The sequence below is a fragment of the Lepus europaeus genome, chromosome 17, assembly GCF_033115175.1.
Source record: "Lepus europaeus isolate LE1 chromosome 17, mLepTim1.pri, whole genome shotgun sequence".
NCBI lineage: Eukaryota > Metazoa > Chordata > Mammalia > Lagomorpha > Leporidae > Lepus > Lepus europaeus.
The window spans coordinates 77593778-77734062 of NC_084843.1; the positions used below are offsets into that span (position 1 = coordinate 77593778).

General features: G+C 55.4%; 2 protein-coding genes across 2 annotated transcripts; one reads left to right on the top strand and one right to left on the bottom strand.

Moving 5' to 3' along the window:
* Positions 1-27224: 27224 nt before the first annotated feature.
* DRGX (dorsal root ganglia homeobox) lies at positions 27225-58014 on the top strand. Its single transcript, XM_062215028.1, has 6 exons — positions 27225-27258; positions 31195-31292; positions 32503-32604; positions 35635-35813; positions 35908-36020; positions 57749-58014. The coding sequence occupies exons 1-6, from the start codon at positions 27225-27227 to the stop codon at positions 58012-58014; spliced, it is 792 nt and encodes a 263-aa protein (XP_062071012.1).
* Positions 58015-80654: 22640 nt separating this feature from the next.
* Positions 80655-85016, bottom strand: C17H10orf71 (chromosome 17 C10orf71 homolog). The gene has a single exon (XM_062214885.1). The coding sequence runs from the start codon at positions 85014-85016 to the stop codon at positions 80655-80657; it is 4362 nt and encodes a 1453-aa protein (XP_062070869.1).
* Positions 85017-140285: the final 55269 nt, after the last annotated feature.

Below are 140285 nucleotides of genomic sequence, written 5' to 3' on the forward strand. Positions count from 1 at the left end.
TATGGATGCTGGTTCCAGTTCCAGCTGCTCTGCTTCTGATCCAGCTCCCTGCTGATGCGCCTGGGAAAGCAGCAGAGGATGGCCTGAGAGCTTGGGCCCCTGCACCCGTGTGGGAGACCCGGAGGAAGCCCCTGGCTCCTGGCTTTGGCTTGGTCCAGCTCTGCCTGTTGCAGCTATCTGGGGAGTGAACCAGCAGATGGGAGATTTATCTCTCTTTAACTCTACTTTTCAAATAAAGAAAATAAATCTTAAAATGACACATCATTTAGCAGGCTAATTCAGTGACGGCTCACATGATTGGGTTCCTGTTACCCACGTGGGAGACCTGGATGGAGTTCCCAGCTGCGCCCACACCTGGCTGTTGCGTGCACTTGGGCATTGAACCAGAGGATGGAGCATCCCGCTCTGTCTGCTTCTCAAGTAAATTGAAAAAAAACAATGAAAATGAAATAAGGACTCCTCAGATAAACAACAAAAATTGTTGCTAACAGACCTGCCTAATAAGAAATGCTAACATAAGTCCTCTGGGCCAAAAGCAAGCACTTGCAATCCTGAGATTCACCCGGAGTACCAGGAAAAATGATGCTGTGATTACAGTGTCTCTCCAAATGTGGCCATTTCTCCTTTCCTCTATAAACTGATTCAGAAAGCAATTGAATTTAAGTTTGTGTATATGTACACACACACACACACAACCTTGGGACGTAACACACAGAAATGTAATGAATGTGTGACATACTTCCCAAAAGAGCACAGAGGAGGTGGGGGCAGCGAGACGGTGATGCGAGGACAGCAGGTGAGGAAGTAGGCGTTGTGACTGTGGTCTCTTGGTGGCTGTAGTATATATAGTCAGAACTTGCAGAGTTGGGGAATGGAGTAGATCACATAAGGGTACAGTTTGCATAGGTATTATTGGAGTTACAATGTCTGAGTAGATTGTTGTAGACCCTAGAGCAGCCACCTAAGAAAAGCTCCAAAAATACACTGCAACATTAAGTACTACATTAGAAAAAATTACTCCATGCAGAGAAAAGAGTAGGAGAATGAGAGGAACGAAAAAGGCCTCAGACGTAGAGAAAACCAAAATGAATGTGTATCCAGCTGTATCAGTAGCATTAAATACTGACGGTTTAAACAATCCAAAGAAAAGATAGAGGTTGACCAATTTTTTTAAATATATTGTCTACAGAAGACACACTTCCGTTTCAAAAACACAAAGTGGAAGGATGGAAAATGATATTAAAACGGTCTCCACAAGAAAGCTGGATTAGGTACACACCACAAGATAAGAAAAAGTCGCTAGAGACCAAGGGACCTTTTCTAGCAAGACCAGGGTCAATTCCTCAGGAGTATAATAGTTACCCACACATCTGCATTTAATAACAGCACCAGAGCCATGAACTGGCAGAAAGGAAGGAGAAATTGGCAACAGTAATAACGGGAGACTTCAAACCCCGTGTTCAGCACGGGTGGAGCAGCTAGACAGAGATTAGCAGTGAAGTTAAACGTAGAAAGCTCCACCCTGCCACCGTAGCACTTCGTTTCTCAAACGTACTTGGTTGTGCTGGGCCACGGAACTTAACAGGAATCGGGCAAAGCGTGTGGTACGAGCCCAGTCATGGAATTACGTTGGAAATTCAAAAATGGGGCCATTTGAGAAATACAAGGAAATCACACAAAGTCGTCAATGTGCCAAAGAAGAAGGCAAAAGAGAAACCAGAAAATACGAATGTTTTCTGGAAAAACAAAGGCACAACATGTCAAAACTTGCAGGATGCAGCTAAGAATTTTAGAGGGGAATTTATAGGTGTAAATACTGATATTAAAAGAGCGAGCGACAGATGTTTAGCCCAGTGATTAAGATATCAGTTAAGACGTGCACGTCCCACATCAGAGTAGCTGGCTTCATGTCCCAGCGCCACCACCCACTCCAGCTTCCTGCTTGTGCACGCTCTGAGAGGCGGCAGTGATGGCTCCAGTGACTGGGGTCCTGCCACCCACGTGGGAGACCTGGATGGAGTTCCTGACTGGCTCAGTCCAGCTCTGGCCATTGTGGGCCTTTGGGGAGTGAGCCATTGAACGAGAGTACTCTTCCCCACTCCAGTAGATGATTTTAAAAAAGAAGAAGAAAGATCTTAAAGCGATAACCCAACCTTACCTTAGGTCACAGGCAAGAAGAAGGAAGGAAATAATAAATAAAGATTAGAGTGAGAATTAATGAAATTAAGAGCAAAACAGAGAAAATGACACCAAGAACTACTTTCTAGTGATTGGCGTAATTGACAAATCTATAGCTAGTTTGAGAAAGAGGACTCAAATTACTAGGATCAGATATGAAAGAGGGGCCAGTACTGCCAACCTTACAGAAATAAAAAAGATTTTATTGAAGATTGATTTATTTGAAAGGCGATTAGAGAGTGAGAGCGCACCTGCTTCCTTCTGCTGGTTCACTCCCTAAATGGCCAGGGCCAGGTTAAAGCCAGGAGCTTCATCCGGGTCTCCCATGTGGGTGCAGGGGCCCAAGCACTCAGGCCATCTTCCACCACCTTCCAAGGTGCATTAGCAGGGAGCTGAATTGGAGTGGAGCGGCTGGGACTATAACCTGCACTCATATGGGATGCTGGCATTGCACATGGTGGCTTACTGTGCTGGGCCACCACACCGACCCTCATAAGGGTTATTTTTAAAAAATACAGTATAAATAATTGTATGCCCCCCAAATTAGGTAGCTTTGATGAAAGGGACAAATTAATAGAACAAGCGGCCCAGACGGACTCAAGCAGAAACAGGTGTTCTGAACAGACCCTTTACAAGTGAAGAGATGAACTCAGGAACCAAACACTGCTCACAGTGAGTAGCCCAGGCACATGCGATGTTGCCACCAAATTCTACCAAACAATCAAAGAATTAATACTAATTATTCACAAACTCTAGCAAGAATTGGAATAGGAGAAAGTACTTTCCAACTCGTAAGACCAGTGTTGCTCTAACACCAAACCACTCGAAGGCATCACAGGAAAACAAAACACCAATAGATCTTAAAATATAGATATGAAAATATTCAACAAAATACTAGAAAATGGAATTCAACAGCATAGAGAAAGAATTATACATCATCATAAGGAGGGATTTATCCCAGGAGTACAAGACTGGTTCAGCATATGAAGATTAATAAATCATACAATAGAATAAAAAAACACATGATCATCTATAGATACAGAAACAGCATGTGAATATATCCAACACCTTTTCCTAATAAAAACAGTGGGTGAACTAGGAATCCAAGGGAACTTCCTTAGCCTGATAAACTGCATCTATGAGAGACCCAAAGCTGACTCTGTTCTTCCCAGTTAGAGACCAAGTGCTTTCCTGCCAAGACCACAAACAAGATAAAGATGCGGCCGGCGCCGCGGCTCACTAAGCTAATCCTCCGCCTTGCGGCGCCGGCACAGCGGGTTCTAGTCCCGGTCAGGGCACCGATCCTGTCCCGGTTGCCCCTCTTCCAGGCCAGCTCTCTGCTGTGGCCAGGGAGTGCAGTGGAGGATGGCCCAGGTCCTTGGGCCCTGCACCCCATGGGAGACCAGGATAGGCACCTGGCTCCTGCCATCGGATCGGCGCGGTGTGCCGGCCGCAGCGCGCCTACCGCGGCGGCCATTGGAGGGTGAACCAACGGCAAAAGGAAGACCTTTCTCTCTCTCTCTCTCTCTCTCACTGTCCACTCTGCCTGTCAAAAATTTAAAAAAAAATTAAAAAATGAAAAAAAAAAAAGATAAAGATGCCTGTCCCCACTTCTTCTATTGAGAACGTTGTACTGGGCTTGCTCGCCATTGCAATCAGGCAAGAAAAGGAAAGAAAAGCTTCCAGGTTGGGAAGGAAGACGCTAAACCATCTCATTCCCAGGTGACATGGTCCCGTATAGAGAAATTCCAAAGGAATCCACTAAAAAAAAACTAGAGCTAAATAAACAAGCTCAACACGATTGAGAATACGAGATCCAACTAAGGTATCTGTCAGGTGGCCACTGGGGCTTGTCCTTTGGAAGGTAGCTCTCGAGAGAGGGTTGAGTCTGGCCCAATTTGTCTCTGTGTGCTTCCCGGCTTCCTGTGGTCCTGTCTCTGCTCATGGTCCACCATCGGCCATCCCTGCCAGGGGACAGACTAACGGGGCCGCCTGACCTTAAACTGCGAACGTCCAAAACTGTGAGTTGAAATGAGCCCTTCTCTTCATATATGTGTCAGCCTCTCTCAGGCATTTGAGTTAGAGGAACAGGAAGCTAATGAGTGCAGTCAGTCACCAGAGAAACGCAAATCAAAACCACAGTGAATGAGGTGCCGTTTCACACCAACTAGATGGCTAAAATGCAAACAGGCAGTGACCAAGTTGGCAAAGATGTAGAAACGTTGGAACCTACAAGCCCTGCTGGTGGGAATGTAAACTGGTGCAGCCATGTTAGAAATAGCCGGATAGCAAGCCGGCACTGCGGCTCACTAGGCTAATCCTCCGCCTTGCGGCGCCAGCACACCGGGTTCTAGTCCCGGTCGGGGCACCGATCCTGTCCTGGTTGCCCCTCTTCCAGGCCAGCTCTCTGCTGTGGCCAGGGAGTGCAGTGGAGGATGGCCCAAGTGCTTGGGCTCTGCACCCCATGGGAGACCAGGAGAAGCACCTGGCTCCTGCCATCAGATCAGCGCGGTGCGCGGGCCGCAGCGCGCCTACCGCGGCGGCCATTGGAGGGTGAACCAACGGCAAAGGAAGACCTTTCTCTCTGTCTCCCTCTACTGTCCACTCTGCCTGTCAAAAAAAAAAAAAAAAAAAGAAAAGAAAGAAAGAAATAGCCGGATAGCTTCTCACTGGCTAGACAGAGTCGCAGTGTGATCATGAAATTCCACTCCTAGCTGTACGATGCGAGTGACGTGAAAGCAAAAGCCACACAGAAACTTGCAGGTGAGTGTCCGTAGCAGCGTTATTCGCAACAGCCAAGGATGGACGTAGCTCCAGTCTCCATCAAGGGCGAATGGGTAAAAATGTGCCTGTCTAAGGGAACATAATTCAGCCCACAAAAGCCACGAAGGGCTGATGCGTGCTGCCGCATGGCTGGTCTGTGGCATTTTCATGCTAAGTGAATAGCTGGGGTCATGGAAGACTGTGCAGCATCGGGAAATCGATAGAGACTGGGCAGGTGGTAAGTGGGGGTGGGGTGATCACTCAGAGCTTGGGTTTTGGTTTTTGACATGATGGAAACATTTTTAAATTTACGTGATTTTTGCATATCTCTTTGGATATGTGAACAACTACTCAATCTTCAAATAGATGTGTTGTAATGCATGTGAAATATATCTCAATACAGTTATTAAAAAAATTGAGAGTCCAATAAAAAAAAGACAACCCCATTTTTAAAAAGGGGGGGATGAAGAATCTGAATAGGGCTGGCGTTAGGCTGCCCCTTGGGACACCAGCATCCCATATCGTAGTGTGGGTCTGAGTTCTGGCTGCTCCACTTCTGATCCAGCTCCCTGCTAATTCACCTGGGAAAGCAGTGGAAGATGGTCTTGGCACCCACGTGGGAGACCTGGATGGAGTTCCTGACTTTGACCTGGCCCAGCCCCGGCCTTTGAGGCCATTTGAGATGTGAACCAGCAGAGGAAAGATCTCTCTCTCTCTCTTTCTCCCTCTCCCCCTCTCCCCCTCTCCCCCTCTCCCCCTCTCTCCCTCTCTCCCTCTCTCCCTCACCCCCTCTCCCCCTCTCTCCCTCTGTACCTCTCTCCCTCTCTCCCTCCCCCCTCTCCCTCTCTCCCTCCCCCTCTCTCCCTCCCCCTCTCTCCCTCTCCCCCCCTCTGCTCCCTGCTTCCTGTCTCTGAGTCACTCTGCCAAGTGTTGATAAGGACATGGAGAAATGGGACTCTCATACACTGCTGTGAGAAGGTAAGTGGTGCAGCCGCTGTGAAGAACACGTTGGCCGTTCTCCACAGGTTCAACTTAGAGCTGCCGTAGGACCCAACAGCTGTACTGTGCGGTGGAATATTCCCACGGGGATTGAAAAGCCAGTACGCCAACAAATACTGGTATGTGAATATTTGTAGGGGCAGTACTCAACATCAGCCAAAATGTAGAAATAATAAAATATAGAAAGGTGTCCACACAAATGGGTCAGCAAATTACTTACATAGTGGGCTATTATTTAGCCGTAAAAAGGAATGAAGTACTGATACATGCTACAACACGGATGAGCCTTAAAAATATTATGCTACGTACAGAGGCCGGACACAAAACATAACATACTGTATGAGTGCATTGGTTGGAAATACTGAGAACAGGGATTCTATAAACAGAAAGCAGATTAGTGGTTGTTAGGGGCTGAGGGTAGAAAGGGAGGATGGGGAGTGATTTCTGCTTTTAATGTTTATTTTCTCCTTTTACTTGAAAATCAGAGAGGGGGCGGAGATCCATCTTCCATTCACTGGTTCATTCCCCGAATGCCCACAACAGTCTGGGCTGGGCCGGGCCAAAGGCAGGAGCCTGGAGCTCCCTCTGGGTCTCCCTGATGGGCGGCAGGGGCCCAAGCACTTGAGCTATATCTGCTGCCTCCCAAGGTGCACTAGCAGGAAGCTGAGTCCGGTGGGTGAAGTAGCCAGGACTTGAACAGCGCTCTGGTATGAGATTCGGGTGTCCCAGACAGCAGCTTACCCATAACACCTGCTCCCATAGGAGTGCTTTCTTTTTCTTTTAATATTACTTATTTATTTGAAACAGTTACAAAGAGAGAGGGAGTGACACAGAAAGATAGAGAGAGGTCTTCCATCTGCTGGTTCACTCCCCAAATGGCTGCAAATGGCTGGGGCTGGGCCAGGTGGAAGCCAGGAGCTAGGAGCTTCTTCCATCTCCCATGTGGGTCCAGGGGCCCAAGCACATGGGCCATCTTCCGCTGTTTTCCTCAGGCCATTAGTAGGGAGCTGGACCGGAAGTGGATCGGGGGGACCTGAACCAGAGCCCATACGGGATGCCAGTGGGTGTTGCAGGCGGCAGCCTTACCTGAGAGCACTATCTTAGGATACAGAATTCTGTTACAGAGGAGTGAAATGTTTTGAAACTCGGTGGATGTGGATTTCACAACATTGAAATGAAGCGTACACTTTAGAAGATATTTTCAGGCTGTCAATATTGCTTCCAGTTCTGATTAAGTTGCATTTTTCTAGAGAGTTGTCTGTTTTGTGTTAGTTTTAAAAATTGCTCCTTTGGGAGCGAGCACCTCTTTGATGTTGATGTTTTGCATTTGCATGCTGATTTACATGGAGTTATTTTTATCCTGTGTGGAGCTTGTGCTGAATTTAAGGGTTCATGTATTTCAACAACCCCGGGAAGCTGTGTGCTCTGTCTCTTGAATACTGCCTCTCTATGTTCTTCCGTCCTCCTGGAACTGGTTCTTTCTAACCTCCTGTTAAGCCCTCCATTGAACTTTTAGTTTTATGGCTAGAATGTTCCCTTCTAAAAAGGCTTCTCTCTCCTCTAAGCTTCCTGAGTTTTTCTTTAAGGAATAGTTGAAAAGTGGAGAGACTTTTTTTTTTTTTTTTTTTTTTTGACAGGTAGAGTTACAGACAGAGAGAGAGACAGAGAGGAGGGAGAAAAAGGTCTTCCTTCCATTGGTTCACTCCCCAAATGGCGTGCTACGGCTGGCGCTGCGCCGATCTGAAGCCAGGAGCCAGGTGCTTCCTCCTGGTCTCCCATGCAGGTGCAGGGCCCAAGCACTTGGGCCATCCTCCACTGCACTCCCGGGCCACAGCAGAGAGTTGGACTGGAAGAGCAGCAACCAGGACTAGAACCCGACGCCCATATGGGAAGCTGGTGCTTCAGGCGGAGGATTAACCAAGTGAGCCACAGCGCCGGCCCTGAGACATTTTTGAGACGAGAAAGAGTACATGAGGACCCATTTGCTCGTTCATTCCTCAAATGCCCACAGCAGCGAGGGCTAGAGCAGGTGAAAGCCAGGAGCTGGGAGACCTCAGTCCAGGTCTCCCACGTGGCTGGCAGAGACCCAGCTGCTTGCTGCCCCCAGGGTCTGCACGGGCAGGAAGCACAGCCAGGACTCGAATCCAGATACTCCGATCTGGGAACCAGGTGTCTTAGCTGCGAGGCCCAACATCTGCCTGTGATGGTGATCTTAGATATCAGCTTTTGTCCGGCCGTTGCGGCCATCTGGGGAGTGAACCAGTGGATGGAGGACCCTCTCTCTCTCTGTCTCTCTGCCTCTGCCTCTCTGTAACTCCACCTTTCAAACAAATAAATAAATCTTTTAAAAAAATGAGGTTGAACCAGATGTCCCTATCTTTCTCTGTGCCCAGGCAGCAGGCTGAGCTGGGTTTTGTCCAGCAAAGCCCATGAGCTAGCAGGCTCACATGCCCGTTGGATTTGTTAACCCACTGCAGTCTTGGGAGTGCAGTGCTAACCCTGGTCTGCTAGTGGAGACACCGAGGCAGGGCAGAGCAAGGGCAGATGCCCGGGGGTGGACAGGGCTGGGGACCACCCCAGGGCTGCATCCGTAGAGGCAATTGGGGGATTTGCTGGCAGGGTCTGTAAGGACCTTGGGAAGCCACACATCATGAAGGTCATATACTGCCTCTCCCCTGCTGTGAGATCAAAAGAAAAAGGCTTTAAACATGGAAGCCCCAGGAGGCCCCACAAAGTGCTGATTCCCCTCCTGTCCACAAGTTGGTTTTGTTGTTGGTAGAGGTGGGGGGTATACCACAGGCAATCATTAAATGAGTTCATGTTGGGGCCGGCGCCGTGGCTCACTTGGCTAATCCTCCGCCTGTAGCGCCAGCATCCCATATGGGCGCAGTGGAGGATGGCCCAAGTGCTTGGATCCTGCACCCGCATAGGAGACCAGGAGGAAGCACCTGGCTCCTGGCTTCGGATCGGCACAGTGCCGGCCATGGCAGCCATTTGGGGAGTGAACCAACGGAAGGAAGACTTTTCTCTCTGTCTCTCTCTCTCTGTAACTCTACCTGTCTCAAAAAAAAAAAATGAGTTCATGTTGGCTGCCTGGATTCTTCTGGTGTTTCTCTTACCCTCCGGCTGTCCACTGTCCCCTGGTTGTCCCTGCATTCCCCACTGTGCCCATCTTTGGCACGTGGCCAGAACGAAGCCGGCATCCAGGCACTCCATCCGGGTCTCCCACCTAGATGGCAGGGGCCCAAGCACGTGAGCCATCACCTGCTGGGCAGAACCAAGGCTTAGACCCCAGGTGCGCTGACGTGAGATGAGAGTGTCCCAAGCATTGTCCTCCCCACTGTGCCACGTGCTTGACCCGCCCCACGTCCAGGTCCAGCGTTTGTTGCTGAAGGCTGTGGCTCAGCCGGCACACAATGCAGGCCCCTCCCCCTCTGTGCTCTTGTGCCTTTGAGCCCAGCGAGCCACGTGAGGGCATATCCTTTTGGGACGCGGTACATACATATCCTGTTCTCCATCATGGGTGAAATGCCCGAATTCATGTTGACTACGATGGCTGCCGAAGGGTTTTCTCATCCCCTTGTTCCGTCTCCGTTTATTGTCGGCTTTTACTGGGAGGAAGAGCTTCCCTTGCGGACTTATTAATTTACATCAGAACAAGCTGGTGGAATTTTGCCGCCTCGAGTAGTTTATAATCCATTCGTGTCATCATTCGTACCCTCCGTCTTGCCAGGAGCTGCTCGGAGCTGGCTCTTGTGGCCTTCTGACCGTTCCCTTCACCAGTGGCCCCGTGGGACAACGCAGGCTCTGTGGGGACCTCCCCCGCCCTCACCGCAGTCAGCTGTCCTCCTCCCTCCCTGCCGCCCTCCCCGCACCCCTCAAACTCTTTGTTCTGAAATAATTTCCCACTGTGATAGAGCTTGGCTCCGTGCAGAATGGGGCTTCCAGGCCAAGCGCTGTGTGTACTGATTGCTACTCCAGCGGCCTCTGTATTATGTATTCATTTTATGGTTCTCCTGGTGTGTATGAGGGTTCTGGGTTTGTAACAGTGTTGCAAAGTCCCCATTTAGCACAGTTTTTTTTTTTTTTTTTTGGTTACTGATGGGAGGCAATTTCTGCAAAATTGGAGGTCAAGTACAGATCCTGGATACAAAAACTCTTTGAAGGTGGAATGTGAAGGCCCGGATGATGATGTCTGTGCTGCTGAACCCAGGAGCACGTGGGAGTCCCTCCCCTCTCCCCTCAAACACAGAATGCCCAGCTCTTGGGAAAAGTGCTGCTTGTGCTAATAGAAACCGCTCTGCTCTCTGGAGTCACAGGTGTGCGGAGCTCCGGCAACCCCGAGACGAGAGGTTTATACCATCATCACCGCTGTTGTACACAGCGGGAAACTGAGGCACCAAAGGCCGCTCCTTGGCGCTGCAGAAACCCAAGCCTGGGACGGCGCAGGGCTGCTGGTCTGGGCTCCTGCTCTGGGCTGTGGGGTGCTGGGCTGCACGGAATGTAGGACCTTTCCCAACGCTGGCGTTCAGAGAGCAGGCGTCCACTGCGTTTGTACTGCCGTTGGCAAACTCGCACGGGCGTGGGTCGGTCAACCTGCTCATTGGGTTTATCTGAAGGGAGATTGGTAGATGCTTAAGACCTTTTATGTGGTTCGTATTTATTTACCTGCGTTCCACAGATTTGTAGTTGATATTCCATGATTGATATGTCGATTGTACACACGCTGTGGGGGTACAACGTCCGTCATCCCTGTGTGTTCACACCTCTCTCTGGTAGTCCTTTACAAAATGTGATACGTTGTTGTGGGCCACTGCAGCCCTATTGTGGGAAAATACATTAGAACTTACTCCCCCTGGGTAGCTGTATTTTTTTTTTTAAAAAAGATTTACTGTTTATTTGCAAGGCACAGTTATAGAGACAGAACACACACACACACACACAGATCTTCGATCTGCTGGGTCACTCCCCAAATAGCCACAACAGCTGGGCCTGGACCAGGCTGAAGCCAGCAGCTAGGAACTCCTTCCAAGACCCCCACATAGGTGGCAGGGACCCAAGCACTTAGGCCACCTTCTGCTGCTTTTCCCAGGCACATTAGCAGGGAGCTGGATCGAAGTGGAGAAGGTGGGAGTGGAACCAGCACCCCTACTGTTAGCAGAGATGGTGGGATAGGTCCTTGTCTTTGCACAGGAGAGACTTCAGATGTGAGGCAGCAGTGGTCAGCAAGGCAGCATGGTGTAACGGGGTAGGGCATCCGTCAGAACAGACGGGCACCTCTCCAGAACCAGGAATGCCTAGCAACTCAGACTGGGAAAGCAGGATTACACGGTTTACTCGAACGACTGCACCTGACCGGCCAGCGGGCAGCTCAGGAAAGAGCTGAGAGCTGAGCTACACTCTGACCCGGGCTTAGCAGGGAGAAGGGTCTCGCTCTTCCTGCTTCTCCTTCCCTCCCTCTCCTCCTCCAGGACAGAGGGTCTGCTGAGTGTGCACTGCTGAAACTCCTCCCCAGATTTCACTACTCAGGGCTTCAGACTGGGGAGCCCACCTGGGGCTGGGCAGAGGCCCCTCCCCTAGGCGGCCCTCCTGGGGGGAAGGCTGTGAAGGCTTTACTGCCCACTGTTATCAGGCCAGGTCACCCATCCGGGGCTGAGGAGAGAGGATTCTCCAGGGAAGCTTTCCTTGGGGGGAAGGCTGAGACCACTTGGAAAGTTATGGGGCACAGGTGGGACTTTGTAGTGTAAAATACTGGGTTGTTTGGGGCCTGCGCTGTGGGGTAACAGGAAAAGCTGCTGCCTGCAGTGCCCGCATCCAGTATGGGCGCTGGTTCAACTCCCGGCTGCTCTACTTCTGATCCAGCTCTGTGCTATGGCCTGGGAAAGTAGTGTAAGACGGTCCAAGTCCTTGGGCCCCTGCACCCATGTGGGAGACCCAGAAGAAGCTCCTGGCTCCTGGCTTCAGATCAGCTCAGCTCTGGCCATTGCAGCCATCTGGGGAGTGAACCAGCAGATGAAAGACCTCTCTCTCTCTCTCTCTCTCTCTCTCTCTCTCTCTCTCTCTCTCTCTCTCTCTCTCTCCGGTTCTGCTTCCCTGTAACTCTGCCTTTCAAATAAATCGACAGATCTTTAAAACATAAATAAATAAAATTCTGGGCTGCTTCCAAGGTGAGCTTCTGCAGATACTTGGTTTTCTTTCGGTCCCTCTCACACACACGCAGGCTAATTTCTAACTTCCCGCCTAACAGTATGGGATGCTGGTATCCTAGGTAGCAGCTTAGCCGCAATGCCAGCTCCGACCCCACCACTCTTGACGTTCAGGGCTGGGTGGGTGATTCTTTGTGCCCGGGAGGAGATTGTCCTGTGTCCCGGGGGGAGGTTTATCCGCATCCAGCCACAGCAAGCCTCACAGCACCCCGCCCCGTGGTGGCACTCAGAGGCATGTCCACACACACGCAGGGGGCAGTTCTGGGTCCAGAGGCTGAGCAAGACTTCTCGAAGGTGCAAGGGTGGGTTCGGAGCGGGGAGTGGGTGCGCAGGACCACAGCATGGGTGTGCTGGCCATTGTCCCAGACAGAGAAGGAGCCAGGCTCAGAGTCCTTCCCGCCCCTCCTTGGGCTCGGCCTTGCCCTCTCCCCAAACTGCTTCTCCCATGTGGTCCTGCTGGGTCTCCTCCGGGATGGCACAAGCTCTGAGTCAGCAGCATCAGCTGCACCGGCAGCTGTGTTCCCGTCTGTCCATGGACTTGGAGTTGGGGGAGGCCTGGCACGCATGGTCCTGCCCCAGCACTGTCCTCCACCACTCTGCTTGGACACACACCGCCTCCTTACAAGGGGTCTGGGGTCTGCACAGCCTCCTCCCCACAGATCCTGCAGTGATAGCCTGAGCGGGAGGACCTGTGCTGTCCATGGTGCGGGAAGGGGCCTGCACCTGAGACCGTGAGCGGCCGGCGTGGTTTACACGTCTGGAGAGAGATGCCACATGGCGGGCAGGGGCTCTCCAGGACTGGCTGCGTGGCTTACCCAGGTGCTGCCGCCCTGGGGAACCGTGTGGGATTGGCTGCAGGACCTGAGAAGGCTCCAGTCCCTTCTACAAATGGCAGTGGTGTGTGTGCGTGTCACCCCCGCACTCCCTCCTGTCCACTATAATCTGTCTCTAGATGACTTAGGATCCCGAATACACCGCAAATGCACGCCCCCAGTACAGTTGCTACACTGTATTGTTTAGGAAGTGATGACGCGAACATGACAGGTGCAGTTAAGACAAGTGCTTTCCATCTGTTGTTGGGTGAGGAACCTGGGGGTGCAGAGGCCACAGCCTCCTTCCTGGACTCCCTCCCCCCCTTTCCATGCAGAAGCAAAGATCAAAGGAACCAGGAGCCTCAGGGCAAAGCGAGGATAAAAAGAGTTTTCCAGCAGGTGATCAGGATGATGGGCTCCACCTCCTCCTAGCTCCTCGGCTGGCCCTGGAGCCCTGGTGCCTCTGCCTGTGGACTTCCAGCTTCACCAAAGCTGTTGGGACTGCCAGGTGAGGGGCGCCCAGCCACCATCAGGCAACCAATCAATCAACCAGGAAAGGCCCGGGCATTGCAGGCGACAGGTAGAAGGTTAAAGTCTTAGGCCCTGGGGAGCCCTGATCCGCTGAACCCCCAGGAGCGATCACAAACTCTCCAAAGAGAAGCGAGGCACAAAAGAAGAACCGCTTGTCTCCCCAGCTGAAAACTCCAGATAAATTCAAGACAGCACAGGACAGCCCAGATATGTATGGGAAACTGCTTAAACTCGCTGTGGGGCACCATTGTCCCCCAGCTCCCTCCTGACAGCTCTCCAGCAGGGTGGATGTCCTTCTGGGGTGTCAGGCTCCAAGGCAAAGTAAGTGACAGGACTTCTGGGCCCAGGAGGGCAGCCAGGCCACAGTAAATGGGCAGTGGATGCCCCTGCTCCCCAGCAGCCTGGGCCCTGCTCCCTAGCAGCTCCTCGGGACATCTCCTTTCCTATACACTCACCAGGACTTCACGATGGCCCATTAAGCAGCAATAATTAAAACGAGATATATGGGGTTTGTTTATCCTGCACTTGGTAGGGAAATGATTTGCAGCAGGGTTGGTGCAGAGTTGAGGGGGCCAGGGCCGGACGCCTGGGGTGACACGGGGAAGTTGCTTTTGCATAGGCTCGGGGGTCAGGGCCTCTTATGGCAGAAGGGTGTCCTGGCTGGGTGACACGGTGCCCTGTGGAGCTTGCGTGCTGGCGGGGAGATGGACACCTAGCAGGTGCAATAAACCGTGAGAGCGAGGTGGTGGCTGAGAGGGAGTGAGAACAGGAAAGGGCTGGAGCGGGGTGTGGAGCTGAGGGGCGGGGCAGTCTGGCAAGGCTCCTCTTGAGGACATGACCTTGAGCTGAGAATGAGGTTAAGTGAGGGCCAGAGCCTGGCAGGCCATCCAGACTGAGAATTGGCGAGGCTGGGGTGGAAACGGGGTGCAGTAAGGGCTTTCTCTTTGAAGACACCCCAGGGACCCCTGGTCCTGTTTGGACAGTAAGTGGGTGAGCACCAGGCTGTCGAACCCTGGGGAGCCAGAGACAGGTGCACCTGGGCAGGTGAGCTCTTGAGTTGGAGCTGCTTGTGAGGGACCGGGGTACAGCTCTGACTTCATTTACGGAAGCCCCTCTTTCATCTGTCCATCCGCCCATCCATCCTCCCGTCCGCTATCTGTCTGCCCATAGGTTCTCTGACTGGCAGATGCGCATTTCCAGAGTCCCCATCCCTCTCCAGGGGACCCCCAGAGGACTCAGCCAGGGCCCCCCTCCTGCCTTCCCCAGTGCAGCTGGCCCCACAGCTGAGACCTACTTCATCTGCGCTTTGGTGCCACCTGGTGGCAGTTGTTGGCTCTGGCTGCGCTCAATGGGGGCGGCTCCGGGCTGGGTGGGTCCTTGGTGACTGCAGGACATCGGCAGGCAGCCGACCGAGGCAAGCTGCCTGGTGGTGGTGCCCCTCTCTCAGCGCAGGCCGAGGAAGCTTGGTGGGGAGGACACGAGGGTGAACTTCCCGGCTTCCCAGGATGGCCCGAGGTGCTATTCTGATTTCACATCAGTATGGGACTTGACAGTGCTGTGTAGTGTGACCCCGGGATGGAGCTGTCTGTAGGGCTGTGGTCAGACAGCCCCACGTGTTGGTGACAGTCCCTTAGACCTGCAGGAGTTACTAGGTGCATTCACAGCGGGGGTGGGGGAGGATCTTGAGGACCGCCTTGTGCTAAATGGGGGGAGGAGTCAGCCAATGGCCGGGGGTCCTGATGCCTTTCGTACTTGATCTTGGGACTGTCTTCCTCCTTGGCTCTGGAAAGGAAAAAGCCCCCACCTTTGTGTGTGATGCCTCTGCCTCCCACCCCCACCCACAGAGCCCCATGGCCTTGGGTTTCTTGCTTCTTGGTCCGTGCCCTCTGTCTCTGTGTTTTGGGGGCTTCCACCCAGACCCCTGGTCTCTGGGCCCTCACCCACTGGAGCCAACATCCAAGACCCTGCCTAGCCTCGGCTTTGCCAGCCCCTGACTGCAGGCGGCTGACTCCATGGGGTTTGTGTCAAGAACGAGGTTTCCAGTGTGGCTGATGCTCACCCGTGTCTCACCACCCCCTGAGCCAGAGGAGCAGGAAGCTGCTTGTGGGGGAGGGGAAGCCAGCAAGGGAAGGATTTCCCTGAGTTCTGGTCTGGAGGGGGTGTGAATAATTCTTGGGAATGACTAAATTTGCTTCTTTCTTTTTTAAACAAAGGTTTATATATTTTATTTGAAAAGCAGAGTTGGGGGGTGTGTGTGGAGAGATCTTCCACCTGCTGGTTCACTTTTCAAATGGCCAAAAAGACCTGGGCTGGGGATATCCAAAGCCAGGAGCTCAAGCCAGGAGTGCAGGGGCCCAGGTACTCGGGCCATCTTCTGCCACTTTCCCAGGTGCATCGGCAGGGGGCTGGATGGGAAGTGGAGCAGCTTGGCCTGGCACCAATGCTTATACGGGACGCCGGTGTGGCAGGTGGCAGTTTAACCCTCTGCGCCACAGTGCCGGCCCCCGCTTCATCTTTGGTGGGATAGTTTCTCTACTGACAACCCATCTTAAGAAAACAACAGTGAGCACTCCACAGTGGTTCCCCAGAGTATGACGGTGGCAGGCTGTGGCCGTCGTCCCCCAGCTCGGTCTGCTTTCTCCCCAGAATAACAAGCCCCTGTAGTATTTACCTGGGCACATGGCTGCTGAGGCAGAAACCGTTTCTAAGTGCTGGCTGACAGAACGCAAGCAGGGGTAAGGCGGGACTTCCGGGCCCCAGAAGGGGGCGTGTCCTCGGAGGAAGGGTGCACCCTCCAACCCTTCATTCTGAACTTGGCCTTGTTGACAAGGGTCTCACACACACATGCCAGGGATGGGGGAGAGGACAGGTCAAAGGAGACCCTGCCATCCTAGCCTGGGGTAGAGCCACTATGCCACTGAGACCTGTGTAGTGGGGGAGTGAACCAAGAACCACTAAGACCCTGTGGAGGGAAGATCTTTATTTATTTATTTATTTATTTATTTTATTTTTTAATTTTTGACAGGCAGAGTGGACAGTGAGAGAGAGACAGAGAGAAAGGTCTTCCTTTTGCCGTTGGTTCACCCCCCAATGGCCGCCGCGGTAGGTGCGCTGCGGCCAGCGCACCGCGCTGATCCGATGGCAGGAGCCAGGTGCTTCTCCTGGTCTCCCATGGGGTGCAGGGCCCAAGCACTTGGGCCATCCTCCACTGCACTCCCTAGCCACAGCAGAGAGCTGGCCTGGAAGAGGGGCAACCAGGACAGGATCGGTGCCCCGACTGGGACTAGAACCCGGTGTGCCGGCGCCGCAAGGCGGAGGATTAGCCTGTTGAGCCGCGGCGCCAGCCAGAAGATATTTATAATACACTGTTAGGTGGAAAGTGAGTCCCACCAAGCCAGCTATTGCTACCATCCCATTTTTTCCCCTTTAAAAGTCTGCATAGAATACATTCCTATGAAATATTTGTAAGCTCTATGATGAAATGTTAATGATGGTTATCTTTAGGCTTGTGAAATTATGGATGCGTTAGGTCTTTGCCTTACATGTGGCTCTCAAACACATTGGAACATTCAGTCCATTGATGAGTTTTTCTTTGGACAACTTTCCCTGAAGGATGCAATGCAAGGGAAGTCAGCTCTAAACCTACCATCTTAAAAGAGTTGGTGTGCGGATGCCTGCAGAGCTGCGGGGGGAGCTGTCCTGGGTGCAGGGCGGGGCTGGGTAAGGGGCGTGGCCAGCTGTGTTCTATGCACCTATTTCCACATTTCAGACAGACGACAGCTATGGGCATCCAGCAGACAAAGCACACAACGGATGTTCTGGTGGGACAGTAGGCAGCCACCTCAGGTTAAAGTCAGAAATGAAAGCCCCCTCTCCTCCACCCCTGCCTCCCCCTCTCCAATCACTTTTTTTTTTTAAGATTTATTTATTTATTTATTTATTTGAAAGTCAGAGTTACAGAGAGAGAGAGGAGAGGCAGAGAGAGAGAGAGGTCTTCCATCTGCTGGTTCATTCCCCAGATGGCTGCAACAGCCGGTGCTACACTGGTCCGAAGCCAGGAGCCAGGAGCTTCTACTGGGTTTCCCACGTGGGTGCAGGGGCCCAAGGACTTGGGCCATCTTCCATTGCTTTCCCAGGCCATAGCAGAGAGTAGGGTCGGAAGTGGAGCAGCCAGGACTTGAACTGGCGTCCATATGGGATGCCAGCACCACAGGCGTCAGCTTTACCTGCTACACCACAGTCACTCTTAAAGGGCTCAAGAGAGCGAGTGATCACAGCCAGGGCAGTTTTAGGGACGGGGAGGGGGTGGGAATGGGAGTAGATATCACCTGGACAGGTGGAATTTGGCACAGGCATTATAGGATGGAGGCTGAACCTAGTGGGAAAGGGAGGGAGGGGGGGAGGAGGGGGAGATGGAGGAAAGAGAGGGGAAAGAGAAGAGAGAGGGAGAAAGAGAGAGGGAGGGATGAAGAGGGGAGGAGGAGGGAGGAAGGAAGAGGGGAGGAAGAGGGGAGGTGTGATTTCTGGAATAAGGGCAGGTGCGCAGATGTGGGAGAGCCCCCGCCCCCTCTGGATTCGAGCAGTGGAGACCGCCCATGCTAACCACGGTGCCCGAGCACTGTTTCCAGCCCTTCTCACCTGCAGCTGGGAAACCAACGCTCAAACCAGCTCCAAGCCTCGTGAGCTGCAAAGTAGCAACATGGATTTCAGACACAAAGTCTTGTACCATCCTCCTGAGTCAGGCTGCCATAGAGCAGCCGGGGCGTAGGGGTGGGGGAAAGAGGCCAGGGTGGCTGGGGTTGGGGGGGTGGTACCTTCCTGTCTCCAGAGGGGAAGGCATGCACCGGGCCCTGCCCCCTATGGCTGTCTTGGGGACATGGCCCTGCCACTGTCCCAAAGCTTGCAGCAGCATTTAGCAGCAGATCCGGGAGAGGAGGCGATTGATTGTCTCTCTGTAATGCACAGGGTTATAGAAGCCCTCGCTCGTCCCAGGGAGCCCTGGAGGACATCACCGGCATTGTCCAGTGTCTGAGGCTTCTTTGGGACCCACTGCTGTCACTGCAGGACTGGCTTCGGCAAGCTGCGCCATAACGGCTCTGAGACGCTCTGATAACCTCCTGCGATCCCTTGTGTTTTGTTTCCAGGTGCAGCTCCTGGCTGGCACCTGGCACCAGCCTGGTGCTCCCCAGCTCTCCTCTGGAGGGGATGAGGAAGGAAGGTGCTGTGGTGTGTCGGGGCTTAGCCTCGCCTTTCCCGCTTCGGGCTGCTACCCAGCGGTTGCCCCGGGGCCAGCCTTGCTCAGACACCAGCCAGTCTCTTGCAAAAATGTTTCCTGTTGAAATCAGTATTGTGCTCGGAGAGCCTGCCCTTGGCTGAGACCCTCTGCAGGGGAGGAGGCAGGGACCCCTACCTGTGAATGTGTGGAGAAGTCTTGCAACGGCATGGCCACGGAAGGCAAGGCTATGGGGACTCCTGTCACCAAGACAGAACGGACAATGGGAGCGGAGCGGTGGAGTGCAGGAGGGTGGGGCCTGACCATGGGCAGGTGCAGGCTGGCCAGACAGGGAGAGGGAGGGCCCTGCAGAGGCAGGTTTGCAAGAGTAGCACAGAAAAGTCAGTTATGAAGCCCCTGCAGAGAGAAAGAGGAGGAGGAAGAGGAAGGGCAGGGAAGCTACGATGGTGGGAGGTGGAGGGCGGATCAGGTACTGAAATACAAGCATTGTCAGTGACTGTGCTCCTTTGTGGTCCCAAGAAGTCAGCTCTGACCCCAGTCCCCAGGATTATGCTCACACATGGCACACACGAACACACGTGCGCACACAAACACACATGCACACACACAGGCAGGCAGCTGTTTTAGGAGACTTTTATTGCGCTTACTAATTACTCATGTAGCAAACTTTTTCCATTTCCCCAATAGTCGTTTCCATTACATTCTGCACATTCGTTAAACGCTTAGCAAGGACAATCAGCTGTGTATTTTGTTTTAGGACAAATGTGACTTATTTTAAGGGGGTGTGGTGAAGAGTGCTGGGAGTCTGGGGGGACCCAAGGGCCAGCCCCGCTTCTGTGGCTCACTGGCTCTGCGAGGTACCCACCCGCCCTCTCCCCTCTTCTTGTTTGGCTCCTCCTTTCTTTAAGTCCTATGAGAGGTGATTTGAAAGCGCTGACCTTGAGAGTTATTATTATTTTTTTTTCCTAGAGGTTTATTGGTGAGAGAATTTAGACTGGGAGCCTGAGATTGCTCTTCTATTTTCGGCTGGATTGGATTTGAGATTTCCTGGGATTGATTTCGTTTTCTCATCAGCAATTCATTATTGCATCTTAGTCGCCGTCAGCCAGACCCACCAAATCGAGTGCATGTGGAAAGATTTTGCTCCAAGCCAGTGACTCCAGGAGCTCCATCAGAGCAGTGCTGGCTGTTGGGGGCTGTCAGGCGCTGTAGGACGCATCCCAGACTGACCTGTAGTCCAGCCCCCAAGGCCCTCGCTGCCTGGAATTGGGAAGCGGCAGGCTCTGGCAGGTGGTGCTGAGACCCCCTGACACAGGTGCAAGCCCTGGAGACAGGGAGGAGACCACGGGCTCTTCTCCATCTGAAGCTGCCAGAAGCCACGTGAGGATGTGGACCCCTCTCCAGCCGGCAATGGGCTGCATCGTGAGGGTCTCCCCTTTTGGAAGTTGGTTCAGGGTGGTGGATGGAAGCCCCGTGGACCAGTGCCTTCTGCTGTGGTTTCCGGGTGTTGCCAGTTTCCCCTCCCCCTGCTTCCCCACCTCCTTTCTTAGCCAGAATCTCCAGGGGCTGGTTCCTGAGCCTGTGAGCTCAGCTCAGGCTGTGTCCCCTGCCCCAGCACCAAGTCGGTGCTAGGTAAGTACTTATTGGCATGGGCGGTACCAGACAGCAAAAGGGCTAGCAGCTGAGGACAAGTTGTCCATATCACACACGGCTTTCCCATCCAGACACTTGACGAAGAGGTCATTGTCATCCCGGAAATAATGACAGACTCAACAAAATCCTGTCAGCGATCAGAAAGTCACAGGAAGCAGCAGGGCCGGTGAGGCGCGTGACCAAGCGGAGTTCACCTGCCAAGTCCAAAGGCTGTCGATCCGGATCTCTTGAAACACTCCTGTTGACCGAATAAGACGCCTTCAACTCCCCTCAGAGGCCCTGGTGTAAGGTGTTCCTGCCGAAGGTGAGGGTCGTCCAGAAGGTTTTTGGAAGAATGTAAGGATAAAAAGACTCATTTATCTTGCTGTAAGAAGAACTGAAACTCATTCATATTGAAGGCCCCCACCAAAGTTCATTGAAAATGTGCATTTGCACCAAAATAAATTCATCTTTTAACTCCATTCTCCACGAACTTTTTTATTTATTTATTTGAAAGTCAGAGTTACACAGAAAGAAGAGAGGCAGAGAGAGAGAGAGGTCTTCCATCCGCTGGTTCATTCCCCAGTTGGCCACAATGGCTGGAGCTGTGCCGATCCGAAGCCAGGAGCCAGGAGCTTCTTCCAGGTCTCCCACGAAGGTGCAGGGGCCCAAGGACTTGGGCCATCTTCCACTGCTTTCCCAGGCCATAGCAGAGAACTAGATCGGAAGTGGAACAGTGGGTCTTGAACTGGTGCCCATATGGGATGCCAGCGCTTCAGGCCAGGGCATTAACCCACTGCGCCACAGTGCCGGCCCCTATGAACTTTTTTTTAACTTTAAAAAAAGATTACTTATTTATTTGAAAGGCAGAGTCACACACACACACACACACACAGAGGTATTCCATTTGCTGATTTTCATTTTAAAGATTTATTTATCTATTTGAAAGTCAGAGTTACAGAGAGAGAGAGAGAGAGAGAGAGAGAGAGAGATCTTCCATCCACTGGTTCATTCCCCAAATGGCCACAATGGCCGGAGCTGCATCGATCCAAAGCCAGGAAGTGGAGCAGCCGGAACTTGAACTAGTGCCCATATGGGATGCTGGCACTTCAGGCGGTGGCTTTACCTGCTACACTACAGCACCAGTCCCAGAAAGAACTCTTGAGAGGGTGATGTCTCTTTGGTGTGCAAGAGGCTCACCGGGGAGTCAACCAGACATCAGGAGCAGCTCGTGGGAGGGTGCAGGTCCGCTGGGCCCTGGGAGAGTCGGACACCATGGTGGTACTAGGATCATAATGACAAGGATGATCCAGTAGTCACAGCTGGTGTCACTCAGTGGCTGGTACATGCTGGGCCTTGTGTCCAGCACTGTTTTCCAGCTTGTCTTCTTTATTTTAAAATAGACTTTTTTTTTTTTTTTTTTTTAGCAGTTTTCTGTACTCAGCAAAATTGAGCCGAGAGAACAGGAAGTCCCCATGCCACCTCTGCTCCTGCACACAGCCAGCCTTCTCCGTCTCAAGTGTGGGATGTGTATGACAAGGATGAGTGGGGGGTGCCACATGCCCCCCCACAAAGCTCACGATCTGCACTGGGATTTGTTTTTGGTGGTATGTGCTCTATGAGTTTGGAGAAATGCCCACTGGTATCTGGCTACCCTCAGAGGATCACACTTGACTGGCCTCACGCTGTCTTTCAGTCCTTCAACCAGCACTTAGCAAGGACATTGTCCTATAGAATCTGCCCCAGAAGTCCCGAGAGGGTAAGTGACCTGCTCAAGCCCACTAGCCTGACCAGGGCTGGGCATGCATAGATGTTGTGGGAGGCTACCCTTGAGCTTGGGGAACTGAGCTGCCCTCTAAGATCAGGGGCAAGGTCAGGGTCAGGGTCAGGGGCTGGAGACACGTGGGAACCCACTCCACCCTGGACCACTGGACAAGATCAGGTGACATTCCTAGAGCCTGACTCATATCTGAGCAGCTGCTCTCACTTTTACATGACAGTAAAACTGGTGAATTCTAGGGAATTTCCAAGATAATCAAATGCATATTTATCCCTTGTTGGGTATATATATTTTCTGTTCACAAGTCCCCTGTTCATGTGGAATTCCAATTAGCTGCTTTTTTTTTTCACATTTTTTCTAATCAAGCCTAACCCAAGCCTTCTTGGTAATTTCCAGAACAACAAAATGATGATGGAGTCACTGACAAGTGGAAGAAGGTGTGCCTGTTCACACCAACCATGCACCTGCTGCCCCTGCCACCGCGGGAGAGCCGAGTGGCCACTGGGGGTCACAGCAGAGAGCCATGCTCGTGTTTTAAACCACGCGTGTCACAAAGAAGACACATCATCTGGACCCTTCCAAAGCACAGCCTAAGAAATTCTATGTGACCTTTCTCCTCTCTTTCTCTATCCTGGAAATAATCTCTCTGCTGTACCCCACTGTTAAAGACATAAACTATGTTTGTGCAGTTTCTGCCAAGAAAAAGTTGTCAAAGGGATGTTGGGAAATCGGTTCTATGCACAACTCAGACGTCACGCTCTATGTATGTTCACTCACGTGGGCTCAAAGATGTGGACAGAGGTGTCTCCACATGGTCTTCCAGCTGTTGTGCAATGGAGACAATGGCAAGAAACCAACAGCACGTGTGGTGTTTGAGACCTCAAACCAGAGCCTCCAACCCTGATGTCTTCCTAAGGATGTGGGATTCTTTTCAGGAGCCAATTGAAAACCACTCACAGCTCAGCTGAAAACAACCCAGGGCCCGGACATCCCATGTTCGGCACGGTACTGCTGCTCTGAGATGACAGTTTTGTCTTCATAGAGCCGGCATAGAAAAAAAAAAATCAAACAGCCATTGGGGCAGCCGGAGAGGAAAGTTTCCCATCACCTGGGGAGGAGCCCAGCTCAGCCCCTGGCCACGTTCCCAGGGGCCGAGGCTTGGGTCACCAGCAGCCCACTTGGCCTGCCGGGAGCAGCCTGCTGGTCTGAGCCAAGCCTTGAGTTTTCAGCACTAGGGATGGACCAGCAGGACTGTCTGGGGAACACCTGCACACACGCGCACACACACGCACACACACACAGCATGTGGCTCCCTCTTCCCACTTGGTCCCTTAAAATGTGAAGGCTGAGCTCCCCACTCCTTCCTGGCCTGCGGGACGGGCACTAGGGAATGCAGACGCTGGACTTGAGGACCACAGAATTCTCTCCTTGCCGCGCCTGGAAGGAACCCGCGTGGGGGTGGGGAGGCTGAAATATGACCCCACCGTTGTAGCTTTAAATAAGCATTTCCCTCCTAATAGAAGCCCCTCCTAACGTCTCCCGCAGCTTTGATTTTGAACACGTCACATCCCTCATTAAAGCAATCACTGTTAAAACATAAAGCAACACAGGATTTATTTCTTCATTAAACTGATGATCCGTATATGAAGCCAATTAACATTATGAGTCTGGTGAACATCAAGTGTAAAGAGGTGAGAGAAAATTAAAAGCAGTCACCTTGATCTTTAGATACAGAAAGTACACTTTTGGGTCGTAAATTATCAGAGGGTCCAAGCGGGACAGACCGCTGAATTTGGTTAATTGCAGAATACACCCTCACCCACCCCCCGCCACGCACAAGAATCAAGGAAAAATATGCTTTTTCTTTACGAACGCCCCGTTTTTTATTTGGGGAGGGGGGACGAGAGGAGGCGAATACCTAGTAGTCTTTCTCCAGGCCCGCGGGTTGGCAAAATCCAGGAAGAGAAGGGGACCCGCGTCGTCCAAGTTGGCGGCAGTTTTTCGTTTCCACGGTTGTTTGTTGATTCGCTGTTTTGCCAACAGGAGGGAGCCCAGCGGTAGCGGCTCCGGGAGAGGGACGTTGGGCGTGGCGAGGCCGAGGGTCCCCAGCTGGCTTCCAGCCCCGCGCCAGGTGGGTGTCTTCCCCGAGCTCGGCTGGTGGTCCGGCCCGAGGGAGCGGCCAGGCTCGCCGTCTGGAGACGCTGGGGAGGCCTGGGCCAGGCGGCGAGGGGCCGCGGGAGGATTCCCGGCTGGAACCGCGGGGTCAGGAGCCGCGCTGCGCGGGTGGGTCCCTGCCGCGCGTGCTGAGCGCGCGTGCCGAGTTTACTTTGGCAGATTTGCACCTAGAAAGGTTTAGGCTCGGCCCCGGGGCGCGTGGGTGCCGGCCGGGCGGGTCCGGCCGCCGCGCAGCACCGCGCGCTTTTCTGGGTGTGGGCTGGGGAACGCAGCGCCGCTGTCCAGGGTTCTGCCCAGGACGGGAGCGCACTGTTCTCAGACTCTGGGAGCAGCCCGTCGCGTGCCCGGGACATCTCTGGGTCTGGAGAAGAACAGGTTTCGGCCGATGTCAGAGATGGGGAGCTGAGGCTGGGGCTTGGATCCCCTCGGTCTCTGGGGCCCCGGGCGGCGCCCCGCACTACGCCACTGGTGCCGAGGGCGCCTGCAGCATGGGCCGTCAAATGCGCCGGCCGAGTCGGCCTGGACATCTTCCTCACCTCGCTTCGCAGGCACTCGGGTCCGAGAGCACGCAGAGCGCACGGGATAGGAGTTCGCCGCCCAGGGCCGGAGGGAGCCTGAGAGGGGCCTTTAGGCAGACCCACGGGCCCGAGATGGGGCTGTGCGTCTCCAGCTCTTGGATGGGGCTCCGGAGAGCAGGGGTCCTCTGTGGTGGACGGGGAGAGACCGCGCGCGCGGGCCAGGGGCTGGGAGACGGCTCCCGGGGCGCCAGCGCTTCCTACGCGAAACGGAAACCTCCTTCCCGGCTGCCCCGCCGGCGCCCGCCCCGGCCTCCCGGACCCGCGGACCTGCTCCTCCCGGGCCGAACCCGGCACTCGCAGGAGTCGGTGGCCCTAGCGGGGCTGGCGCCGCAGCGAGCTCTCTCCGCTCTGAAGCGAGCCGGAGTTTGCAGCGATTTCTTCCCCCGCGCCGCGGCGGCTGAGCCCAGGAGGGGCCGCTTGCCTGAAACGGGCCCCCGAGCCGCCGCAGCCGGAGCGGTGCAGCGTCTTGGTCCCGGCTGTCCGCCGGCGGGCCAGGGCCCCAGGCGCTCGGGCCTCTAGCTGGACGCCCCTCGCCCCCGGGGCGCGCGTTGGCCACGCGCTGCGTCTTGAAGACCGGGGTACCGGATCCCGGGGCCGGGCGGGGAGCAGAGCAGGCCCGGCGCCTCGCCCAGGCGCCCGAACGCGGCATCAGAATGTTTATAAAATATTCAGTCTGCGCCGTCTGTCCAAGAAGCCATGGTCCCGAAATAAAATCGACAGTCTAGACGGAAGGCAACAGAACTTATCAACAGTTGTCTAACTTGCATTGTGCCAGGCCTCTTGAGTGGGTCATAATACCAACTTTATTTTCAGTGGTGCATAAATTAATTACACGCATTTAATAACCAAAATATCATTATATCCCCCCTTTAATATCATGAAGGCTTTCCGCCAGAGAAGCACTTAATAGTGCAAGGGCCGTAACGGGCTATTATCCTGGTGTACGGCTATTACAGGACCAATTATGCGCCATTAGACTTGCTTTTTTTCCGCCGTTTATGTGATTTGCTCCAATCCCGCGCCCCTGACTTGAACATTTCAGCCCGGTACTTTGGAGTTTAATTTCCACGCAGGCAGCGAGAAGGGCGGTCTCTCTCCGCCGAGCGCCGGCCTCCGATGCGCTTTAAAAGTGATTGCCAAGGGTCCCACCGCATATCATTTGCGTGAGACTCGAGCATAAATTCAGGGACCCCTCGCTGAGAACAAAATCAAACTTTCCTTCTGTACGATCGCTTGTGGAAAGGGAAGCCGCGCGCCGCGTCGCCCCCAAACCCGCCCGGCGGCGACAATTAACGGCGCTTTGTCATTCGGCAGCCCGGGAGCGGCCGGCGCCTGCCACCGGCGAGCCCGGATCTCCGCGCTCACGGGGAAGCAGGTTTGGGGCTGAGGGGCCCCGGGCTGGGGGTGGCGCCAGGGGTTCGGAAAATAATGCCCATTTTGTTTTGCTTTTGTTTGTTTGTTTGTTTTTTGTTTTGGTGGTGCTCCTTTGGAACCTTTCTTAAAAGAAAAGAGAGGGGGAAAAAAACATTCCTGATGTTTGCTGAGAAATGACGGATTTTTTTTTTTTAACACCACGTGGGCCATTTGTAAGGCCCAATAGACCTATCCAAGTTACTCGCTGTAGACAGCGCTGGAAATAATCAGATTAAGGCCAATTACGCGTGAGATTATAAAGGCGAGCGCTGAGCGCCGGCGCGCGCGGTAGACAGGCATCGAGACATCTGGCCACGGCCCGAGTCACTTCTCCGGTCCTGCGGGGCGCCCGCTGCGCCCAGCCCCGCCCGTCGCTCGAGCAGCCCCGCGCGCTGGCCGGGGGCGCTCACGCTCCGGCCTTCCCGCCCGCCGCCTGCCGCCCGCCGAGGTACGCCCGGCTCAGGCAGGACGCGCTCGCCGGGCCCCGCGCGCTGGGCCTTGGAGGCTCGGGGCCTTCCCGGCAAGAGCTGCCGCGTGCGCGCTCGCCGGCCCCGGCCCCGGCTGCGGTGGCCGAGCGCTGGGCTGGCGGCGGGGACACCCGGAGCGCCGGGAACCGGACCGCCGCGCGGGCTGGGTGTTGGGACGAGGGTGAGCGCACGGCTGTGCGGGAGGTGGACCCGCCCCAAGGGCTGCCCCTCGGGGGACCCCCCCCCCTCGGCTTGCGACGGGGCTGCCAGGTCCCCTCTGGCCTCGGCAGTGGGCTGGAGGCGTTGTAAGGGGCCTCTTCGGGACGGGAGCTTCCGGGGCTCCCCAGGGCGCGGGCAGAAGGGACTCGGGTTCTGTCGCTGTTTGCCTTGCAGCCAGCCGGAGCCCCGCGCAGCGGTCCGAGCCCCAGCCGCCGTGCAGCCCGCCCGACCGTCGGCGATGTTTTATTTCCACTGCCCGCCCCAGCTGGAGGGTGAGTAAGTGCCGCTGCCCCGGCCGCTCGGGTGAGGCCAGGAGGAGCCGAAGCGGGCTGCGGGGCTGGCGGGCGGTGGGGCGCAGCCGCCCGGCGGTGAATTCGGGGAGCCCCCGGCTCCCTCCCGGCACCCTGCTCCAGCCCCAGCCCCGGCGCCACCTGCCTCCCACCTCCCTCTCCGCCTGGGCCAGGGAGGCCCCGGGCTATGCGTGCCGTGGGGACCCGCACAGGCCTCCTCCCAGCGCAGATGCTGGTGTCACGCTTCTAATTGGGGCTCCCCCGCCCAGGGGGCCGCATCAATCTTTCACGCTGCTTTTTGCAAACATCCCGGAAAGCCAAGGCCAGCGGGCCTGCAGCGTTTCCCTGGCCAGGAAGGACCCATGCCTGGGCTGCTGTGCTCCGGACTCGGGGTAGTGATGCTCCAAGAACCTCGTCCGGGGCCTCAGGCTGCACAGGGCCAGTCCCTGGCGCCTGGGTCACCTCAGCGGCCTCCCTGGGGACCGCCTGCCCCTCCCCCCTCCAGCCTTTGCCTGGCTCCTCATCTGTGACTCTCTGGGTTTTTGATCCCAAATCAAAAGGTTCTCATTTTTGAAAGTCTCCACTCCTTAGAAGAAATTATTTTTCGGGATCCCTGGTGTGGTCCATGACCTTCCTGGCTAGGAGGAGGTGGGGGTGGTGACCAGGGCACAGCTTGTACCCCTGTGTGGCTCCACCCAGGACCTGCAGGATCCAAGGGTGGGTCCTCCTAGGGGGCCTATTCCTGCCCCACAGGTGAACCAGCTGCCCACATTCGAAGTGCGCACCGGGCCTTTCTCAGGGTGGTTGCTTCAGACTGGGCTTTGGCGAGACAGTCCCTTGATACACTCTTGCAATGCAGGATTTTGGAGGCTGAGAATTGGAGGGAGAAATGGAGCAGGGTGCAAGGTGGTGAGATGCAGGGGGGGGGAAGGGGGGAGGAACCCGAGATCCCGGAGGGGGTGCGCCTGCCCTGCAGCAGCTCAGCCTCTGCCGCTCAGGATGTATAGGGATTTCAGAAACCTGCTTTTGTTTTCCCCAGAAGATTTCACAGGAGTCCTGTAGGATTTGCCAAAGGAGGCCAATGAGGTCAGTGGTTAAGGGCAGAAGGCCCCACACTTGCCTGCATTTCATCTTCTTTTACCCATAACAACCCAGGCAGAACCGGCTTCAAGGATGTCAGAGAGGTGTACCTGCTGGCTCTCTGTGTTTCTGAACTGTGTGCAGCCGGCGGCTCCCACACTGCTGGCCAGAGCTGATGTCCAGAGATGTAGCAGGTGGCACAGTTCCTGGGGACTTCAAGGGGGAAACGTTGCAGGAGAGACTTAGGGGCAGTCTGGGCTGAGCCTGCAGCGGCCCTGCTCTGCTCTCTCTGACAGCTGCCTGCCACCCTCAGCTTGCTCTGCCGGGCTCAGCACGCTTCCGGTCTGGGTGCTGACTCAGAGCGACACGAGCAGAAGCCGAGGAGATGGGTTTTCTGGTTCCTTCGGGCGGCTTTCAGAGTCGCTTTTGCGGAAGGAGGGGTTCTGGTTTAGTCTGGTGTTGCGAGGTGCAATCAGTCGGCTGCAGATGGAGAAAGCCGAGAGCAGACCTTGGGAACAGGGGATTCCGAAGTCATCTCTCAGCTTGTCACTTCTAATTTTTATTAACTGAGAAAGCAAAGCATGGCTCACTTCTTGGGTGCTTTTGTTGCTATTAAGTTAAAAAGTACTACACACGCCTGCGTGAGAAGTTCCGGTGGAACAGAAACTGGTACAAAGAAAGGCAAGATCGCTCTCTACCTCTTTTCCTAAAGGTACCTGTCGTGGTTCGTTTCTTGCAACCAGAAACACGCTTCTGGTCTCATTGACACATCGCTTCTCTGTGTGCTGTGCCTCGTTGGGACTGAAATCATTTTCCACGTTGGTTTTGTGACTTCCTAGTACAGCCGAGGGATCTCTCCTAACAGCGTGTCCAGCTCGACTTCTTTCTTTTAAACAGCTGTGTAGTATTCCAGATACAGGGGGCACTTTCAAAAGTTCATGGAAAAACAGAACCGAAAGCAAAGTTGTTTTGGTGCAGAAACAAAAATGAGGACTTCCTGTATGTGTAGTTTTTCCATAATTTGCATTTTTTTTTTTTGAAGAGCTCTCCTGCGTTGCACAGAAAGTGTCTACTGGTAGTTTCTAGGTTTTTCCGTATTTCTGTTGGCACACTTCATTAGTATAGCCGTGGATTAGCTATCTATGTAAGTGTGTGCATGTTCGATGCATATTGTTAAATTACCTTCTAATAAGGCTGCACCAATTGGTATCCCTACAACTTGACTGAGCTTGTACATTCTGTTACATTTGTATCTGTCTGGGATATTTTTACACACCTTATTTTTTTTTTTTTTGCCAAAACAATGAAAGTATTGTTTCACTGTGTTGTTTTGTTTAATTTCCATGAGGCTTACCATTTCCATGTTATAGACCATTCTACTGATTTTTAAGTAAAAAACCTGTTCTCGATTTGTCCTCTTTTGAGGTTGTCTGTCTTTTTCTTATTAATCTGATGAACGGAGAGCCGTGTTCTAGGATACTCTTTGACACACAGTGTCTTACTTGAAGCCATTACTTGTACGTAATGTGAAGCAGTTTGGGGCGAGGGGGTGGAACTCAGAGGGCTTGGGGAGAGATTGGGCTCCTCCTCACCAGTCAAACATGTTTATTCCGTAAGGAGCTAGTTTGGTTTTGTTGTTACAAAGCAGTGGGCATAAGACCAGGTCGGGACTATCCCTTTGAAATTTCCAGTGAGCTCGAGAGGAGTATTTGTAAGTGGGGCTTCGAAGAAGAAGGCAATTTGAACAGGAAGCTGGAGGGAGAAAGCTTGCTCTGAGAGCAGGGTAACCTAATAGTGGAAAGGATTCTTGTTAGCAAGTGTGTGTCCCTGGAACTAGGTTCCTTCAGAGACAAGTGGCTCTGAGAGCGGGCACTGCCGGCACAGGGACTCTGAACACAGGGCCCTTGGCAGGTACAGCGCTTGCGGTTAATGGGACCTCATTTGTTCATTTTCCTAAGAAGCCGTCGTGGACTATCAAGTAAATAGTGCACATTTGGAAAATGATCTGAACGCACGTTTGGGGCCAAGTTCTGCGTAGCTTTGCAAGTGAGTGTGGAGGCTGCTAGGCAGGACAAATGCCTTGGGGTTCTGGGGGCAGTGGGAGCTGGAGGTGCTTTCAAGGGCCTGGCCAGGGCGGGCAGGCACTCTGGGAGAGTGGCCTTGCTCAGGTCAGCCCGGCTTGGCTCAGGACGGCCGCCGTGGCTGCAGATCTCTCGTTCACCGACATCCATAGAGCAGCTCCACTATGGCGCTGATGAGCTGTGACCAATGATGATTCATGTTTGTGTATAAACTTCTTATCTCCTTGCTTTCTGCACTTCTGGGAGAAAGGTGCTCTGAAAAGCTCCTGGCGCTGTCTGTTCGTCCCCAGCTTCCCTTCTCCCCAGCCTTTAACCCTCGGTGCTCCCATAAACCAGGGCCGGGGCACTGGCAGGTGAGCAAAACAGAGTCCCGAGTCCCAGAGCCTCCAGGAGGTGAAATTGGGGCCGGGCAGTGGGCAGCTGGGAGCCAGAGGGCAGATTCGGGCTCTGTCAAGCCAGACACCCCTCCTGGCTGAGAGTCCCGAATTCCTTGGGAAGTGGACTTGAGTGGCTTAGGGATTAAGGTCTCCACTTGCCTCACACTAGAAGGATAGTGGGGGTGCCCCGGCCTAGGGTTTATGGGAAACAGTGAGCATGGGAGACTGGGAAAGACTGGTCCTAATGGGGAGCAGAGGAAGATGCTTTGGGGATGCAGGGCTGCCTGGTGGGGGTGGGTCGGTGCTCCGAGGGGGTCCGGGCAGCGCTCTGAGGACCGGGGCTCTCTGCTCGGCTGGCTGATGCAGTTTGCTTCCGGTAGGCTCGGCACCCTTCAGCAGCCACTCCACGGGGGATTTCGACGATGGGTTCCTCCGGAGGAAGCAGCGCCGGAACCGGACCACGTTCACCCTGCAGCAGGTACCCACATGGGGGTCTCTTCTGAGAGTCAGCTCCTTCCTGCCCCGTTGCCCCACCAAACATCAGCGTGGGGCACCTCCTCTGTCCCCCCAACATCAGCATGGAGCACCTCCTGTGTCCTCCCCAAACGTCAGCGTGGAGCACTCCTCTGTCCCCCCACATCAGAGTGGAGCACTCTTCTGTCCCCCCAAATATCAGAGTGGGCCACCTCCTCTGCCCCCCAGCATCAGCATGGAGCACCTCCTGTGTCCTCCCCAAACGTCAGCGTGGAGCACTCCTCTGTCCCCCCACATCAGAGTGGAGCACTCTTCTGTCCCCCCAAATATCAGAGTGGGCCACCTCCTCTGCCCCCCAGCATCAGCATGGAGCACCTCCTGTGTCCTCCCCAAACGTCAGCGTGGAGCACTCCTCTGTTCCCCCTGTAATATCAGAGTGGGGGCACCTCTTCTGTCCCCCCCACATCAGAGTGGAGCACCTCCTCTTTGGTTCTTAAAATCAGATCCACTGACTCTGTTTTCTTGAACCATTTATGTGTTCAGGAATCTGTTGGGGTGGGGGTGCGGGTGGAGAGCAGTTGATCCTGACCTCGTGACCCCAGGTAGATCAGGGAAGAAGCAACCATGGCCTCTCCCATTTGGCTCAGGTTGACAATTTGGGGGTGCATTTCGACATCCTCAGACACGGATCCCAGATGCTGACCGACGCTGTAGATGCTATCGTTGTCCATGAGGCGCAGGGCGACTCCTGGAACCTTGAGGTTGCATTTCGCGGAGCTGGGCTCTTTTCCTTGCGTGGGTCTCTGCCCCGCTCTGGTGCCCTCGGGAGCAGTCTGGAAGGTGACCCACAGCCCCTTGCTTTCTGTGGGACTGGCAGGGTGGCACTTCACAAGTTGCTTCTTTTCTCACTTGTCCTGTGATAATCAAATCACCCTACCTCTGCCTATGGCCATGCGTCCGATTTTTGCTGCCTTCAAACAGACTTAAATGAAAGTGCAAATACAATCATCACACCTCTGTTTGGATGGAGTTTGTCCCTAAGTCTTGGCTTGGAAATCACACGTGGTGGAAGTGCCATTCTGCGGGGGTTTCTTCGAAGACTCTTCTCTCCCTTTCCTCCTTTGGTTTCATCTGTGAAACTTCCCGTGGCTGTGCGATCTGCACCCCAACCTCCTCTCACCGGTAAATGTCTACATTTCCCCCCCTTTCACCAGCTGGAAGCTCTTGAAGCAGTTTTTGCCCAGACACACTACCCAGATGTCTTCACCCGCGAAGAACTAGCCATGAAAATAAACCTCACAGAAGCACGAGTGCAGGTAACCTCCTTTTTAATTATTTAACTCTTTAATATTAAAACTGGCAAACTTTTTTTTTTGACATCATGACTGCAGAGTGCACATTTGGCCAAAGAAAGCAAATGAACACTATCTGTCATTTTCATGATGCACTTTAATAACATCAACATAATGTGGAATATTAGATTAGGTTGATTAATCGGTCATTCATAATTAACTAGTGATAATGTTCTACACTAATTTGTCCGCGTCTCTAAGGTACTAAATTACATCAATGCACATCCATTTCCTTGCTTTGGGAAAAAAAAAAAAAAAGAGCTGAGATACTTATTCTCAAAGCAGCTTTGACCGCCCTGGGGTGAGGTCAGTCAATTGCAGGGAACCAGGGAACCGTGTTTTCAGATGGGAACAAGGCGGTGATCTGCATTCCAGAAATTGCATCCTGCCCGACGTACCCCCCTGCACGCAGACCCTTTTAGCAAAGTGGATCGGAAGACACGTGCAATTTCAAAACCTTTCCACGGCCGGCCAAAGGGCTGCCTCGGAGGCTGAGCGAGGCCCGCCATGGCCATCTCCGAGTCGGGTTTCTTCGCAGGAGCCGCGCGGTGATGCTGTGTAAATGCATCAACCGGCCCCAGCCCAGCAGATGCGGCTGCACGCGGGAGCAGACACGCGGTGTGGTCTTCTCTCTGGGCGAGCCATTCTTGGAGCACAATTATATATTCATTTTATTTATGGGGTTTCCTCCATGCTGTTTCTGGTCCTTTTTATGAAGGGGCTTGGGGTTAAGCCTATGCAAAGATCTAATTGTAGGAAATATAATAGTTTGCTTTGGGCTCCCCTGGGTCATCTCTTAAAAACCAATGGCTGAAGAGAGATAATGGAATTCTGAGCAGTAAATTGGGGGTTGTAAACAAGTTATTTCCCCTATAATCAGATTATGTGATCCTGATTATTAAATCTGAACATGAATCATTGGTCATACGCGGGCAAATTAAACTGATTATTATTTGGAAATGAAAATCTCCTTTGGCCAGGGTACCCGTCTACCCTTTCTCTTTTTTTTTTAATGCCGGCTTGCCAATAGCTGCCTAAAGATTGAACTGCAAATTGAGATAAATGACACAATTATGGAGCATTCAGAAGTGGAAGATCATAACTTCTCCCTGGAAGGTGCAAGGGTGAGATAGGGGTGGTGACAATTAAAGCGGGGAATTGTTCCGGCTGTTGTTGGCTATTATGCTGCCAGACAATGGGCTGTGGTTGTTTGGCGAAGGGGCCCGGGGCTCTAGGCAGGCAGGCGGTGGTGGGAAGGGAGATGTGTTTACATTTCTACCCCTTGCTCATTCAAATATGATTAATGTTCTATAAAGCAGGGTCTTAATCGAAGCTGATGTTGTCAAACAATAACTAAATAGGGAAATAAACGACTCCATCACACTCTTTCCTCCGAAGCAGGCAGACTGTCAGTGCAAAGTCATTAAAATATGATAATGAAAAATAGCTCAATTAAGTGTTGTTATAGCTGTGACCTTCATTCAATTAAGACGCAAGAAAGTGTCTGCATTTTGCTTTGCATTTAACTGCCCTAAATTTAGAATATAGATAAAATCATTATTCAATGGTCGCTGATATGTGCAATTAAAAGCCAACCAGATTAAAAAAAGAAAGTAAGAAAGAGAGAAACCCAGTGAAGGGAGAATGAAATCGAAGCGATGGGATAGGCTGGCATAGGCCAGCCTCAAGGACCCTGGCTATTTCCCTGGCCAGTGGGGCTGGCAGCCAGGGGAGGAGAGGCTACCCGGGAGAATAGGAGGGAGGACTGGCCAAGCCCTTCTGTCCCAGGAGGGCAGAGAGATTTTGCTGGAGGAAGTGAGAGTGGCGGGAGTCCACCCATACCTGGGAACACCTTGAATCTGGCCTGCCCGGGCTTCCAGGAGGCTGCCCTCTTGCCCATGCACTGTTGCTCTCTGAGGCTTCGAGACTGCCACCAGCCTCGGAGAAGCTGCTCAGCCCGCCAGCCTCCCCTGAACTTGGGGAGGAGAGAGATGATGACACCGGCTGATGTGAACTTCCTAACTGACAATGCTTGGGGGTCGACAGCATCATCACTAGCCACCCCCTGCCCCAGCTGGGGTTCAGATGGGGAATCCAGCACTTGGGGGGTGACCCTGGGGCAAGTGAATTGGCCCCTCTGTGCAACAGCAATAGTAGGGCCACCTGTGAGGGTTTTGTGTGTGTGTGTGTTTATTTGAAAGATAGTCACAGAGAGAGGAAGAGACAGAGAGAGAGAGAGAGAGAGAAAGAGAAAGAGGGAGAGAGAGAGGTCTTCCATCTGCTGGTTCACTCCCCAAATGGCCTCAACAGTTGGAGCTGAGCTGATCTGAAGCCAGAAGCTAGGAGCCAGGAGCTTCTTCCACGTCTCCCACGTGGGTGCAGGGACCCAAGGACTTGGGCCATCTTCTACTGCTTTCCTAGGAGCATTAGCAGGGAGCTGGATTGGAACCAGCACCCATATGGGATGCTGGCACTGCAGGCTGGGGCTTTAACCTGCTACACCACAGCGCCGGCCCCCACCTGTGAGGTCTAAGCCGGATTCTTTGAGGTTGCGAATGCTGAACCAGGGCTGCCCCCAGAGTCAGCATTTCTCATGGGTGCACTGGGTCGGGTTAGACCACAGTAGTGAGGTGAGGCAGGGGCAGGTGCTCTGGCCAAGCCAGCTGGAAGCCTGAGGCTGTGTTTCTGGGAGGGGAAAACCTGGGACAATCACATGAGTGACTTTGACCATGAACTCCGGGTAGGAAATGCATTTCCCATCAACAAAACGAATTCCCGTGAATCACCATGCTGGGAGTGTCCACAACAACCTGGGCAGGCACATGGAGACTTCCTGCTGTTTGCAGAAGGACACCCCCTGACCTGCCTGTGGGTTCAAGGAGCATGAGAGGGGGTTGCGAGTGCCGCCTGGCGGGGGTGGGGGTGGGGTCCCAGGCTCCTGCTCCCCCCCACACCCCTCCCCCGTCTGACTCTGCCTTCCCCCCGGGAACTCAGGTCTGGTTCCAGAACCGAAGAGCCAAGTGGAGGAAAACGGAGAGGGGCGCCTCCGACCAGGAGCCGGGAGCCAAGGAGCCCATGGCCGAGGTGCAGCCGCCGCCCGCGAGAAACATCAGCTCCCCGCCTCCCGGGGAGCAGACCCGCAGCAAGAAGGAGGCCCTGGAAGCTCAGCAGAGGTGAAGCTGGTGGGGCTGCGGGCCTGGGGGTGGGGGATCCCCGGCTGTGCCCCACAGGGGGCCGGAACTCAACGAGCTCTTCTCCCTTTGCCAGCCTGGGGCGGACCGTGGGTCCTGCAGGCCCCTTCTTCCCCTCCTGCCTGCCGGGGACCCTCCTGAACACGGCCACATACGCCCAGGCCTTGTCACACGTGGCCTCCCTAAAGGGTGAGTTTTTGCTGGGTGGGCTGGGAGGGCTGGCGGCCGGCACGGTCTCTGTCTCCCGGGGCGGGTGGGGTGGGACCGTCTAGCACCCGGCAGATGTGGCGCTCCTCTCCTCCTGTCAATCACCGCCAGGGTCACAGACATCCTGCTTTGCGCCCCTTTGGTTGGGACACAGCCTGAGAATGCAGCCGACAGACGGCTTGTCCAGGAGCAGCTTTGCCTCCCCAGGGACCGCTCCATGGTGGCAGCTTGCTCTGCTCCAGGGTGACAGCCCTGGGTGCTCAGCCCGCAGCTCCTGGGCCAGGCACAGAGGGGTGACCATCCCATGTGTGAGGATGTTCGTCCTGGGTGCACGTTCTCCCTTGCCTTCCCTGGGGACTCCTGGTGCCAGTGCGCTATCAGGACACAAGGATTTCCTAGAGGCTTGCTCTCTTCTCTGCAGCTGTTGTAGGTCGAATGATGGAAATCCCTAGGGATCTTTTGCCAAGGGATGATCTGCCCCCCGAGGGTCTGGATGAATGGACCCACCCAGTGGCTCTTGATCCCTAGCCTCAAATGTATTTGTCCAGTGAGCAGGCTGGGCAGCTGTGCTGGGCAGAACAGGGCTGGTTGCCCCTTACAGTGTGTCTAGGGGAGTGCCGGTGTGTTACAGGGGGTCTGGAAGGTGGGGGTGCAGAGCAGACTGTGGACTTTTTCCTGGTAACAGGCAGTGGGAGAGGCCTCTCTGGGTTGTCTGCTGCCCGTCCTGTGACAGAATTTGGGGTCTCCCTGATCTCCAGGGGCCCCCCTATAGCAGATGGGTCAGAGACAGGTGCACACGTACAGGCAAATAGCCATCTGCGTCGTGAATGTGGCTTCTGGAGGTAGAAAGAGGACAGGACAGAGAGTGGGGGGCCTTCTAGGTGCTGGGACCAGCAGGTGCACGGCGCACCAGGCGTGGGCAGGAGAAGTATTGGGAAAAGGCGAGCTGAGGGGCTGTGGGACATGTTCCCGGGGCACGTGGGCGGAGCATCTGGTGATCCAGAGTCTGAAACATGAGTGCATGCCTTATGCCGCCAATGAGAAAGTCCATGCACCAGGAAACTTAGTTTGTTATAAAGATTGTATGCAGTCGCCTGTAGGCTCCGGCTCTGTGAGACAGAAAGGAATTCTGTGTTTCGACTTGGGTCTCTTCCCCAAGGTGTCACATTATGTGTGTGCAAATATTCTGAAATCGGAAAAAAAAAAAGTCTTTCTAAGCATTTTGGAAACTCCACTCCTACAGAGGTGGGGACGGCCAAATGCAGGGGTGTCAGGAGGAGATTACAGGGGGACTTGGCCTTGGCTTTGGTGAGTAACCACCTTGCTTACAAATGTCACTCACCGTTCCACTCAGGTCCCAGGAACAGGGCTGTGGCTTCCTGTGTCTCAGTCATGGCAGCCCTTGGGGTGTTTCTGGGAAGCCAAGAGGAGCCCCCGTGGATGCCCGAGTGGCTGAAGGGGGAACTTGAGGGTCAGATTGCAGGGTGGGGGTGGGCAGAGGGCAAGAAGGAGACAGAGCTGGGGCTCTGGGGAGTGCTCCCTGCTCAGCACTGCGGACCAAGGACAGAGGCTGGGGCAGGTGGGAGGAGCCAGGGCTAAGCAAGGGTCAGCTGGCTGAGTGCATGCAGACTGGTGATGCAAAGACACCCACTGCTCCATCTCTGTACTTCCCTCAGCTCCTTCCCTAAGCCCTGGAGCTCGCTCTGCGCCTGCCCTGCTTTTGCCCTGGGGACTTGGGATGTGCTGGACGGGGCGCATGCAGGTGGGGGGGGCGGGGGTGTCACAGGTGCTCTTGAGACATGGGAGCATCTTGGTGCATTGGAGGGACCCTGCCTGGGTGGCCTGCTGCGTCCTCCCTTGAAATACAAGGTGTGCCCAGGTGTTCCCAGGGCCAAGAGGCACATGAGCCCAGTGAGCACGTGCGGGCTTTGTCTTGCCTTCCTTGGCCACGAGCGAGCCCTTGCCTGCTTCTCTGGCTCTCCCGGCGCCTCTGTCGTTTTCCCACTTGGCTGCAAAGCCCCTCTTTCTGTGACGGGAAATAGTCATGCCAGGTGACCCTGATGGGCAGCTTCAGACTCGGGTAGGGTGGAGGTGGGGGTGGGTGGGGGTGGACTCGGGAGCCTTGGCCCATTCAAGGTCACATCATAGCTCAGGGCACCCGCTGTGGCCAAGAATTTACCAGAATCGCTGAATTCCCAGGAGAGGCTGGAAATGTGGATTTTTTTCTTCCTTGACATATGCTTGTCTTTTGGGCGGCTCTAGCAGAGCACCCCAGTCTGGGTGGGTTAGGAACAACAGACATTTATTCCCCACATTCTTGGAGCTGGCACGTTGGCAGTCAGGGCCCCAGCCCGGCAGGTTGCAGATGGCCAATTTCTCATTGTCTCCTCCCGTGGCAGTAAGGGCTCCAGAGAGTTCTCCGGGCTTCCTTTGCTAAGAACTCCAATCCCATTCTGATGCCACCACCCCGAGTTAGGATTTCTCTGCCCTCTGCTCTGAGTGTTTCTCCCCGTGTCTGCACCTCCTCCACAGGCTCACCCTGACCCCCTGACCCCTCTGCCGCCCCCTCCTCTCTAGCTCTTCCATGGCTAGCAAGCACAGTCCTGCTGGGAAGAGAGGGAGAGGAGCGAGTACCCAGACGCTCCTGGAACGTCTGGTCCTGGTGCTGTTAATTCTCACGGTGGCGCAGCGATGGTGAGGCGGGCACTCACCATCGCGTGCCTAGTGAGTGGATGCAGATGGCTCTGAGACCGCGTCACACGTGGGGTGGGGCCTCTTTTGTCCTCTAACAGCACCTGACCCCACTTCTGGAAGCTGGACGCTCCCGGGCGCTGCCTCTGCTCACAGCAGGTGACCCTGCAGGCCCTGGAGGTCTGCCTGGGCGGACCCTGCCCCAGGACCCAGGGGACAGGGGCGTACCTGCTGCCAGGCAGCTTCTAAACACCTCCTGGGATTCTATGCTAGGTGGTTTTGCTGAATGTGTGTTCGGTAACTAGGGGTCAACTTGTCCTTCCTGTCTTTCTCCCAGACTCCTCCAAGCTGCAGACAGCTCAGGCTGGGCTCTCAGGGAACCTCAGGCTTTCCAGAGCCGGCTCAGTGCCAGGAGCTCTGGGCCATGACTCAGTCTCCCTTACCTGCCCTGCAGCTCCAGATGCTGGGTAGACCAGGTGGCCAAATCTTTCTCTGCTTCTCTCAGGCCTGAACTCTGTTTACAAGGGGCCACTGGCCCGGGATAGGGACAGCCTTGGCTGGCTGTGGCAGAGCTGGTACTTGAAGGCACCTTGTCTATGTTCTTTTCACGCATGAGAAACTGGGGCTCAGCTGGGGAAGTCGCTCTCTGAGGCTGGGCTGCTGGCCTTGGCATCTTGATAACTCTCCCCCCAGATGAGCACCTGCTCCTGGCGGGAACAGTGAGCGCTTTTGGACTCCCTTCAGTGAAGAAAGCTCTGAGTTCACTATGCAGGGGGTCTGGAGCCATCCAGACCCCCTGCAGACGGGGACCAACATGGGCCCTTCCAGCCCAGAGATCCCCACCCACCTCCCCAGGTGGCTGACCCAGAAGGTGTGACTCAAAGCTAATTTCAGCTCCCAGACCCAAACTGGGGCTGCCGCCTTTCCCCAGGCTTGGTGGTCCTGCAGCCCCGCACTGAGACAGCCAGTGCCCCACATAGGCCAGCGGGGTCCTGGCCCCGCTTTAGATACCTCCCCGGCGCTGCTCCCCCGGGACTGAGGACGCTGGCCAAGGTTCCCGTGCTGTCCCAGCACCTGGCCAGCCTCTGGGGCAGAGGCAGGGCCCCCAGTGCCTCAGGGCAAGGTGAGGGCACACTGGGAGCACCCCACTGGTGATCCAAGAGCTAACTGCCCAGACAGCATTGTGTGTGGTTACACACCCGAGGGCTGTGGGTGGCGGTCCGATCTTTGGCTTCTCGGCTGCTACTCTCGGGAGAGTTTTTGTGGGGCAGCTTGGAGAGGCTGAGCTGCTTTACTGGGCGGTCCCGGAAGCCCCCGGGCTCTTTCATATGGTTTCACGGGTGTTTTCTTGCCTGGAGAGTCTTTGGTTTTGCAGCTGTTCTAAAGTGCTCTTGGAACCCAATCAGCGTGCAGTATCTGTGGGGGATGGGCACCGGGACACCCATGCATCCTGGAAGATGCTCACGTCCCTCTCCTAAAGTGGCATTGTTTCTGCGTGTCCCATCTGTGCGTCCTGTCCAAAAGCTTCCTGGAAGATGCATGCCAGGAAAAACCTCTGCAGTGATTTCAACAGGGTTTTTGCACCCAAATAAACTCCACCTTTATTCCATTTTCCATGCCCTTTTTGAAGCCCTCTCATCTCTTGGTTACTTGTGATACCTAAGCCTATTTTGTAAATTTGTACAAAAGTCATTAGTAAGCTATGTTTAAGGAATAATGATTTTAAAAAATTCTTTTTAAAAAAGATTCATTTTTTATTTATTTGAAAGGCAGAGTTACAGAGAGAGGTGGAGACAGAGAGAGAGCGCGCGCGCGAGAGGTCTTCCATCTGCTGGTTTACTCCCCAAATGGCCACAATGGCTGGAGCTGGGTCTATCCAAAGCCAGAAGCCAGGAGCTTCTTCCAGGTCTTCCATGTGGGTGCAGGGGCCTAAGCATTTAGGCCATCCTCTGCTGCTTTCCCAGGTGCATTAGCAGGGAGCTAGATGGGAAGTGGAGCAGCCAGGACTTGAACTGGTACCAGTGTGGGATGTCGGTGCTGCAGGCAGTGGGTGAACCTGTGTGCCCCAGTGCTGGCTCAGATGCACTTTTTCTCAGTATCTTCCATCCATGGTCAGCTGGGCCTGCGGATGTGGAGTCTGGATAGAGTGGGTGGACTGTACTGGCTCTCCGCTCCCCCAGGGAAGTGCTGTGCTGTAAAGGAGAAGCCAGGACGGGTCAAGAGCCTTGAAAGCAGAGGGGGCGCTGTCTTGCCCCCGCCAACATCAGACTCCTGGGGCCCGGTGAGGCCCAGTGACAGCCAAGAGTTGCCTGCAGCGTGAGTGGGGTGGGCAGGCTGCTCCTCCTGACAGCTCAGTGACTATGTTCTAGAACCTTCCTGTGGGCTTCATCTTCCATCCACAGTGCATCTCTGTGAAATACTCCGTGGAGCACCTAGAGCCTGCTTTGGGGTTAGGAAAGGGAGCAGGTCTCCCGGCACTATGGGTCTCTACGGCGAAGTCAGCCATAGGAAACTCTGGATGATGGTTTTCTTAGGAAATGAGAGACTCATTTTCATTCCTTGGAAACACCTGTTGAAGGCAGGAGCCTTAGGAGCTGCCTGTGGCCAGTCTTGGGAAATCGCTACTGCTCAGGGCTCCCATCTCAGGGAGGGCCAGGGCGGAAACCTGCCCCCAGGCGTCGCTCTCATCCAGCCAGGCTTTGGGGCCAGACCGAGGTGGCGGGTTGGCAGGTCTGGAGCCGGGATGCTGGGGTTGCTCCTGTAGGGGGTTGGTGTTGGGCTGTGCAGGATGGTGTGGGCACAAGAAGGGGGTGTGGTGCTGTAGGTCAGTAGGGCAGCTCAGGCCCTGGGGCAGCGGGGCAGCAGGGAGGTGGGGACGGCAGCCCGTGGTGCACAGGTGGGCTGAGGCTGGCCTGGAAGGACCGGATCAGCCTGCTCACTCACACCAGGCAGGCCCCTGGACCGGCATCTGGCTGCCTCCATCAGGGGGTGAGGCGGCTGCTAACTCAGGCCAGGACGCTGTCCAGGGGGACAGAGCCCGTGAGCTGGCAACCAGTCCATCTTCTCCTTTAATTAGCAAGGGACCAAGTAGCCCTTGTTTTAAGCAAGGGCTCAGGCTAGCCTGCCTGGTGGGGCCCTCATTCTTCCATTGCTAGCCATGGAGTCTTTTTTTTTTTTTTTTTTGAAAGGCAAAGTGGACAGTGAGAGAGAGAGAGAGAGAGAGAGAGAGAAAGGTCTTCCTTTACCTTTGGTTCACAGCCCCCCCCACCCCCCCACCCCCCGCCAATGGCCGCTGTGGCTGGTGTTCTGTGGCATGCGCATTGGGCTGATCTGAAGCCAGGAGCCAGGTGCTTCCTCCTGGTCTCCCATGCGGGTGCAAGGCCCAAGCACCTGGGCCATCCTCCACTGCCTTCCCCGGGCCATAGCAGAGAGCTGGCCTGGAAGAGGGGCAACCGGGACAGAATCCGGCTCCTCGACCGGGACTAGAACCCAGTGTGCCGGCACCGCAGGCGGAGGATTAGCCTGTTGAGCCGCGGCGCCGGCCGCCATGGAGTCTTTATTTTATTTTATTTTTTTACAATATATTTATTTGAAAAGGAGTTAGAGAGACACACAGAGAGATCTTCCATTGCTAGTTCACTCCCCAAATGGCCCTGAACTCTATCCACATCTCCCACGTGGGTGGCAGGGGCCCAAACACTTGGGCCATTCTCTGCTGCCTTCCCAAGGTCATATTAGCAGGGAGCTGCACTGGAAGTGGAGCAGCCGGGATTCGAACCAGCGCGCCGACGTGGGATGCTGACTTTGCAGGATAGCAGCTTAACCCACTGCGCCACAATACCGGCCTGCAGCTGCGACTTCTGGAGCTAGTCACAGAAACCCCCTGCACCTCTAGCCCGTCTGTAGGATGGGGTCACAGATGACATAGGACTGAGTTCACAAGGTGGGGAGTGGGGGGGCAGCACGTGCAGGAGCATCCAAGCCCCTGAAGCCATCCCCCATTGCCCTGGGCTTCACTGCTCCTGAAATGCACCCTTGGGCAGTGTAGGGGCTCCTTCCTGCCCCTTGTAATGAGTTCAAGTTTGAGGTCATTGCTTTCTGGGACTTCATGGGGGGTGATGTGTACCTTGGGCGGGTCAGAGAGGGACCACCCCGGATGGAAATTGCATTCTTGAGTGTGTAGTGGAACACAGCAAGCCGGACCTTCCTCCTCCTCCTCCTCTCTTCCTTGCTGGGAGGGTTTGCATAACAATAAAGATTGTTCGGAGAGAAAGCCATTGCAACGCGGAGAGTTTTCCTGTGCTGCCTTAATGGGCAGCCTCCGGTCCGCAATTCATTAATGCAGAGGAGGTTATTAACGGCCAGGGGGGCACTTGGGCTTGTTCCGGGGAAGTGCTGGCCCTGGGCCTGCGGGCGGGCGCGGCCCCGGGCGGAGGCTGAAGGAGGAGGCGGACGGGAGGCGGCGGCGCGCTCCCTGGCGCACTTAGCAGGGCTGCCTGTGACCTGTGATTCGCAGAGCTGGGTGTGAGGTGGAAAATAATTACAGCTGCCGGAGGAGGGCTCTCATAAGTCACCGCACACTAGTGCAGCTCGCGCAGAGGGAGGGAGCCGCGCCACTCTCCTGCCTGGGCACCGCAGCCTGCTCCGAGGCGACCTGCCCCACAGCGGCGTGGGCAGCCGAGGCCTCAGCTCCTGGTGCCGGCAGGCCTGAGGCAAGGGATCAGCAGGGGGACACCGTGGGATGGAGTCTAAGCCCCTCTCATCTCCCCTCCCCCTCGCCTCCCGTCTCGGGTCGGGGGAGGGGTGGGCAGAGGGGCTGCAGCCAGAATCCTGGCCGCACCTCCCTGGCTGTAGGGGGAGGCAGTGGGCGGTGCCAGGAGGGGCCCAGCCGGTCCTGACTGAGGGCAAGGCTCCTTAGTTAACTTACCCTGACCTTGAACTTCCAGGCTCACAAGCAAAGGGCTACAGCTGACCAATAGACTTTCTTTTGCACACTAAGGCTGGACTCACGGCCAGGGTGGCCTCTTCCTTCTGAGCCACCTAAGACCATCTGTCCCCACCCTCAACCCCTGTTCCTCTTCAGCTGCTTCTCCTTTGTGTTGTGATTAAAATCACAGCTATATTTTTAACAATATATTAATGAACTTATATCAAAGGAGGAGTGAGAGGATACACACACACACACACAATCTTCCATCTACTGGTTCACTCCCCAGATGGCCACAATGGCCAGAGCTGGGCTGATCCAAAGCCAGGAGCCAGGAGCTTTTTCTCTGTCTCCCACGTGGGTGGCAGGGGCCCAAGCACTTGGGCCATTTTCTGATGCTTTCCCAGGGAGCCGGATGGGAAGTGGAACAGCCGGGACTTGAACTGGTGTCCCAGTATGGGATGCCGGCATCAATCAGCACAGGTGGAGGTTTAATCCTCCATGCCACAAGCCGGCCCTAAAATCACATCAATTTTGAAAAACAATTTTTCTACTGTTTTCACTGTGAAATAGAATATTCTTTAGAAAAATAAATAGAAGCTAGAGCTAGACTGGGGGCTCCAGTGTTGCTACCTTGCTTGCGCCCTAGCATGCTGTGGGTGGGATTTAGGCTGTAATTTGGGTTGGTTGTAGGTCTCTCGCCATAGCCCACAGGCTTGAGCAGCTCACCTGTAAATAATGCCAGCGAGTCTCTCCCTTCCCCATGTTCGTCTTTGTTTCTTCTTCTTGTCTGACTGTGCCAGCTAGACCTCCACTGGGCAGACGTGGTCATGACCAGTGTCCCAGCCGTGTGGGGTTTCTTTGAGGTGTAATTCACACACCATATGATGAACCAGGGATTGCATCCAGGTTTCCCACAGAGATGGCAGGGGCCCAAGCACGTGGGCCACCTTCCGCTGCTTTCCCAGGTGCGTTAGCAGGGAGCTGGACTGGAAGCGGAGCAGTTGTGAGCGGGTGCTTAGCTATGGGATGCCGGTTTTACAAGCAGCTTAACCTGCTGCACCGCAGGCCGCCAGCTCCCTGGCCTTATTCTTGATCCCACAAGCAAATTCTCAGGGTTTTATGGTCTGATTGGCCGCCTTACATTGTCCTTAAGCTGCCCTTTATCAAGTAAAGGTATTTTGTTCTAGTTTTCTGAGTTCTATTTATTACTTTAGAGAATCCTGAGGGCAAAGGGATACTGAGTTTCATCAGCAATCCTGCAGGTGTGGAGATGACGTGTGATTCTTCTTTCTCAATATACTAATGGTGAATGATCCTGATTGGCTTTTAATGTGAAACCAAGTGCACATTGCTGGAATAAACCCAAATATGATGAGATGTGTTATCTTTTTCATACGTGGCTGGATTTGGTTTGCCAACATTTTCTACCGTCATTAAGAGATTGTGAGCCAATTTTTAATTAATTTTAATTAATTAATTAATTTTAATTAATTAATTAATTAATTAATTTTAATTAATTAATTAGAAAGGCAGAGTCAAAGAGAAGGAAGGACAGAGAGAGAGATCTTCCATCTGCTGGGTCACTCCCCAGATGGCCACAACATCACAACACCCCGGGCCAGGCCAAGCTGAGGCCAGGAGGTGGAAACTCCATCCGGGTCTCCCACATGGGTGGTGGGCATCCAAACCCTTGGGCCGTCCTCTGCTGCTCTCCCAGGCACATTGGCAGGGAGCTGGAATGGAAGTGGAGCAGCTGGGACTCAAACTAGCGCTCACGTGGGATGCCGGCATCCTAGTAGGAAGCCTCATTCACTGTGCCCAGTGCCAGCCCCTGGCCCGTGATTTTATTTAGTTCTTTACTGCCTCTATTCCAGGTTTGTTTTGTTTAACCAGGGTTGGCCCCAAACAGTGCAGCTGACCCTCCTTGTCTGCGGGTCCCACACCTGCAGATTCCACCACCTGTGGGCGGAGGCTAACTCGGAAATAGTTGCACCTGAACTGCCCAACCCAGCTGTGCCCTGGTCATTAGTCCCCAAACAATGCAGTGTAACTGGTGCTTACGGAGTGTGGGCTCTCACACCTAATCTGGGATGACTTACAGTATAAGAGGGAGGGTGTGTGCAGGTGCCATGCACGTACTACACCGTTCTGTACAGGGGACTTGAATGCTGCGGATTTGGGTATCTGTCGGGGTCCTCTCATGGATACTGAGGACAACTGTAGAATAAAGAGCGATGCTTTAGTACTGCGTGAGGGTGGGCCCAGCTGGGCAACCCGGCTCTGCGTTTGCTTGGGGCAGTGTGATGGACGCTGAGCCTGGCACATACAAAACACTCATGTGTCTGGTGCCTTGGAAGGGAGGCGGGGGCTGACATGGGGGTGGGGCCAGATGATGGTTGAGTCCCCGGATGCCAGGCCTTCTTAAGGCTTGCTCACACCCAGGGTGGGCGTGGAGTCACTGCTAATGCTGCATTCTGGCCCCAGGGCCAGCCCTGATGTGGGTGGAGCAGATGTTCGGGCATGAGTGTCTGGGGCTGTATGTTTCACTGGGTGCTCTCTTTGAAGGCTAAGTGCCACAGGTGACATGGGGTGGGGCATTTGGCCTTGAACTTGCTTTACTTTGCAATACTGACTCTGGAGATGTCAAGGGTCCTCTAAGGCATCTCTGAGTCGCTTCCAGATCCTTCTCTGCCCCTAGTGCACAGTCTGGGGCAGAGTGAGATGCAATGAAGTTTGGATCAGGAAGGTTGAGCCACTCTGGGCTGGGAGTAGGACTTCCCGCAGAGACTCCAAGGGCTCTGGCCTGGCCCTGACCCGCTGTGAAACGAAGATCACAGTGGCTACACCTGGGGTGCTGATGGTTCGGAGGGGTGTATCCGCGCCGGCACACCACGTGTCCCGTTAAGTGCTGGCATTCCACATGAGGATCAGAGGAGTCCCCCAACCCCAATACCCAGCAAGTATTAGGCAGATAGGGTGGAGAGCCTGGCACTTGGGATTTGCAAGGAATCTCCTTGATGGGTATGTTACCACGGCCTCTCCAGTGGGGGACAGTGAGGCCCCTGGGAAGGGGTGGGACAGCCGGAAGTCACACAGCGAGTCTGTCAGAGGCAGGAGAAGTCAGGGACTGAGGTGTCCCCTCTTGCAGCCCCCCACCCCCCACCTCATATTGATCCTGTTCCTCTGACAGGCACCTGCTATCATCCTGTGGCTTGAAAAATGGCAACCCGCTTTCCAGAAGCTATTTCCTATGAGTGCAGATGGGTTTGCCCTTCCTGCTAACCCATGGGGCCCCAGCGTGCAGGGAGCTGCCCAGGAGGCTTCGGGCTGGTACCAGGGGCAGCAGGAGAAGCAGTGGCCTGGTGCTGCCTCTGAGAGGGAGGATGGTGTTGGCTGGCATCCAACTGGCCAGGATGTGCGTCCTGGCATCGCTCTGGCTGTGCTGCAAGTCCTGGAATCTGGAGGCTGTAGCATGATTTTTTTTAAAAAAAGATTTTATTTATTTATCTTGAGAGGTAGAGTTACAGACTGAGAGGGAGAGACACAAAGGTCTTCCGTCCACTGGGTCACTCCCCAGATGGCTGCAATGGCCGGAGCTATGCAGAGCCGAAGCCAGGAGCCAGGAGCTTCTTCTGGGTCTTCCACACAGGTGCAGGGGGCCAAGGACTTGAGCCATCTTCTACTGCTTTCCCAGGCCGTAGCAGAGAGCTGGATTGGAAGTGGAGCAGCTGGGACTTCAACCAGAGCCCATATGGGATGCCGGTACTGCAGGTGGAGGATTAACCTACTGTGCCACAGCGCTGGCCCCTTGTGGCATGATTTGTTCAGCCTCATTGAGGGATCCAGGCAGAAATGAAGGGCCGGCGCTGTGATGTAGTGGGTTAACGCCCTGGCCTGACGAGCCGGCATCCCATATGGGCACCAGTTCGAGACCCAGCTGCTCCACTTCCAATCCAGCTCTCTGCTGTGGCCTGGGAGGGCAGTGGAAGATGGCCAAGTCCTTGGGCCCCTGCACTCACATGAGAGACCCAGAGGAAGCTCCTGGCTCCTGGCTTTGGATCCACACAGCTCTGGCCGTGGCGGCCAATTGGGGAGTGAACCATCGGATGGAAGACTTCTCTCTCTCTTTCTCTCTCTGCCTCTCCTCTCTGTGTAACTCTGACTTTCAAATAAATAAATCAATCTTAAAAAAAAAAAGGAATAAGACACCTGTGGCAGGGCTGGTCAGAGGAGCTAGCTGCCACGTGGTCCATGCGTGTTTGCAGAATAAATAAACCAGTGTGGAGAGAGTGAGGTGGAGTGACAGCAAGGGTGGGATTTAGGGTCAGCTCCACCAAGAGAACCTGCCTGTCCAAGGAACCGGGGATTTTGGCCTTAGCAAGATTGGGTAAATGTTCATGACCATGGATTGGCTTTCTGTGGGATGTGGGGAAACTTAGGGCCTGGAAGCTGGCATTTTCCTTTTTTTCAATATTTATTTAGTTATTGAAAGGCAGAGTGAGAAGGGAGAGAGAGAGGGAGAGAGAGAGAGGAGAGAGAAAGATCTTCCATCAACTTTGTCACTCCCCAAATGGCCGGGGCTGAAACCAGGAGCTGGAACGCCATCCAGGTCTCCCACGTGGGTGCAGGGGCTCACGCACGTGGGTCATCCTCCACTGCTTTTCCAGGTGCATTTGCAGGGAGCTGGATCAGAAACAGAGCACCAGGCACTTGGACTGCTGCTCTGATTAGGATGCTGGGGTGCACGCAGTGGCTTAACCCACTGTGCCACAGTGCCAGGCCTGGCTGACGGCACCCTCCCAGTCACCAAGTGTCCACCTTCTTTCTCTTCCTGTCTCCCTAAATATTCCCTGAATGTCTTCCCTGTTCCCAAGTGGGACAGTTTGGTTCTGTTGCCCAGCGGCCCAGGAGCTGGGGTGAGGCTCACAAAATTCTCTATTACTTAAAAAGCTCATGGACAAATGCACTGGAGATGTAAGTTGATTTTGGTGCCCCCAAATTGAAATCCATGCATACTTTTTTTTTAACTTTATGTCTTTTTCATCAGCCTCTTGAAGTCCGTGTGTGTCCGTGTGTGTGTGTGTGTGTGTATTTGGTTTCTCTTACTTGACTCAGAAGCCAAATGAAATGAACTCTGGTGTTTGTGGCAAAGGTCTTGGAAAGCCGTGGTGTTTTTATTTCCGGCTTCAGCCCGGGGGGAGTTGGACTCTCACTGGGGAAATGGCACATGGGGTGGGCGCTGGCGTGGGTGCACGTAGCCTTACAAGGAAAATGCGTTGCTGGCAGCGACGAGACAGAATGAACTTCATCTTTCCTGTCGGTCTCTGTAGTGGATCAATGCAGCTGCCTGGGAGATCAACTCTTTCAGGCTATATGTATTGCATTAAGTATTTATGCTCAAGCCAAGCCTTGGGAGCATGATGTCATAGCGGGACAGAGGCCGATTGGATCAATTCAGCAGAATTTGCTGTGACTTCATGGAGATCTAATTGTGCATTTGAATCTAGCGTCCAGCCGGCAGTGTGCTCTGCAAACGGGACCAGTCTCCCGCTGTGCTCACGGACCAAGTGGCTCCTCCACCCATGTCGGGCATGGCAGACGTCCGGGGCCACACAGGGAGAGTCATGGTGTCTGTCGGTGGCGGGGTGTCTGAAGGCTGGAGTGTTGGTTGGACGCCCGTGGGAAGGGGCTCACGGACCTCCCCTCGGTTCCCAGGACAGGAAGCGGGGTGGAGTGCCTCTGGTTTGTGCTCTGCTGTGTGTTTGCTATTAAGCCCTGCAGTGCGGGCGGAGGCCTTGGCTGCCTCGGGGTGGACGGCTCAGTCTAGAATCCTCAGTGGGACTCTGATCTGGAGGGGAGCCTCCGCCCCCCTCCCCTGAGGGAGACAGCCAATCGCAAATCAGCAGATGGATAACCTTTATAGGAGAGTAATGCCCAGCCCGTTTATTTTTATTTTATTTTTTCTTTATTTTCTTTCTTTCTTTATTTTTGACAGGCAGAGTGGACAGTGAGAGAGAGAGACAGGGAGAAAGGTCTTCCTTTTTGCCGTTGGTTCACCCTCCAATGGCCGCTGCGGCTGGCACGCTGCGGCTGGCGCACCGCGCTGATCCGAAGCCCGGAGACAGGTGCTCCTCCTGGTCTCCCATGTGGGTGCAGGGCCCAAGCACTTGGGCCATCCTCCACTGCACTCCTGGGCCACAGCAGAGAGCTGGCCTGGAAGAGGGGCAACCGGGACAGAATCCGGCACCCCGACCAGGACTAGAACCCGGTGTACCGGCGCCGCAAGGTGGAGGATTAGCCTAATTGAGCTGCGGCGCCGGCCTCCCAGCCAGTTTAGAAAAAGCAGGAAATACAACACAACATAAGCTTAAAACCCAAATCCAGAATCCACCATTACAAATATTTTGGTCTTGATACATCTTTTCATTCTATTTTTAAGTATTATTAATGTATATTATTAATATATATCTCCAATAAATTCAATAGTATTCTATTGTATGAATAAAAGATTTCATTAGAAGTTAACGTTATAAGTATTTTCTACTTATGAATAAACATTCTATTTTATGAGTAAAAGATTTCATTAAAATTTAAACTTCTAAGTATTTTCTATTTGTAAACCATTTATATATGTATTTTTAAGGGTATTTCAAAAAGGTCATGGAAAATGGAATTCGAAGACAAATTTGGGGCAAGTGCTGGGGCCCATGGGTTAAACCACTGCCTGGAACACGTGCATCCCTTATCCAAGTACTTGGAATCTAGTTCCGCCTCTGCTCCCAGTCCAGCTCCCTGCTAATGCGCCTGGGAGGCAGGAGAGGATGGCCCAAGTACTTGGGTTCCTGCCACCCATGTGGGAGACCCAGATGGAGCTCCTGGCTCCTGCTCCTGGCTTTGGCCTGGCCCAGCCCTTGCTGTTGTGGGCATCTGGGGAGTGAGCCAGCAGATGGAAGGTCTCTTTCTCTTTCTCTCTCTGTCTCTCTCTCACTCTCTCCCTTCTTTCTCTGTCATTCTGCCTTCCAAATAAGTAAGTCTGTCTTTTTAAAAAGAATACGTTTATTTGGGTGCAAAAATGCCTTGAAAGCCATACATCATTTTTTATTATATGCATTTCACGTCCTTTTTAGAACACCCATAGTAGGCATGGATTTGAAAATTTTTTGCATCTAAATAAACTTATCTTTTTTTTTTTCCCTTACCTGAGAGGCAGAGTTACAGACAGAGAGAGGGAGAGACAGAGAGAATGGTCTCCCATCCGCTGATTCACTCCCCAAATGGCTGCAACAGCCAGAGCTGTGCCAATCTGAAGCCAGGAGCCAGGAGCCTCCTCCAGGTCTCCCATGCGGGTGCAGGGGCCCAAGCACTTGGGCCATTGTCCATTGCTTTCCCAGGCCATAGCAGGGAGCTGGATCAGAAGAGGAGCAGCCAGGACACAAACCAGTGCCGGCCCCTAAGTTTATCTTTTAATTCCATTTTCCATGGACTTTTTGAAATATTCTTGTAGATACATTTATGATCTCAAGTTGGTATGATATGTGGGTGTACACATACATATACACATGTATGCCTTCTGTGTATACAGTTGACACTTTGTAACAGAGGGCTTTACACTTGATCTTAGATAAAAGGCCGAGAAGTGATAACAGAGGGCTTCTTATCCGTGGGTTTAATCAACCACAGATTGAAAATACTTGGAAAAGAAATTGGCTCTGTGCAGAACAGCTGCTGACTTGTTTGTCTTATTTCCTAAGCAATGCAGTATAGCAACTATTTATAGAGCATTTACACTATATGATAAGTAATCAAGAGACGATTTATAGTATGTGGAAGGAGAGGCCAGGGGTGGGGCACAGAGGGTTAAGCCACCGCTTGTGACACTGGCATCCCATAGCATACTTCTGGTTTGAATCCCAGCTCCTTGGCTTCTGATCCAGCTTCCTGCTAATGCAATGGAGGATGGCCCAAGTATTTGGGCCCCTGCACCCAAGTACTGACCCTCACCCCCCTGCATCACGTGGGAAGCCCAGGATGGAGTTCCAGGCTCCTGGCTTTGGGCTGGTCCAGACCTGGCTATAGCAGCTATCTGGGGAGTTCAATTCTCTCTCTCTTTCTCTCTCTCTCTCTGTTTCTCTCTCCACACTCCGTTGCTCTGCCTTTCCAATCGATCAATCAATCATTGACATCTAAGGGAGGATGTGCATGGATTATTGCAAACACTATCCCTTTCATAGAAGACACGTGACCATCCACAGAGTTTTCTTCTTGGAGGAACCGGGTCCCTCCCAGACCCCAAGGGACCACTGTGCACACGGGTGTTATAAACGGAAGGGTGTGTATTATCTCGTCTACTCAGGCTGCGTAACAAAGCACCATTAACCCACGGGCTCATCAGCAGTGGAAATGTATTTCTTTCAGGATTGGAGGCAGAGAAGGACAAGCTGAGAGCTGGATTGGAAGTGGTGAATCCGAGGCTCGACCTGGCACCCATATGGGATGCTGGTGCTGCAGGTGGCAACTTAACCTGCTACACCACAGCGCCGGCCCCTACTTAATGATGTTTTTTATTTTATGATCATGCAAAGGTGCATCCATAAACCATTCTATTTTTTCACTTTCAATAGAGCATTCAATAAATTGCATGCAATATTCTCATGTTCTTAATAAAGATTCATTTTATTGCCAGCGTCAAGGCTCACTAGGCTAATCCTCTGCCTTGCGGCGCCGGCACACTGGGTTCTAGTCCCGGTCGGGGCGCCGGATTCTGTCCCGGTTGCCCCTCTTCCAGGCCAGCTCTCTGCTGTGGCCCAGGAGTGCAGTGGAGGATGGCCCAAGTGCTTGGGCCCTGTACCCCATGGGAGACCAGGTGAAGCACCTGGTTCCTGCCATTGGATCAGTGCGGTGCACCGGCCGCAGCGTGCCGGCTGCGGCGGCCATTGGAGGGTGAACCAACGGCAAAAGGAAGACCTTTCTCTCTGTCTCTCTCTCTCTCTATCTACTCTGCCTGTCAAAAAAAGAAAAAAAAAAGATTCATTTTATTTATTTATGTGAAAGGCAGAGTGACAGAGAGGGACAGACAGAAAGAGAGATATCAAGAGATCTATCACCTACTGTTTCTTTCCCAAAATGGCCAGAGCTGGGCTGGTTGGAAGCCAGGAGCCAGGAACTTCATCCAGGTCTCCCACATGGGTGCAGGGGCCCAAGGACTTGGGCCAGCTTCTGCTGCTTTCCCAGGCTGTAGCAGGGAGCTGGATCGGAAGCAGAGCAGCCAGGACTCAAATTGGCCCTCCTGTATGGGATACTGGCATTAGACACCGTGGTTTACGCCCCTGTGCCAAAATGCCGACCCCTGCATGAGGTGTTTAACACTGTGTTAAAGAAAAGGGGGGGGGGCTCTGTGTTTGATGGCTTCGCCCGAGTGGGAGTGTTCGCATATTTGAGGTAGGCTCTGCTCTGCGAGGGTGCTCGGTAAATGCAGTTGTGACTTGAGATACTTTCAATTTACGACGGGGCTACACTGGGAACGTGGCCGCCTGGTCAGCCTAGGAGTGCCCGTGGGCCTGTGGCTGGTCAGTGGTGGAGCTGGGAGTCACAGGCCCCGCCCACACGTCTTTAGGCTGTTCCCAGATTTCTGGCCCCAGAGCCATCCTATTGTCACTGTGTAGCAGGTTTTCAGGCAGGCCTCTTCTAAGTGTCTTTGTCACCTCTGCTATAGTCACCAGGGGAGCCAACTGTCTCTCTCTCTCTCTTTTTTTTTTTTAAAGATTTATGTATTTATTTGAAAGGCAGAGATACAGAGAGAAAGGCAGAGGCAGAGAGAGAGAGAGAAAAAGAGAGAGGTCTTCCATCCGCTTGTTCACTCCCTAGATGGCTGCAATGGCCAGAGCTCTACTGATCCAAAGCCAGGAGCCAGGAGCTTCTTCCAGAAGGCCTACTGCTTTCCCAGGCCATAGCAGAGAGCTGGATTGGAAGAGGGGCAGCCGAGACTAGAACCCGTGCCCATATGGGATGCTGGCACTGCAGGCGGCGGCTTTGCTGGCTACGCCACAGCGCCGGCTCCTGACTGTCACGGCCGGCTCAGCCTCTCTGTCACTCTGAGTCACAGGCTTGGTGTGGTGACCCCCAGGCCCTGCTGTGATGGCTTCAGGCCCTGCTGAGGGGCTGTGCTGTGTCTGCTTCTGTGCCCGAGGTTCCTGTGCACTTGGAGTTCTGGGGATCATTTTATACAACCTTGTCCCATGTGCCTGCCGCTCACAGCCACATTTCATTCTTGTGTGTGCTGCCTGGTAATTGCACCTGCAGGTGCTTGGGGAGGGTCTCGCGCTCACTTCCCAAGGGCGAAGGGCCTCGGTCTTCACGCGAGAACCATTCACCTTCCACCCGGGGAGTCACAGGAGACCAAGCGCCCGTCTGTTCTGAGTGCCTTTGCGCAGGCACTGCACAGAAGTCTCTGCTGATCTGCTGGCACCATGCGGTCCCTGGGACATCCAAGTTAGCTTCGTCAGGACCCTGTGTGTGGACATCATCTTTTGTCTTTGCCGGGGGTGAGGAAGGGGGGGTGTAGGATTTCCAGGGTGTCGGGCTGTGTGAGCACATCTGGGAAGGTGCCCGGCATCTGATGGGAGAAGGACTTTTTTATGCAGAACCCACTTCCGTCAAGGTGACCCATGACCCCAGGGGGTCACAGCTGTCAGGGCACACGGAACACATGCTTGGGCACAGTCACAGTCTCTACCATGTTCCCTGTTAAGTATCATCCCATCGGATCCGTCTCCTGTTCGCTTTTGGTCCTGCCTGCTACACGGACAGCCCCTGGGTGTTGTCTCTGCAGGAAGGGGCGTGGAGAAGACCCCCTGAGCACCACCTCCCGGGCCCTCCCTGTGGTCAGCACTCCCAGTGGGGGTGGGGAGGCATGGAGGTATTTGTGAATCTGCATTGGCTCCCTGTGATGGGTGCTGAACGGCTGACTGGCCTGGCAGTGCAGGTGCAGGTGCAGGTGGGGAGACTGCAGTTAAAGGCCCATGCGCCAAAGCGGCTTGCTGGCCACGCCCCTGCTGTGCCAATCCCACCCCAGTGGGCGTGCCGGGATTCAAGGCAGGTGTGAGGGATACTTCCTCTGTCCCAGGAAAGGTGAGTGGGCTGGGTTCAGGGCGTCAGCACCCATGGGAGGCTGGGTGTGGCTGGCGAGTGAGGGGTGGGCCCAGGGCTGGGGAGTCCTCAGTCTGCGAGAGCTGCAGAGGGGTCCCAGCAGCACCGGCTGGCTCTTAGCTTCCTGGGCCACTTTGGCCGGAGCTCCCTTTGGGCCCTTACGGCTTTTCTTTAGTTACTTTTCTCTTGATCATGATGAAGTCCACTTAACATAAATTTCACCTACTTAGTCCTTTTTAAGTGCACACTTTTCTTATTTTTTTTTATATTTATTTATTTACTTGAAAGGCAGAGTTACAGAGAAAGGGAGGGAGAGAGAGAAAGAAAAAGAGAGAGGAGAGAGAGAGAGAATCTTTCATTTGCTGCTTCACTCCCCAAATGGCCACATTGGCTGGAGCTGAGCAGATCTGAAGCCAGGAGCCAGGAGCTTCTTCTGGGTCTCCATACGGGTGCAGGGCCCAAGCACTTGGGCCATCTTCTACTGCTTTCCCAGGCACATTAGCAGGGAGCTGGATCAGAAGTAGAGCAGCCGGGACTTGAACCGGGGCCCATATGGGATGGTGGTACTGCAAGCAGAGGCTTGACTCGCTACACCACAGCACCAGCCCCTAAGGATACAGGTGACCCTCCATACCCCTGGGTTCTGCATCTGTAAATACAACCAACTGCTGCTGCTGTGGAGTATTTGGGAAAAAAGTTTCTGTGTGTACTTAACATGCATAGACTGTTCTCTTGCAGTTTTTCTGTGAAGCAATGCAGGGTAAAGAGTTTTTACAAAGCATTTACGTTGTAGCAGGTATTGTAAGTAATTCAGAGATGAAGAATGGTATATGGGAGGCGGAGGTGAGCATGGGGTCTGTGCAAACATGATGCTATTTCAGAGAACCTGACTGGAGCTTCCTGGAGTTTGGTGTCTAGAACCAGCCCCCCCGCCCCATCCAGGGGTGACTGCGTGCACATTGCTGGGAGTCATCTCCACACCTGTCCCAGTGTATAGAACAAATTCTTTTTGTTTGAAGATTTATTTGTTTATTTGAGAGGCAGAGTTACAGACAGAGAGAGGAAAAGACACAGAGAGTGGTCTTTCATCCGCTGGTTCACTCCCCAAATGGCTGCAATGGCCAGACTTGGGCCGATCCAAAGCCAGGAGCTGGGAGCTTCTTTCAGGTCTCCCATGTGGGTGCAGGGGCCCAAGGACTTGGGCCATCTTCTACTGCTTTCCCAGGCCACAACAGAGAGCTGGATTGGAAGTAGAGCAGCCGGGACTTGAACCGGCAGCCATATGGGATGCCAGTGCCACAGATGGAGACTTAGCCTACTACATCACAGTGCCAGCCCCCAAAGCTGAAATTCTATATCCATTAAACATCAACCCCCCAGACCCGGCTCAGCCCAGCCCCAACACTGTCATTCTCCCTTCTGCCTATATATACCTCACTTCTGTAGGCCCTGCTCGTGAGAGCCTTGGCAGCAAGCCCTTTGTGCCTGGCTTATGTCATGTGGTACCCTGTCCCCCAGGTGGAAGGGCCAGCACTCCTTCTTTAGGGCTGAATAGTATTCTATTGTGTGTAAAGCCGTTATGGTTTTTAGCCAGGTTCTCCCAGAATCCTTGGTTTCATCTACTCCTCAGTTTCCCTCTGTGTCTTGTGTTGGGGGGATGGGACCAGAGCTAAGCCTAGCGGTGTGTACGAACCCGTCTCTATCCTAGCCTTGATTCTATGAGTTAGCTCCTTCTTTCCAAGATTTTATTTATTTATTTGAAAGGTAGAGTGATGATGGAGGTGGGAGAAGAGACAAAGGAGAGAAAGAGAGAGAGAGAGGTCTTCCATCTGCTGGTTTACTCCCTAAATGGCCGTAACAGCTGGATCTGGGTCAGGCTGAAGGCAGGAGCCCGGAGCTCCATCTATCACATCTCCCACGCAAGTAGCAGGGGCCCAGGCATTTGAGCCATCTTCCACTGCCTTTCCAGATGCATTCGCAAGAAGCTGGATCAAAAGAAGAGTAGCCAGGACTCGAACCTGTGCTCCAATATGGGATGCCGGCATCGCAGGCGTCAGCTTAGCCCTGTGTACCACCACACTGGCTGCTAACTGCTTAACTTCTGAAGCTAGGTTTTGAGGGCCATGTCTGTCTTGGGGGATCCACTGCAGGTGGCCTGGCAGGTTTGGCTGTGGCTGCAAGGGAGGAGCTCTGTCCTCTCGGCATCTCGCACGTGGTCGGCTTCACGCTGCAGTCACTGGGCATTCCACCTGCCGCGCGATGCTTACAGTGGAGCGAGTCCCGGGCAGGGGCAAGCACCAGCCTTGGACACACAGGTGGCCTCCAGCTGCTCTCACACAGGGCTGAGCCTGATGCTGGTCTTCCGGATGGGCTTCTGTGCCAGGTGGCTTTGGTGTAGTCTTGGAGCTGTCTTGGATGCCACGAGCCTCATTTTCCCTTGCTCACGGCATTTCGAGCGGTGCTCGCAAAATCCCGTGCACGCCATTCTTGAAAGATGTGGGTGTGATCTCAGCGGTGGGAGACATGAGCTGCCTCCAGCTAGCCCCACACTGGCCCTTGAACCTTGCATACCTCCCTGCGGGGCGCCTCTGGAGGCCCCAGGGGGTGCCTTGGAAGTTTGGGTGGGTGTGTGGGATGATTTTGTAGGCTCTTCCTAACGATCCTATGAAGCAGGTTTCACTCTGTTTTATGGAAGTAAAAACCAAAGCTCAGAGAAGCCAAGATACTAGCCCCAGGCCACACAGCTGGTTGATGGCAGAGCAGGGCTGCCAGGTCCCTCGATGCTGTTCTGATCCTTTGGGCGGTCAGCTGGGCCCCTCGAGGTGTGCGTGTCTTGGGCGTCTGAGTGCTTGTCCTTTAGTGTCTGGAACCAGATGTGAGCCACCTGCGTGGGCTTCCGACAGAATGGACCGTGATGGGAGTGTGTTGTTTTCTCTCCTAACAGGGGGCCCACTGTGCTCCTGCTGCGTGCCAGACCCCATGGGGCTCTCCTTCCTCCCCACCTACGGCTGCCAGAGTAACCGCACTGCCAGTGTGGCCGCCCTGCGCATGAAGGCCCGGGAGCATTCGGAAGCTGTGCTACAGTCCGCCAACCTTCTGCCGACCACCAGCTGCAGCCCGGGCCCGGCGGCCAAGCCCGCGCCCCCCGACGGCGGCCAGGACAAGACCCCTCCCACCAAGGAACAGAGCGAGGGCGAGAAGAGCGTATGAGGGTGCAGAGTGCCCGACCCGGCGCGCCCTCCCCCTTGCCCCTGCTTCTCCCAGCCTCAGCCTCTGCGGAAACTTCTCCGGACATCAAGGAGTCGACACCCACTTGTCCCGGGGCCTCTGCGGCGACCGCGGCTCCCCTGGCGCCTGCAGAGTCGTGCCGGAGTTCCACCAGGGGGCGCTGTGTGGCCCTGGCTTCTTGGGTGACAGGTCCTGAGCTCACAGGGCGCTGAGACCCCGAGGTTCCCTTCCAGACCTGGAAGTTTTTGGAGGGGCCGGAATTGCTCATTCATCACCCTCCCTGTCCCCACCCACTGCCCTCCTGGGCTACCTTGTGAAGGTATTGTCAACCCCAAGAACCACAGCTTGGGGCATCAGCCTTGAGAAGTGGCCAGGGACTGGACTGTCCCAGCCAGTCACACCGCTGTGATTTTACCAGGCAGCTGGTAGACCTCCAACATGCAGCACCTGCTGGCTTCCATCAGGATCCTTTCTCTGCTGGAGAATTTTGGTTGTGGGCTTGGCTGGGGGCTGAGAAGATGTAGGGTGGGGAGGGTCTGCCCTAGGGACACAGGGTGGCCAGGGAGCCGGACTAGTAGACACACTGTCAGCTCCACGAACCGGGAGCTCCACTGCCACCCAGATGCTGTGGGCTTGGAGCGAGTGTGGCCTCCCACCGTGGCAGTGCCCAGCCGCCTCTCTCCTTGAGTGGACTTGCAGCTCGGTGCGAAGCTGGTCAGTTGGAAAACAGCTCCCAGAGCTGGACAGGAGAGCCGTGGGAAGGGACGCAGCCTCCTGGAAGTCGTCCGAAACAACCATGCATCTGGATGAACTCTGGATCCTCAGATCCCTGGCATGGGGAGAGGGTTCCCAGCAGAGCTGCTTTTTGACTTGGGAGAAAAAAAAAAAGTAGGAAAGAAGAGGAGCCGGGAACGGCGTCCATGCAGACACGATGCGTGGGGCAGATGGCTTCCTGTTGGACGAAGGGAGTTAGCAGCAAAGGGCCAAACCGCGTTGAGGTTTCTGCTGTGGTCTACGGTGGCTGTTTTCTGCTGCGTGGACGGAGACCCGAGCGTCAGTGTACAATCGCTTGAGCGCACCCCTTCCCTGGCAGAGGCTCCTGGGAACCTGACAGGTGCGTGGCCATCTGCAGTGACTTTTGCTGCTGGTGTGGGCGGCTGTGACGCTGAGGGTTTCCACTTCAGTTGCTGTCACTGACAGCTTCCTTTCAGGTCCCCTGCCCCCTTTGCAACCACCCCCTGCCCCTTCCCCCAGAGTGTACTGTGTCTGCCTCACCCCCCCCCCCCCCCAACCATGACTGCCCAGCGTTTTGGTAAAACCCAGCGTCTCCTTTAAGGCAGAGAGACCTGCTTCTTCCTCCTGCTGTATTTTGCTTGCCGACTCCCAAGACGGACCGATTTGCCAAAAAAGCGGCCAAGTGGCTTCCGTTTCCCGTGTAATCACGAATGTTCGGTTGCAATGCTGCGCGCGCCAGCCCTTCCGTACCCTAACTCTTCAATCTAATTGTTTGATTAAACTCGTATTTCCTCCAGAAAGGTACATAAATAAGTGAACTGTTGGGCAAATTAAGAATACTTAACGGCATTGTATCTGAAAAGTAGTTACGCTGATTAAATTTTGTGTCCTTGAGGACTTTCAGGAAATTGCTTTTGATCGTCAATAACACAATTAAGTAAACTACACACACATTAGCATGAATAATTGATAAGAAATTATGTATTACCACGAAGCACTGATTTAATAATTCATGATGCGACACTCCAGTGACTGTGCAAAACTGGAGAGCATCGAGGAGTCTGCCTGACGTGACGGAAAGAAAGGGGAGAGCCAGCAAGCAAGGGTGCCGGGCGGTGACGCCGAGGAATTAGTTCTGTTGTACAAAGGCGCAACGTGACTGATGCATGATCCTTTCTCTTTGTTTCAATACCCAAATAAACTTAGGAGAGTGAAACTAACAGCCCGAGAGCTCAGGTCCTCTCTTTGTTTCTCTGGGCTCTGCAGCCGCAGAATGGGGCGGAGCCTGCACCCTCCCATCCGTCCCCCACCGCTGCCAAAGGGTGAGCCTTTCAGAAATTTCCAGAAGGTTTGCTCAGAGGCCGGGGCTCAGAGCCTTTTAGCAGAGGGTTGGGACAGACAGGGCATCCCCCGGGCTGGCCAGAGCTTTTCCCGTAAGAGACACAGGCTTTGTCCTTCCGCCCCAGCACCGACACACGTGGCCTGGGCTGGCCTCCTACAGGGCCCATCCTTGGCATGGTCCTCCAGGGGGCGGCTGTCACCGAAGCCCAGGGAGGCGTGGGGCCACAGGGGTGGATTGATGGATTGCTGATTATTATTCATTTATTAGTTGAAGCGTTCTCAAAAACATTCCTTAATGCACTCCAGGTTATGGGAAAAGGGCCTAGAAACCAGCAAAGCCAGGATGGAGCCCCAGCCCTGCCTCAGTAGGAGGGAGGAGGAGCAACAGAGGGGGTTGGGCAGGTGGCCTTGGCACAGGGCACTGGGGGACAGGCAGGCTCCCGGCCCCGGCCCAGGAATGCCCAGAGCCTGGCTTCTCCATTGCAGAGAGAGGTCTTCCTTGGGGCTCTCCCACTGTCTCGTTCTGCCTGGGCCTTTACAGAGGTTAGTCCACGTCACCCCGGAGATCAGCTCACAAGACGAGTTCCTGGGCCTCTTGCATGGGAGGGTACAAGGCTCAGCTGTGCCTGGCACGGAGGAATAGCAGTACAGGAGTCCGATGCTGTCCCACCCGCCGAGGCTCGCGCAGAGCCGGGGCTTGCACAGGTTGTTCAGGGCGACAGCCGAGCTTCTCATGCAGCCCTGGGGGAGCTGCGAGCGCCATGCCCTCTTCCCGAGTCAGCCGGGTGGGCTGCAGGAGGCGTCAGGCCTCCCCGTGGAAGGTGCGTGCTGAGCCCCCAGAAGGAGGAAGGCCTTTGAGGGCCTGGAGGGGCACCTGAGCCAGGCATGGGGAGCAAGGAGCTGGCGTAGGGGCAGGAGAGCAATGTCTTCGTGGAGGCTGGTGGGGTTGCAAGTGGTGGGAGCCATGGGGCAGTGTAGGTCAGAGTCCTTTAAGGAACAGGCCAGCAGGTGGTCTTATGCCGCTCAGGATGGCCCAGGCTGGAGAGCCAGGAGCCTGCTGGGACACCCCCCCCCCCCCTTTCTGCTTCTCCTTGGCGATCCCCTCTGCCTTCTCCCCGGCTCCCTCTGCCCCTGCAGCTCCGCCCCTCTCCGGTGGGGCAGGGGAGGGGAGCCTGGCTCAGGTTCCCTGTGGTTTGGGGGCCCCACAGGGAGGGGTGAACATGATTGGTGCAGCTTGGGCTGCTCCTTTGGTCCAATCAGGGATGGCCAAACAGCTGCTCCAGCCTGGCCGGGCCCTGCCCTGTCCTGGGGAGTGAGCGCCACTCTCAGAGCCACAGGACCCATGGCCACACCGCCCGCCTGCCTGCCCGCTGGGGCAGGTGAGACCCGGGGATACCATGTCTGTGTTGCTCAAAGACAGATGCCCGGGACAGGGTGGGGGTGGTTGGGCAGGCTCCTGGACCCGGTGGGCTTCCTGAGACAGTGACACTTCGGACTGATCAATCGTCCCCCAGCCTTTGACAAATACAGCTCCTATGTGTGACCAGGAAGCAAGGCCCCTGAGCTGTGCAACACCTAGGTGGGCCTGTGAGCCATCCTCAGTGGTCCAGCCCTGTCCAGATCACAGCAGAACCCTGGCCTGCATGCCTGGGCCCCCAGCGGGCAGTTCACTAAGTGCTGGCCTGCAGGCTGAGATGGTCTTGAGTCTTCACCACGCCCACCAGCAGCGGCCCCTCCCCGCTGAGCCCAACCCAGCTGCACCCTGGGTGTGGAGAAGTTGGGATCTGGGCGGGGAGGGCGTTCCAGAGAGCATCTCTTTGTGGTAGAAGGCAGCCCCGCCTGGCGCCTGGGAGCATCCGGGCGCTTCTCTCTGCCCTGTGCCCGGGAGTGGAGCCTGCTCTCCATCTGCGCCCAGGCCTCTGCGCTGAGCCACTGACCTGCTGTGCTCATCTGCTTCTTCCTCGAGCCTGGCTGTGCGCGATGGGCCATTACCCTTCAGCATTCTGCTGGAGACCGTAGCGCCAGCCCTCCTGTCCGAACTGGCTGCATCCGGGACTCCAGGGCTGGGGCAGGGCTCTGGCCACACTGTCAGGCCGCCCCAGGGCCCTGGCCTGCTGCAGCTGGGCACGGCAGGCAAAGCTGCTGCTGGCTGCCGCGGTGTTGTTGTTGGTGGTGGTGGGCGGGGGTGGGGCAGAGCTTGCCAGCTGTTGATGGCTGCCAGCCCCGCCTGGGCTGTGCATGGCGCGGCGCTGGGGGCCTGCCTGGTGCAGAGCTCCCTGGCTGGCTGCTGCCAATGGAGTGGGCCCTCCAGCTGCAGCCTCTGTCCGGCTCACGTTGCACTCAGCAGGGGCCAGCTGCCCTTGGCCCCTTCCCCCCAACCCACTCCCGGCCCCGCCCCAGCCCTGGACACCCTCCTGGGACACGGCTTGAGTTCCCCACACCCGCGACACCCCTGCAGGATCGTGGTAGCCTGGAGCAGGGGTAGAACCACAGATCTGGGAGCTGGAGGCCTGACCCTCTTAGCCGTGTGACCCCGGGAAAGCCGCGGTGTCTCATTTCTTTCTCGGAAATCCTAGTCTCCGACGCATCGGGGCGCAGGGCACGTGAAGCCTGTGTTTGAGGGGCTCTCCGGAGGAGGAGGAGGAGGAGGGCAAGGTCATTGGCAGCACACGGCCTGTCTGAGGTCGCATCCACTCAGCCTGGCAAAATGCAACCTAAGGGCAGAGAGGAGGGAGCCGCCAGGAAGTGCATCTCGCCGACCCTCCCCAGGGCTTTGCGTGCCTGCAGGCCCCCTCCCCTCCCAAGGTCTGGACCAGCTGAGAGGGGGCTAAGTGACTGTGTAATGGCCACATCTGTCAGCGCTGGCCAAATGGCTTTTGCAGGAGTCTGTGAGCTAATGGCCCTGCAGCCGGGAGGGAGCTGCTCCTAAGTGGAGCACTTTATCTGCCCGGGCCCAGAGAACAGCTGCTTGGCAGCCCGCAGTCTTGAATTAGCGCCCCCTCCTCACTGGCTTGTTCTGCACCTGCTGTCAGAGGCGGGGCCTGGGCGTTGGGGGAGGGAGCCTAGCCTGGGGGGTGTGGGGGCGGGCTCTCACCAGACCTGGCCTTGGATTCAGGATCCCACGCCACCTGCTGGCTGTGAGACCTTGCCAGGTTCCTTGCGGTCTCTGAGCCTCAGTGTTCTCACCTGCATAATGGGGGCAGTGGGGATTAGGCAGGTTGAGATGTCGAGCCTGTTACTACTGCAGAGGAGCGACCGGAGTAGCTCCCTGCTGCTCATCCAGTGTTTGTCTTTTCCTGCTGGCTTCCTCCCCCCAGGCCACGCACACGATGGCCAGTGTTGGCATTTCTTTCCTTTCTGAGCCTGAAGTGTGGGTCATCGCCTGGGTTGATCACTTTTCCGGTTATCCGTGTGTCACCGCTGGACGCAAGGCTTGCTTCTACCTTTTGGCTCTTGTGAATAATTCTTTTGTGCCTATGGGTGTGCAAATATCACCTGGAGATGCCGCCTACAATTCTCCTGGGTATCTGAGAGAATTTCAAGGGTTTAGTTTTTAATTTTTAAAAATATTTTTTTGGCAGGGGTGGGCTTTTGGCTCAGTGGTTAAGTCACCATTTGGGACACGTGAACCCCACGTTGGAGTGCCCGCATTCCAATCCTGGCTCCGCTTTTAATCCAGCATCCTGCTCACGGCCACCCTGGGAGGCAGCAGATGAAAAGTGCCTGGGTCCCCACCACTCCCGCTGGGAGACTGGGTTTGTGTGCCTGGCTCTTGGATTCAGCTTGGTCCAGCTTCAGGCATTGCAGGCGTCTTGGGGAGTGAACCAACAGATGGAAGATCTCTTCTCCCTCTTCCTTTCAAAGAAATAAACACATACACAAAAATGAAAGAGTGTTGTAAAAAAGTTTGTGGAAAAATAGAGCTAAAGTGTATTTTTATGCAAAATATGAAATTTACGCAGTTTTTTTGGTAATAGGCATTTTCCACCAACTTTGTGAAGATGTCTACTTGCATGGATTTCAAATTTTTTGCACCAAAATAAATCTATCTTTTCATTCTGTTTTCCTTTTTTTAGATTTATTTATTTATTTGAAAGTCAGAGTTACACAGAAAGAGAAGGAGAGACAGAGAGAGAGAGAGATAGGTCTTCCATCCGCTGGTTCACTCCCCAGATGGCTGCAATGGCTGGAGCTGCACCTATCTGAAGCCGGGAGTCAGGAGCCTCCTCCGGGTCTTTCCACGTGGGTGCAGAGGCCCAAGGACCTGGGCCATCTTCTGCTGCTTTCCCAGGCCATAGCAGAGAGCTGGATCGGAAGTGGAGCAGCCGGGACTTGAACCGGAGCCCTTATGGGGTGCTGGCACTGTTGGTAGTGGCTTTATCTGCTATGCGACAGCGCTGTCCTGCATTCTGTTTTCTTTATAAATGAGTCTATTTGCTGGTTACATTTTTAAAATATTTATTTATTTAAAAGCCAGAGATAAAGAGAAAGAAGGAGAGAGAGAGAGAGAGAGAGAGAGAGAGATCTTCCATTTGCTGGCTCAGTCCCCAAATAGCCACAATGGCCAGGGCTGGGCCAGGCTGAAGCCAGGAGCCAGGAGCTTCTTCCAGGTCTCCCACTGTGGGTGCAGGGGCCTGAGAACTTGGGCCACCTTCCGCTGTTTTCCCAGGTGCATTAGCAGGGAGCTGGATGGGAAGCAGAGCGGTGAGGACTTGAACAGGTATTCTGATATGGGATGCCGGCCTCACAGGCAGCGGTTTAACTTGCTATACCACAATGCAGGGGCCTGATATTGGCACCAGAGAGATGAATCCATACAAGGATCCTTCAAAAAGTTCTCAGAAAAACGGAATTAAAAGGTAAGTTTATTTTGGTGCAAAAAAGTTTGAAACCCACACGTAGATTCTCCATAAAATTCACACTCCGCCCCTAATGTGTATGTTCATTGGTGTTGGTTGGGTTTTTTGTTACTTGAAAGGAACAAGTTTATTTCAACATCTGGCAGCCCCTCGGGCCTGGCATCTGTGTGGGCGGGCCATGGTGGAGTGAATGTGGAGGGGCCAGCCTCGGTGAGCTGGGAGCCAGAGATGGAAGCTAGGAAAGAACCGAGTGCCTGGTGACCGGCTCACCTCTCCCAACACCACGCCTCTCCGAGACACCATGATCCGCTCAGCTCTCCGCCCTGACGCCATCAGTCTCTGAACCTTACGGCTTAAAGTCCACACTTCTGCACGGGTTGGAGGCAACCTTTCCAGCGGTAGCATGTCACATGCTCTTGGCGTCTTTCCTTTTAAACACATGTCTCTTCTTCAGGGGGGCGGGGGTGGCTGCCGCATCAGGGCTGTAGTTCAGCTTCTGGAATGTTCTTTTGCAGCTCGCTTGCTAATCCATTCCTTCTATTGATGCACTTAGAGCTCCCAAAGCTTCCTGCTTCCTCCTAGCATTTGGCTAATGCTCTTGGGTTGACGTAATCCTTGTACAGGTGCACACCCAGTGTAGCCTGCGCCGCGCACACAGCAGAGAGAGCAGAGGCTGGAGTTTTTTTTCCTGCTTAAGTTCTAGGTAGCAGCTTACTGTCCCCCTTTGCACTTTTCTTTCTTTCTTCACTTCCTAGATATCTTTTTAAAAGATTTGATTTATTTGAGACATAGAGTTACAGAGAGAGAGAAGAAAGAGAGAGAGAGAGAGATATCTTCCATTTATTGGTTTACTCCCCAAATGGCCGTGACAGCCAGAGCTGAGCTGATCCGAAGCCAGGAGCCAGGAGCTTCTTCCAGGTCTTCCACGTAGGTGCATGGACCCAAGGACTTGGGCCATCCTCCACTGATTTTCCAGGCCACAGCAGAGAGCTGGATCAGAAGTGGAGCAGCCAGAACTAGAACCTGGGATGCTGGCACTGCAGGCAGTGGCTTAGCTTACTACGCCACAGTGCCAGCCCCTACTTTTCTTTATTGTAATATACTGAGGGCCAGTGATATGGTGTGACCCAAACGCTTATGTACTGACAGCTATGTTGAATCAAACATGGCTTAAAATGCCTGTTCACTGGCTGGTGTGCCAACGTGTAACTTTTGTGGAGAAAGTTGACTTAGTAAAATATGTGGACTTTCTGCTGGTGGAAAAGTTGATATATTTATGCCAAGAGTCCGTAGGGGGGCTGGCGCTGTGGCACAGCAGGTTCACTGCTACCCACATAGGAGACCCAGACGGGGTTCCTGGCTCCTGCCTTTGTCTTAGTCCAGCCCCAGACATTGCAGTCATTTGGGAGTGAACCAGTGGATGGAAGATCTTGGTCTCTCTGTCTCTGTCTACCTTTCAAATATATATATGCACATGTAAAGAGTCAATGTAGTCCCAAGTGAAAGGACTGGGGGAGGGGGTGGGGTGGAGGAGAGGAGCTGGTGGCCCATGAACCAGGGTAGGGGTCCGAGGTCTCCCCCAGGGGGGGATGCCGGGAATATCGCAGCATCAAGGGCCGCAGCACTGATGGACTGATGTTGTCTTTGGTGCTAGGACCTTTGTTCTTCATTGCTACCACCTGTGTGCCAGGTGCTTCTCGCCCATTGCTTCTGACGCTCACCTGCACTTGTCAGACCCTGCTCTTCGTCCAGCTGTGCTGCTTTCACAGCCTACCTGGGGTGGACCCCTTGGTAAAGAACGTTAACGATTGACTGACGTGTGATATTAGAAACTAGGGAGTTCAAGACCACGGCTGCACCTGCTGAGAGTCTCCTTGCTGTATGAGAACACAGACGGAGGCACTGTCCCAGAAGCTGGCATTGTTTTCTCTTTCTGATTTTGTAGCTGAAATAACTGGTGCTCAGAGGGAGGGGATAAATGACTTTTCCAGAGTCGAACGGCTGGTGATTAGCGGGACCAGAATTTCCCCAAGCTCGGCACTGCTGCCCCAAGGTAGAAGCACTGTCTTCAGTGAACACCACGCCGTGCAGCCCACCTGGCTTTGTGGGCAGGGCAGAGGCATCCTGCTCTGCCCTGCCTGCTTTGAGGCACGAACCTTCCTTCCCTGTCTGTTGATGCAGGGAGCCAGGAACCCCATGCCCTATTCTTCCAGGGCCAAGAGCGGGAGTCCCAGACACAGAGCAGGGCCCCCTGAGACTGGCCGTGTTGACGTAGTGGCATATGGATGCATAGATGGTTTGCACATCAATGTGGCTGCTATGTAGGTGTGCACACACGTTGACACAGATCAAGAAACAAGTGCACGGTGAACCTTTGAAGTCCAACTCCCTTTTGGAATATTTCATTGGAATAAGAGTGTCAATTCGAGTCCCATTGCTCCGCTTCTGATCCAGCTCCCTGCTAATGAGCCTGTGAAGACAGTGGAAGATGGCCTGAGTCCTTGGGCCCCCTGCACCCACATGGGAGACCTGGAAGAAGCTCCTGGCTCCTGGCTACAGCCTGGTCTGGCCATTGCGGTTCTTTGGGGAGGAGTTTACCAGCGGATGGAAGATCTCTTCTCTCTCTTTTTGTCTCTCTCTTCTGCGTTACTCTTTCAGGTAGATAAAAATACATCTTTAAAAAAAGAAGAGGTGATTTAACTGAGGTCTTTGGCCAAGATGAGCTTGCACCCAGCAAGTGCATGGTGCTGGCTCTTGTTTGTGTCTCCTGGCAGCTGGGCGGTAGAGCTGGACCTCAGGGATCAGCTGGGTCCCAGGAGGGACTCCTCTGTCCCTCTGTCACTCCCTTCCTTTTATTCTCTCTGGCTCTGGCTTCCGGTCAGCTGGCAGCCCCACCTGCCTCTCAGCTCCCTCTCATTCCCACCTCCCGGCGGGTGTGGCAGGCAGCTTCTTAAAGTGACCCCAACAACGCTGGCCCCTTGCACAGTCTTCTGGCCTCGGGTTTGGGCTAGACTGAGCCACGCATTTGCAAGCAGTGGGAGCCCCTGTGGGATGTCACATCTCAGGTTGGGCTCCCTCCTGGGCGCCTGCTTCTCTTTCTCCCACGGCCCCCATCTCAAGGACCCGAGGAACATGGAGGTCTCTTTCCCCAGCAGTCCTCAGATGGCACTGCAGCCAGGTGCCAGCAGCTTGAGGTGTCCCAGAACCACGCCCACTTCCTGCCCCCGCCAATGGGCCAGGTCCTAAACCCTGACTGCTTGAAGCTGCAAGCGACCAGGAGCTTTGTCATGCAACCGTCATGGGTGACACCAGCACCCCCTTAAGAAGCAAGAGTGGGACCTGGGTGGGCAGTAGGGATCCCTGGGGTTGGGAGGCAGGAACTGGACAGCCCCATCCAGGCACTCAGTCTGGGAGCTCCTATCAGCGAGAGCTCGAGTCAGGGCTGGAAGACTCGATGGGGGCAGAGGAGGACGCTGGGGTCCCCTTGGCTTTCACTACCGACTGAGCGCAATGTCTCTTTTATTAATAATGCATGCCCGGTGGTGACGTCTGCACGCACGCGTTCATCTCTCAAGTCTAATCGCCCTGTCGGGCCTCCCTCTCGCCAATGTATCGTTGCGTCTCTGCTCTTTATTTAGCGGTTTTATTGCCAGCGATTAGTAATGGCATCAGTCGGAGGCCCTCTTTATGGGGAAGGCATCTCTGTTTACTCAGTGGGGTGAGACTGGAGGGAGGGGGGTGTGGGAGCAGGGCCCGGCCCCGCCCCTCCCTGCCCCACCACCGCGCTCCCCGTGGCCTCTGCCTCACCCCGCCCAGCCCCAGGTGCCCCCCACCCCTGGGGAGGAGGGGCCTGAGCAGCTTCTTGTCCTGCTGGCCCTCTGTCCCTCTTTAGGACTTAGAACGGAGCAGGGTGATGATACCGAGATGCTATCATTCTGATCAGACCCCAGACAAGTCGGAGAGCGCGGGCTATGAAGGGGGAGGGCTCGTGGCTGCCTGGCAGAGGGCATCGCTTCCTCTCGGGATTTCCAGGGGCCCTAAAGAGATTCCTTCTCCTGCCAGGAGCCCCCATGGTGGGCAAGTGTCTTTCTTTTCTTTGAAGGTTTGTTGATTGACTTGCAAGGCAGAAAGAGAAGGAGAGAGAGACTTCCATCTGCTATTTCACTCCCCAAATAGCCACAACAGCCAGGGCTGGGCCAGGCCAAAGCCAAGAATCTGGAGCTCCATCTGGGTCTCCCATGTGGGTGCCAGGGAGGCAAGCGCTTGGATCATCCACCTGCTGCCTTCCCAGGAGTGTTAACAGGAAGTTGGACTGGCAGCCTGGAATAGCCAGGACTTGAACCTGTGCTATCATGCGGGATGCTGGCGTCTGGAGTGGCGGCTTAACCCCCTGCACCACGATGCCCGCCCCGTATGCACAGACCGCTGTAACAGTTTGTCTGCAGCAGTCTGTGGACGGTGATCGTTCAGGCAAAGTCTGCTGCTCTGGGCAGAGCCGTTGTCCATCAGTGCACTTCCACGAAAGGGCTGACCCCAGCTCTCGCCTCTGGCCTCCAGCGTCAGAGAGCCCCGTCCAAGCTGCTCCTGCAAATGGCCCCCTTTGGGTCTTTAACATCTGCCCTTGGCCGCAGCCTCCTGGATACACGGGCAGTTTAGCAGGCCTGCAAGTTCCCTTTCCAGTGCCTTGCCAGTCCCAAACAAGTATTGCCACTCTTTGGAGCTCGCTCTCTGGTTGTCTTTAACTTTGACGGAATCCTGACCCCAACACCCTCCCCAGGCCCACCTGCTGCTATTGGATTCTGAGCAGGGCTGTGCAGCTGAGAAGATGCTCCCAGAGCAGACCTGGGGGGGCACCTGTTACCTCTGCCCCCACGCAGCCCAGGCGCCCCCATTGCCTGACCCACCACGGCTGCAGGCTCAACCCGTGTCCCAGGAACGGACAGGTGTACCTGGCCTTCCACTGTAGGGGCAGCTATGCCTCCAGGCAGCATTCAAAGCCTGTAGGCCCTGGGCCAGAGGCTGATGGTGGGGTTCCCATTCTCGATGTAGGCTGCCTGGGCACGGGGCATCTTTCTGAAGGGGAAGGTATGTGGAGAGCTGCAGGGGTGAGGCCCGTTGGCCTTGGGCTTTGTGGGAAGGAGCATGTTCCTGCCCACAGGTGAGCAGGGTCAGACTGGCCAGACCCCCAAGGATTCCCTTCCTGCTCTCTTTCTAACCAGCTGCCTCCTCCTCCATGCTGGCCCCCAGGGAACAGAAACACAGACATGACACCTTTCCCTTATTCTCTGTAGCACAGGAGGGCAGAGTGGAAACCTGCTGGAGTAACAATCCCTTGCTCAGGTTCTCTACGGATGAGTGATGGGTGGCTTCGGAGTGCGTTGCCGAAGACAGCACCAGTGGGCGGAGAACGCAGGAAAGGCACGGCAGGTGCCTGGCTCCAGCCCCTCGCAGGGTGTCCTGGGACGGTGGCTGTGGTTGGAAGGGTGGGGGCTGCGGCAGCCTAGGGCCGGCTTGGCATTCACGCCTCACATGGTATCCCCTCTTGTGCCCCAGCCTCAGATGTCATAGGGCCGCTCTCGGTATTCTCTGAGTGGGGGAGTAGCGGAATAGCGGTAGTGGGTCTCTGCACCCATGTGGGAGTCCTGGAAGAAGCTCCTGGCTCCTGGTTTCAGATCAGCCCCAGGAGGCCATCTGGGGAGTGAACCAGTGGATGGAAGACCTCTCTCTCTGTCTCTCCCTCTCACTGTCTGTAACTCTACCTCTCAAATAAATAAATAAATCTTAAAAAAAGACCCCATTTCCTGAGAAACCCCAGCCAGAATATGCCTCCCAAGCCAGCTCTGCTTTCTCAATCCATGACACTATGAGAAAAGAAAGGTTTGCGTTTTAAGTCACTGTGTTTTTGGGGTTTTTTGGCATTTTTTAAAAATTAGCACAGTTTTTTCAAAATTTATTTATTTGACAGAGTTAGACAGTGAGAGAGAAAAAGAGGGAGAGAGAAAGGTCTTCCTTCCGTTGGTTCACCCCCCAAATGGCCGCCACGGCTGGAGCTACGCCAATCCAAAGCCAGGAGCCAGGTGCTTCCTCCTGGTCTCCCATGCGGGTGCAGGGCCCAAGGACTTGGGCCATCCTCCACCGCCCTCCTGGGCCAGAGCAGAGAGCTGGACTGGTAGAGGGGCAACCGGGACTAGAACCTGGTGCCCATATGGGATGCCGGCACCGCAGGCAGAGGATTAACCAAGTGAGCCATGGCGCCAGCCCCAGAGAAGTTTTTTTTTTTTTTTTAAGAGTAGTTTTAGATTCACAGCAAGGAATTATTTTAAAAAAATATTTACTTATTTATTTGAAAGGCAGAGTTCAAGAGAGGGAGTGCAGGAGAGGGAGGGAGGGAGAGAGAGAGAGAGAGAGAGAGAGAGAGAGATTGATCTTCCATCCACTGGTTGACCCCCCAAATGGTCACAATGGCTAGGGCTTAGCTAGGCCAAAGCAAGGGGCCAGGAACTTCAGCCAGGTCTCCCATGTGTGGCAGGAATCCAAGCCCTTGGACCATCCTCCACTGCCTCCCCAGGTACGTTAGCAGGGAGTTGGATCGGAAGTGGAGCAGCCGGGATTCAAACCAGCACCCATGTGGATGCCAGCGCTGCAGATGGCACTTAACCCACTACACCACAGCGACAGCCCCCTGACCCGAGCTCTTTAGATTTCTTTCTATGTTGGCTTCTAGGGGTTTTGCAGTTTTGTATCCCATGTTTAGGACTATCACTCATTTTGAGTGAAGTTTTTGAAAGGGGTGATGTCTCTGCTTAGACTTTTGTTCCAGTTTACAGACCGGAACACCGTCCCCGGGGTTGTAGTCCTTTGGTTTCCTGGGATCCTCTGCAGAACCTACTCTTTAGAGGACTTTAAAGGTATCAAGAGGGGCACATGGACACTTTGAGAAGCTTCTCGGCGGAGAGGATTCTTCCCCAGGGCGGGCTTTCGCAGCCCTTCTCCTGGTGGTCTGAGGTGCTCTGCGGCATCTTTTCCTGAATGCTGAAATGTTTTGCGTTTGGATCATCTGGGGGCCCCTCTGCTCACTGCCTCTGGTTCCTGTCAGATTTCCATCAACAAGAGACCCAGCAAGCACCCGGATTACGCCAGTGCCATCACACAACCAAGGGCTACAGGAGTCTTTGAGTCATCTCAGAGATAATCAGAGGGTGTGGGGGAGAAATTCCTTAGCCTTAAAACGTCAAGTGAAATTGTGTAATGCTGGCGTCTTGTCCTGTATCAACAGACACATAAGGCCGCTTCTTCGTACTAATATTCTCACAAGCAGTGTTCTAGAAGACTCTAGCCTTGCCAGCCCTGGGAACTCGCACTTTTGCCGGGCTGCTGGGGACGCAATGCCATTTCTCTGGGACTTGCGTTGGCCTCCTGTAGTTTTGAGCTCCATTTCTAAGCAGGTGCACATTTAGGACTGTCATGTCCTCATAGTTCCCATTCTAGATGCTCCTTTTCTTTTCTTTCTTTTTTTTTTTTTTGACAGGTAGAGTTAGACAGTGAGAGAGAGAGACAGAGACAGAGAGAAAGGTTTTCCTTTTTCCGTTGGTTCACCCCCCCCAAATGGCTGCTACGGCCGGCGCACTGCACCGATCTGAAGCTAGGAGCCAGGTGCTTCTCCTGGTCTCCCATGGGGTGCAGGGCCCAAGCACTTGGGCCATCCTCCACTGCCCTCCCAGGCCACAGCAGAGAGCTGGACTGGAAGAGGAGCAACAGGGACAGAATCCGGCGCCCCAACTGGGACTAGAACCCGGTGTGCCGGTGCCGCAGGCAGAGGATTAGCCTAGTGAGCTGCAGAGCCGGCCTAGAAGCTCCTTTTTATTCCTTGCTCTAAAATCTCTGCTGGATGCCATTACTGGGGCCATTCCTGCCTTATTTGCTGCTTTTTCAATCTTCTGCCACTCTAGTCCTGTGAACACTAAATTGGGAAGAGTCATATGTGTTTTTCCACGTGTAATTTACATTTACTTGTAATTTTTGCTATATAGTATTTAATTGTAGGAATACTCTATATTCTATATTGGTACCAATCTATTAACAATTTGTTTAAATTTTTAAAAATTTATTTTATTTGTTTTTTGGGAGGGTAGGAGTGTGTGTGTGTGTATGTGTGTGTGTGAGAGAGACAGAGGGAGGGAGGGAGGGAGAGAGAGGGAGGGAGGGAGGGAGGGAGGGAGAGGGAGGGAGGGAGGGAGCGAGGGAGGGAGGGAGAAGGAGGGAGGGAGGGAGAAGGAGGGAGGGAGGGAGGGAGGGAGAGAGGGAGTTCCCATCCATTGGTTAATTCCTTTAAAACCTGCAACAACTGGGTTGGGTAGGCTGAAGCTGGGGGCCAGGAACTCAATCCAGGTCTCCCACCCGGCTGACAGGAACCCAAGAACTGAGCCATCCCCGGTGGTTCTCAAGCTGTGAATTAGCATGGAGCTAGAATCAGGGGTGGAGCCAGGCTCTGTGATATGGCACATGGCATCTTTTTATTTTATTTTATTTATTTGAAAGACAGAGTTACAGAGAGGCAGAGGCAGGGAGAGAGAGAGAGAGAGGGAGAGAGAGAGAGAGAGAGGGAGAGAGAGAGAGAGAGAGAGAGGGAGAGAGAGAGAGAGAGAGAGAGAGAGAGAGAGAGAGAGAGAGAGAAATCTTCCATCTACTAGTTTACTCTCCAAATGGCATAATGGTCAGGGCTAGGCCAGGACAAAACCAGGAGCCAGGATCTTCTTGTGGGTCTCTACATGGGTACAGGGGCCCAAGGACCTGGGCCATCTTCTGCTGCTTTCCCAGGCCACAGCAGAGAGCGGGACTAGAAGTGGAGCAGCCGGGACTCGAACCGGTGCCCATATGCGATGCCAGCCCTACAGGTGGTGACTTTACCTGTTGCACCACAGCGCCATCCCCGGCTGTGGCATCTTAAGTGCTAGGCCAAATACCTGCCCTGTTTTACTTTAGTTTTTGAAACCATCACCAATCTCTTGCTTTTAGGCACGAGATTATATCCACGTGTATTTATTAATTTTATTTATAGTAATGTGTCTTCGTGAGGGAGCCAATCAGTGCAGACTGGGAGGTGTGGCTGTGCTGGGAGATGGTTCTGTAACGAACAGGTGCATCCACCACTTGTGACGGACACGAGTGAGCTCTGTGCCCGCAGCCACTCAGCGACTGTCGCTTTGTGCATAGAGTACTCAGCTACTTGTCGAATAATTAGATTTCTGTGGGGCTGCTGGCATCTTCAATTTACTAGAAAACATGAAAATGCTCCCCATATTGGCTGTCAGGTTCAAGTTCTATAGCTAATTTTGGCATGTGTTAAAAGACCAAAGGGTCAGGGCTAGTGCTGTGGCGTAGTGGGAAAAGCCGCCGCCCACAGTGCTGGCATCCCATATGGGCACAGGTTCGAGTTCCAGCTGCTCCACTTCTGATCCAGCTCTCTGCTGTGGCCTGGGAAAGTAGTAGAGGATGGCCCAAGTCCTTGGGCCCCTGCACCCACGTGGGGGACCTGGAAGAAGCTCCTGGTTCCTGGCTTCGGATCAGCCCAGCTCTGGTTGTTGTGGCCATGTGGGGAGTGAACCAGCGGATGGAAGACCTCTCTGTCTCTCCCTCTCTCTGTTTGTAACTCTATCTCTCAAATAAATAAAATCCTTTAAAAAAAGTCCGAAAGGTCTTGGTTTAATTCAGAATGGCCTACCTGGATGCATCCACAGATATACCTGGACGGACCCACCTGTCACACCTGGCTCGCTGGAGTCGCTGCCTAACAGAGAGAAGGAAGTCACACCGACAATTTGACAGGGCCTAGAGCATCTTCAGGGCCAGCAACATAGAGCTGAGGGTCATCAGCCCGGAAGACTCAGACTAGATTCAAATATGACTGGGGCATTTTCCTGGCTTCTGGAAGCTTCTACCTCCCCCCATTGCGGAGTGCAAGCGGCAAAGGTTTTCCCCAGTCCCGTAGCAAAGGTAACACCCTCTGGGCAGACAGTGTGTGGTCAGTGTTCCTTGCACAAGTACCCTTAGCTGGGGCCAACTGGTTTCAAGATTTTGGAGTCTCAAGAACATACTCATAGGAAGCTGGGAGAACTTTCTAGAGCATCTGGAAACATCTAGATCTAGAAATATCTCGCAGCATTTGATTTGACTTTCCAAGAGCCTCCAGAATCACCTGTCTCAAAAATTCACCGGGAAACTGAAATACAAAATGTCGGATGCCTTGCTGTTATTCTAGAATTTTCTGTCGCTCCTCTGTGCTCGGTCATATATCAGTGTCACAGGTTGACACCTAGCTAGGTGGAGGCTTTAGGTAGTGGTGCTCTTTGTCCGTTAGAGCCGATTTTTCCCTGTGCTAATATTTATTTCCATGTTTATGGAACTAAAATTGGGTGCATTGAACCATGGGAGACAGGAGAGAGAAAAGAAACCTTCAGGCTATCGTACCCTTGATCTTTCTCAGGCGGCTTCCAGGGGAAGCCCCCGCCACCACTTAGCCTGGCCTGCCGTTTGGCAACCAGACAGGACGAAAAGACTTTGGAAGACAGCGGGCTGCCGCGTGGTCCCCCGTGGCACTCAGCCAGCATCCAGGCCCCATCACCAACCTCACCTCACACAATTTGCCTAATGCGCTCATCATTGCCTGGTCACGAAGCCGAACGCTAATTCGGTTCTCATCAGCGTTTTGGATGTCGCTCTGAGTGCTGGGCAAGGCTTTTGGCCTCTTTTTGCTGGCAAGGGCTGGCCCTCTCATCAAGGAAACATTAGTTAAATGTGGTACGCACTTAGGGCTACGCGGCAAGACATCTGTTCTTGGGCCTCCAGTCCCTGACACCCCACTGGGGGGTGGGCTGGGGTGTAGCCTACTCGGCTGCCATGACACAGCCATCAGGGGAGCACAGAACCTGTGCTCACCTGTCCAAGGTTCACCTGTTCAAGCAAACTGTTAGGGAAAGTATGGAAATGCAGTCACAACGGCACTGGTTGCTCTCCCATTTTTTTTTGTAATGGGCTTCAACTCAACTTTAAAATAAGAATTCTAGTGTATTCGATGTTTACTGGCGATCTGCATCAGCCCCTGGAGATGCATCGAGAACCTACAGGCCAGAGCCCTCCCTGCAGAAAATGTCCACCGGGTGGGCAAAGGAGACACACGATATGTACAGCACCCTGGGGGGTGCGTGGTGCTGGTGGACCAAGGTAGATGCCCAGCACTGAGGGCGTCAGGGACAGCCCCCGTGAAGGACAATGTGTCCAAGGCGAGGCACCCTAGGGTGCACAGGAGATGCACAAGAGAAGGCCAGGAGCTGAGTTAATAAAGTGACAGCCTCCCTCCCTTCTCCGCCATCACCCTCTCCCGGCTGGTGTCCCCTCGTCTGCTTCCAGGGGGCCCTAAGCTCACTGCCTTCTCCTGTCTCCTGCTTATGGGTCCCCAGTGTGGTCCTCAGTGGTCCGCTTCCTATTGGCCTGTTGTTTGCGGTCTGCTCTTGTCCATTTCCCATGAGTCCCCCCGGGGTTGCAGTACCTGCTGACCTTGCTCACTGGATCCTAGAGCTCAGCTCTTCCCTGGGTGAGCATGTTCTGGATCAGGGTTGGGACCTTGGGCACCGCGGTGGGGAGTCGTTTGGAAAGGGGGTCCCCTTGGTAGTGGGGGCAGTCAGGAGTCTCTGACAGCAATCAGGGCGTGTGGGGTGACCGTGGGGGTACAGATGGCTGATGGATTGATGGACCCTGGGGAGCAGCAGTGACAGGTTTGGGGCCTGTTTGAATTGGGGGCAAGGAATTCAGAGCACCGGGATGGTGCCCAGGCTGCCTCTGGGACCATCCAGTGGTGCACAGGGTTTACCCGTTATCCTTGCCATCTCATTTCTGTTTTCTGTTGTTGCTTGTTTGCTCTCATAGCACCGTCTTACTGGTGGCTCCCGTTTGCACTTCCCTAGTGATCAGTGCTGCTGAACATTCGTCAAAAGCTTTCGATCTGGGGCCGGCGCTGTGGTGTAGGGGGTTAAAGCTGCCACCTGCAGTGCCCGCATCCCATATGGGTGCCGATTCAAGTCCTGGCTGTTCCACTTCTGATCTAGCCCCCTGCTAATGTACCTGGGAAGGCAGTGGAAGATGGTCCAAGTGCTTGGGCCCCTGCACGCATGTGGGAGACCTGGAAGAAGCTCCTGGCTCCTGGCTTCGGATTGGCTCAGCTCTGACCATTGTGGCCATCTGGGGAGTGAACCAGCGGATAGAAGATCTCTCTTTCTGTCTGCCTCTCCTTCTCTCTCTGTGTAACTCTGACTTTCAAATAAATAAATAAATCTTAAAAAAAAAGGAAAGGGGGCGCCAGTTTCTGTTGTACATCCCCACTCACGGGGAGCTCACTACCTGCCCAAGCTGCTAGGTTGCGTGCAGGCAGCTCTTAGTCTTTAAGAGGTTCCGGCTCACCTTGAGCGTGGCCCCGCCCCCTGCAGCTCTGCCACCCAGCTAAGCAAGCAGGACTGTGCAGCAGAGCCGCGAAGACCTCCAATACATTTGCCTCCCCTGCATGTTCTCTCCAGGCAAGCAGAGGCTGAGAGCACCGGGTGAGGATGCGTGCTGAGGTTTCACACAGACTCCCGGTGATGGTGAGGCAGCTGGGCCGGGGACCACAGATGAAAGGGTCCATCAGAAGCAGGAGAGGCCCACGTCCCCGGCAGAGCCCTTCCTGGGAGGCGGTGTGACCGTGGGTGGCTACATCCTGTTCCCGTGCCTTTCCTTCAGTGGTGCCAACATGGAAAACTTCACTGGGACCAGGCTCAGCGCCCCCAACTCAGGCACAGGCTGCACAATGGGAACTCCTGGTCATTTCTGGCTGACCAGCCCCAGGACCTTCGCTTGTGCCTTTGAGATGCTCCACATGTATGTGCCCTCCCCAGGGACACCGAGAGAGGCCCTGACTCATGAAAAAACAAAGGGTCAGTGTCCAGACAGAAGATGTGAGAGACACCCACAGTTTCCAGAAACTATGTTTTCATAATTCTCACCACCGTCCTATAACACAACGGTAGATTGTGTGAGCAGGTCAGATGAGTGACATGTCGGCCCAAAAGCCGAAGGGAGCATATCAAGAAAGGTCTTATCTTAAGAGGGGAGCTGCACTGCCTCAGCTCTTGCTGCTTGGAAACGTTCAAGAACAATTTGCTAGATCAATGCACCTTGATGCGGTAAGGCAAATCTATCGGCATCTAATCGATGCCATCTGTGATCGAAGACTAGGGCTGGGAGAAGCCTGGTTTTCTCCTAAGCTGACGTATCAGTTGGTGTTGGCTGACAAGTCATGCCCCATCTCCCAGAGGAAGCCTCTCTTCCTTCCAGCGGGAGCTAGGAGCCGCTCAGAGCAACCTAGGCAATGGCTAACACGTGGCTGTCTTTCTCCTCTGGTAGAGTTTAGTGTCTTGCGTGCAGAGACCAGATCTCATATTTCCGGTGTGTTTAGCACCCATCGAAGTGCCTGGCACAGTGCAACTGTTTGTAAAAGAGAGGGTGGGGCTGGCGCTGTGGTGCAGGCACTGTGGTGTAATGGGTAAAGCTGCCACCTGCATCTCATATGGATCCCGGTTCAAGTCCTGGCTGCTCCACTTCTGATCCGCTCCCTGCTAATGCACCTGGGAAAGCAGTAGAGGATGGCCCAGTCCTTGGGCCACCACACCCATGTGGTAGACCTGGAAGAAGCTTCTGACTCCTGGCTTTGGATTAGCCCAGCCCTGGCCATTTGGGGAGTGAGCCACTGGATGGAAGATCTCTCTCTCTGTCTCTCCCTCTCAATTTCTCTCTCTCTCTCTCTCTCTTCCTCTCTAACTCTGGAACTCTGCCTTTCAAATAAATACATAAATTGAAAGAAAGAAAGAGAGAGAAAGAGACAGAGAGAGAGGAGGAAGGAAGGAAGAGAAGAAGAGGAGGGGGAATGAGAGAGAGGTTGGGGGGAGGAGAGACAGAAGAAAGAAAAAGGGGGAAGGGAAGGAGGCACAAATGGCCTCTCTTAGGGATGAACAGAGAGGAGCCATCCCTGGCCAAGGAGCTGTCCTCAGGTAGTGACTGTCAGTTCTGTCCCCTGGAGGCCTCTGCTTCCAGGATCCCAGGCGTTTTGCAGTGAGCAAGCGAGGGCTTCCTTCTGGCTGGACTCCCTTGATGCTGCAAGCTGCCAGAGCCCAGCCAAGGGGACTGCTCTCTATACACCTGTCCCTGGGGCTTTAGCTCCACCCACAGTCCCACTAGCACTATGTCTAAGACAGAGGCAAATAAATGCCCCAAAGTGATGGTTTTCCTTGTGGGGACACAGTTGCTGTCACCACGGTTGTCATTGAGGTGAGGGCGCTGTGGATGTTAAAGCGAGGCATGCTTTTTCTTATTTTAGGAAGATGAAAAAAGTGGAGTGAACCTCGGTGTGGGGGTGGCATCAAGGCAGGACTTTGCTCTCCTCGCACGCAGCCAGATTTGCAGGACAACGGCATGCCTGCTCTCACAGCTGCTCACCTGGCTGGCAAACCAGAGGTAGCCAAATTCAGAGCACTGGGATGGGGTGGGGCTTTGTGCAGCACTGTCATAACGAAATTCAAGTATGGCTGTACCTGTTGGGAAAGCAAACAGGTGAACGACCCTGACCCCAAATCACAATTCAGAATCAGCTCAGAGGCCCCAAATGCATGCAAGCCTGCAACTCAGCAGTTCTCAGTGGTGGCGTGGGCTGACCTGGCAAGCAGAACAGTCCGGGCATTTTGCACGGTCCCCTGACACTCAGGGCTCCACGGTCCCCACATAAACAAGGGAGTGGGTCTTTCCCAGAACAGAAGTGAAGCGGCTTTGGCACAGCTCCCCCCGCCCCAGTGCACCTGCCTGTGCACCTGCTCTGAGACTCTCAGAGGGGCGGTGCCACATGCTGCCTCCCCTCTCATTCAGATGGTTTCTCTACATCCCCGGAGGCTGGGGCAGGTACCGCTCACTACACTGGCGCAGCCAGGGCCTGACTCAGTTTCCCTGGGCCATCTTTGAGGGTCTCCCTTTCTCCTTCCTGGCAGAGATCCCCTGCCCCACAACCCCCCACTGCTCACAGAAAGACAGGACAGAACTGCATCCGCAAACTTGTTTCACTTTGTAAAAGGTGGCCTCCTTTTGATGGGGGAGAAGCTTCTGGAGACAAATTTTCCCTGGTGAAGTAAATCCGTTCTGAGCTCATCATATCTGGGACATGGCCTCGGCTAGGTCCTGGAGCGTCAGGACCCCTGTGCTGCCTGGCCCCTGGCGGGAGGCGGGGGTCGGGGTGGTGTGGTGTGTGGCCCCGTAGGGTGCTCGGGGCCCATAGCAGGGCTCAGCACTTCTCGGGGCCTCTCCGATCTAGGAGCGGGCAGGTTGGGTGCAGCATTAGTGCACCCTTAGAGCCCCAGTGTCCCGTGACCCACCCATGCTAGTGGCAGGGCGAGAGGAAGTGAGGGGGCCAGATCGCCAAGGAGGCCAGAGAGTCCAGGCTATGCAAGCAGCCCCCTCCCTCAGAGGCCCGGCTGTCTCAGGACCTGCACCTGCTGGTGGCGAATGTCTGGGGCCTATTGATGTCTCCGGTGCAGGTGCACTCGTGGGCGGCTCTGGGGGAAGGGGCCTTCAGCTCTGGTGGGGGTGGGATGGGGTGGGGTCAGGCTCTCGAGACCCTCAAGAAACGCCCTCGGTGGCGAAGTCCTCCAGGTCATCGGTGGAAATGATGCCCAGGTCCGGCGCTTCCGCGCCTGCCCCGTCCGGGCTCCTGGGCAGCCCCCGGGGGCGCTGGGCGGCAGTGGCGGCGTGCGGGGCGGGCTCGCTCCGGGGCCCGGCGCTCAGCTGCAGTCCCACGTCGTGGGCGCTCTGGGGCCGCGCGCGGGCGCCCTCGAGGGCGCGGGGTGCCTGCCGCAGGAAGGTGGGGGCGGCCAGCTGGGAGGAGCAGCGCAGCGGCCTCAGGGCGGTCACGGGCACCGGCCGGCAGCTCGGGTACAGGACGTACGGGGCCGCCAGGGCGTCTGCCGGGGGCGGCTCCGGGGAGCCCCCGGCGGAGGCCTGGATCGGGACCCTGACGTAGTTGCCCGTCTCGGGGTCGTAGAAGGTCTTGATCTTCACCTGCAGCGGCAAATCGAAGACAAAATACTCCCCGGACTGCGGGTCCTGGAGGACCTTCTGGGTGGCGGGGTACGGGGGCAGGGGTGTGAGCGCCTGGGGGCCTCCGGGCCACCTCCCCACGGGCTCCGGGAAGCCGGACACCGAGTGGCGGTGCGCGGGAGGCGGCAGCGAGCGCAGCGCGGCGCACCGCGGCCGGGGCCCGTCTCCCGGGGACGGCGGCCTGCGCTCCGCCCGTGCCCAGTCCTCGGCGGTGGCGCCGGGCGTGGCGTCCCCAGGCTCGGGCGGCTTCTCCCGCACCTGTTCGCTCTTGCGCCGCTTGCTGGCCAGCTTCTTGGCGCGCCGCAGGGCCTTCTCCGTTTTGGGTGGGACTGCGGGAGGCTTGCCGGCCGCCCTCTCCGGCGGTGGCGGCGGCGCCGGCTGCGGCGGCTGCGCAGGAGACTCGGGCTTCTCCGGGGGGCCCGCGGGGCTAGGGAAGGCGTCCCGCAGCGCGCCTCTCGGAGACAGCGTCCGGAGATCTTCCGAGGCCCCTTCGAGTTGGGGATCGGAGCCGTCAGTCTCCCACACCAGGGCGTGCGTCAGGTCCTCGCGCCGCGTGACCCTGGCCTGGCCAGGGCCGGCCCAGGGGCTGGCTCGCGGCGGCTCGTCCGCCGGTTCGCTGGGGGCTTGGGAAGCGTCGTCCCAAAGGCTGCTGGCTGCGGGGGAGTACGCACTGCCCTCCTCCAGGGAGCTGGGGTTTGGAGAAGCCGCCACTGCCGCTGCCTCCCCGGGGTGCAGTCTTCTCCCTGGGGGCCCTGCTCTGGGTGCAGCCAAAAAGTGGCCCTGGAAACCCCGCGCCTGCTCCTCCCAGCAGGTGCCCGGCGGCTGTGGGCGAGGCTGAGTTGCCTGGTCGCTGTCGCTGTCCGTTAAAGCGATGGTAGGGATTTCCCAGGGCGTGGCCGAACTACTCTTGCTCCAGGGCGCTTTGCGGGCTACCTCTAGGGGGGCCTTCCTCCCATCCCCTTCTCTCACCAGTGGCAGATCTGGGAAAAGCTCTTCGTGCGCTGGCTGAGAGGCCTCCATCCTGGCCACCCTGGGCTGCTGTGCTGTGTCCGGGTCCTCCAGGCCGTGGGGGGCGCCGGGCTTCAGGTGCATGCCCCACGCGTTGGTAGGGGTGCAGTTGCCGCGCCTACCCTGGCTCTCCGGGGCACCCAGCTGGGCGTCCTCAGCCCACGCTGGCCTGGGTGAGTCGTCCCCTTTGTGGCTGCCACTGAGCGAGCCCTCAGAGGACATGGCCCTCAGGAGAGGCAGCATCACCGGCTTGATGACCGGGGTGGCCCTGAGTGTGTTGTCTTTGATGGCAAACAGTATGTGCTTGTTGGCCGCAGAAGGTGGCGAGGGGATGGGGTCTTTGGCGTGCACCAGGGCCTTGTCCCTCACCGCCTCGGGCTGAGAGCCTCTGAAAGTCACTTCCTCTGTGGATGCCTCCCTCTGTCTCCCTGCAGGCAGTCTCTCCCCTTCTCTCTGCAACAACACTTCCCTCTGCCTGTGCTCTTGCGCGCACTCCTTCTGGTTCCCGTTGGCGGCGGTGGCCTGAGGCTGGGCCTCACTGCCCCCCGCACCCCCTTTCTCCTTCTCCTCACCATCACCTGCACTCCCATCACTCCTCCTCTCGTCCCGCTGGCTCTCGGCGGCCGTGGCGGCAGACCACGGCTTCTGCGGCTCGTCGAATGAAGCAAAGGATTGATCCGAGGAACTGGTGCTGAACTTGGCCTTGCTTTGGAAGCCGGGCGTAAAGTCAGACTGGCTGTCACTGTAGAACACGTCTTCCTCCTCCGGTGACAGAGGCCCTGGGGAGAATTTCTGCATCGGGTGCAGGTTCGGAAGCCCCAGCTCTCTCTCGGCTTCCGTGTCCTGGGAGATGGATCTCGGGAGCCCATTCTGCAGCTGCTGGGTCTCCACGGCCACAGCCTCAGACTCCAAGCCACATGTAAGCTTCAGGGACAGGTGCTTCCTGGGGCGGCGGTTCCTGGAGTCTGGCCGGAAGCCGGGCCTGGCGGCACCCACCTCTGCCTCTCCATCCTCGTCGGCTTCAACCTTCTCATCGCAGCTCCTCTCCGCAGCCTCCCCGTTGGCACAGCACGGGGCTTGGGCAGGAGTCGGAGGCGAGCCCAGGGCTGCATGGCTGCCTGCAGAGGTCTCACTGGGGCGGGCTGCGGGGTCCTGCTGGGTGCCAGTGTAGGATGCAGGAGGGGCATCGGCGGGGCTGTCCTCGGTGAGCTCGTGAGGCGGGCTCTCCTCGAGCCCGTTGGCAAGGGGCAGCAAGTCACTGAGGGCCTCCTGCTGCCCGTCAGCCTTCCCTCTGCTTTTCTCGTCCAGCCCTTTCAGGAGAGGCGAGGGGCTGTACGTGCTCTTCACGCGTTTCCGTACATCCTTCAGGTTGAACAGCAGGCTGGGGGCCTTGGACTTGTAGCTGTCCCGCGAGGGACATTCGCCGGGCTCCTTCTCCTGGTAGCCATTGAGCTGGCCCGGCGGGGAGGGGGTTGTGTCCGGCGGCTGGCTGGCTGAGGCGTCCAGAGCATGCTTGGTGGGGATGATGGGCGTCAGGAGCTTACTGATGTTAAAGGGGGGGCTGTACTGCTGGCTGGGGTCCCCGTCAGGAGCCTCCTGTTCTGGAAACTGCCCCTGGGGATTGTGCTTTGTGTACAAGGGCGGCTCCCTCCTGGGGCTCTGTTGCTTCCCTTCTGGCCCATCCTGTAGATTCTCTTTCCCTCCTTTGCCAAGTTTCGGTTTCCTCCAGGGAGGCTGGCTGGGTTTCACCTGAGGGTCAGGCTCTGAGCTGGCAGCTTTGCCCTCTGTCGCGAACACCTGGGATCCTGGGTCCCTGAGCCCCCAGGGTCCTGATGTGGACAGAGCCCCTGCAGCTAACCTGCTCTCTTCCTGACCACAGCTGGCCCGGACTTGGCAGGGAGACACCTTGTGCTCGGGGGGCTGGGGCTCCCTTAGCAAGGGCGCATCTTGGTAAAGCTTGGGGGCCTTGGTTTCTGGGGTGGGGTCCGTGGCATCCTTTCTCTCCAAGAGCTTGGGCTGGTGGGCGTTCCATGACTCGAAAGCACTGTTCTCACTGTGCAGAAATGTCCCCTTGGGAGCCCACTCTTTGCCTCTCCCGGGGTCGCCCTTGGCTGGCTTGTGGGGTGGGGAGGGGAACTGGGCTGAGCTGGCCACAGTGTCCGTGCCTGGGAGGAAGCTGCCGGAGCCAGGACAAGCCATGTCGGGGTTCTTGGGGGACTCCTGGCCTCCGTGCTTCCTGCTGGGTTGGTGGCTGTTCTGATGAGTGTTGGACACCTCGGCGGGCACTCTGCGGACGGTTAAGAAGGCGGAATCAAAGCAGAAGTTGACTCCGCTGTCTGGAAGAGGAGCGAATTTGGGGGTGGTTTTCAGAACGGGGGGCTTGCTGGGAGGCGGCCTGCTGTCGCAGCGCTGGCTCTCGGGCCTGTCAAATGATTTGATGAGTGACGAGACCTTGGAAATGGGCTTGCTGCCGCTCCTGAGGCCCGACACCGGCACCTCCAGCCTCCTCTGGGCCGGAGTCAGCGGGGGGCTGCTCTTGGGGTACTTCTCCTCGCCTTGCACGTACTTGGGTAGCTGCTGGAAGGTGGCCGCCCAGCCTGCATGCTCCGTGCCTTGCGACGCCGGTAGCTGGCTCCAGATGCCACTTTTCCTATGGGTGTGGCTCACCGTGCCCTGGGGGAACGCCCCGAGCACCTGGCCGGTGGGGTCCTGGGACAGGGCCAGATCGGAGTCGTGGAAGAACGGGTCCTCGGAGAGGCACAGACTCCGGAAGGCACGGTCTGTGAGGCTGCTCACCTCCCTGTCGGCCTCGTCCAGCACGCTGCCGATGCTGGAGGTGTCGCTGAACCCATCCGTGCACTTCTTGTTCCCCTGCATCGTCCGACGGCACTGGGAAGATGGCCTCGGTTAACCGGCGGGCGCCTTTGGGCAGTGGTTTTGGGTCAGGTGTGGTCAGTCCTCTGCCCGAAAACTCAGGCTCCTCTGTGACCAGGTACAAATGCACTTTGTTTTCTTCTCTGTTTTCTGTAAAAGAAAAGCACAGGATGTGAGGAGAGCACTCAGCAGAGCAGCTCTGCACGGGCACTGCCTGCCGGGCCAGGGGAGCCACCGGGCCCTTGGTGGTCAATGTTATGAGCCTAGCCTGTTGTACCCAGTTCTGGCCAAAGCCTACATGTTGCCGTGCGGGGGTTGTCCAGGTGTGCTTAACCTTGAACTCGGTAGACTCTGCGTAAAGCAGCTCACGCCCCATCACGCAGGTGGGCCTTGTCTAAGCAGCTGGTGGCTGTGGGAGAAAAACGAGCGAGGTCCCAGGCCACAAAAGACAAATGCACATGAGGGCCCAAAACAACCTATTATTATTATTATCATCATCATTATTATTAGTGCAGCAAAAATCCACAAAATGGAAAGGCAGTCCATGGAACAGAAGAAATGTTTGCCAAACAAACACGTATCTGATAAAGGATTAATAGGCAAAATACTTAAGGAACTTTTACAACTCCAGAACAAAGAGAAAAAAAAAAAAAAAAAACACAAAGCACAAAATAAAACAAAACTCCCCAAACCAATAACCTGATCTAAAAAGGTGGTGGACATTGTGGTACAGCAGGTGGAGCCCCAGGCATCCCATATTGGAGCACTGGTTCGAGTCCCAGCTGCTCTGCTTCCCATCCAGCTCCCTGCTAACGTGCCTGGGAAGCAGCCCATGATGGCCCAAGTGCTCAAGTCCCTGCCACCCATGTGGGAGACTCAGACGGAATTCCCTAGCTCTTGGCTTCTGCCTGTTTTGAGCATCTGGGGAGTGAACCTGCAGATGGAAGATCTCTCTCTCTCTCTCTCTCTCTCTCTTTCTCTCTCCCTCTCTCTCTCTCTGCCTTACAAATAAATAAATAATAGGACCTGGGCCCCTGCTGCCTGTAGTTATCAGCACTGTACTGTGTGCTTCAAACATTTCCTAGGAGGGGAGCTCTTCTGTTTAGTTTCTTAATCACAGACCCAGTGAGAAATCAGGACCATGGATGTGTGCTGCTTTGCAAAGTCACCACGTTGTGTGCATTTAATGGCCACAGCTTGGTGGATGTCAATCATACCTCAGCAGAGTGGCTTAAAAAAAAAAAGAAAAGGCAAAGCTTCCCTCCAGGAGAAAGGCATTCTGTCCCTAGGCCATGTCTGGGCTCAGTTCCTCCTGGGTCTCCAGGCTGCAGATCCCAGACGCACAATGGGAGTGGCAGCAGCAAGGGCACGCCTTGGAGAAGGCTGGGTGAGAGGGAGGGTGGCGGCCCCAGGGGTGGCAGGGACGGGCCACCAACCCTACATCGTCCCCATGCGGCCCCCGCTCCTCCTGCTGCCCGGCCATGGTGGCTTGAGGATGCTGCTTTGGTGACAGCGACACAGAGGTCCCGCCCTCCCCGCTGTCTCCACTGGGGCTGTGCCCTCCCTCCCTGCTCTGAATGCAGATAGGAAGCCTGTAGCAGAGGGCGCCTGTAGCGGGGGCTGCAGAACTGCTCCTGCCAGGGTGAACGGCTAGATGGGTGGTCCTGCGGGTCTGCAGGGGTGGCTCACTCTCCTTGGCTTGCGGGCGGCTGACTTCTCCCCATGTGGCTTCCCTCTGTGACCCAAGTTCCCTTTCCATGAGGATGCCAGTCCTACAGGGTGAGGGTCCATTGTAATGACGTCATCCTGACTGGTGACACTTGCACCAGCCCTTACGTTTGAGGAAGGTTACACTCTGAGGCACAGGGGCTAGAACTTGAACTTGTTCATTTTTTGGGGGTGGGGGCGGGTGGGGTGGGGGCCGGACACAAGGCATTCCTATGCCATCTGAGGAACCAGCTTTTCTGGGGACGGCAGGGTGGCTGGGTCCTCCATGACACTGCAAAGCCTTGAGTTTGTGTTTGAGCCATGCCACCGTGGAGTTTGTGTTTCCGGGATTCAGGGGTGGTGGGCGTTAGTGGCTTTGGCCTCTGTCAGTTGACATTTTCTGCCCCTTAAGAGCCAAGGCGTCTCTGGGTGTCCGTGAACGCTGGGCTGTTGATCTTGGCGGTCGTGCTGGGATTTCTACACTTCCACCTGCACATGGCAAGAAGGTAGCTGGAGACCTACGTCCAGGATGTCACTCAGGCAAACAGCTCCAGCCAAGACACCCTCCTACCAGCAGGCACTGGCTTTTTATTTTTATTTTTTTCTTAATCCTCAGCTTCCATGTCTGTCCTCTGAGTGACAACACTTGGTGCCTTTCGGGGGATTTCCTCTCCTGGTCAGGTTCGGTCTCGGGGGGGCTGAAGGTCAAGGTGCCTGGGCCAAGTGCAGGCGTGAGACCCAGGACAGGCCTGTGGACCTCAGAGTCATGCAGAGTGGACGTGTGCACGGGCACCCTCCTGGCCCCAGAGTTTCCAGCATAATCAGGGGGCTGCCCCATCCCCCACGCTTTCCCCAGCTTCCCCCCCACCCTGCCCCCAAATCTTCACCTTGAATCTATGAGACCTCCCATTTCCTCTTAGTACACATCCTGTCTCTGCTTTATCTAGCGTTTGCATCATCATTGCAAACTCTATCTAGAGCGTTTAGAAATAACCAAGGCACCCCGCCTCAGGGAAAGGAGAGAACAGGCCACCCGCCCAAGCCCTGCCTCCTCCACCTAGCTTTATTGAGTGGAGTCCTTAGTCTTCATGGGATAAGACTGGCGTCAGTGGAGATGGCCACAAAGCTGGCCTCACCCGGCCGCCATGCCCAGTGACTCCCCTCCCGCATTAGGGCTAGCAACAGGTGCTCCCACCTGTGGGCTCTTGGGCTGGTTCCATACCTATTACAGAAGTAGGAGCCGCAGGTCCCTGCCTCAGCGAGTTTCGAGATCTGTAGCTTTAAACTTCTCATGCCCGTGTTGCGTATCATCACGGCTCATCTAGAAAAAAGAGGAAAAATAATTTCAGTGGAACTTATGGTCCACGAGGGCAGTGGACAGAGTGTCTTTAATGTCAGTGATATGATGAGCCACTTGGCTTTCAGTTGTTTTTCTTTTAAAATCTGCACTTGAACTCCACAACATTGAAAATCAACCTACCATCCATTTATATCCCTTCCGAAAGTCACTAATGTGTCGCGGCCCACAGAATCTTCAGGAATCCTTGGGATTGCTAACATTACCCGTCCAGGTATGAATGGTTTTATTTTTGCTGGTAAAACGTAGCCAAAGGCCTTGTCTCCCACTGAATGACTAACTGAGGATTTGCAGAAAGAGAACTGGAGCGGTCAGACTCAACGCCACTCGGCAAGTGCTGGTGTAGTGTCCCATTTATTGTTGGCTTGAGCATCTCTTTTGACAGCTAAAAGAACCAAAAAGCTGCCCAGGAGGATTCTCCCAGTGCTCAGTGTAAACTCATTAAAATGTATCCGCCATGCAAATTTTCAATGTAGACCACTGGGGTTTCCCTAAGCCCTCCCCTGGCTTGGCGCTCCTGCTATGAATTGAGTCCAAGGCAGTTTATTAATAATATTAATACTCAGAATAGCTCAAATTTGGGGAGCATATTTCTTTGGAGAGTCACCGAGGTGCTTCGTATCTGTCACCATACGGCGAGGGCCTCTCTCTGAGTCCCCAGGCTGGTGCAGGTGGCCTGCGCCCGGTCCCCACAGCAGCCTGGGTTTATCTCTGGGGCGGAACTGTCACAGCTCATGTACCATAACCCGTATGTCTTAGGAATGGCTGGCTGTTGTTTTCTCTCGTTCACTAGAAAATTCTCTGAGCCAGGAAGGCAGTCTTCCACGCCTCAGCACCCTGCACAGAGACCCAGAAGCTTGGCAAACCTTTGTAGCAATGCTCTGGGTCGAGTTGTCTCAGTTCCCTGGATTTTCTTTTCCTGGAAGGGAAACTGAGGCATGGGAAAGAAATGATCGGTATAGTAGAACTTTTCATGCCTGGCCGCAGTATCAGGGGCATTTGAAAAATTCAGATTGCCGTTAATATCTAACCCAGGGCACTGCCAGCAGCTGTGCTCGGGACGATTTGGGCGTGAGGGTAGCCTCATCGGGGCCACAGGTGGAGAGACTCAGGTGCAGAACGACCCAGCACATAGGTTTAGAGAACATCGGGGGGACTTCTCACTCCAGTGTGGTGGGCTTTCCCCTACCCAGCAGCCTCAGAGACTCCCTGACATTATTGTTGAAGTGAATTTTCCAGAAGCCAGTGCGAAAGCTATGGGGTCACTGGGCTGTTTGAAGGCAGCTGGCCTGACTCGGTGAAACATCTGGCTCCCAAGACACTCCTCAGGTTGAAGGGAGGGATCACCTTTGGGGAGCACCATTGAGGATGCTTCTGGTCCTGGGCTGTTGGAGCCCCTCCACTCCCAGCCCCAGCCTCTTTTGTCCTTGATCTACAGTCTCTCTCTCTCTCTCTCTCTCTCTCTCTCTCTCTCTCTCTCTTTTTGACAGGCAGAGTTAGAGAGAGAGAGAGAGACAGAGAGAAAGGTCTTCCTTCTGTTGGTTAACCCCCAAATGGCTGCTACAGCTGGCACACTGCGCTGATCTGAAGCCAGGAGCCAGGTGCTTCTCCTGGTCTCCCATGGGGTGCAGGGCCCAAGCACTTGGGCCATCCTCCACTGCCTTCCCCGGGCCACAGCAGAGAGCTGGCCTGGAAGAGGAGCAACCGGGACAGAACCCGGCGCCCCAATTGGGACTAGAACCCCTGGGTGCCAGCGCCGCAGGCAGAGGATTAGCCTAGTGAGCTGCGGCACCGGCCCACTCTACAGTCTGAACACAGGAGGATTTCCCCCTCACCGAGGTCTCGGCCAGTACCCACACCCGGATGGCACGTGCAGGCCAGGCCGCTTGTATGGCTGCAGCTCACGACTCTGGCTGCCCACGGCCTGGCTCCAGCTGCCAGCATCTCCCATGTTTAAAGCAGAGCCCAGGCTCCCATGCACCTGTTCTGTCTCTGGGGATCCGGGAGATGTGAGAGGCATCTCTGCCTTCCCCTCTCCCTCTGCCTCCAGGCCACCCTAGCCCTTGCATTCCATGTCCCACAGTTCTGCATCTCCATGCTCCCCGTGTGGCCCCCCTCCGTTTCCCTCTGTCACATCTCCCCTGGCTACTGAGAAGCCCATAGCTACTCCTGCCTGGCACTCTGAAGTGGCTTTTTAAAAAAAACAACTGACGGCCAGGCATCCACTGCCATGGCTTTCACCTTGACCCTGGCTCAGTGCTGACAGAAGCACCTGCTCCACAGTCCCAGGAGCCCTGTGCAAGTCGGTGATTGGTGGCTTCCCATCTGGGTAGGTCTTGCATCTCAGGCCCTTCCCCATATCATGTTTTTCTTGGAGTGAGTCGCGAAGCCTTGGTGGGCATCCGAGAGGGGCCCTGGCCTTCAAGATCCCTTTTCTTGGCATCTGTGGGGGCTTCCGCGGCTGCGGGGCAAGGGGACTCTGATTTGGTGGGTCGCCACCTCTGTCTGGTTCCCTGGGCGTCTTTCTGGCCTCTTTCAAACCCATGGCTGTACTTAGGCGACAGTGATGGGGCTGAGCTGGGGAGAGGAGGAGCCGGTGGTGGACTCCCCTGCAGCTGGTGCCACCAGGTCTTCCTCAGAAAGGCCGGAAGTAGCTTTTGGACATCCAATCTGTGCACCTGCGCCTCCGGCTCGGAGCCCTGGGTGCCTTCCCGGCTTTCACAGATGACAGTCAGCCCTGTGCAACGAGCCTCTCTCTTCCCATCGGCATCCTGGGCCACTCTCCCCAACACGGCTGCCTTTGCAGCCCTCCTGGTCTTTTTATTTTTCCCCCAGGCAGCTTCCTGCCTAAGGCCCTTTACACGTGTCATTCCTCCTGCTGGGGATCTTTTGCCTGATACCTGGTTAACTCCTACACATGCTTCAGAGCCCAGTGCTCGGATCCCTTCAGCAAGGCAGCTTCTCAAGCTCTCTCAAGTGCCTCTGTTGCATACTTCTCCACCTCCCTTGCAGCACTTAGCAGCAGTGCAATTAAGTATCAACCTGGTGGCTTGTTGCCTGCCTCTCCTGTTCAGCCTGGGTGCCTCCCTGTGGCAGCTCCCCGGGCCCCGCCCCACCCCAGGCTGTCTGGCATCCCAGCCTGTTCTCAGTGTGCATTCGCACCCAACACAAGAGATGCCTTCCAAATAAATGAGCAAATCCTTTTGCCACAATGGTGATGCAATGCACACCGTTGAGGGAAAAATGGCATGAAAACATGAAGTTCATTGGAGTACGGAATATTTTGAGTTCTATGCATAATTTTTTCCTAAGCACACGTCTTCCACGAACTTTGAGAAGACTTCTTAATGCATGGGAATCTTGTTGCCCTGCACCAAAATCGATTTCTCTTTGCGGCCGGTTTTCCACAAGCTTCTAAGGTACCTGCCCCACGCCCCATATTATAACCCAGTCTTTGCAGAATTGTCCCATATTTTGAATTTGCAAATTTGAATCCAAGTGCAGTTTCTTTACTTTTTTGATTCCAAGCTTTCAAAAACATGAACTTTATCTGTTAGCACCGTGGTGTGTACCACTGGCATAAGGAGCGTGCATCACTGGGAATACGGATTAGCATGTGACGTCATGACGTCATGACGTCAGCATCCCCCTGTCTTTCTAATCACTTTCAGTGCTCCAAGTTGGGGGGGCGGGGCTTGGTTGCGCTCCAGCAAACATCTGCTGAGCACATCAGCTGGGGTTCTCTTTCTGGCCACACTATGCATGTGTGATCCTAATGACATGTGATCTAAATGCTGGGCATCAGCAGAGGAGTTGGTGGCCTCTGCCCCACGCGAACCCACAATCCTGTGTTCCCTGGGCTGCTGGCTCCCGGTCGATCTGGCCACGTCGGGGGAGGGGCAAGCTTGAGGCCCAGCACGTTCTACAAGGGACCAGCACACACTAAGGGCAACAGGATCCCGAGCCCTGGGGACAACTTTCACTGGATTTCATTTTCCAGCTCAGCCAATGGAGAGGAGCAAGGATCTGATGACACACCCACCACAAAAGCTAGGCGCTACATGAATATGTATTCCTATTGCCTTGAGGCTTCAATTCCCCTCCAGGGTGTGTTTTATCTTTTTCTTATTGAAAGACCCTTATTCTGATTCAGAATATATCAAATGAAGGGCAGGTGCATAGTCTAGCAGTTGAGACGCCAGCTCCCCTCAAGAGTGCCTTGGTTCGATCCCCCACTCTGCTCCCCAACTCCAGCATACCTGCTAACGTACACCCCGGGAGGCAGCAGTGCCAGCTCAAGTACTTGGGTCCCTGCCACCCATGGGGGAGACCTGAGTTGAGTTCTTGGCTCTTGGCTTTGGCCCAACTCAGTCCCTGCCATGTGGGCATTTGGGGAGTGAAGCTCTGTTTCTCAAAAACAAGGAAGGGGAAGGAAGGAAGGGAGGGAGGGAAGGGGGGGAGGGAGCGGGAGGGAGGGAGGGAAGGAGGGAAACTACACCTAACGAGCTAAGTCTGAGCAAGCGTCTCCACGGATCAGCCCTGTCTCAGGTGAGCACTAATTCTCATTAATTTCTAACTCTCCCCGAATATTTTCCGATGCGATGCCGTTTTGCAGGTCACTCTGTACAGTGCTATTAAACGATCATGGCACGGACTGGACGTTCAGCTTTTTTGCTTTCTCCCAGTCCCCGTCAAGTGCCCACGCATCACTCTTAAAACCCTCTGGGTGGTGAACCTTGACCTCTCGCCCGTCCCTCATGGTCCAGCTCCCTCACCCCCCAGGTCTGTAGTGCCCTGGGAGAGGTGGGACTGCAGGTCCCTACCTGTCCTGGAGTGGCACCTCTGGGTCCCTCTGCCTGGAATGTCTCTCTCTGTCCCCTGGTCGCCGCTGCCCCTACTGTCTTCTAGTCCTTGTAGAACCTGTCCCCACCTAATCCCTTGCCCTGCTGTGTTCCACGTGCTCTGCTCCGGATCCAACTGCCCATCGAGACTCCCAGATCTGTGCAGCGAGGCCCCTTGGCTGACCGGGTGCCCGCTGTGCAGGGGAGGGGGTGTCGCTCGCAAATGCTTTCAGCTGCTGCTGCTGAGCGCACTTCTTGGGCCACAAGGATGTGATGACAGAGGTTTGCTGCACGTGTGCGGTGTGCAGACCAGGGCGCAAGGGACGCCAAGAGCTCTGGTGCCCCACGTTCTCCACGTCTCCCTGACGGCTCCCCAGGGCTGGCAGCCAGCCCAGACCCGAGAGGATCAAACAGCCCAAGTCCTGTCGTGCTGGCTCAGTCTAAGGCATCCCAGGCTAGGAGCACAGGAAGTGGCTGGTAGCGGTGGGCGGGCTCAGCGGTGTTGATTGCCACCTGCTGTGTCCTATCCCGAAGCTCCATATACAGCTCCTCTTCTGAGCCCGGGGGCTGGGGCGGAGAACCAGGAAGCCCTGTGAGTGACCTGGGCACTGGGGACTGGCCACCTGTCATCACCGCCACGGCTGTGCATTAGCAGGGTCACTCTGTAGTGAGACAGATGAAGGAGATTAGTTCCCATCTCAGAGCCGGTGAGTGACAGAGCTGGGCTTGGGACCCACCCTGGACAGAGCTGTGGCTGCCAGACTGAGCCGATAAAACATGCAGGGCACGCAGGAAAATGTCAATTTTGCACAAAAAAAATCCAATACTTTTTAAAGTAGAAGTATGTTCCATGCAATATGGGGATACACTTATAGTAAAAACAAAAATGACTTGCTCTGTGAAGTTCAAATCCACGGGACTTACTGGGCTTTTTCTCTCCATCTGGCAACCTGAGGGTCTCCCCAACCTTCAGGACCCACATGGGGTCACAGTCAGTGGACACGGAGGTGGTGTCAATCCGGGATGACACAGTCGCAGCCACGGCTCCTGTGTGCGCTAAGGTCCTCCTTGGTTCAGAGGCTGCAGGCAGCCGGGGGAGCGGACGTGTGGGTTCAGCTGGCAAACGTGGGGTCCCTCCTGGCTGGGTGGGCTCAGGCGGCACCTGCAGGCGGGGCCCAGGCAGGCTGCCGAGGGCAGCCTCACTCCTCCTCCTTGTCTCTGCTGGCCTCGCCACAGGAAGCACTGGGGTTTGCTTTGCTGCTGGGGTTTGACCGCGTGCCTACAGTGCGGGTTCTGGGCCCGAGGTCTTCGGGTGAATTAATTACCTTAATTGAATGGCGTTTTCCCGTCTCAGGGAAGGAAGCAGGCAGACCGGAGATGACAGAGGTCGGCTTGATCACACCCAGAAGACCCCAACAAATTGCAATTGATTCCTGTTGCTTTGCTTTCTGGCTTGGGTGGTTGATGCTCCAACGTGGGCGGGCCTTAAGGAGCGGTGTGGTGTGTGCGCAGGGCCGGGAGGCCCCCCGTGGCAGCCCAGGGTATGAACACACAGCTCTGCCGCCCACTCCCGCCGTGCTGAGTGCCTCGCTCTGGACCTGCGGCTCACTCACTGGTCGGTCTGGGGCCAAGCTCTTGCCCTCTCTGTGTAGCCGTCAATGGCCCTCAGGTGTCAGGGGGCAATGTTCTCGTTTGTGTTCGTGGGTGAGAGTCTCAGCTTGGGCTGCTTTGCCCCGGGGGGCTGAAATGATAGACACTTCTGCTTCTGCAGGCTGGCAAGGCCTAGGTCAGAGTGCTGGCAGATCTGAGTCTGGGGTGGACCGGTCCCTTTCCTGATGTGCAGAGCCAGAGACAGAGGGAGGCCGGGAAAGATGTTGTCTTCTGGTCTCTCCTGAGCAAACTAATTCTTCAAGCAGACACCACCCTCGAGAGCCAATTACCCACAGGCTCCGCCTCCTAATCCCCGCCTATCGGAGATCAGGCTCTCAACCTGTGGCTTTTGGGAGACGCCCAGCGCGCTGGGCAACGAATCAGGGAGAGCAGCCTGAGCGGGGTGTGGCTCCTTCGGCAGTCGCGATTGGGTCGGGTCGGTGTCTGCGGAGTGGGCGGAGCTCGGATGGGCAGCTGCCCAGGCCTGCAGTCACACGTATTCCCCAGTCTGTAGGGCTGGCTCCCGTCCCCATCCATCTTACACCTGAGAAAATCCAGTTCCCCCGACCCCCGGGGTTAGTGGCCGGAGAGCTGGAGCCGGGCCACGCCCCCTCCCCCCGACCTCAGCGTGCGGTTCTCCAAGATCGTCCCAGCCATTCCCACCACGTGGTGATCGCTCTGTCTTTGCAAACTCTTTTGTTTTGGAAAACCTTTCAAGTTCACTTAGATTCCGTGCAGAAGAGAAGATGGGCTCTCGGAAGCTGCCCTTGAAGCTCTGTAACGCATCCCTCCGTTCACTGAGCAGCCGAATGGAGAGAGAACAAGTCTGGCTTTGTCCAGCTCCAGGAGCCCGAGGCGGTCGATCCTGGGGGTCCCGATGGCGGCCCTGGCCTGGCAGGAGTCTGAACTTGGCCTGGTAGAAGTCTGAACTCTCCATGAGCAGCAACACACGGGAAGGGACCCCTACACCCTGTAGCACATAAGCACCCCTGGACTGCCCATCCCGCCCGGGGCTCGCTGGAGGCCCTGTCCAGGCCGAGAGCAGGTAGGGCTCTGCTGCCCTTAGGGGAGAGCAGCCTGCTCAGTCCTGCTCAATGGCACTGGGCCCTGCCTGAAGCTGACGTCTGGCCCGAGCTCTTCAGAAAGGCACGGGGGCCAGCGTGCTGGGTCCACCTGGGATCTGGGTGCAGACCCTGGCGCTGTGCCACGTGCGCTGAAATCATCTAACTTTGGCATAAATAAAAATGGCATGGCGTCTGGGAGCCTCAGCTTCCTCATCTGTAAAATGGAGCTAGTAGGGGCACCTGAGGAGGTGGTCTCAGCCTCCATGGGTCGGGTCCGCCCGAGTCCCGCCAGGCTGAGAATGGCTGTCCGAGAGCATCAGCATGGAGCACCTGCTCACTCGGTCACTCAGTGTGGGTTGGCTCTACTCTTCCGCATTTCCCAGAATGCCTTGCCCTGGATTCTAGAAGCAGCAGGGACTGACCCGAGAGAGGAATCACATAGGCAGTTCTGGGTGGCAGAGAGAACTGGAAATCTGTTCTGGCCGTAGCTTGGGCGTATTACTGAGCCACAGTGCCTATAACACAGGGACAGTCAGGACCAACCCCAAACCACCCACCCCCAGGGCTGCTCCCTGGGGAAGGAATCGCTGTAGTTGTTGGTCCTCAGGGTCTCTGGCTGCTCAGGGTCCCTGACGCATCAGGTGTTGGGGACACCTGGACCAGGAGGCTCCATCTGCAGCCTTGCACTTAACCTGCCGGGCTGCTGGGCAGCAGTTGAGTTGTGTAACATCCTTCCTCCTTACCCTAGAGGTTTTGCCTCTGATGCACAGTGAGAAATACATTTGCAGCGCTGCACGGAGCGTGCGCGGAGACACGCATCCATCCACATGCAAACTCCAGGCAGAAAACCCGCCCCTCCGACACGTGCCCCTCGCCTGTTCGTAGCCTGTTTTCTTCTAGTCTCATTGGAAAGAACCCGTTGGCAGCATAGGGAGAGATTTCAGGACGTACTAAGGACTTACAGTCTGGGGTGGTTTTTACAAAGTGTCTAGGATCAGAAACTTCCAGCATCCCCCATGAAACCGCATTTTTGCTGCCCTGTTCCCAGCGATGCTCCACTCCCATCTAGACAGAGAGCTGGAGAGCTGAGGCTCAAGCTGCCATGACTACCAAGGTCTGAGCACGCTGGGAGGAGGCAGGGGCTCGCCCGTGGAGGAGGGTCCCCCGGGGCCAGGCTTCTGTGCTGTGTCCCTAGCCCTCGTACAGTGCTGAGTCTAGCCTGGGCCATTGTTTTGTTAAATGAGCAACTGAATGAGTAAAATACATTTCCATCGACTAAGCACCTGCTATTAAATACGCCCTTGATAACCCAGTCCTACCGGTCAATATGTATTATCCTATAATGAATGCAACAGCCTCGTGATGTCAGAATTACTCTTGCTCTTTCCAGAGGAGGTACATGGAGCCTGGAGCGGTTTGACACCGGGTGCTATGGGGCTGTTGGCGAGACCCTTGTCACCGTGTGTACCCGGCTCCCGCCAGCACCCTCTGCATTGTCTGTTGCAAGCTGAGAAAACCTGCACTCCACACCTCTCTGCCCCCTGGGGAGCCACCTGCCCCTGGCTTCCTAGGACCTCACTTCGAGTCCTGTGGCCGTGGAGTGAGAAGGGGTGGCACGGCACTCCTCCTTGGGGCCTGATCTAGAGGGAGCCCATGGGAGGAAGGGAGAAGTGTTGGGGGCGGAACCCCTGGACGGCAGCCCTGGGAGGCTTAGCCGGCTCTAAGGCAGCTGGGAAGCTCCTAGAATTTTTGGCTCCTAGGCAGTGCAGAAGCCCCTGGCTGTGCCCACAGCAGAGGGGATTGGAAAGAGCATGAGCTCAGAATCAGGCCAGGGAACCAACTCTGAAAGCCACCTCCCATCCTCCCCCCCCCCCCCCCCCCGTCTGCAATGGAAGCTGTGAGGGACACAGGTCAAGAGCCAGGACCAGACTAGACAGAGGACGGACTCAGCAAATGGAGGTGTTTGCAACAAGTGCCTGCTGGGGTCTGGCTGCGGCCACCCAAGCTGAGACCTGGACCCCCAGGGAGGGGAGGGCATCGGGCCACGCAGGTGGAGCCCCTCTACCCCTGCCCTGGGAGAGGGAGCGGGACCCTTCTAAGAGAGGGCGGAGAAAGCCTGCTGGGCTGAGGATGTGGTGAGGAGGTGCCATCTGGAAACAGCCCCTCCCCCAGGCACCAGCTCGGCCAGTGTCTGAACCCTGAACCTGCCAGCCTTCAGAAGAGTGAGTCAGGTCCACGTCGATGGTGGCTTGGTCACAGCAGTCACCAAAGAGGCCTTGGGGTTTGGAAGCAGGCGGTGGGGAAGGAAGGCCGTGTCCACTGTGGTGGCAGGAATGGCACCGGCCGTGGGGAGAGCGGAGTGGCAGTCTGTAGAGCGTAGGGTCACTGCCCACCAAGTGCCCGCTTCCCTAATTTCTAATCCCCAGACGGGGGCAGTAGAGCCAAGTGGGAAGGGCAGGGGTGTAGGCCAGTTGCCCTTGGCCTTGGCTCCTGGATGACCTAGCTGACCCCGCCCTCAATAAAAACTTCCTGGCACCTCAGTTTCTCCATCTGTCAATGGGACGTCTGTCTTGGGGCTGTCGTGAAGATGAAGCAGCCGGCACCTAGCAACTTACGCGGTCAATGTCATGGCCATCACCACCACGGAGCCCAGTTAATCCAGGGCTGGGGTCCCTGGAGTCCTGAGGATGCTTTGGTCCCTTTCCTGGGCGTGCAGGGGAGGGAGAGGGAGGTGATGCCCCACACTGACCTGGGACTGCCCCCCACACTGACCTGGGACTGCCCAGAGCCCCGGAGCCTGCCCCCTCCCAAGCCTCCTGCCTGCATCCAGCTTGTTTGCTTGGGGAAGCCCTCGCTGGCCTCATTGCTCAGGGTCCCTCAGCGCCTCGTGGGCCCAGCAGCTGCAGTGTACACGGGGACTGTTGCTCTGCCTGTCTCTCCTAGGAAGTCACCAGAGCTGATGTGGGCAGATCTTAGGTGCTCGGTTACAGCATAGCCTCCTGCCCTTGCCCTTGAGAGTTGAGATTCAAGTTCAGGAAGTGGGACCCCAAGGTTCTGACCATCTTCTCTCCCTTGGCAGTGGGTGCTGGTCCTGGCCGATGTCCATGTACTCTGAGGCGTCCGTGGCTGCACAGGTCACTGGGATCACCCGATCCCTCCAAGGCTGGGACTTCGCCCCAAGTCCCTGGGGAGGTGCAGAGATCCACAATCCTCCTTGGCACAGCAGGGGAGATCATATGCCCAGCAGTGGCCGTGGGGCTGGGGTCGGTCCTGCATGGTGTGTGTGTCAGCTGCTCTCCCAGCTGAGCAGGGGTGCGTGTCAACTGAGCGCCGAAGTGTCAGGCTTTCTGGGTGACACCCTCTGGAAGGCACAGACCCAAGTTGGAGTTGAAGCTGGACAAATACATGGCCAGAGAGGAGAAGGCGGTTCTTGCGTGTCGGCCACGTGCCTGGGACTTTGCACACATTTCCTCATTGGATGCTTGCAGGAGCCTTCGAGAGGGGAGCTGTTATGTTTCCCATTTCATCAGAAGAGGAAGCTGAGGCCGGTGGGCGGGGAGGGGGTGCTGCTGGGAGGCGGTAGAGCTGGCTTGTGAATCCAGCTGGCCTGGGCTGTAGCCCCTGCAGAGCCGGCAGGTCCCCAGGGACACTGTACCATCTCTGCAGCAACCCGGAGGTGTCAGGAGAGAGGTGACGCCTGCGTGCCTCCCTGGGTGCACCTGCGTTTCCTGGGGGAGACTCTGACCCCTTGCTGAGTGCCTGCTTTCCTTTCCAGAGAATCTGCTGGATGCTATGTGAGTCCCTCACTGGGCACCCCTGGGGCGAGTCACTTCAGCTCTCTGCGCTTTGGCCTCAAAAGCATGCCCGCTTGCAGGGATCTTAGACCTACTGTGCCTGGGACCTTGAGAATGAGCTAGCACGTCTCCCACTGAGGCTCAGCTCTGCTGAGAACCTGCTCAGGACATCAGGAGGCTGGGATTACGCACACAGCACTGGTCACACAGGCAGTGCCCCCGCCAAGAGTGTTCTAGACCCATCTGGTGATTTGCACTGGGCTGACACATCACAACCCCGGCATGTGCTTCCATGCTCCATTTCTGGGTCTTTCCCAGCCTTGGTGACTATCTTGTCTTCTTCACTCCAGACACCTGCCCCCCCACCCAGCACGCCAGCGTCAGAATCCAGGTGGAAACAGAGCTGTTCTGGTATCGCACAGCTAACTGACTGCACCCTTAGCCTGAGGGCTACGGGGTGGATTTGGTGAAATGGAGTCAGAACTCTCCAATGGAAATCAAACCAAGACTCCTTCCTGCCTCGGTGGGCCCCGGTGCCCTAGCAGGATCCTGTCTTAAAACCTTTGCTCCTCTCCAGTAAGCCTGGGCAGATGGCAGTGCCGAGAGCCAACCAGGAAGGCGTTCCAGCCTGGGCGCCACCGGCAGGCTTCGGCGGCCGAGTCTGCTGGCAGAGACCGCAAGGACAGCGCTATTTCAGGACCCGGGGCTTTCCCTCTTCAGTAAGGGTCTCCAGGGCTTCCTTAGGCTCAGGGGCAAAGGCAGCCACAGTGGGAGGGCACCGGAGCAGGAGCAGGTGCCGTGAGGCCGCCTCCAGCCTTCCCTGTGTCCACCACACAGCTCCCTCTCCCCGTCTCCAGGGGACCCAAGTCTCTCTACACCAGGACACAGCATCCCACGGGCCCTCCTTCCTCCCTCCCCATCACGCACGGAGGCTCCCACGCCAATGAGCTTCTGGTTAAAAAGAGCAGGCACAATGTTTCCCACCCCAGAGAACGAGGGGGCAGACGCGGGCTGGCCTGGGGTTACCCGGCGGGGGCTATTAATAAACCATCATGATAAGCACAATCCAGCCAGCTCAGCCCCGGGGCCACACGGATATGCCATGTATCTGGTGACTCCGAACGCAACGGAGCTCACCCACGCGGCACCACGACGCAAACTGAACACTTCCTGTGCCAGCCAGACCTGAAGCATGGACTTGAGGCAGGGGGTGTGGGAGGCTCCAGGGGGCCTGAATGGTCCTGTCCCCAGACTATTCTAACAGTGAGAACTGCTGCTCTCTCTCTCTCTCTCTCTGTGTGTGGGCAAGTGTGTGTGTACCTGTGCTAATCTGATCCATCTCAAGAAATGTTCTTGTATATCAGGGGTGGCCGGCTTCCTCCTGGGAAGACCCCTTGGTAAGCGATTTCAGTGTTGCGGGCTCTGTGGTCCCTGCTGGCATCAAAGAGGCAATATGCAAATGAGCAGGTGTGGCCATGGCATAAAACTTTATTTACAAAATCGGGTGTGCAGCGCACTGGTCACAGTTGACCAAGCCTTGTTGTAAGAGCCCTGGACTCTCAAATGCTGGCCCCTGGGCCCCTTGGAGTGTGCACTTGTATGTTTCATGTGTACCTCGGGATTCCTATACTTATGGGGTATTTTATGAAGTCCTCAAGAACAATCTCTCTTAGGGCTAGCCAGCATTCCACACGTATTCAAAATGGTCCTTTTCAAAGATCAGCTTCTCCAGGCGAAAACGAGAAAGAGCTGAATTTTCAATTGGGCCAAGCCCACCCTGAGGTCTTTCTCCCCCAGCCCTGGGGACGGGTAAGACTGGGTAGTCTGGGTAGGGCTTTGTGCCGGGGACACGTGTCCCAGCCCCCTATCTTACAGCTGGTGTGGTCCTGCCCGCCCAGCACTGGGGGAGACAGGGGAGTCATCGCTTGCACCTCCACCGCCTTAGAATCTGTGGCCATGGGGTGGCTCATCCCCAGGCATGTGCTCGCTGAGCCATGCGGGGGGCCGCGCACATGGAAGACAGTCACGCCCGCGGGGACCGAGTCTGCTGTGCCGAGTTCCCCACCGCACATCCGGCACACACGCACCCTAGCACCTGTCGTGCCCTTCTGCATGCCCCCGACACAGCCAGCGTCCCTGTCCCTCCCCAAGCCTCTGCAGCCCCAAGCAGTCCCGACTGTACCTTCCACGCTCTGTGGGTCTCAGCGCTTGGAGCTTTAGGCCTCTTCCCCAGGGACGAGAGAGAGAGAGAGAGAGAGAGAGAGAGAGAGAGAGAGAGAGACCCGGTTCTTCGTGGCAGCCGCCCGCCTCAGCCGTCCAAGCTTCTTTTTCCCTCTTTGCCCCAAAGAGGAGAGGCTGGTGCGGCTGAGCCCTGGAATGCCCTGTTTCACACAAACCTGCCCAGCCCAGGGGAATCTGTGTCCCAGAGCCGGCCAGAGGCTGGAAGTCCGTGACGCTTTGCCTAAATAGAGACTCAGCCGGAAAAACCAAGTGGTGTACTTGGTGGGGAAGAGGCAAACAGTCGGCCCTGGAACACCCGCGTGGTGTCAAATAACAGTCAGATTAAACAAACAGCCTCAGTGGCTATTTTTACATCCAGATCAGCCCCGGGTAATAGATAACTTGGGCGGTGAGAAATTGCTGGCCGATTAGCTGGGCCCTCACCGCAGTTCCAAAGCCATTGCTAAAGCTATGCCTGCGCCTAGATTCAAATAAAAATACCCCAAGGTGAGAAAGCGAGCGTCTGTCTAGAGAGGCATTTAAAAAAAAAAAAAACATGCGTGTGTGTGTGTGTGTGTGTGTGCGCGCGCGCGTGCTCGGGAGCCAGCGCCCGCCTCAGGCCTGCTGATGTCCTGGGGCAGAAATAGCCGGTTTCATCACCGCATTCCTCGAGTAAAGAGGACGCTGCCTGGGCTTTTGGTGCAAAATAGCGTGCCCAGCTGTGGGAGGGGCGGGAAGGCCGGGCTGGGGCTAGGGAGGGAAGATGCAGAAGGCTATGGGATGCTAGCAAGCCCAGCCAGCCAGGTTCCAGAGCAGATGGACAGGTCCCCTAGGCCAGGTGGGGGCTCCCCTCTTTAGCTCCAGTGGGGGCTGGTGCCTCTTGCCCCTGAGATGGGCCCCCTTGGATTCCCAATGGCTGCTTTCTGCCCTGGGGTCACCTGTTCCCCAAACTGCCTGCCAACCCCAAGCGTCTTTTTCTCCTCCGCTCGCTGGCCACAGTGCCTTTGCTCATGCCAAGCCAGCTCCTGGGGCGCCTTCCTTGGCCTCCCTGAGCTGGCCCTTCTAGGGGCCCTTTACTGCCAGGAGTTATTGCAAGAACTTTTTCTCAGCCTCCCCTCCTGCCCCCCGCCAGCCTGTGGCCTGAGAAGGCGGAGGTGACCAGCTCCAGCCAGTGCTCTAGGCCCCTGGACGCGTGTCTGTGGCATCCTGTGCCTTTGCATCTATTTGCAGCTGCCCCTCTCACCCCCGAGGCTTCCTCAAGGGCAGCAGCCTCTGCCCCAGCCCAAGGTGCAGCCCGGTACCAGCTTTGGCCTTGAACCTGCTGCTGGCCTAGGTCACGGAGACCCGGCTCTGTGCATTTTTGTGCCCATCAAGTCAGAGAGAACAGCTCCTCATTGCCTCATATACTGAGGTATCAGATCCCAGCCAGCAGGTGCACCCAGACCCTCCCCTCCTGAGAGCTTCAACACTGTCTGTGGCCTTGGGGACCCCAGGCCCCGGCCGCAGGGACATCTGCTCACTGCTCCGCACTCAGGGAAAGTTTGAGGGAGGCCCAACATGAACCCCTCAACGCTCACCTCCCTGGCTTCCGACCTAACCTAACCGGCCAACTTGGCAGATGAAAAACACGAACTTGAGATGCAGAGCAACCTTAAAAAGAGGACACCGATTAGGAGCCGTGGCGCCATTAGTTCCCAGTTATTTCTCATCATTCAAATCACTTCACCTCTCTGCACCTCGATCTACCCATCTCTGGAGTGGACAGGACGCCGCCTTGGCTGTGTGGCACTAGGGATCAAAGGCCCTCACATACGCAAATACGCCAAGCGTCCCCAGTGTGAGTCATTTGTTTATGGGGCGACTTTGAAATGTTTGGAGAAAAATGGAACAGAGGATTAAGTTTATTTTTCGTGCAAAAAAATTTTGAAATTCTCGCATGGTTTTCTCATAAAACACAGTTGCCATGAACTTCTTAGACATCTCTCATATTAAAAGAAACACATCCTCAAACATCTATGTCATCATTTACCTGTTGCTGTCCTTTATAGAAAAATCTAAACAGACTTCCCTCTGCTCTGAGCAGAGCTTTGTGGTGGAAAAATAACACCTAAGAAATCATGGGTTCCATATGTGAATTCCTCTCCCACCCTTCTTACACCTAGAAATAAATTAGTAGTCAGTTCATACGTGGTGGATATTCGACCCAAATCGTCTTGTTCCAGAGGTCAGGAAACATCGCATTGCTAAGTGTCATTTCGTGGAGGTGGCGGTAACAGGAGCTGGAGCACCGAGGGAGCTGGCCCCAGACCTCCCCGCCCTCCGTACCTGCTGTCCGTCCTTTTCGTCTGTTTTCCCGTTCCTTGCAGGTGGACACCAGCCCTTTGCGTCTTGTTTACGGTCCTGGGAACTTGGTGACAGGAGCCGATGGTGTTTGCGTGGAGTGGCTGATGGAGACAAATCCAGGACAGTGACCAGGAGGCTGGACAGTGGCCGGCAGCCTTGTCCTTGATGTCGGCAGGAGGGGTTGTGACAACGCGGATCACCCAGCAAGACCCTCAGACCGTGACCCGAGCTTCCCTGCTGCCCAGCCTGAGCCCAGCTGCCCGCTGCAGGGTCCCCTCCCTACTGGAAAATGCTTCCAGCTGCCCCATGCCGTGGCCTCTCTGGTCTTTGCCGGTTACGGTGGACGCACAGGCATGGCCACCCCCAGCGGAGAACTCAGCCAGACAGCCCGGCCCCAGCTTGCTCGCAGGGGCTGTGTGGCCTGGGGCAGGCAGATCTCCAGCGGCTGGCCCAGGCAAAGTGACCACGCTCTCCCAGAGCAGGAGCCGTGAGCCGCGTGGAAAGAATGTGAATGAAGACAATTCTAAATGTAGACTCCTGGATGCTATGTGAGCCAGCGTGCTCCCCGATGGCCCAGAAAAATAAGGCCCTCTTGTATGTCCCGCAAGAGCAGAAATAGAGTTGTCCTCAGACAGCGTGCTACCGGGGCCCATGCCTGCAGCGGCTGCCCCGGGCGGCGACTCTCAGCGGGGTGGCGCGACTGCCTTTGGCGTGGGTAGAAGTGGCTCTGACATCCTCTCCATGCCCATGGTGATGGCTAACTTAATTTTGCAGCAAATTGCATCTGCTCTGCCTCTGTATTAATTAGAAATGATCACAAGCTGATAATGAGGGCAGTGCAGAGCGAGGCTTTCAGGCTCATTTTTGGTTCTGGATGCTTGAAGCGTATGTCCCTGCAGATAACGTGAAAAAACTCCACAGAGTCTTCTGCTCTCGCCACCTGGCTACAGGTGACTTGTCCGGTGGCACTCTTTCTTCAAGATGTATTTATGAGGCAGAATGAGAGAGAGAGAGAGAGAGAGAGAGAGAGAGAGAGAGAGAGAATATCTGCCATCCACTGGTTCACTCCCCAAATGGCCACAATAGCCAGGGTTGGGCCAGGCTTGAAGCCAAGAGCCTGGAACTCCATCCAGGTCTCACACGTGGGTGCAGGAGCTCAAGCTCCTTGGACCATCTTCCGCTGCTTTCCCAGGTGCATTAGCAGGGAGCGGGATCAGAAGGGGAGCAGCCAGGACTCGAACCAGCACTCCTCTGTGATGCTAGTGTTCCCAGGCGGCAGCTTAACCCGCTGTGCCACAATGCTGGACTCACAGCATTCTTGAGGAGTCACTTCCAGAGATGCCATCAGGGACAGGTGCACCTCCAGACTTTGTAGTAAGAAGACGGAGGGAAATGCCAGCTAATAACAGAATGTTCCCGCTGTGCCCTGCCTGCCCCGTCTCTCAGCAGATGAACCACGCCGAGCCCAGAACCCTTGTGCTCTCTCCCAAGGATCTGTTATCTGCCAAAGTGTTGGGAAGGACACGGGTTGGGGAACCCACAGGTCCTGAACATTTGCTCCAAGGATACACCTAACCCTCGCCCCACCCCTGTGTGGTGGCTGTGAATACCTTGTCCTTATGAACGAGGGAGCTGAGGCTTGCTGAGGTTCTAGGCTGTTATACAGCCAATGGCCCTGAGCATACACACGGGGTCTGTCCACCTGCCTGTCCTATGGATCATCTGGGTTACACCCCCTAGTAAACCACTCCGCCAGTCCAAGCCCAGCACATGGTGCTCCTTGCCTCTCCCTGGCCCAGCTGCAACACCCAGCCACCACACCCCCTTGGCTACCCATTTGTTATGGGAACTGTGGCGATTCTGTGCTCTGGTGTCAGTGCTGCAGGGCAGGCGTGTCCCCAGGGCACGTCCCCACAGCGGGGAGGGTGCTTCTGGGGCTCCGGCCCCGCTGGGCCACTCAGCTGAGCCCTCATTCAGAACCCTGGTGGAGAGGACTGTGAGCTCATGCTGCTATAAGCCGAGTTTTATTGGGGTGTGGAGAGCCCGGTTTGCAGCTCACAGCACACAGGGGTGGCCATTTGGCTTAGGGTTTATATTCTTCTCTTTTTCTTCTTCTGAGAGAGAAAGACACACAGACACACACACACACACACAGAGAGAGAGAGAGAGAGGGAGGGAGGGAGGGAGAGAGAGACAGGTGTCTCATCCACTGGTTCACTCCCCAAACATCCTCAGTGCCCACGACTGTGCTGGGCCAAAGCTAGAAGCCCAGAACTCAACCCAGATCTCTCACGTGGGTGGCAGGAACCCAATTGCTTGAGCCATCACCTGTCACCTCTCAGGGTCTGCGTTGGCAGGCAGCTGGTGTCGGGAGCCGGAGCTGTGCTATGGGATGCACCATCTAACCTCATTCCAGCAGGCCGAATGCCTGCCCGGCGTTACCTTTGCATTCCACTCCCCACAACCTCTCTGCAGTGCCCCGGCTGACCGCTTGCCAGGTTTGCTGTTTTGTGCACAGGGAGAGTTTGTGTTCTCACAACCTCCTGGGGAGGAGGGGCGCCATGGTGGGGGCACTCTGAGCTGCATTCCCAGAGGCAGACCAAGGTAGCCTGCTTCCTCCTCCCGGGTCAAGACACTCAGACAGCCCTGCATGTTGAGGGAGAAGGATCCCGGGGCAGGGCTGGGGAGCAAAGCTCTCTCCCTGCTCTGGACCCTTGGCTGCACCTGCCCTCTTTCTGGTAGCAGCCGTAGGACGATGGCCATTATGTATCCCACACCCACATCTCTGGGGCAGAAGTAGCAGGGTTGTGTTAACCTCAGAGAGGGCTGAGGGAAGATTCTCAGGCCCCAGCCACTCTGGCTTCCTGGCTCCACTTGCAGCTTTCTCCTGTCTCAGGGCCTTTGCACCTGCTGATCCTCCGCTTGTCTCTCTGTGTGCCCTTGATCTTGACCAGGCTGCTTCCTTCTCTCCATTCAGACCTCAGCTCAATGGTCCCTTTTCTCAGAGAGGCCTTTTCATCTGGAGACCCTGGCCCCTGGATCGATCAGCCAGGCTGTTTCTGTCCCTGTGGGCACTGTCCATGAGCGGAAACCACCCTGATTCTTTGTGGGGATGTGTGTGCTCTGTCTACACTGCCTCCTCCGCCGATGCAAGTCCGGGAACTTTGACCTTGCCTGCCTTGTTCTCTCGTGCAGCTAACGGGCCGGGGAGTGAACGCAGGCTGCCCGCTGAGGGCTCCTGACTGCCTCTCCTCCCTCCCCGCCCATGTGGTCTTGGAGTGTTGGGCTGTCTCAGAGCAGTGGTCCTCAGAAGCCTAGAGGGAGAGGACCCTGACTTCTGGCAACACACACACACACACACAGAGAGAGAGAGAGAGAGAGAGAGATCTTCCATCCACCGCTTTACCTCCCAAATGGCTGCAACAACCAGGGCTGGGCCAGGATCCAGGAACTCCATCCTTGTTTCCCGTAAGAGTGGCAGGGACTGAGCCCTTGGGGCAGCCTCTGTTGCCTTCCCAGGTGCATTAGCAGGGAGCTGCATCAGAAGTGGAGCAGCCTGGACTTGAACTGGGCACCTGTGTGGGATGCGGGTGTTGCAGGCAGCGGCTTAACCCACTGCACCACAATGCCGGCCCCTATAAATCTTCAAGCCCTCGATGGGCCCGCTACGACTGGAGGTGATGGTTCTCCAGGAAGCTGCTGGAATCAAGGCAGGCTGAACCTGTCCATCAAAAGAGGGCAGGGCCACTCTGTGTGCACCGGGGGACGGGTGAGCATGGCCTGGGGACGTGATGACACTAGGGGACTCCTGCTGATTTCCAACACACGGCAATCATGTTGGGCAAAAAGGCGGCTTCTCCATATAGACAGACCTACACGGATATTGATAATTGGAGTAACAGGATACCTGGGGTGGACTTCCACCTACCTAGCTACCTGCCTAACGTGAGAAATGGCCTGGGGCAAGGAGGAAGCCAAGTTTTAGAAGTCGGGCACATGGCATAGCATCTTCTGAGCTTCTGTTTGCATCTCTGTGCAATGTTCCATAATTTGAACAGATGAAAAATCTTGAAGGATGGAGAAAGAGAGAGGATGGGGTGGGGAGCTGATGGGGAGGTAGGAAGGAGAGAGACGCAACTGGGGAGTCAGTGGCAGGCCTCTGTGGGAGCCAGAGGGAGAGCTGAGACTGGCCCTCGCACCACGTGGCCCAGGAGGTGCCACCTGGGCCCAGCTGGCTGGCACTGCAGACTCCAGTCTGTCTGGGAGCCTCACTTAGGGATATTTGATATAAAGCGGCTTAAGGGAGGCCGGCATTTCTACACATACTGGCAAGCGCACAAACCACCAGAAACCACGAAGCGTCCAGCCTCAGACACTGGCTGCCCAAGGCTGTCCTTACAGAGGAAAAACTCGAAATAGGAGAAAATATTTATAGGGACCGGTTAAGTAACCAGTTACAAATGGAGTTCATACATGGACGTGAAACATGCACATTTGAGTCAAGAAGAAAGCATACTGGGTATTTATACATAAAATGTCTAAAGTCCTGTATTGGCAAGCATCAGATAACAAGAGAAATACAGGGCCGGCGCCGAGGCTCACTTGGTTAATCCTCTGCCTGCGGCGCCGGCATCCCATATGGGCACTGGGTTCTAGTCCCAGTTGCTCCTCTTCCAGTCCAGCTCTCTGCTGTGGCCTGGGAGGGCAGTGGAGGATGGCCCAAGTGCTTGGGCTCCTGCACCCCATGGGAGACCAGGAATAAGCTCCTGGCTTCAGATCGGCGCAGCGCCGGCCGTAGCAGCCATTTGGTGAGTAAACCAGTGGAAGGAAGACCTTTCTCTCTGTCTCTCTCTCTCTCACTGTCTATAACTCTACCTGTCAAATAAATAAATAAATAAATAAAATTTTAAAAAACCCCAAGAGAAATACAACCATCAGATACTGGTTTGCAAGTAGAATACAGACCGGCGCCACAGCTCAATAGGTTAATCCTCCACCTGTGACGCCGGCACCCCGGGTTCTGGTCCCAGTTGGGGCGCCAGATTCTGTCCCGGTTGCTCCTCTTCCAGGCCAGCTCTCTGCTGTGGCCCAGGAGTGCAGTGGAGGATGGCCCAAGTCCTTGGGCGCCTGCACCCCATGGGAGACCAGGAGAAGCACCTGGCTCCTGGCTTCGGATCAGTGTGGTGCACTGGCCACAGCGGCCATTGGAGGGTGAACCAAGGGAAAAAGGAAGACCTTTCTCTCTGTCTCTCTCTCGCTCACTGTCCACTCTGCCTGTCAAAAAAAAAAAAAAAAAAAAAAAAGCAGAATACAAAAGGGGGTTCTGGAAGCTCATGGGAATGCATCTATGTCAAACCTAGGCATGGATGGTAACATTTCTTTTTGCACCAAAATAAAATAAATTCCCTTTAATTTCATTTTCCATGAGCTTTTCAAAACACCTGCCTCTGGGTGTTGGTTTTTCCCTTAAAACAAAAAACGGTGCATTTTTCTTTCAGGTGACCTGCCCCAGGGTGACAAGAGACACTTTCCACCGCCAGCTCCCCCGGCCTGGCTCTCTGGGGCCTTTCCTGCTGGACCACAGTGGTGACAGGGAGGTTTCTAGAATGGAGGTGCCGGGTGCTGGGACTGTTGTCCCCAGGCGCAGGTGGCATTCCAACAGAGAACTCAAAGGGACCTGCTTCCTCCCAAGGGCTGTGCAAGTTCACTTCCCAGCAGACAGGGCTGTGCCTGGTGATCATGTCTGGGGCAAGGATTCCGGCAGGTTCAAGGTTCCTTTATGGCCGTTGTCCCGCCTGGCCAGGGCTCCTGCCAAGCTGGGCGGGGCCCGACTGCGCCAATCAGGTGAGTTGCTCTGCAGGTTACCGTCTCTCCTGCAGCATCTGTATCTGACGGTCGGGACCTAACGCTCCAAGGCTAGGTCCACTTCCAGAGGCTTCCACAGGCCAATAATCAGGGGGCTGTGGGTTTTCACACAAACTCGCTGGATGTCACCCATCTGGCGCGGGGCTGTCTGATGCAGAGAGCTTCCTGTCGCTGTGTCGGCCCCAGCAGCCTTGTCTGGGTGAGGGAGCAGCGGCTTGGAGCCTGACAGAAAGTTAGAGGGGCAAAGCCACAGACTAACAGAGCTGGTGCCAGCCCCCAGGGGGCCCAGCTTTTCCTCCTGACCTTGGAGGAGGAACCGGCACTGGCCTTGCCCGCGTGCCCTGGGCTCTCCACTCCAGATGCCTGTGGTACCGTGCAGCCCAGGGCCAGATGTGGCCCCACAAACTGCAGGTGGGTTTTTTTTTTTTGACAGGCAGAGTGGACAGTGAGAGAGAGAGACAGAGAGAAAAGTCTTCCTTTGTCATTGGTTCACCCTCTAATGGCCGCTGCGGCCGGCGCACCACATTGATCTGAAGCCAGGAGCCAGGTGCTTCTCCTGGTCTCCCATGCCGGTGCAGGGCCCAAGCACCTGGGCCATCCTCCACTGCACTCCTGGGCCACAGCAGAGAGCTGGCCTGGAAGAGGGGCAACCGGGACAGAATCTGGCGCCCCAACTGGGACTAGAACCCGGTATACCAGTGCCGCAGGCGGAGGATTAGCCTATTTAGCCGTGGCGCCGGCCTGCAGGTGGGTTTTGTTCCAAACTAATTTGGATTGATTGGCAGTGGGATTTCTGTGGCCATGGCTGCCTTCTTGGCTCTTCTAAATGGGAGATCAGGGTGCCCCTAGGGGCGGGGAGCAGGACGTGGAGCTGAACGGGGTGATCCATTCAGACCAGGGCCTGCACCTGCTGCTGGCCCCCTGCTGCCCACACCTGTTTACAGAGTTCACTTGGCTGGAAGATGCGCACCTTTGCAGCTCTGGGCTATCCTGCCCTAGCACGTCACCTTAAGCCAGCTGGAGGTGTGAAGCCTGCACCACCCAGCCCCGGTCCCGTCCTTGACATTGGCTGTGGCTCCTCGGGGAACTGGGTGCCCTGCTGAGGCGAATTAAGCCTCTGGGGGGACATGAAACAGGAAGCTCAGAAGGGCTTTGCTCACATTAGTGCTGAAGAAGCTTTGTCCACAGAAGCAGGCACCTGCTGAGAGCAGATACATCTTCCTGAAATATGAAATGTACCCAAATGTATTAAAACCGCCGGCGTGGTGGTGGGCACTCAAACGGAGGAGCCCTCCGTTGGAACCTCATTATTATCCTGGCGTTATTTATTTATATCTGACCCCAAGACAGACATGATGTAATCCAGTAATTAAGATTGTTGTGATTGAATATTTATTAAGCGCCTACACTCAGGCAGCCGCTGATCCACGTAAAATGAGCCTTTGCCCTCAAAAGCTCACGTCTCGCTGCCAAGGGGCGCTCAGAGCCTCCCAGAAGGCTCGGGGCTCGGGCGGGAGGGGATGGGAGAGAGGAGGGAGTCGGGGCCCCGGGGTGGGGGGGCATAATGGATTTTGTCTTCTCTGAGTGAGCCTGAGAGCCGGAGCTGCTCTAGCTATGAAAATGACCCATCCAGAAACAGACACAGGTGTGCAGAGGAGCTGTCCCCAAAAGTGGCCCCAGAGGAGGAGTGAGACGTCCTGGAACCCGAGGTTTGGACCTGAAGCTTGTCCCTAGGCTGAGACAGGCTGCTGTGTGTCCTTCTGGTAACGTAAGCCCTGCTCTGACCTTGTCCCCAGCCAGCACTTTGCCTGGGCCCCTGCCCTGAGCTGCAGAGGGGAGCCCGGCCCGGCCCGGGGCCTCCGCAGATCCGCTCCCAGCACCCGGCCCTGCAGGGCCATCCCCAAGTAGCTCCCAACCAGCCTGCGAGTGTTGCAGGGCCCCTGCTCTGCCTGGCGCTCACCTCCTCCGCTCTTCCTTCCTCTCCCTCACTGGGCCATCTGTCCCTTCGGGTGAGCTGGATGAGCTGGGTGGGGCTGGGGCAGGCGTCCTGTTCCCTCTGCCTCTTTAGGCCCAATGCCTGGCAACTCCTCTGGGGAGAGGATGTAAGCAATGATGGAGGCACTAAGGAGGGAGGCGAAGAGAAACACAGTTGCAAGTGTGCACAGCCCGCTGACGCAGAGAGCCCTCTGAGCACCATTCTTTGTGCAGGGCTGTTCCCTAGCACTCATGCCCGCCACTCGCCCCTTATGTCAGTCCGCCTGCTGGCTTTGGTTCAGACAAAATCTGCTTTATCCTGAAAGGGATCCTAGAGTGGTTTCCACAATACACCAGGCGCCTCTTTGATGTCACACTGTTCTTTGCCGATTGTGGTCACATGCACGTAACGTACACTTTGCGATTGTGGTCACACACACGTAACGTACACTTTGCCGTCTTAATTGCTTCCACGCTACACATGTTCACACAACTGTCCAATCCGATCTTTCCTCTTGCATCAGGGAAACCGTACCCAGTAAACAATCCCCCCATTCTCTCGTCCACTCAGTCCCTGGGTACCATTCCTTTTTTTTTTTTTAAAGATTTATTTACATATTTGAAAGACAGAGTTAGAGAGAGAGAGAGAGAGAAGGCCAAAGCCAGGAGCCAGGGAGAACTCCATCCGGGTCTCCCATGTGGATGCCGGGGCCCAAGCACTTGGGCCATTTTCTGCTACTTTCCCAGGTGCCTTGGCAGGGAGCTGGATAGGAAGTGGAGCATCCGGGGCACGAACCAGTGCCCGTGTGGGATGCTGGCACTGCAGGCTGCGGCTTTACCCACTGTGCCAATCACCAGCCCCGTGTCCTTCCTCTGGAAGCTGAACAATACTCGATTGTACGTGCACACCCCTTCGCCCTCCTCTGTTCCCCCTTCGACAGGCACTTGCGTGGCTGCTGCTGCGAACGTGGGGGTGCAGACGCCTCTCCCGGAGCCCGCTTCCTTTGGGTTCGTCCTCAGAAGCAGAGTGGCCGCAGCCCATGCTGGTTCTATGTTTAGCCTTCCAAGGAACTGCCCAACTAGTTGCCATTGCAGCTGCTCCACTTGACATTCCGGCCAGCAGCGCCCTCTGTGTCCCCCGCCAACACTTGTTATTTTCCTGCGGTTTGTGAATTTTTTTTTTTTTTACTTGATTTTTCTATGAATGACAGAAACCGTCAAGTGGGTGTGAGGAGGCGGGACCTTGTGGTGCTTTTCATTTGTATTTCCCTAATAATTAGTGGCGCTGAGCATCTTTTTCAAATATAGGGCTGTTTTTGTAAAAAAAATTTTATTTATTTATTTGAGAGGTAGAGTTATAGACATAGAGAGGGAGAGACAGAGAGAGGTCTTCCATACGCTGGTTCATTCCCCAAATGGCCTCAATGGCTGCAGCTGGGCCAATCTGAAGCCAGAAGCCAGGAGCTTCTTCTGGGTCTCCCACGTGCGTGCAAGGGCCCAAAGGACTTAGGCCATCTTCTACTGCTTTCTCAGGCCATAGCAGAGAGCTGGATCAGAAGAGGAGCAGCTGGAATTTGAACGGGCGCCCATATGGGATGTTGGCGCTGCAGGAGGAGACAATGCTATAGCGCCAGCCCCTCAAAAATAATTTTTAAAGAACGCATTCAAATATGACTTAACAATGTCTTATTTTAAGGGCGAATCCTCCCTTCTCCCCTGGACATGCACTCTTGTCCTGTTCTGTGCAGGTGGAATGGACATGCAGTTGGCCCAGGGCTGGACCTCTGGCAGTGTGAGCTGCGGGCAGGGCTGAATGTCCCAGGTTTCTTTTTTCTTCTTTTAATGTTCTATGTATTCATGAGAGAGAGAGAGAGAGAGAGAGAGAGAGAGAGAGAGAGAGAGAGAATCAGATCCTAGCCACTGGTTCACTTCCTGAATGTCCAAATATCTATAAAGCCCGGGTGATGACCGCAGGACCCACGCGTGGTGGCAGGAGCCCCATTACACGAGCCATCACTGCTGCCTCCCAGGGTCTGCCTTAGCAGGAAGCTGGAGTCAAGAGCTGGAGCTGGGTGTTGAACCCAGGCCCTCTGATGCGGGGCACAGGTGTCTTAGCTGTTGGGCCAAATGCTGGCCCCTGCCTGTGGCGAGTCTGGGGCTGCACAGGTAGGAAAGTGCTACAAAAACTCCTGGTGAGTCTCACGTGCAGCCCCTGAGTTAGGGGTCAGCGCTTTCTGGTGTGCTGTGCGAGCCTTTGGGGTCAGGGAGGGGACAGAGGGACCCATGGACAAAGATCAGCTCCGGGCAGATCTCTCCCCCACCCGCCCACTGCTCTGTGACAGCTCTGGTTCCTTCTCTGACATCTCATTTCTCAGCAGGTGCTGGCGCGGATCCGGAGTCAGGGTGCGAGGCAGGGGTCGGGGGGCAGCCGCCTCGGGTGGGGGCGGGGCCCCACGACCCTGCACCTGCTGAGGAAGCTGTACACACTTCACGCTCTGAGCCGGACCTTCTCCTAGCACCGGCATCAGCCGTGTGGAGCTCGCGGGAAATGTAGATTCCCAGGCTCCACGGTATTGGAGACTCTGGAGGTGGTGGTGGTGGTGGTGGATCGGGGTGGGGGGCTTCTCCTATAGACACTGGTCCACACACTGCTTCCTTCCCTCACACTGCATGGGGTGTTGGGGGGGGACCGAGGCCTGGTAGGCATGGTAACCAAGACAGGGGGTGTCCCTGAAGCCGGCTTCACTGCCAACGTCATATAGACTCAAGCATGGCGGCCATGACGTCTGAAGTAGCTTCAGACGGCTCACGGCGGGTTGGGGGAGGGATGGCATTAAAAGACGTTGACCTTGCTGCAGAAAGAGTCGTGAGAGCTGGGACACAAGGAGACTTCAAAAAGCCCACGGGAAATGTGCATTCTGAGACAACCACGCGTGGATTTAATTTTTTTTTTCTTTTTGCACCAAAATAAACTTGCGATTCCATTTTCCGCCAGCTTTTTGTCACTCAGATGTGCCTTTCACCTACACTGGGGTATGCCTGACCAACGACAGGTGACGATCCTTGCTGGGCACTCCCCCCGCCCCCCTACCTCCCACCAGACTCCGGCTTCCTCCATTACTCTGAAGAACTCTTTAAAACAAAGCGTTGCATAACGAAGCGAGGCAGGCAGACATCTGATGTCACCGACACCAAGGTCATCCTTGCGAGTGACGTCTGCCCGAAACCAGGCCTGCCAGGGGCCGCGGCTTTCACTGGGAGCGAGATAAAGCCTCTGAACACCCTTCGCGAACTATTTTAATAGCAGCCACAGCTGTCAAAATGCCAGATCAGCCTCCATTGGAGGGGGAAACCTCCAACATGATGGCTGGACTTGAGAGAGAGAGAGACTTAAAGCAGAGTTGTGACCACAGTGAATCCTTCCCACTGCCGCCAAGGAATGTCGGCCTCCTGTCCACACCCCTCCCACCCCTCCCAGCTTTCCCGGATGACTGGGGACCGCCCCATACGCCCCCACCCTGCAGAGGCAGGCAGAGAAGGGAAGGATGCTAGCATCTGCCCTTACATTCCAGCCATGTGGGCGTGAGCTAGTCACATACCCACCCTCTGCCTCAGTTGTCTTACCTGCAAAGTGGGCTGTCGACTTGGCATTTGGGTGCCGGTTAAGTAAAAGACCACAGCTATTACATTCGGAATTCACCCTTTAATCTGAGGTTGGCACTCAGTGGAAAGCAGCTCAGCGGAAGAGGCGTCCTGGAACGCAGCCCCCGCCTCCTGGGTCTGGGCAGACGGCTGGAGCACCGCGCACTGAGCACCGGGACCATGGGACGCGTCTTTGCCTCCAGCAAGTGCATTGGGAAAAATCACCCCTTCCCCTCCCAGGCTTCCCTCCCCAGAAAGACGAAAATAGCCCAGTCTTTGATCTATTTTAAGTCCAATCTCAGAGCTTGTTTTCCCTCCATTTTCACTCCCCCCCCCTGACTTCCCCCACCCCGTTCAGACCCAGATTCCATCTTTTTCTCCTAAACTCCTTGGGGGGGGGGTCCTGAGTTTTCCATGTGCGCTTTTCAGGGTGCCCATTTTGAGGGTGGTGGAGAGAGCTGGAAATGTGTACAGGCATGTGTGTGTGCGTGTGTGTAGGTGTGTGCAGGTGTGTGCAGGGGTGTGTGCAGGTGTGTGTATGTGCAGGTGTGTGTGTGTGTATGACACAGGCAGGTGTGTGGTCTAACTCTGTCTGCATTACCATCTCACCAAAACAGACAAGAGATTGATTTCTGCTTTCTGAGGGTCTGCTTCCCTAAAGATCTTACCCTGACTTCTTTGTGCAGCAGTAAAATGTCTCCGATTTGGAGGGCCAGGGTTGTGGCGCAGTAGGTTAAGCCGCTGCTTGTGACGTCAGCATCCCACATCAGAACACTGGTGCGAATCCCGGCTGCTTCATTTCTAAATCAGCTCTCTGCTATGGCCTGGGAAAGCAGTGGAGGATGGCCCAAGTGCTTGGGCCCCTGCACCCAAATGGGAGACCCAGATGAAGCTCCTGGCTCCTGGCATTCACCTGGCTCCGCCCCATCCCCAGCTGTTGGGACCTTTTGCAGGGTAAACCAGCATGAGCAGGGCAGCTCCCTTCAGCATCGTGTCCCTGGGGAAACTGAGCTGTGGGGGGTACCTGATCCAGAGTTCCTGCATGGGACTGGTGGATAGTAGCGGCTCTCCCTTGGGAGGTGCATGTGAACCATGCCATCACGGCCCAGAAAAGCTCATATTTGAAATGACAGTTTCAAGGAGCACCAAAAAAGAGCCTGCAGACACAGCCACTCCCCCAGCCCTGGGTCTGGGCATGGGGACCCTGAGATGCAGACTCAGGCAAGCCCCCACCAGGCTCTGCCTTCTGCCCCCTGCTGGCCAGGGGCCGGCACTGCAGATCCTGTTCTCCCCATCACCTTTCCCAGGCTACAGCTGCCGTGGGAGGAGGGCTCAGCCAGGGTCACAGGCACAGGGGTAGGAGCAGCAGCCGAGATTGCCCAGGAGCCTGGCTGACTCTGGGGACTCCAGGAAGGCTGGGTGTGGAGAAGGTAACGCAGTGGTCTTCCCATGGTACGTGGCTCTTCAGAAAGCAGCACACTGGTGCTGTCCCTAGGTGGAACTCAGTGTATTGAGACTGGTTGCCTTAAGATACATTTGCAGATATGTAACCACTGGCTCAAAGAGATACCCGTGTTAAACTCCCCACGCACACTGGCTTCCCACTGTCCCTGCCCGCGAGTCGGCATCCTTGGCAGCCCTGGGTCCATCCACTGCACGGCCACACGCTATTTCCTACACTCCCCAGGCAATGGAGACTTCTGTCCACAGGCCCCTCCCTGGCCCTGCCAGAGGCCAGATGTGGCGAGCAGAACAGAGCCAGGCTCTCTTTCGCCACCTCCAGCGCCCAGCTGCTGATGGCGAGACCCGAGGGAGCAGCTTCCGGGTGAACGCGAGCTCCCAGCTTCTCTTAGGAGAAGGCAGCCTTGGGTGCTGTGGGCAGAGCCAGGGTGTGGAGCCTCTCCCTGCTCCGCTCCTGGCTGCGTGGTTTGGAACAAGAGGTCTCTGCTTTGTGGCAGCCAGAGACACAGGGGAGCGCTTGGAGAGGAGACCGCGGCTGGCCAACCCCCCAGCCACAGCGCCCCCAGCCGCCCGGCGCCCGCACCTGCAGGCAGAGCTGGGCCACGCAGCGCTGTTTGGGCCTGGAGCATCAGCCCAGCGCTTCCCACCCCTCTGTCTCCTCCTGAGCTCCTGAGACGCACGCGGCCCGGTAATGGCTCGCGAAAATCAGGCCTCCGTGTTCAGGCACTGAGCGTGCTTCCTGCAGCGGGGGCGGGCAGGCTGCCGGCGGGAGCGGTCTCGGGCCCATTTTGTGACACTTCACAGAGCGGAGAGGTAAGAGTGCTTCCGGGCAATGAGCCGCTCCTTCCCCGTCTAGCACAGGGCACCCCCGAGATGGGATCTAGGACGTGAGGGCCACAGAGCTACTGCCGCCGTCCCAGGCGACTCCTTGGGCACATCGGCTCTGTCGAGTGCTGCTTTCAGTTTAAAAATCTGTAGAATGGGAATAAGTCGACGAAAGGGAAGAGTGATGGTGGCCCTAAAAGGCGGGAGCAGGCTTATCTGGGAGTTGGACTCACCCCACCGGACAGCCCGGGTGGCCTTCTCATCAAAGCACTCTGCAACCCCAGTGCCCACAGACCCTGCCCCTGGTAACCACCCAGGGATGCAGGAGGGAAACTGGCGCTGTGACCCACAGCCTACTGTGTTTCTTAACCCTCTTGGGTCTCAATGCCTCCTGCTGCCAAAGGAGCTGCCCGCGTCTGGCCCTCATCCCCTAACCACGTATCTGGGCTGGCTCTTCCTCTCTGACCAAATGCGCTTGGCAACATTTGAACCTTTCCTAATATAGGGCACAAAAGTGTGTCTTGGAACTGGAGGTTGCACTGCTCGGTGGGTGGCCTGGGTTGGGGGAGGGTGAGGGACTCCTGCCACCTCCCCCCCCCACTCCTAAAGAGGGGCTATGTTCTGCTCCTGGTAGATAGCAACTTAGGTCAAGCACATGGCTAAATATAGCTGGTGTCCCAGCTGGGCTGTCATCGGGGCCGTCAGCGGCACTGTCCCAGGGCTGCAGACCAAGTGCCAGTCAAACTCGGTTACGGAGGAGGGGGCGGGGTTTTGCGTGGGGGAGGAGTCTCATCTCCCCTACTCCGATGTTAGGCTCAAGGACAGACCCTAGAGGCCCGGCTGGGTTGGGAGGCAGCTGGGGCGTGCGGAGGGGGTGCAGAGGAAGCCGAGATCAAAGCCTCTGCCTCCTTGTCTCCGTGGCCATGGGGCAACACCACCGCACCCAGCAGCAGGACCAAGGTGAAGCTGCTGTTTGACCCCCAGCAGCTGTGGGACCCTGGGCAGCCTCTGAACCCCCGCCCCGAGCCACCAGCGACATCCTCTGTATAAAGAAGTGATGGCAACTTGGTCTTTCCCAGTGTGTCACGGGTATAAGGGTCAGCAGCAGGTGCAGCCCGGCGTGCAGCACAGCTCAGGAAAGCCTGGAGCCCGGGCCGTGCAGCCTGCAAACGGCACAGACAGGACTTAAAGCTGCCTGTGGGGGTCGCACGGGCCCCCCTCCCCACCTGCCACTCCAGCCTTTCTTTTCCCCAGGCAATGGTCATTGCCATCATTCTCTGCTTCCCTGGTCACAGCATTCTCAAGGAAGAAACCGCTGAGGGGGCGGAGCCAAAGCTGGGGCTGGGCTGGGGTGGGGAAGCGGGTGCTTAGTGGGGACATCCCAGGATGGAGCAGGTTGGAGGGATCCAGAGCCAGGCATGCTTTTCTCTACCAACACCCATGGACTTGTGCAGTCCACAGCCTGTGCAACTGAACTGTAGCCCTTGGAGACACAGCCTGGGCAGGCACACGCTTCCTCCAGACCCCTCCTAGCATTGCTGGCTTGCAGGAGAGGTAGAGGGACTGACAGGGGTTGACTGGAAGTGATGTGTCTTTATCAGCACTGGTCCCCTTGGTCTGGTGGATGCCATGCGATCTAAGTATGGTTGGTGTGCATGGATTTGAATCATTCACTTATTGTAGGAGCATTGGTATGGGCTGGGCCATGGGGATTCAGCAGCGGACTCTTTAAGACAGACAGGTTCAGAATGCTGGGTCCCTCTACGGAGCTCGAGCCACGCCAGTTGTACCCTTGGGCTCCAGTGGGAGTTCTGCAGCACAGGAGGGGGCTGTCACTCAAAGTGGCCCCGGGCAGAGGCACCCTGGCAATGCCTCTTCTGACAATGACTCCCCCACAGAGAGCTCAGCTGACATTGGCCTTGGCCTCCAGGTCAACATTGCAAAGGGCAAGAGAGGAGCAGGGGGCACAGGGCAATGGAGGTGAGTCCTGAATCCTCCAGGCTGCTGTCTTCCATCCTACCAGGAAGCATCACTCCTGTGCATGTTTGCACGGCCCTCTGCTCGGCACAGTTTATTCTCCAAAAGACAGTGGGACGTTCGGACTTGGAGCCTGGGGATGAAACTCCTGTGTTTCCCGGGGAACGCACCTGCTAAGCATCAGTGTGTGTGTGTGCGTGAGCACATTTGCAGCCCTCTTGTGGATAGGAAAGGTGTCAGAATCAGGAGGGAGGCGTTTGGGGCATTCTTGAGAGAGAGAGAGAGAGAGAGAGAGAGAGAGAGAGGATGCAGCCAAGTAAGAGAGGCAGGTGCGTCCAGTGAACCAGGCACCTTGTACCTGCCTCCCCTATGGGGTAACTGAGGCTCCAGCTCACATGGGTGTTGGATGGCAACGTTGGGCATTGGGCCCACTGTGTGCCCGGCTCTCGGGCGGTGCACTTGGCTCTCCCTCCATTCGGTGCCCACGCGGCCATCTATTGTGTTAATTGAGTGCTTCCACGGCTTTTGAAGGCCGGGTTTTGTGCCTGGATATATTGCCACATTAATAACTCCAGGACGTTCCAGGCTGCGTGCAAATAGTAAATTAGGGTGCGACGGGCCATATATTCAGCACACAGAGCTCAAGTGCCATTTTATTACATGCACCGTGGAATTAAAGGCTTAATTTTCCTTTAAAAGACGGCGATGCATCATTTCACGGGGCCAGGTAAAAACAGTTAGCCCAAGTGATTTATCCTTCGCTCCCCTGGAAGATGGGAAACCGGCATGCCAGGAGCTGGCTCTCGGTTATTCATCCGTGCCTGGAGGGTACTTGAGGCTTTTACTCGTCATCTGCTTCGAAGGACACGGCCAGGCCCTGGGCGTGGCCGGGGAAGGTGGTGGTGCAGCTGCATCCCCCGCCTGCCAGACAGGGATGTGGGCTGGCAGGACTGGCTCTGTGGCCAGGCAAGCTACCTTGAGGTCGTCATACCTACCAGACCAGGTCACAGCAGAAAGGTCTTCCCTCCGCCAGTTTACTCCCCAAATGACCACAATGGCCAATCCAAAGCCAGGAGCCAGGTACTTCTTCGGGTCTCCCACATGGATGCAGGGGCCCAAGGACTTGGACCTCTCCCAGGTGAATTAGCATGGCGCTGGATTGGAAGTGGAGCAGCCAGGACCTGAATTGGTGCCCATATGGGATGCCAGCACTAGAGGTGGCGGCTTTACCCGCTATGCCACAGCACCGACCCTCAGCATATATTTAAAGAGCAAAATTGGGTTCATATCATTTTTAAAAGATTTATTTATTTATTTGAGAGGCAGAGTGACAGAGAGAGGAGAGACTGTGGGGGAAGAGAGACAGAGAGACAGAAAGAGAGAGAGAGACAGACAGACAGAGAGAATCATCTGTGTGCTGGTTCACTCCCCAAATGGCCACAGCAGCCAGCTTGGGGCCAGGCCACAGCCAGGAGCCAGGAGAGTGAATGGCAGGGACTCAAGTGCTTGGGCCATCTTCTGCCTTCTCAGCTGCCTTTTAAGTAAGCACTTAGCTAGGGGATCCTGGCATTGCAAGGCGGGGCTTCACCTGCCGAGCCACAACACTGGCCCCTGAGCTCCTGTGCCTTTAGGATTTTGTGTTCTCTTGTTCTGTTTTCCCACCTGATACTCTGCTGGGAGCATGGGCCCCAGCATTAGCAATGGTCCACAAGTGTTTTTGCATGGCTGTGTCCTGCATTCCTTGGCTTGTGGCTTCATCACTCTGCTCTCTTCCATGGCCTTCTCTCTCTCTCTCTCTCTCTCTCTCTCCCTCTCCCCCTCCCTCTCCCTCTCCCTCTCCCTCTCCCTCTCTCCCTCTCTCTCTCCCTCTCTCTTCCTCACTCCCTCTCTCCCTCTCTCCCTTTCTCATTCTCAGTGCCACCTCCTCTGCCAGTACTCCTATCCCAGATGAGCCCGTATTCACGGACCCAGGGACTAGGCTGTGGACACACCCTTTTTGGGCCCATGATTCAGCCCATGGCAGGCAGGTGTCCCAGGGCTCTCAGCAGTGGGGTCTGCTTCAGGAATCGGCCCAAGAATGTTTGATCTGTCTGAACGTGTTTCATGTAGGTGTACATGGGCGTTACTTTTTAACAGTCCTGTTTTAACAAACTCCCTGGTGGATGGCGCTGGCTCTCTCTGCCTGGCCACCTGCCCACTCGCCTTCCTGGGAGTGCCCCGGATTTGGCCTCAATTCTAAGGGAGCACCGACTCTCACAGTATGGTGGGTATGAGCCCTGGGGGCCGCTGCTCAGCCCCTCGATGTCACAGGGGTAAATGGCACCACGTGACCCCGTCCCACTGTGCCTGTTTCTAGCCTCTTCTCATTCCCCTAGGAGACCCTGAGCAGGGCTTCCCTGCTCCTCACTGAGGTCTGGGGGCTCCGACCCCATGGCTCCTTCCCCAAGCACCTGGCGTCCTCGAGTGCCCGGGGCTGCTGAGAAACTCCAGGGAGGCCAGCAGCTTTGGTGAAGCCTGAGGGTCTCCTTGCCAAGGGCGGACTTCCCGGGTCGCTGCCCTGCAGGTCTGATGGACTTCTGAGCAGCTGGTGGGATTTCTTGGGGACAGACCCAAGGGCGTCTGGCCAGCACACTGGTCTCCCACTGTGGGTATGAGGGTCCCCCTGGGAGTCCCCTGGGTTATTCCTGCTTCACTGTGACTTAGGACCATGCACCCCTGTAACCAGGATGAGGCTGAGAACCTGGCCCTGTGCCTTCCCGGCAGGCCTGAGTCCTGATAGGGAGCACCAAGGCCAGGCAAAGAGAACCAGGCTCTGGGAGCTCGGCTTTTGGGCAGCAGCACTACAAGTCCTGTGTGGAGAGCAGGTGAGTACAGGTGATGGGGAGGGCAGGTGAGCACAGGTGGTGGGGGTGCAGGTGAGCACAGGTGGTGGGGAGGGCAGGTGAGCACAGGTGATGGGGGTGCAGGTGAGCACAGGTGGTGGGGGTGCAGGTGAGCACAGGTGGTGGGGGTGCAGGTGAACACAGGTGGTGGGGGGTACAGGTGAGCACAGGTGGTGGGGAGGGCAGGTGAGCACAGGTGGTGGGGGTGCAGGTGAACACAGGTGGTGGGGGGTACAGGTGAGCACAGGTGGTGGGGAGGGCAGGTGAGCACAGGTGGTGGGGAGGGCAGGTGAGCACAGGTGATGGGGGTGAAGGTGAGCACAGGTGATGGGGAGGGCAGGTGAGCACAGGTGGTGGGGGTGCAGGTGAGCACAGGTGGTGGGGAGGGCAGGTGAGCACAGGTGGTGGGGGTGCAGGTGAGCACAGGTGGTGGGGAGGGCAGGTGAGCACAGGTGGTGGGGGTGCAGGTGAACACAGGTGGTGGGGGTGCAGGTGAGCACAGGTGATGGGGGTGCAGGTGAGCACAGGTGGTGGGGGTGCAGGTGAGCACAGGTGGTGGGGAGGGCAGGTGAGCACAGGTGGTGGGGAGGGCAGGTGAGCACAGGTGGCGGGGAGGGCAGGTGAGCACAGGTGGTGGGGAGGGCAGGTGAGCACAGGTGGTGGGGGTGCAGGTGAGCACAGGTGGTGGGGAGGGCAGGTGAGTACAGGTGGTGGGGAGGGCAGGTGAACACAGGTGGCGGGGAGGGCAGGTGAACACAGGTGATGGGGAGGGCAGGTGAGCACAGGTGGTGGGGAGGGCAGGTGAGCACAGGTGGTGGGGAGGGCAGGTGAGCACAGGTGGTGGGGGTGCAGGTGAGCACAGGTGATGGGGGTGCAGGTGAGCACAGGTGGTGGGGTACAGGTGAGCACAGGTGGTGGGGGTGAAGGTGAGCACAGGTGATGGGGAGGGCAGGTGAGCACAGGTGATGGGGAGGGCAGGTGAGCACAGGTGGTGGGGGTGCAGGTGAGCACAGGTGGTGGGGAGGGCAGGTGAGCACAGGTGGTGGGGGTGCAGGTGAGCACACGTGATGGGGGTGCAGGTGAGCACAGGTGGTGGGGGTGCAGGTGAGCACAGGTGGTGGGGGTGCAGGTGAGCACAGGTGGTGGGGGGGTGCAGGTGAGCACAGGTGGTGGGGGTGCAGGTGAGCACAGGTGGTGGGGGGGTGCAGGTGAGCACAGGTGGTGGGGGTGCAGGTGAACACAGGTGGTGGGGAGGGCAGGTGAGACACAGGTGGGGGGGTGCAGCTGTTCAGAGGTGTTGTGGAGTACAGGTGTTCAGAGGTGGTGGGGAGGGCAGGTGTGACAGAACACCCCCTCCTTGGCCCAGCTGATACCGTGGTGCAGGCAGGGGCTCTCCACCTTCAGCAGAGTCAGGTCATGGGGAGGAGTGCTCACATCAGCCCGATGGGCAGCCGCACCTGAGTAGGTGCTTGTGGAGGTCTGGGTTGGGGGCGCGTTTTCCTGTCCTGCAAGCTCGGGGTGGAGCTGAACCAGGTGTCCCTGTTGGACCCGCCGCAGGGGTGGGGTGGGGTGCGGATGAGGCCTGGCTAAGAGCAGAGTGTCTAGAAAGCTGGGCGCTCTTTCCTATCTCATGCCAGACACATTCCAGGGCGCTGCTGGCTGGGGGGATCCTGGGAGCCTCCCTGGAGCTCAGGGACGACCTGGGGCCCTCCCTGCTGGGCCTGGGCTCTGGCGAGCAGGGTGGGGACATCTGCAGTCCAGTGTGAGCAGCAGTACTGGGACCGCATCTCTCCCGGCTTGCCCAGCGCCGGCTGCACACGAGGGAGTCCTGCTCCTAGGCCCTGACTCAGCCCCTGCTGCAGGCTTTCTCTGCACTTCCTGACCTGGGGGCAGCGTGGCGGGGCTGCGCCTGCAGAGGACCAGGCAAGAGTGCTCCCAGGATCCTCTGCAGGAGCCTAGGGATGCAGCCGAGGGGGACACAGGTGTCGGGGGCAGCCGGCACGCAGGCAGAGGGTCCTGCTCTTTCCAACATGGACACCAGGTGACACGGGCCTCCTTCTGTCTTCCTCTGCTATGGTGGGGACGTGTGTGAGTGTGTGCACCTGTGAGGTTCTTGTGGGTGTCAGCTTGTGTGTGTGTGTGTGCGCTGGGGGCTCAGGAGGAGGACCGAGGGACCAAGTTCAGTTCTGCTCAGTGGGAGATGAGCATAGCCTGGGGAAGAGAGGCGACGCCCACCCCCCTTAGCTCCTGGAGAGACCCAGCTGGCAGCTGACGGCCTCCTCCCTCTCCCACTGGCAGTGAGGCCCTCAGGCCAGCCCCTGCCGCGGCTGCAGCACCCAGAGAAGAAAGGCAGAGCTCTCACGCTTCCCCAGGTCTCCTGGGGCCTGAACTGCATTGCTGTTTACGAAGAGTGGGTGGCGGGGCCGGCGCTGTGGTGTAGCAGGTAAATCTACTACCTGCAGTGCCGGCATCTCATATGGGCACTGGTTCAAGTCCCAGTTGTTCCATTTCCGATCCAGCTCTCTGCTGTGGCCTGGGAAAGCAGTGGAAGATGGCCCTGGTCCTTGGGCCCCTGCACCTGCCTGGGAAGACCCGGAAGAAGCTCCTGGCTCCTGGCTTCAGATAGGCACAGCTCCGGCCATTGCAGCCAATTGGGGGAGTGAACCAGCAGATGGAAGACCTCTCTCTCTCTCTCTCTCTCTCTCTCTCTCTCCCTCTCTCTCTGCCTCTCCTTCTCTCTCTGTATAACTCTTTCAATAAATTAAAAAATATTTTAAAAAGACGAAGAGTGGGTGGCGGGGTCAGAGGAGCTACTACCAGGTCAGGGCATCAGCCAGCACCTGGCTGTCGCTCTGAGACTTAGGCATGATCATACCCATTTTAAAGATGAAGAAACTGAGAGGAAGCAGTGACTTGTCCAAGACAAGCAGCACCCATGGCCCTGTGTGGCAGTGGTTACCGTTTTCCATCCAATGGCCTTGACCAGCTTAACCCTGAGGTCGTGACCCCACTTCTGCTTGACAAGTTAGTGATAACGACACAGGTTTGGTGTCAGATCCCCTGACCAGGACTAACTGGGCCCATTTCTGGATGGAGTCAGGAGGCCGGGGGTGGGGAGGGTAGAGTAGGCGTGGCGGAGTGAGTGTCGGCCTGGACGTCCCCATCAGACTGGGAGCAGCCCCTGCCTGGGAGCACACAGTGAGCGCCGAGCGCTGCCTGTGACGCACGCACAGCCCAGGTGGTGCAGTGCCCTGCAGGGCCCACAGAGTCTCAGGGAGAAAGATCAAAAGGAGAGGAAGACCTGGGGCTTGGGTCACACTCACTGCCAATCCTTTCCAGCCTCTGCAGCAGCCTGGCAGAGGAGGCCCCGCGACTCCCACTTCAGGCATGAGGAGAGGAGCTCAGAGAGGCTGAGCGATCTTCTTAGGGTCACACAGCTGGGAACGGAGCTGAGATCCGCGGCTTACTGATGCCAGTTCCTCCTGAACCTGATTGTGTTGGAGCTGCACTGGGGGCGGGGGGGGGGGGACAGAGGGGAGTGTTTACAGCACCTGCTGTGGCCACTGGTGCGACTGAGCCCAGAGCTGCCTTGGAGGAAAGCCTTTTGCTGGCCCCAGGCTCTCTTTGCTGGAGCGCACAGCCCCTCCTCTCCCGAGACCTGTGGGACGGCGGGGGCAGGCCGCCTGTGTGCTGTGATTTCTTCTTGTCCAGCTGCTCCTGCACCTGCTCCAGCTCCCTCAGGAATCAGCACGGTCCCTGCCCACCCACAGCCCTAGGCGGTGTGCCCCGCTTGCTTCCTGCCCTGCCTAAGACGCCCCCTGCTAAGTCCCTGTAGCCTGGTTTTGCAGAGGGAGCCAAGGTCACTGCGGGAGACAGCGGCCCACTCACCTCGCCCGCGGTGGCCCCCTGCAGGCGGCAGGGGCACAGCAGGTGCAAGGCGCCCTAGAAGAGCCGCGGGCTGCGAGCGGTGGGGGTGGGGGAGCACACCCTGGTCACTCTCATTTCCTTTCTGGGAGCAGCAGCGAAGGGAGCGGGGTGGAATCCGCTCCCACTAAGCCGGGACCTGCCCTCGGCCAGAGACACCGGATCCGACTTGGAAGTCAGCTGGACATTCCTGTTCAGAAGAGCCCCGGGCAGGCGGGCGGGCGGGGCGCGGCCGCGGCTCCGCCCCCTGCCTTCGTGGCGGGCGTCGCTCTCCTCTATCCCCCAGGGACCGGGCCTCTGACCTTGGTGGAGCCCTCGGCTGACCCCCGCGCCTGCCCTCTGGCTCCGTCCGTTTATAAATAGGCCCATTTCTCATCCTGCTCCTGGCCAGCGCGCCACGCCTACAGAGCAGATGCAACCCCAGGATTCCCTTTCCGGCCAAGGGCACGGCAGGACCTGACTGCTTCATGGGCCTGAGGGATGAGATCACAGAATTCGCCTGCAAATAGCAACTCAGGCCCCACGGTCAGGGCCCCGAGGTGGCTTGCACGCAGGGCACCTTCCTGTGGCCACCATCAGCCTTCTGTTCTCTCAGGGCTCCAGAGCCCCAAGTCCAAGCTCAAGGTGTCAGCGGGGCCCTGCTCCTCTGGTGGGGCCCGGGGAGGAGCCTCCTCCGTGCTTTGGCTCTTGGCCACACCGAGCTGTGGCCCCGAGGTCACCCCACCTCCTGCTCCTCCGTCTGTCCCAGACACCCCTCCCCCTTTCTCTGTTAGAAAGACACCTGTGGCTGGATTCAGCTCACCCCGGGATGACCGTATCTGTAGATCTGCAAAGGCTCTTTCTCCAAATGAGCTCCTAGCCCAGATCGCACGGCTCAGGATGCGGGTGTGTGTTGTGGTGGCCGCCGCTGAGCCCGCAGCCACTTGTCATGAATGAAATTTTTACTGAGATAGTCGTTGGATCCAAGCAGGCCGAGAGAGGGGGCGTGGAGCAGGGGGAGGCAGGGATGGGGCTAGGGTCCGCCTTCTCTGCCGGCCAGGGCACCCCCATCCTGGACAAGGCCAATCACGCTGATTCTGAAGGCAACTCCTTTTTTTTTTTTTTTTTTTGACATGCAGAGTGGATAGTGAGAAAGAGAGAGACAGAGAGAAAGGTCTTCCTTTTCCATTGGTTCACCCTCCAATGGCTGCTGCGGCCGGCGCACCGCGCTGATCCGAAGCCAGGAGCCAGGTGCTTCCCCTGGTCTCCCATGCGGGTGCAGGGCCCAAGGACCTGGGCCATCCTCCACTGCACTCCCAGGCCACAGCAGAGAGTTGGACTGGAAGAGGAGCGACCGGGACAGAATCTGGTGCCCCGACCGGGACTAGAACCTGGGGTGCCGGCGCCGCAGGTGGAGGATTAGCCTAGTGAGCCGTGGCGCCAGCCGAAGGCAACTCTTTAATGGAGGAACAAGCAATCCCTCATCCAGAGCTTGGGAGTGGGCTGGGTGTCCCCCTGGGCTTGGCATGGGGCGGGTCAGCTACTCAGCTATTGGCTGGGTTAGCGGATTGTCAATAGATCCGGTGGAGCTAAGACAGACAGCCGGAGTGGGCGAGCCCTGCATGGATGCTGGTGAACCTGGCGGTCGTGGTGATGTGGCATTATTTGTAGCTTGGCCCTCGGCCATGATGACACGCATGAAGCCCGGTCAGTGGTCACTGAGTCCTACTCTCCAATGACTGCTTATGACTAGGGTGTAGGCTTTGGGTGCCTGGAACTCGGGGGCCACACAGATCCCCCCTCGGTGTGTTCCTTCCATTCTGCCACTCATGGAACCTTTGAGAGGCTTGGGCCATCTTCTGCCCAGTGAGACAAGGGAATACAAACCCACCTCACGGCATCGTTGCAATTCCAGGGCCCGGTGCAGTGCCCTGCACATAGCAGGTGCTCTTGAAATGACTGTTTCGATCTCCGTGCGAGCCTGGACCTCCTGCCCCATGCGCGCCACATCCTGCCTGCACCTGGCTGCTCCCTCCACCTTGCCCCACCAGGATGATCCTGGCAAAGCAGTGGAAGACACCCATATGGGATGTGGGCGCTGCAGGCTGGGGCTTTAACCTGCTGAGCCACAGCACCAGCCTCCTATTTTATTTTTTAAAAATATTTATTCATTATTTGAAAGGCAGAGTTATAGTGAGAGAAGGAGGAGATCCACCATCCACTGGTTCACTCCCCAAATGACAGCAGTGACCAGGGGCTGGGCCAGGCTGAAGCTAGGAACTCCATCCAGGTCTCCCAAGTAGGTGCAGAGGCCTAAGCACTTGGGCCATCCTCCACTGCTCTCCAAGGGCATCAGCAGGGATCTGGATAGGAAGTGGAGCAGCCGGGTCTCGAACTGGTGCCCGTATGGGATGCTGGAGTCACAGGGGACGGCTTGACTGGTCTGTGTCACAGCGCCAGCCCCGCCATCCCACTGTTTTTAAAAAAGAGAGATTTCTGGTTTAACATTGGACATGTAGGTCCATGATACATTTTGTGTTCATGTCTGTGTACGATGTGAATCTTCAGTGAAGGTTTGTTTGGATCTCTCATTGCTCCAACACCACTTATGGCGACCGTTGTAATCCCCAGTGAGTGTGTGTGTGTGTGTGTGTGTGTGGGCTCTGCTTTTGTCAGATTTCAGCCGGGCACTGGCAGAGGCTGAACTGTGTCCTGAACAGGTGCTTCAACCCCAGACTGTAACTCTCCCTGGAGACAGGTTCGCTGAAGAGGAACCATGAGGGTGGGTTCTAACCCAACAGGACTGCCGTCCTCGCGAGGAGGGGAGAGCAGGATGCAGCCACACCCACAGGGAAGACGGCCCCTCTGCAAGTCCCGGGAGACATCTTGACCTTGCTACTGGCTTTGACCTCCAGAGAAGTGGCTATGATGTAGATGGGCAGGTAGGATAAATCTGATTAGGCTTGTGAGCTGGAAGACCACGCCCGCTGTGAGATCTCACACCCCTACATGACCCCATTTGTACACTGACCTGCCCATCAGGCTACGTAACCACTCCCCTTTGGAGGTGGATAAAAGGCCTGGAACAAGGGTGAGTGCCTCCCTTGTTGTCCCGCCCCTTCAGAGTGCGTGGCCTGTTGGTCTGGTCGCTATTCGGGCTAAGCCACCTGTGGCCGCTCATTACCATACACTGGCTCCAACGTGGCTCCTGGCCTGCTCTCTTCTGCTAGGAATGGACCCAACTCAGCTTCTAAACTTCTCTTCCTCCCCTAAATAAAGCCCTCACTTTCCTGTGCACTTCTCCCACTGAATAAAATCCTTAAAAATGTACCATGTTGTCTGGTCTATTTGAGCCAGTATTCAGAATTCTTTGGATATGTGGCAAGAGCCCACTGGCTTATTCATATTGGAAATTATGAAGAAGCAGTCTGATATCCGCTAGACCTTTGGGTACTATGTGGAAACAGGAGTGAGAACAGACACCCCGTGTTCCTGATCTCGGCAGGAGTGGTCCCAATGTTTTACTCGTGAGTGTGGCGTTAGTTGTAGGTTTTTTTGGAAATGCCCACCTTGAGGGGCTTTCCTTCTGCTTCTAACTTGTGAGAGGTTTTTTTCCCTCTTGTTGTCATCATAAGCTATTGTTGCATTTTGTCAAATGTTTTTCCTATGTCAATTGATAGGATCATATGATTTTTTGTTGTTAGTTTGCTGATGTGTGGGTCACATCAATTGATTTCCACATGTTGAATAAGCCTTGTCCACCTGGATTCAATTTCACTTTGGTCATAATGCATAACTCGTTTTATGCATCATTGAATTCCACTTGTTAATCCTGTGTAGAGGAATTTTTGCATCTAGGTTTGTATGGATAGTGGTCTACGGTTTTCTTGTGATGTCTTTGGTTTTAGTATCAGCGTAATATTGATCTCATATTGGTCTCATAGATTCAGTTGGGGGTTTTTCCTTCTACCATTTTAGGATTGCACACAATTGATACAATTAATTTATGTGTTTGGTAGATTCTCCAGTGAAGCCATTGGGCATAGATATTTATTTGGGGGGAACTTTCAGATGACAAATTCAATTTCTTTCATGGGTATAGGGTCATTCAGTTTCTGTGTTTCCCTTGGGTTGAATGTCAGTCATGGCTTTTGAGGACTTGGTCTACTTCTTCTAAATTGTTGGATTTGTGAGTGTGAGGTTGTTTGTTTCCTTGATCACGTTTCTGGTGGCTGCAGGATCTCTAGTGAAGTCTGTTTCTGTCCCTGCTTGGTTACTTGGGTCTTCTCTTCTCCCCACCAGTCCTACCTGAAGTTCATCAGTGTTAGTGGTTTTCTTTCAAGACCTGGGCTTTGTTGTCACTGACTTTCTCTCCTTTTCTCCTTCAAGGTCATTCATTTCTGCTAGTTAAAAATATTTCCTTGCTTTGAGAGTTTCCTTTTTTGTCCAGTGTAGTGCCACATACCTCTCTGGAGGATAGGTTCACTGGGTATAGAATTTGAAAAATGTGGTCGGCACCACGGCTTACTAGGCTAATCCTCTGCCTGTGGCGCTGGCACCCCGGGTTCTAGTCCCGGTTGGGGCACCGGATTCTGTCCCGGTCGCTCCTCTTTCAGGCCAGCTCTCTGCTGTGGCCCAGGAAGGCAGTGGAGGATGGCCCAAGTGCTTGGGCCCTGCACCCGCATGGGAGACCAGGAGGAAGCACCTGGCTCCTGGCTTCGGATGGGTGCAGTGACGGCCGTAGTGGCCATTTGGGGGGTGAACCAACAGAAGGAAGACCTTTCTCTCCGTCTCTCTCTCTCACCATCTAACTCTGTCTGTCAAAAAAAAAAAAAAAAAGAATTTGAAAAATGTGCCACTTCCACCTGGATGCCATAGCTTTGGATGTGAAGTCTGTCTTAATCCAAATTCAGAGTGCCACTTCCCTGTGGTTGTTTTTAAGAACTTTTTCCTTTGTCTTTAATTTTCAGAACTTGATTGTCACGTATGTTGGTGTGCCTTTCTTCTGGTTTGACCTGCTTGGGGTTTTCTTACTTTCTGGAATCTGTAAACTTTATGCTTTTCATCTGTTACTTTCTCAAGCACTTTTTAAAAATAACTTTTAATTCTTTATTTTATTTGAAATGCAGACAGACACACAGAGAGCTTTTCCATGCATTGGTTCACTTTCCAATTTCCTGTAGTAGTCAGGGCCGCACCAGGCCCAAGCCAGAACTTGATCCAGGTCTCCCGTGTGGGTGGTAGGGACTTGATTATGTGACTATCACCACTGCCTCCTGGGCTGTACCCCAGCAGGAAGCTGGACTGGAAGCGGAGGGGCCAGGGCTCGAACCAGACACTCCCGTATATTGGATGTGGGCACTGCAGTGTTGCACCGAGCACCCACCTCTCAGGTACTTCTAAGCCTCACTGCCTCTCTCCTTTTCCTCCAGGACTCCAATAATGCAAATATTATCGCTTTTGTTCATGTCTAACAGGTCTCGTGTCTGCTAATTTCCCGTTTAGGTGGGGTTAACTCCCGTGATCCGTCTTCTAATTTATTTACCCTATGTTTTCTCTACCCTCATATCAGGTCTGCCCAGTGAAGTCTTAAACATTTTTGGTGTGTTTTTCAGTCGTATATATTCCATTTTCTTAGACACATTTTTAACACACATTTTGTTTTTTTCAAGCTTCGAGAGAATTCAGTTACTGGTTAAATCAGTTTGATAATGGGTGCCTTCTGATATTTTTCAGATAGGTCTAGTTTCTGATTCATTTCTGTGTTAGCATAAGTCTATTGTCTTCTCATTTAAGTTACAATTTTAAGGAAATTGTATTAATAAAAGAGAACAGATCTCATATATTTCAAACGTACAGTTCTAAGATGATAACCATATTCCCTCCCTCTTCCTCTCTCCCTCCCTCAACCCCCCTCCTTCCTCCTTTTCTTTTTTTCTTCAGTTTTTTCAGGAACGTAATTTCAGTCCACTCCATAATTGCAGGCTTATTGCTCCACTAGCCGCAACATTCAACAAGTAAAAAAGTAGAAAGACCATCATTTCAGGATATAAACAAGGGCTATAAACAACAATCAAGCCATAAGGTGATAGTTTCATTCCTATACATTTATTTATTTTCTATATTAACTACCAACATCAGAAAAAATGTTAGTTATGATTTTCCTGGCACAGTTATAAGGAGTGATTTTCTTTCTTTTTAAATTTTTTTATTTATTTGAGAGACAGAGTCACAGATAGAGAGAGATAGAGACAGAGAAAGGTTCTCCATCTGCTGGTTCACTCCCCAGTTGGCCACAATGGCCAGAGCTGGGGCGATTGGAAGCCAGGAGCCAGGAGCTTCTTCTGGGTCTCCCACATGGATGCAGAGGCCCAAGGACTTGAGCCATCTTCTGCTGCTTTCCCAGGCCGTAGCAGAGAGCTGGATTGGAAGTGGAGCAGCGAGGACTAGAACCAGCGCTTATATGGGATGCCGGCACTGCAGGCGGCAGCTTTATCGGCTACACCACGGCGCCGGCCCATTCATAATTATTTCATAAGCATAGATCCTCCGACCTGTCACTGGGAACTTAGCCCTGAGCTCCGGAACCCTTTAGACGTCCTGGGTGGTGCTTGATACACTGGTGGAGCAGCTGGGGTTCTCTGTGGGTTGCGAGCAGCTGAGAGCAGGCAGGGGTTGCATTCAAGGAAGACTTGTCTGGCAGCAGGGTGTGTGCGGTCAAGGGCAGGGGGAGTAGTCCCCCCAGGCCAGAAACAGGAATGCTGGTTGGGAGGTGACTGGGGAGGAGGGGCTTCTTACCAAGGAGGCTGTGCCAGTGGTCCTGCTGTGCTGTGGGCAAACAAATGCCTGCTTCCCTAGCCCTTGGGCTCTGGTTTGCCCCCGTTCTGCCTCTGGCTCCTCTCCTCGCCCCGAATTGTGTAGGCTGGGTGGCCTCCCTTGCTCCTGATCCCCTCTCCGGGCACCTGTTGGGATCTGCCCACTTTGTGCCCCTGAACTTGTACTCTGGCGACAAACTCGGCCCTGCTGGCTCCACAGTGTGGCCACCCAGTGCTGGTGCCGGCGCTGGTGAGACCAAGTTCACTGTGTGTGTCCCCCGGCTGGGAGCCCAGGCTGCTGGCCTTTCTTTGGAGAGGCCCACTGGGGACCTCAACTCGGTTCTTAACAATCCCAAGCCAACAGTACCCTCTGCAGCCTAGTCTGCTCTTGTATGGACCCCACACCTGTGATCCAATAAAGAGATTCTTCCTGCAAACAAAGACCCCTTCCTGGAGGGGGCAAGCTGGAGAATTCTGGAAGCACGTCGGGCCTGGGGGCATCCCATGTCACTTTGCCGCTGCTTCTGTCTTCCCCCTGGGGAGCAGAGAGAACACAGCACTGGTAGAATCCACCAGGCAGTGCCTCATTGCTCTGCCCTCAACACAGACAGACCTGACCTGGGAGCCATGTCTACACAGCACTCATCGTCGCTAATGAGAACAGCATAGCCTTGGGCGGGATGGTCCAAGGTGCCCCGCAAAATGAATTCCGGGTCTCAGGTGAGAACTCCAGTTCTGAAGGTCTTGCATGAGCTAATGCCGCATCTTGTGCCGGTTTGCGGCCTCCCGCTAATGTCCACGCCCGTGACCTGATGGTACCCTGGAGATTTTAGGATTGGTACATATATTAGTCACTGTAATTAAAATCCTGGTGTTATCGTCTCTGTTATTGGTATGGCAGCTTGTGATGTGTTTAATGCTCCCAGTTTCGGAATTATTAAAGCTCCTGTACCCGGGCCGGCCAAAGTGATGTGCAAAGTAAGAATTGGATCTTATTCCCTCCTGTGGGGCGAGTGGGGAGGAGGGTGCATGGGGGGATTTTCTTATAAAGAGACCGAAAGCCAAATAGAAGAATTCCAGCTGTGCACCACGAAAGTTGAAATGGTTTGTTAGGATCATTAATATTGCAATGAAAACTAATTAAACCTGGAGCTAGAAGGAGTTCATTAGTGGTTTGGAGCCCAGCATACTGCTTCTGCAAGAGTTGGTTAGCGCACAGGGAACTCAGAAAGTTGTCAGCGGACGCCTTCGGGTCACATGCCTCGCCTCCTTGCGGCCTCTAGGGGGAGCTTGCGCTGATGACAGGTGCATGGTAGACAGGAGCCGAGAGATTTCCTTTGGGTCCCCTTCTCTCTAAGGGGGACCTGGGCGTGGCCACACCTGTCTGGGTTGGGCACCCCATGCAGGCTACCAAGATCGCACTTTCTGAAGGCGGGGAGGGAAGGGAGGTGGCAGGCTTTCTTGCCAAATCGCTCCACACCACTGGAACAGAAGGAGACCCACAGCGCCAGTCTGTCTGAGTTTCCGGCCCCGGCAGGAGTTTCACACACGTGAGCTCACGCATCTCTTTCTCTCTACATTCTTCACAAGAGATCCTTTCTCTCCCCCGGTCAGCTGGCTGGGAGACAGAAGGCTGTGTCATAGGCTGGGTTTTCCCGGGAAGCAGACCTTGCGGTAGAGATTAGCGGGCGGGGTGTTTATTGAGGAGGATCCTAGGGACCAACCCCATGGCAGGGAGGGGATAGAGGCAGGTGCGGGCAGAAGAAGGCATGGAGGCACAGTCCGGCCCGATGCAGATGGGGCTATGTAGGGCGAGGGTAGCCCTTCAGAGCGATCCTGGGTTGGGTTGAGATGGCCGTTCTTCATCTTTAAAATTTATTTTATTTATTTGAAGGGTAGAGCAACACAGTCAGAAGGGGAGAGAGAGAGAGAGAGAGAGAGAGATCTTCCACCCGCTGGTTCACTCCCCAAATGGCTGCAACAGCCAGTGCTGAGCCAGGCGGAAGCCAGGCATCTGGGTCCAGGTCTCCCACGTGGGTGCAGGGGCCCAAGCGCCTGGGCCATCCTCAGAGTCTTTCTCAGACACATTAGCAGGGAGCTGGATTGGAGGGGGGCGGCCTGGACTCGAACAGGTGCTCCCGTGTGGGATGCTGGCATTGCTAGTGGCAGCTTAACCTGCTGTGCCACAACACTGGAGTTGGCCAATTCTTTACCCTTTGGTTTTGATCATTCACTGGACAGAGGCTGCCCTGGGGAGGTAGGATACTGGGCTTGCATTTTAGGCAAAACCAAAACCAAATAAAACTGATCATCGGTAAAAGGAGGAAACATTTGTTTTTAAAAATTTTTCTGGTCCTGGGGCCAGCATTGTGGCATAGCGGCTAAAGCTGCAGCCTGCAATGCCAGCATCTGATTTGGGTGCCGGTTCTAGTCCTGGCTGCTCCACTTCGGATCCAGCTCTCTGTTATGGCCTGGGAAAGCAGTAGAAGATGGCCCAAGTCCTTGGGCCCCTGCACCCACATGGGAGACCTGGAGGAAGTACCTGGCTCCTGGCTTCAAACTGGCCTAGCTCCTACTGTTGTGGCCACTTGAGGAAGCAGATAGAAGACCTCTCTCTTTCTCTGTCTCTGTCTCTATCCCCTCACCCCAGCCCCAGTAACTCTGACTTTCATGTACTTAAATGAATCTTCTTAAAAATTGTTTCAGGTCCTCAAACCCAGCAGTTTCCAGGGAGCCGTGAGCGGGTTACAGCTGTGCCAGGGCTGGGCTCTCCTCCACCCCGGGGCCGGGAAGTGGGGGGCAGCCCTGCAGCCGTGAGGAGCACAGCAGGTCGCCTCCAGCCACAGGAAGTCACGTCTGGGACCTGGAAGTTAACGGGGAGCACCACTGCTTTGTCCCTTTGCTGTCAGGAGCTTGCTCTACGGTTGACCTCAGCTGCCCAAGAGAAACCCCACGCCCCAGAGGAGACGAATGCCCCATTTCCACCAGGACCAGGAGCCGCGATGCTGGACCTCTGAGAGCCACGGGCCCCAAGGCTCTGGAGAGCGAGCGTCCTGCTCACGCCTCTGCTGAGCCAGGGAGGGCCGAGGCCCAGGCTGCGGGCAGAGCAGTGACCATGTTACTGACACTGCTCAGTGTCCTGGGGTCACCTCCTAAGAGTTTCTGAGAACCATGAGCACTGAATCGCACACTGTGCCGACAGGGTCTCTCGCGTGTATTAGGTGATGAGCGCCGTCATGACTAATGGGGGTTGAGTCCTCTGTAGCTGCAGGCAGCCGGCTGAAGAGCCTGTGTCAGGGTCTTTTCCACGACGAGATTAAGCCTGGGGATCCTCAGCCTGTCAGTTCACCCACAGGCCACAGAGGGCGCCAGCGACTGGTTCGTGCGACCTCATGGATGGAAGCTCCCGATGGTCAGCCACCGCCTGTGTCTGCTTGGGGACACGTTACGGGTGGGAGAGTGGGGCACCACAGGGCAGGAAGAGTCCACCTGGCTTTCCTACAGTTTCAGAAGACTGGAGAATTCCTTGTCTGTTTTTCAGGATTAAAGTTGAGCTGCGTCCAACAGCGACACAACAGGGAAACCTCCATCGTGGAGGCTTAGAAAAATCGGGAGCCACGCAGTTCGGGTGTCAGCACACCCTTCTACACACCCACAGGTGGCTTTCATCCTCACAGTCCAAGTTGGTTGGGGAAGCTCCAGCCACCGCATCAGCATTCCAGGCTGGTAGAATGAAGGAGGTATATGGTGGAAGGCTGACTGGGGAGAGGGCAGAACAGGCTGAGAAGTCCCATGTCAGCAGCCAAGATCAGACACAGGGTCAACATGAACTGCAAGGGAGGGAGATCAGTACATGGAATAGCTGTGGCTCTTCTCCTCGCTGGGCAAAACCCCCAAGCAGGAGTGTACAGCCAACGACACCGGCAAACGTTTCCACGAGAGGCCACATCACACCTTTGGTAGAGGTCCTGACACAGGGGTGGGGTCGGAGCCTCGGGGGGCTTTCTTGTGGCTCCCCTGGGGCTCTGCTAACTCTACCGTCTGACTCAGTTTCCAACCCTGTGCATGCTGGATCTGCTGAGCTGCCATGCGAGGATCTGGAATCCAACCCAGCCGGGAAAAGCAACGGATTGCACGGGCAACGACGTGGTGAGCTCAGGGGAAGAAACGCAGGCTCGGGGGTTATGCACCTGCTGATTCCATGTGCATGCGTTCTTCTTTTCTTTTTAAGATTTTATTTACTTATTTGAGAGGCAGAGTTACAGACAGAGAGAGGGACAGAGAGAGAGGTCTTCTACTTGCTGGTTCACTCCCGAAAATGGCCGCAACAGCCGGAGCTGCGCTGATCCAAAGCCAGGAGCCAGGAGCTTCTTCCAGGTCTCCTCTGTGGGTGCAGGGGCCCAAGCACTTGAGCCATCTTCTACTGCTTTCCCAGGCCATAGCAGAGAGCTGGATGGGAAGTGGAGCCCTGGGACTCGAAGCGGCGCCCATATGGGATGCCGGCACCCCAGGTGGCAGCTTTACTTGCTACAGTGCGGACCCCTAGCCCATATTTTTATTGGTTTCTTGCTCCTTGATATGTTTTTTTCTCCTTTCCGATTTGTTCTTGAAATAATATTAACCTTTTTCATTCTTGTTGAAATTACTCCAATTTGTCCTGGCTTTTTAAATTTTTTTGGAAAATGTGGAGTTCCAATATAAGTCATGTTTGGCACGGATTTACTTCTTTTTTTCTAAGGCTTTCTTTATAAATAAAAATATCATCTGTCGCCGAATCCATTCATTTAGCCTTGGGTGCGATGCTCCTTCGTCATCTTCTTAGCTCTTGTATAAATTTGAGGTTTCTTTCCGGGCCTATTTAGTCTGTTGCATCGATCTATTTTGCAAATTCTTCTGCCAATATAACACTTAATTCTTGGAACTTTCGAACACACTTTAAAATCTGGCAGAATCATTGCTGCTGCTCTTAAGCAGGGCTTCCAACCTTTCTCACTTGTTTATTTCGTAAAGTTCAGAATTATTTTATGAACATGGCTTCATTAAAAAAAAATTCCACTGGCCTGTTGATAGTATTGTATGAACCAATTGGAAACCAATGCACTAATTCATTTATTTTCGCCTGTTTGTGAGACCCTGTGGCCACTTGCCATTATCATGGCCATTTCTCTTTTCCACTTTGGAATAAAACATTGCATTACATATTTCAGAAAATTCTGGTGTTTTCTTCATACGAGTGGCACACGCGTGTTGTAATAGTTGTCCCCGGGGATTTTATGCCTTAGACATCTACGAAGAAGTCGTTTCATTAGTATGCCTTTTATTATTATTATTATTATTATTTTTATTTTATTTTTTGACAGGCAGAGTGGACAGTGAGAGAGAGAGAGAGAGAGAGAGAGAGAAAGGTCTTCCTTTTGCCGTTGGTTCACCCTCCAATGGCCGCCGCGGCTGGCACGCTGCGGCCGGCGCACAGCGCTGATCCGATGGCAGGAGCTAGGTGCTTCTCCTGGTCTCCCATGGGGTGCAGGGCCCAAGCACTTGGGCCATCCTCCACTGCACTCCCTGGCCACAGAGAGAGCTGGCCTGGAAGAGGGGCAACCGGGACAGAATCCGGCGCCCCGACCAGGACTAGAACCCAGTGTGCCGGCGCCACAAGGCGGAGGATTAGCCTAGTGAGCCGCGGCGCTGGCTAGTATGCCCTTTGAATAGTGATTGCTGGTATTTAGCAATATCCTATTTTTTAAAAATCCTTTTATTTTTATTTATTTATTTATTTATTTTTGACAGGCAGAGTGGACAGTGAGAGAGAGAGACGGAGAGAAAGGTCTTCCTTTGCCGTTGGTTCACCCTCCAATGGCCGCTGCAGCCGGCATGCTGCGGCCAGTGCACTGTGCTGATCCGATGGCAGGAGCCAGGTGCTTATCCTGGTCTCCCATGAGGTGCAGGGCCCAAGCACTTGCACTCCCTGGCCACAGCAGAGAGCTGGCTTGGAAGAGGGGCAACCGGGACAGAATCCGGTGCCCTGATGGGGACTAGAACCCGGTGTGCTGGCACCGCAAGGCGGAGGATTAGCCTATTGAGGCACGGCGCCGGCCTTATTTTTATTTATTTGACAGGCAGAGTTATAGACAGTGAGAGAGAGAGACAGAGAGAAAGGTCTTTCATCTGCTGGTTCACTCCCCAAATGGCTGCCACAGCCCGCGCTGCACTGATCTGAAGCCAGGAGCCAGATACTTCTTCCTGGTCTCTGATGCGGGTGCAGGGCCCAAGGACCTGGGCCATCCTCCACTGCCTTCCCAGGCCACAGCAGAGAGTTGGACTGGAAGAGGAGCAACCGAGACAGAACCCGCCCATATGGGATGCCGGCACCGAAGGTGGAGGATTAACCAAGTGAGCCACAGTGCCGACCCTAGCAATACCCTTGATTAACATTTATTTCTCTCGCACCCAACAATCATTGACTTAAGTGCTTTCTGGTCGACCTCCTGAGTCTTTTTGGCTTTTGATCATATTAATCTATAAATAGTACAGCACGGCACCTGCTCCTTTGGCATCCATTCCTGTCCCACTCCACACACCTCATGTCCCAGCCAGATCCCCAGGTGGGCAGTGGTAGGTTTCTTTTCTTATGCTTCATTTCAAACATAACGAAGCTGGATATTAATGAATTAAGCATTATTTGCCCGTGACGTTGCCTTTCACTATCCCAGAATCTATCATTCAAGTCTCAAGTTCATAGAAAAGTCATCTTGGTGTCCAGTTTCATCAAACGTCTTTGCAGTGTGTTACCATGATTTTGTGACCCAGCTCATGGGTGCATCACTAGATTTCTTAATCATTCATCTTGCGTTTCTATCCTGTTATAGCTTTTTATTCTATGATCACACTTGATGGTTAGGATTAGAGATGATTTATTTAAAAAGCAAAGTGACACAGAAAGAAGCAGAAATAG

Coding starts and splice junctions, on each gene's coding strand:
- DRGX (XM_062215028.1), top strand. CDS start 27,225: ATGTTTTATTTCCACTGCCCGCCCCAGCTGGAGG. Junction 27,259..31,194: donor CTGCCCGCCCCAGCTGGAGG/GTGAGTAAGTGC, acceptor TGCTTCCGGTAG/GCTCGGCACCCTTCAGCAGC. Junction 32,605..35,634: donor TCACAGAAGCACGAGTGCAG/GTAACCTCCTTT, acceptor CCGGGAACTCAG/GTCTGGTTCCAGAACCGAAG.
- C17H10orf71 (XM_062214885.1), bottom strand. CDS start 85,016: ATGCAGGGGAACAAGAAGTGCACGGATGGGTTCAGCGACACCTCCAGC.